This window comes from Mobula birostris, chromosome 31 (genome assembly GCF_030028105.1).
Source record: "Mobula birostris isolate sMobBir1 chromosome 31, sMobBir1.hap1, whole genome shotgun sequence".
Classification (NCBI taxonomy): domain Eukaryota; kingdom Metazoa; phylum Chordata; class Chondrichthyes; order Myliobatiformes; family Myliobatidae; genus Mobula; species Mobula birostris.
The window spans coordinates 20,072,678-20,212,025 of NC_092400.1; the positions used below are offsets into that span (position 1 = coordinate 20,072,678).

Below are 139,348 nucleotides of genomic sequence, written 5' to 3' on the forward strand. Positions count from 1 at the left end.
ATCCTGACTGACTGCATCACTGCCTTGTATGGGAACTGTACTTCCTTCAATCGTAGGATTCTGCAGAGAGTGGTGCGGACAGCCCAGTGCATCTGTAGATGTGAGCTTCCCACTATTCAGGGCACTTACAGTGACAGGTGCGTAGAAAGGGCCCGAAGGATCATTGGGGGCCTGAATCACTCCAACCACAAATTGTTCCAGCTGCTACCATCTGGGAACGGTACCACAGCATTAAAGCCAGGACCAGCAGGCTCCGGGACATCAGACTGAATAATTCACGCTGACACAATTGTATTCCTAAGCTATATTGACTATTCTGTTGTATATCTTACTGTACATACTATTTATTACAAATTACTATAACTTGCACATTGCACATTCAGGTGGAGATGTAACGTAAAGATTTTTGCTCCTCATATATGTGAAGGATGTAAGAAATAAAGTCTATTCAATTACTGTTCTGCATGTCATCCATGCAGTTCATCGCATCGGTACATTGAGGTAGCACAGTGGAAAAATAACAGAAAGCCAATAAAGTGTTACACTTAAAAAGTGCTGGACAGGCAGACAATAAGTTGCCAGGCTATGACAAGATCAATTGTGAGGTTAAGAGTCCATCTCATCAGACACGTTCAATAGTCCAATAAATAGGTTACAGGAGAAGCAGGAGAATATGGTTAAAGAATCAGCCATGATTGAATGATGGAGAAACAGATTCGATAGACTGATAGGCCTAATTCTGGTTTAAACATTATGGGTTTTGTTTTGTAATCCTATCTGAGCCTGAGATGAACATCCCAAATCATTTCCGCCCACAACACTGCCTGCTTCCACAACAGTCCCAACCTCTGTTCAGCTGCTGTCAAGGTATGACATACAGAAAGCTATCATGAGAGCAAAAAGGGAAATTCTCTGCTGAGTGAGGGCCACAATCGGATGCGCGACAGCTGTGGCAGGGTTTGCATACCATTCATTACTTCCCATGAGGCGAAACCCAACAGCATAAATGGCAGTGGTGCTTTACTCCCCGATGAACTCAAAGCCTTTTACACATGCCTTGAATGGGAGACTAATACCAGGCCACCGTACCTGACAACCCTGCAATCTCTGTCTCGGAGGCTGACACTAGAACATACTTCAAGATGGAGAAACCTTCACAAGGCATCAGGTCCTGATGGAGTATCTGGGAGGGTAATTTAAACCTGTGCCAACCAAATAGCTAGAGCGTTCAAGGACATCTTCAACCTCCCACTGCCGAATTCAGAGTTTGCACCCCCCCTGCCCGCCGCTTCAAAAGGGCATCAATCTATCAGTGCCCAAGAGCAGGGTGAATTGCCATAACTGCTTTCACCGGGCATCAATCACATCTACTGTGTAATGCTTTGAGAGGTTGGTCTTGGCTAGAACTAACTCCTTCCTAAGCCAGAACCTGGACCCACTGCAGTTTGGGTGCCACCACTACAGGTTTACAGCAGACACAGTCTCTACGGCTCTCTACCTGGCTTTGGAGCACCAAGGCAACAGCAAAACATAAACGTGAGCAATTCTGCAGAGGCTGGAAATGCAGAGCAACACACACAAAATGCCAGAGGAACTCAGCAGGTCGGGCAGCATCTATGGAATTGAATAAGCGGTCGATATTTTGCAGGCCGAGACCCTTCCTCATGATTGGAAAGGAAGAGGGAAGATGCCAGAATAAAATGGTGGGGGGGGGGAGGGGAAGGAGGATAGCTAGAAGGTGATGGGTGAAGCCAGGTGGGTAGGAAAGATAAAGGGCTGGAGAGGAGGGAATCTGATGGGAGAGGAGAGTGGACCATAGGAGAAAGGGAAAGGGAAGGAGGAGGGGACCAGGTGGAAGTGATAGGCAGGTGAGAAGCAGTAAGAGGCCAGAGTGGGGGATAACAGAAGAGGATTGGGGGTGAGAATTTTTTTTTTCACCGAGAGAAGAAATTGATATTCACTCTGTCAGGCTACCCAGACAAAATATAAGATGTTGCTCCTCCACCCTGAGGTTGGCTTCATCTTGGCACAAGAGGTGGCTATGGACCAAGATGTCACAACAGGAATGGGAATGGGAATTAAAACGCTTGGCCACTGCGAAGTTCCGTTTTCAGCGGACGGAACGTAGGTGTTCAACAAAGCGGTCCCCCAATTACTGACGGGTCTCACCAATGCAGATGAGGCCGCATCGGGAGCCGCCCCCCCCCCCCCCCCCAGACACGATAGATGACCCCAGCAGGTTCGCAGGTGAAGTGTAGCCTCACCTGGAAGGACTGTTTGGGGCCCTGAATGGAGGTAAATGGACAGGTCTGGCACTTTTGGCCACTTGTAGGATAAGTGCTGGAAGGGAGATGAATGGTGAGGGACGAATGAACAAGGGAGTCACAGAGGGAGCAGTCCCTGTGGAAAGCAGTAACAGCAAAACATACATCAGGCTGCTGGTGTATCGTTTACAGCTTAGTGTTCAACACCATCACCCCCTCATCAAGCTACAAAAACCCGCGCCTCTGTACCTTGAAGTGGGTCCTGGGTTTCCTTACTGGGAGAACAGAGTCAATGCAGATTGGTAATAATATCTCCCCCTCGTTGACTCTCAATAGAGGCACAACTCGAAGATGTGTGTTTAGCCCACTACCCTATCCTCTCTACACTCATGATCGTGTGGGCAGACACAGCCCAAACAAATCTGTTGATGGCAGAATCTCGGATGGCATTGAGGAGGTGTAAAGTGAGACAGGTCAGCTGGTTGAGTTCTGAGACCTCTAGTTCTAGTCTCACCCAACCTGAGGGGAAAAACTCTGCATGCATTCACCCTGTCTATACCCCTCATCATTTTAAAAGCCGCTAAGAGGTGCCCTCATTCTCCTGCACTCCAGGAAATAAAGATCTAACCTATTAAATCTTTCCACAAGTCCCAGCAACATCCTTGTGAATTTTCTCTGCACTCTTTCAATCTTACTGACATCTTTCCTGTAGGTCGGTGACCAGAAGTGCACATTTTACTTCAGATTCAGCCTCAACAATGTCCTGATACCACTTCAATGTAACACCCAGCTCCTGTACTCAGTGCCCTGATTGATGAAGGCAGATGAGCTTTCTTTATGTCCCTATCCACCTGTGATGCCACTTTCAAGGGCTATGGGTAACCCCATGTAATTTCTAAAGTAAGTACAAGTTCGGTACAGCATTGTGGGCTGAAGGGCCTGTATTGCGCTGTAGGTTTTCTATATTTCAATGTTCTATGTTTCTATGAATTACGCACCTGTATTCCCAGGTCGCTGTGTTCTACAGCACCCCTCAGTGTCCCACCGCTCACTGTGACAGACTTTGCCTAGTCTGTACTCCCGATAAGCACTGCCACACATTCTTCTACATTAAGGTAATGACTGTAAGTAAAGAAGCTATAGCAAATTTATGTCTTCTAGAGTAAGGTTGCCGCTAATAACAAATTTCACAACATCTATCAGTGATAATAAACCCGATTCTGATCCAATCATTCGTAACAGCCAGGATCGACGACTTCACTGTAGCCGGGCGACACACGACTACAGGTGCTGAACAATAAGCAATCTACTGGAGGACCTTAGCAGGTCGAGCACCATCCGTCAGGAATTGTCGACGTTTCCGATCGAAGCCCTGCATCAGAGCCGACAGTGGAAAGAGGAGTACGAAGAGAAGGGGAGCCCGAGGTGATTTGTGGACTGGTGGGGTGGGGGAAGGAGCTGACAGAAGACAGGCAGGCAATGCCAGGTGATGGGGGAGGGGTTGGAAACGGGGGATACCAGCAGCTGACGGAGACGGATAAAGAGAAAAAAATGAGAGCCAAAAAAAAAGGAAAAAAGTACAGTTGACATTCAGGCCAAGACCATTCGACACTCTCAGCCTGAAACACCGACTGTACTTTTTCCAATAGATCCTGCCTGGCCTGCTAAGTTCCTCCAGCATTTTGCGTCTGTTGCTTGGATTTCCAGCATCTGCAGATTTTCTTCTGTAGTTGTTAGGAAGTGCATGGTCAGTCACTTTGGTAGAAAGAATAAAAGCATAGACTATTTTCCAAATGGGAAGCAAATTCAGAAATTGGAGATGCAAAGGAACTTTGGCGTCCTCGTGGAGGATTCTCTTCTGGTTAACTTGCAGGTTGAGTCAGAAGTAAGGAAGGCATTACAAGTTGGCATTCACTTTGAAAGCAGTAATATATAAAAGCAAGTATGTAATGCTGAAACTTTGGAAGGCATTGGTCACATCAACTTTGAAATATTGTGCATAGTTTTGGGCCCCGAAACTGAGAGAAGGTGAAATTGGCATTGGAAAGGGTACAGAAGAAATTGACACGAATAATCCTGGGAATGAAAAAGTTAACATATGAGCAGCATTTGATGGCATTGGCCCTGCTGGAGTTTAGAAGAATGAGGGGGGAGAACATACTGAATATTGAAAATCTTAAATAGAGCAGACGTGGGGAGGATATTTCAAATAGAGGGAGAATTAAAGTGCACAGCCTCAAAATAGATGGATGTCCCTTTAGAAAAGAAATGAGAGAAGGCGTTTTTTCAGATAGACAGCAGTGAATCTGTAGAATTCATTGCCACAGACGGCTGTGCAAGCCAAGGCAACAGGATATATTTAAAGTGGAGGTTAATAGGTTCTTGATTAGTAAGAGTGTCAAAAGATACAGAGAGAAGGCAGGAAAACGGGGTTGAAAGGGAAAGTAAATCAGCCATGATTGAATGGTAGAGCCGACTCAAAGGGCTGAATGGCCTATTTCTGCCCCTATGTCTTTAAATATCTATACTACTAGCAGAGTTCAGTACTAAGGAAGTGTGACACTGTCTGAAATGTCATCTTCCAGATAGAATGTTGCAGCCGGGTGGATAGAAAGACTCTGAAGACAATTTGTGAAGAATGGTGGAGTTATCAGCACGACCCAGTTCAATGGTTATTCCTCAATCAATCACCTTCTCAAAACAACTAGAGACAGGCAATTAAAAGCTATCTCAGCCTGCAATGCCCACATTCCTTGAACGAATTTTAAAAAAAATAACCTGGCTATTACCACATTGCTATTTATGGGAGTATGCCATGCAGGTATCATCTATCACACTTCCAACATGACAACGGTATCTACACTTCTGCTGCAATTAATTGGATGTGAAGTGCTTTGGCATGCGCTGAATTTGCGAAAGGTGCCACATGAATTAATTTTGTTTTCTTTTGAAACATTACAAGGGCTTGCTTCACACAAGCATCTCATGATGCTTTACAGTGAAGCCACTGTAAAAGCGCAGGTTTCTGCAGTTGTCCCAAACGCACAGACCGGAAAGGTTCCAAAGTTTGTTCCTGAGAGAGTCGCCATCAAATTAGCTAAATGCAGTTCATCTCTGAACACAAAAGACCAGAGAATGCAAGTGGGATAAGATAGGCAGAGTTTCCATTCCCAACACTGTTAGTGCATGGATTTTAAATGAAGGCAGGATTAGCTGCATATAGATAAAGGCATTTATTCCAGAGACTCGCAGGATTACTTGAGCGCTTTTAGTACCTATGAAACAGTGACCTGGTAAGGTGAAGTAATTTACTTTTTTCTCAACATTTATTCACAGCGTAAGGGCACTGCTCGCAGTGCTGGCATCCTGTACCCAACCACCTCCAGCTGCTTCAGCATCAGTAAGACCAAGGAAGTAGTTGTGGACTTCAGGAAGGGGAGGTCGAGGGAACACACTCCAGTCCTCATTGAGGGGTCAGCTGTGGAAAGAGTGAGCAGTTTCAAGTTCCTGGGTGTCAACGTCTCTGAAGACCTATCCTGGGTCCAACATCATGAGGAGGGCACATCGGTGCCTATATTGCCATTAGAAGTTTGAGGAGATCTAGTATTTCAACAAAGATTTTCCACAGATATTACGCGGGGTGTGTTCTAACTTGTTGCATCACCATCTGTTTGGACGGATCGCTGCAGAGAATTGGTAAAAGATGCAGAGTTGTCAACTCAGCCAGCTCCATCACGGGCACCGGTCTCCCCGCCATCAAGGACATCCATCGTCCAATTCACCACCCAGGACATGCCCTCTTCTCATTGCTACCATCAGAGATGAGGGGCAACAGCCTGAAGATGTACACACTCAATGTTTTAGGAACAGCTTCTTCCCCTCCGCCATCAGCATTCTCAAACTTTCAGTAATTGCCCCCACCCCATTCACCACTCTCCTCTCTCATCTCATCACCTGCTCAACACCTCCTGCTGGTGCTCCTCCTTTTCCCTTTCTTCCATGGCTTCTGTCTTCTCCTATCAGATCCCCCCCGCCACTTCTCCAGCCCTGTATCTCTTTCACCAATCAACTTCTCAGCTCTTTACTTCACCCCTCCCCCTCTCCCGGTTTCACCCATCCCCCACCACCTTGTACTTCTTCCTCCCCTCCCCCCTCCTTCTTGTTCTGACTCCCCATTTCTTTCTTCCAGTCCTGATGACCCAAAATGTCCACTGTGTATGAGACAATGAGCCTGTTAACACAATCTCACTATTAATAAACACAAAATGCTGGAGGAACTCAGCAGGCCAGGCAGCATCTATGGAAAAGAGCATACAGTCGATGTTTTGGGCCGAGACCCTTCATCAGGACTGGAAAAAAAGAAATGAGTAGTCAGAGTTAAGAAGGTGGGGGAAGTACAAGGTAGTAGGTGATGGGTGAAACTGGGAGAGGGTGAAGGGTGAAAAAAAAAGTGGGGAAGTTGATTGATGAAAGGGATAAAGGGCTGGAGAAGGGGGAATCTGATAGGGAGAGGACAGAAGGCCATGGAGGAAAGGGAAGGAGGCGGAGCACCTGCGGGCGGTGATGGACAGGTAAGGAGATGAGAGAGGGAAATGGGAATGGAGAACGGTGGTGGTGGGGTAGGAGGGGGAATTACCGGAGATTTGAGAAATCAGTGTTCATGCCATTGGGTTGGAGGCTACCCAGACAGAATATAAGATGTTGCTCCTCCAACCTAAAGTGTGGTTTCATTGAGGCAATAGAGGAGGCAATGACTGAAATGTTAGAACGGAAATGAGAAGTAGAATTGAAATGGGGGGGCCACCAAGGAGATCCCTCTTTTTCTGGCAGATGGAGCGTAGGTGCTCGGCAAAGCGATCGCCCACTCTACGTCAGGTCTTTTATTATATATATTTATATATACACACGCACACACATAGGAGACCACACCGGGAGCACCGGATACAGTAGATGACCGCAACAGACTCACTTGGAAGGACTGTTTGGGGCCCTGAATGGTAGGGAGGGGAGGAGGTGTAGGGGCATGTAAAGCACTTGTTCCACTTGCAAGGATAAGTACCAGGAGGGACGAATAGACAAGGGAATGGCATAGGGAGCAATTCCTGTGGAAATCAGAAAGTCGGGGAAAGGGAAAGATGTGCTTGGTGATTCAACTACCTCATGATTCTTGCTTTCTTTTTGCACAACTTATTTATGTTTTGTTTACATATATTATCACAATTTATAGCCCATTTTATATTTGCACTGCTGCCGCAAAGCAACAGATTTGACAGTATGTCAGTGGTTCTAATTCTGCATCACTGTTGAATATCCTTCCATCACAAGCTCGGTAGTAGGGATGCTCACTGATGATTCATAATGTTCCATTCCACTCACAACTATTGTGCAACTAAAATAATCCATTCAAAAATGCAGCAAGACCTGCATAACATGAAGGTATTGGATGATAAGTGAAAAGTAATATTCATGCCTCAGAAGTGCCAAGTGATGATCATCTCTAACAAGACAGACTGACCACCTACTCTTATCATTCTTAATATTACATTTCAGGAGTTACCATTGACCAGAGGCTCATATGGACCACGGAGATCAGCATGAACGCAGACCCTTTGTCCTAACAGGTCCACACTGACCAAAATGCCTCATCCGAGCAGGTCCCATTGATATCTTTTCAAATCTTTCCAATCTACATACCTGTTCGACTATCTTTTAGAAGTTGTTATACCTGCCTCAACCACTTTGTCTGGCAGCTCATTCCACATATATACCAGCCTTTGTGTTAAAATTCCCCCTCAAGTTCCTATGAAGCCATTCCCTTCTAATCTTAAACCTGCAATCTCTAGTTTCTGGGGAAAAGACTGAGTGTATACACCACTTTGTCCCTCGTGATTTTATATGCCTCTAATAATGTTTCCTCTCAGTCTTCTAGACTGCAAGGAAGAAAGTTCTTTCCTCTCAAGCATCTCCATACAACTCAGTCCCTCAAGTCCTGGCAACATCCTTGAAAAATTTTTTCTCCACTCTTTCAGCTAAGTAACATTGTTCCTAAAGCAGGCTGACCAAAACTGAACACACTTCTCCAAGCTTCACCAGCATCCCATACAGCCACACCATGACCTCCCTGTTTTCATACTCAGTGCCCTGATCAGCATCCCAGAAACCACCTTCATTATCTTGTCTACCCATAGCTCCACTTCCAGGGAACCATTTACTTGTCCTCTAAAGTCCTTCTATCCTACAATACCCCCCAGGGCCCTGCTATTCACAAAGTCCCACCTGGATAAGACTTCACCTCTCACTCACCCGAATTAAACTCCATCTGCCATTCATTAGCCCACCTCCTCAGCCGATCAAGATCCCTGTGATTTTTGATAGACTTCACCAATGCCCACTAGACCCCTTATTTCAGTGCCATCTGCAAACTGACTAATGGCATCTTGTACACTCATTGCTATAGATGGCAAACAACAATGGGCCTAGCACCAACCCCTGAGATATACCACTAGTCAAAAGCCTCCAGACTGAGAAACAACCCCTGCCCCCAACCTTCACCATCTGTTTTCTACATCAAGCCAATTCACTAGTTCTCCCTGGATTCCACGCTTTCCTGCAGTCACATAAACACCATCATTCAAAGCCTTTCGGCTATTTACTTCAGGCACAAATGTGATGGAACACTCTCCACTTGACTGGATGGGTGCAGATCCCAAAAAAACTCTTTAAGAAACTCAACACCACATCATCCAAGACAAAGCAGCTTGTTTTGGTGAGGAACGCATGCAAGATGCTGGAGAAGCTGAGCACACCAGGTATCATCTTTAGAAAGAAATAAAGAGTGGGCTGAGACCCTTTATCAGGACTGGAAAGGAATGGGGGGATGGAATAAAGACAGAAGAGATGTTCGATTTGAAATCCTTCCACTGCCCCAAAACTTTTTGCTTCTTTACTAACAGAACACAATAGATGCGGTATTTATTGCCTTCAAATTATTTGCTCAGGTACCTCCAACAGGATCTCCTAAGACTTCACCTCTAACCACTGATGGCTTCAGGGCCTACGCGAAGATCATTGAAGATTATCCCTCTCCAACATCAGTGTTCTGCTATTGTCACTGGGTCTACATCTTGGAAGCCTAAGCCCGGCCGGTAATGTGGGAGCAGAAAGAAGTTGGCCGCCACACATCGAGGCCGATATGGGACGCACAATGATGGAGGACATTCCTGTGATGGCTCAGATCTCGTAAAGTGAAATAAATTGGGGGTGGGGGGTGGGGAGTGAAAGAGACCCAACACGATAGGTTTGCAGACCAATCGCTACACTGCTGCAGTAAATGCCACCGCGAGAAGCAAATAAAAGAGAACGAGGTAATGTCGGGAGGCGGGAATTTTGGTCAGGCAGCCTGATAAATCCTCTCAAGGATAGACATCCGCTCAGAAGAGAGAGAAAAAGGCGAATGAACGCGAAGACGTTGGATATTGAATGCAACCTGTCAGCTACGTCGCCGTCTTTTGAGGAGGACACGAAAAAAAGCACTCCCACAAAAAAAACCGAAAGCCAGTGATTCGCTGCAGCAATCCAGGAAGTGAAAAATTGCTCTAGATCTGATATTAATGAAGTATATTTCCGGTTACAATGGAGGGGGTGGAAGAGGGTGGAGGCAAACACCTGCTTTGTGACAAAGAAACAAGTTACGTAACTCTAGACGGGTTAAAGTTACTTCCCTCTTCGCTTATATAAGAGTTTTATATATAGTATCCCTTTCATTGTAACCACGAGCAAACCCCGAGGCAAATGATACCGTCGCATGCCACAGTTGCCAATTGCAAACATAATCCTGCTCGGGGTCCGACTCCACTCCTGCGCTTTTCCCGGGAACTCGGGAACATGAGGAGGAGCCGCCGGGGAGACGTCAGCCCTGTCGGAGGCCTGACGACGGCCAAGCTGGTCCAATGAGCTCTCTCCACATGCGGCCACTCGAAGAACCGCCGTGAGAAAGGCCCCTGCCGCTAAAGTGTTATAAGCGCGCTGCTGCCGGCGCCCGGCCGCTCACTCCCATTCAGATGAGCGAGGCGTCGCGACCGCACCAGTCCAGCAGCTGAGGCAGACAGGCTCGCTTCCTTCCCCCTCCGCCGTGTCGCAGTCCAGCTACTGCGGCTCCTCGCTCCATACAACCTTCCACACAAGGCAACTCCATCCCTCACACTACCAAAAAAACAGAGAGAGACAAGAGCACTATTCTTCATTTATATCGTTTGGCCGAGAGAGAGAGAGAGGGGGAGGAAAAAAAAGGACAAAGCAGGAAAAATAAATATTTTCCGTGTTTTTTTTTAAATCCCCCACCCCCCCCCCACCCCGCACAAGGTTGTCCACTTTCTCCCTTACAGTGCGTGGCGGCTTGTTCCTCGTGAGGAAGAAAGCCCCTTTTCACCTCCCTCCCTCCCTCTCCGGAGAAGAGACCGTGACAGTCAAGGAAGGAAATAATGGAGAACGCTCACACAAAGACTGTGGATGAAGTTTTAGCCTATTTTAACGTCAACGAGACAACGGGTCTTAGTTTGGAGCAAGTCAAGAAACAGAGGGAGAGATGGGGACCTAATGGTATGTGCTGGCTGGGATGGTTCTCGCCAGGGATCGCGGTGCTGCGGTTTTTTCGATGCGTCGGATGTGTTTTTCCCCCTTTTTTAAATGTTGTATCTGCTTTCCCTTTTGTGTTGCACCAGGGCCTTATTGTAATGTGTGAAGCCGGCATCTGTGCGTGAGGCAGGCCGAACATGGCTGACACACCGCCTTCCCAGAATTTTAAATTGTATGAAAGTCACATTTTGTGTGTGTCTGTGTCTGCCTGTGTGTGGCTGAGACGTGCGGATGGATCTTGATACAAACATGTTTTTTTAAAAAAAAATTTAAAAATCAGGGATGGCGGAGCTTTGTCGACATTGCAAGCCACAATCATACCGGCGATTTTACTGATTCTATAGATTGTAATTTGTATTCAAGTAAGGGACGTTCAGCTCGGGAAGCATCCGTTTTTTTTATGTAAGTGTTCTTTCACCCTTCTGGGATGTACATCTCCGTACAAGGTGATCGCAGGATACTCGTGTTCTGAAATGCCTTTTTTTTTGTTCCTAGCGTGACTTTGTGCCCTTGTGCAAAAGCGCAATGATTGAGCACGTATTAATACATTTTTTCCCTCTCTTTCTCGCATATTCCATGGCGGCGTCTCTCATTAACAGAACTACCAGCAGAAGAAGGTACAGTAGCTCGCAGTAATTCTTTTGATCATTATTTTTTTTTCCAACGTTGATTTGCTATTTTCAATGTTGAACTGACAATTCTTGTTCTCTGCAGGCAAATCATTATGGGAGCTAGTGCTGGAACAATTTGAAGACTTATTGGTCAGAATTTTACTGCTGGCAGCTTGTATATCATTTGTAAGTATTTCAACAGATTATATGAAACGTGCTCTGTGTTTATGCAAATTTATTATTAGGGAATTTAGTCTGTGAACTGAATACAAATTAATCTACAGCCTTGTACAATAACCATGCATGGAATGGTGTGTGGAATCTTAGACCGGTCTGTCTTGATAAAAGTAAGGTGACAATTGCAGCTTTTTGACGAGGGACAAGACTGATGTCTGCAAGGATGGTACACTTTAACTGACCAAATTTGGCCAGTGACCTTCATGGGGACATGTGTGGTATCTCTTCTCTCCTTGACTTTTAAGGTTTATAGCACGCCAGTTAAAATGGTTTTTGGGTCGGCATGACAATAATAGAAAACAATGCTCTGTCCTGGATTGGGTTACAGTACTTAATGCAGTAGCTGTACTTGTTGTAATAGTTACCGAATGGCAGACAGAAATAAACGTTCTAGACACATGTGAGTACCAAATGTTCTGCTAATTTAAGTTTTAATTGAAGCAGATATCAGTTGCTACTTTAAAATGCAAAGGACAATCTTAATGAAGTATTTGGATACAAGCACTGTTAGTACTGTTTCAATTTTATGAAAAAGAGGATTAAATACTGAACATCTTGCTGCGCACTTAATTTTGTCCATTTTGTCTAAATTTTTTAAAAAAGCCTTAGAGATATTTGTAGGAAAATGGGTGAATTTTTTTTTGTGCGATTCGAGAGCACTTCACATTGATTTCACACCCAGCACTCAATGTTTCCATTATGAATACCCTTGGTGTTATCTAGTGGGATGTGGTTCACCTGTAATCATAAAATCAAGGTTCAGGAGTAAATGATGTCTGGATCCTAGAATTGAACTGGTTGCCATGCTTGTGTGAGTTTTTGGTTTTTGATTTAAGTGTCTATTTCAGTTAATGATCATAAATGCCGAACAAAAGTGGTTGAAAGCATATTGAGCTGCTTTGAGGTTGATAAAGTTATTACTGATGCCCAAGTTTTGGTTTTAATAGAAGTGCAGTTTCTAGCCTTTTTTGGAAACGTATGTTTAGTGGGATTAATCATTTTGAGCAGTGACATAATGTTCTGTTGTTCAGGAGACTGTAAAGAATATTGCATGTACTACATCAGAAGAGTGAGGCAAAATGCCTTGATGGGTCAAGGGAACACATTGACTGTGGGCCAAGGTTCTTGGGACAGTGGTGGTGCTGGAAATAGTCCAGGTACAATAGGCCCAAAGCATTAGATGAGTTTATTTTCGCATGAAAAGGGGGAAGAAGCTGCAAGTCACTGAAAGGTTATTTGTATTGTAGATAAGTTTATGGAAGTTGATGCAACATGCAAGATTTCGTAAATGTCAGTGATGTTCAAGCGATTAAAGTTAAAGACCTAGAAGCCTGAGAAACCTCCTAAAAAGCAGACATTGTGTAAGTCAAGGTGTACTTTTGGTTTATACTAGGGTGTGGCATTTGTGTTGTGGGTTGGACTTTCAACTAGCAATACATTGCACTTTGTATACTGGGTGGAATTTGCCCTGCTTGCAATTCCTGAATGTTCTAGGGAAGAAATAAAAGTTGGCGAGGAAGACCACACTATTACTCTCCCAATCATCTGTATTTTATTTCCATTTTCTTTCCTTCCAGATATCCTGATGGGCATTCACAGGAGCATTTCCCAATTGGCTATTATTATTTTCACATTTCACGCGGGTGGGGGGGGGAAGGTTTAGGAACAGGCTTTTTGGCCCATCGTGTTTGCACTGACCAATGTAGCAATCAGCTTGCACGTTGTCTGTACCCCTCCATTCTTTGCTGGTCCACGTGTCTAAGTCCTGTTGAACATTGCTGCTTCTACCGCTTATCCCCAGCTATGCATTTCAGGAAAACCACTACTCTTTAAGGAAAAAAACTTGCCTCGCAAATCTCCTTTGAACTCTCCCCACCCCCCGACCTTTGACTTGTGCTCACCAGTCATTGACGTTTCCATCCTGGGAAAAAGACTATCTATGCTGTCATAATTATAGAACAAAAACAAACATAAACTCTCAAAATAAATGCTGGAAGTATTCGTCCAGTCAAGCCACAAAAGTGGAAAGAAAAACAAGTTAATTTTTCGGATCAAGGAACCTTCTTCATAACTTGGTTGGGGGTGGGGGGGAGAGATGGTTGAAGATGGGTAATGGGGAGAGTGAGGGATTGCAGATTTTAAGGCAACACATGCAGTTTTCATGACATGGCCCATACTGTCTATGCCTGCAATCCAAGCATCCCCTTGTTTATTTCCCTTTTCTGCCATGCATTAACTCTTCCTTAATTAAGTCAGGCATAGCAATAGTGATAGGAGACTCAGTAGTTTGGGGGAATGGATGACGGATTCTGTGGACACGAAAAAGAAGCCGGGTGCTAGGGTCCAGGATGTTTCCAAGCGGATGCAGAAGGATATGAAGAGGGAGGGTGAACAGCCAGAGGTCATGGTGCACATTGGCACCAATGACGTGGGTAGAAAGTGGGAAGAGGGAGTTGAGGAAGAGGCTGAAGAGCAGGACCTCCAAGGTAGTAATCTCTGGATTACTCCCAGTACCACATGCCAGTCAGGGCAGGAATAAGATGATAGTACAGATGAATGAGTGGCTGAGTAAGTGGTGCAGGGAGCAGGATTTCAGATTTCTGGATTACTGGAATCACTTCTGGGGGAGGTCTGACCTGTATGAAAAATGCCAGTTACACATGAACTTGAGGGGGACCAATATCCTTTGCAGGCAGGTTTACTTAGAACTGTTGCTTGGAGGGTTTTTAAACTAAGTTGGCAGGGGGATGGGAACCAGAGTGATAGGACTGAGGATGGGGCAGTTGGTGTGTGTTGCCGATGCAGTACGTAGTGAGACTGTTGGAAGAATAGGGCAAAATTGTCGCCAGTAGGATCAGTTGAAGTGTAACATGGCAAATCAGGATGAGTAATGAAGACAGGACCGAAGGTGTTATATTTTGAATGCATGCCGTATATGGAATAAGGTAGATGATCTTGTAGCTCAGTTAGAGATTGGCAGGAATGCTGTTGTGGGCATCACTGAGTCGAGGCCTGGAAGAAGATTATAGTAGGGAGCTTGACATCCAAGGATACACATTGTATCAAAAGGACAGGCAGGTAGACAGAGGGGGTGGGGAGGCTCTTGTTTTTTTAAAAAAGAAATCAAATCCTTAGAGATGATATAGGATGGAAAGATATAAAATCATTGTGGTAGAGTTAGGAAACTGCAAGACCCTGAACAGTAGCCAGGTTGTGCAATAAAAATTTCAATGGGAAATAGAAAAGGCATGTAATAAGGGCAATAGTACAATAGTCATTGGGGATTTCAATATGCAGGTAGATTGGGGAAAATTAGGTTGGCGCTGGATCCCAAGAGAGGGAATTTGTAGAACGCCTATGAGTTGGCTTTTTAAAGCAACTTGTGGTTGAGCCCACTGCGGGAAAGGCAGTTCTGGATTGGGTGTTGTGTAATGAGCCCGATTTGATTAGGGAGCTTAAGGTAAAGGAGCATCAGGGGGCAGAAGTAAGTGTGGTTGTTATTAATAGGGAGAGGATGCTTGGGAAGCTTCAGGGTCTTGACAGTGGACTGGTCACCTGGACCGGGTGGTTTGTGTACATACATCTACTGATGCCTCTGGACGCATCATCAGTGATGTTCCTGGAATCATTGGGTGTTCCAGGTCTTTCAACATCATACAACCTCTTCCAGGTGACCCAGTTGGGGCTGATCAGACCCCAGCTTGTGTCCAGATGGCTAGCTACTTATGACTCCATGGCTCCCCTCTTTTGAGCCACAGCCATCTTGAGGCCCTCTCCACCGTATCGGTGGTACTGCGGATGGCTCTCCTCTTCCTCTCTCCCTCGATGCCCAAAATGCTGAAGGCTCTGGCAAAGGAACGGGCTGCAAATCCCCTACAACCAACCTCCACTGGGAGACACCTCGCTCTCCATCCAGCCTGCTGACATTGGCTGACCAGTCCTGTGTACTTGGAGAGCTTCCTTTCGAAGGCCTCTTCCAAGCGATCTTCCCATGGGACTGTCAGCTCCAGCAGCATCACTTGTTTAGTAAACTCAGACACAAGGACAATGTCTGGTCGCAGGGTGGTGGCTGCGATATGGTTGGGGAAATTCAGCTGCCGTTTGAGGTCCACCAACAGCTGCCAGTCCCTTGTGGAGGTCAGGATGCCTGCAGATGTTCAGCAGTAGCTGATTGTGGAAGCATTAATAATGATCTTTCAAGAATCACTAGATTCTGGAATGGTTCTGGAGGATTAGAAGATGACACATGTCACTCCACTCTTTAAGAAGGAAGGGAGGCAAAAGAAAGGAAATTATAGGCCAGTTAGCCTGACTTCAGTGGTTGGGAAGATGTTGAATTAAGTCTGAGGTTTTGGGGTACTTGGAGGCATGTGATAAGGTAGGCCAAAGTCAGCATGGTTCCTTAAGGGGAATTCTTGCCTAACAAATCTATCGGAATTCTTTGAGGAAATAACAAAGGATAGACGAAGGGGAGTCAGGGGATATTGTTTACTTGGATTTTCAGAAGGCCTTTAACAAGGTGACATTCCTTGGGCTGCTTAACAAGTTAAGAGCCCGTGGTATTACAGGAAAGATACTGGCATGGATAGAAGATAGGTTGACTGGTAGGAGGACAAGAGTGTGAGTAAATGGTTGGTTGCCAGTGACTATCTGTAGAGGTCAGTATTAGGTCAGTATTTTCACGTTATGCATCAGCAATTGAGATGACAGAATTATTGTTTTTGTGGCTAAGCTTGCAGAAGATACAAAGATTGGTGGAGAGGCAGGTAGTGTTGAGGAAGCAGAGGACTTGGACAGATTGGGAGAATGGGTAAAGAAGTGGCAGATGGAATTTAGAATAGGGAATTGTGGGATCGTGCACTTTGTAGGAACGTGTAGACTATTTTCTAAGTGGGGAGAAAATTAAAAGATCGGAGGTGCAAGTGGATTTGGGAGCCCTTATGCAAGATTCCCTAAAGGTTGGCTTGCAGGTTGAGTTGGTGGTAAGGAAGGCGAATGCAATGTCAGGATTCATTTTCAGGGGACTAGAAGATTTATTTTTATTGAAAAGCAGTGTGGAATAGGCCCTTCCAGCCTTCTGAGCAGCGATGCCCAGCAACCCCTGATCATGGGACAATTCACAATGACAAATTAGCTTATCAGCCAGTATGTCTTTGGATTGTGGGAGGAAGCCCAGTTGGTCACGAGGAGAAAGTACAAACTGCTTATAGACAGCGGTGGGAAGAGTAAGGATCTCAAGTTGAGACTTTATGACATATTGGAATATTGTGGCCCGTTATCGAAGAAAAGATGTGGTGGCATTGGAGAGGGTCCAGAGGAGGTTTATGAGAACGACTCTGGGAATGAAAGGGACATGACCCTGTACTTTCAATGGTGGGGGGAGGGAATCTTATTGAAACCTATTGAATATTGAAAGGCCTCGACAGAGTGGATTTAAGGAGGATGTTTCCCAGAGTGGGGGAGATTAGGACCAGAGGGCATGGCCTCAGAGTGGAAGGATGTCCATTTAGAACAGAGGTGAGAAGGAATTTCTTTAGCCAGAAGGTGGTGAATCTGTGGAATTTATTGCCTGTGGAGGCCAAGTCATTGAGTATACTTAGGTGGAGATTGATAGGTTCTTTGTCAGGTGGGCAAAGGCTTACGGGCAGAAGGCAGGAGAATGAGATTGAGAGGGATAATAAATCGGCCATGATGGAATGAAATAGCAGACTCAGTGGGCTGAATGGCCTAATTCTGCTCTGATGTATTATCGTCTTAATTCCTTCACAGCCATCTATTCGTAAAGGATTATTTGCAATACCCAATTAGCTTTAACATCAGGACTTTGGGATCAGGGAGGAAATCTAAGTAGACGGCAAAAACCTGTGTGTTTGTAGGTACAATGTGCAAACTACACACAGGTTGTACCCAAAGTTGGAGTTATGTCCAGGTCATTGGATTTTGCAGCGGTATCACTAATATTGCATCACGGTGCTCCTCAATTAACTTGAAAGACTATTTAATTGCAGAACCCATTATAACTGTGTGTAATTTGTCTAAATCCGGCACTTAAACATTGGTGCTTTCAGAGAGTAACTTGGTTTTGACTTCTCTCTTCAGAGCTAATTGTAGACTTGTCACTGTCATTCCAGTTGTGTCACATTCTGTCATTAAGAAAAGGAATTGCAGCCTTCATATTGTATAGTGACCTTACTTGCGATGGGTATGGTGGGGAAGAAAATTTCCTAGAAAGCATGGTATAGACAGGTTCCTTAAAATCCAAATACTGTATATTTGAAGTACAGAGGAACTTGTGCATCTTATACTAAGGAGGAAGATTGGCTACCTTCATTTATAAAGTGCTAATGCTTTTTGTGCCTCCAACTCAAGAAAATCTGCAGATGCTGGAAATCTAAAGCAACATACACAAAATGCTGGAGGAACTCAGCAGGCCAGGCAAAATCTTATGGAAAAGAGTAAGAATTCAACATTTCGGGCTGAGACCCTTCATCGGGACTAGAAAGGAAGAGAAGTCAGAGTAAGAAGGTGGAGGGAGGGGGGGAAGAAGTACAAAGTTGGTGGGTGATGGGTGAAACCAGGAGAGGGGGAGTGGGGTGAAGTAAAGAGCTGGGAAGTTGATTGTTGAGAGAGATAGAGATGGAGAAGGGGTAATCTGATGGGAGAGGACAGAAGACCATGGAAGAAAGGAGGGAGAGGGAGAAGCAACAGGAGGAGGTGATGGACAGATAAAGTGATAAGGTGAGAGAGGGAGGCAACTGTGTGGTTTTGGTTGTAAATGATTGGGTGAAATTGAACCAAGTCAAGATTTTAATAACCTCGAAGGAAGAGGGACAGACGAGGTTTTAGAGTACAACTTATTTTTTTTATATAAAGGTTTTTTGAGTGGTTGGGCAACTGCAGGTTATCTTTGACAATTGACATTTAATAACAACCAGAGCTGAAAGGAGTGGAACAGTCTATTCAACTAAAAGGAACAATAATTGAAGCACCAAAAAAATGAGTCAGTCTTATAAAAGAGGCCAACAACCTTCAGGCAAAGATTGTTTGTAAGAATTGTGTTCCAAAAAGGGTGGTACAAAGACACTACTGCACTATGCAGTACTTGGTTGTGCCATTAGAAGGCATAGCTATCGAAAGCTGCCCCAGTATCAGCATCTCGAGGTACCAATGACTTGAAGCAGCAAAAGCAGATCAGAGGCTGGGTATTCCACTTGCCTTTCCATCTCCTATAAAAGACGGGTTAGAAGCTAGATGGAACACCCTCGGCTCTCCAGAGGCTCAACACCATTTCAAAGTGGCCCTGTCCACCAGCTACCTTTGTATATTGTTCTCTCTAACATTGACTCTCAGTGGCTGCAGTGAACACCCACCTTCAAAATACTCTGTGCCAGACTATTGCGACAGGGCTTCCCAAGCACATGAACCTTATCACCAAGAAGAACAAGTGCAGTAGGTATGTGGGAATGCTAGACATGTATGTTTGCCACTAAATTGAATGCCATTCTGACGTGGAAGCATATCTGAATACCTCGTTCTTTCTGGGTCTGAATCCTGGAGTTTCTAACTCATTAATCCCTTGAGATTGCCTCCACTAAACTATCTACAGCAGTTTAAGGTGGTGGCTCACCATTACTTTCTGAAGGGCAATCATTGATTTTATTTATTTCTCTCTCTATCTATATTCTGAATTTGCCCTACTGGTCCTTTGAGCACAGCAACCCCTGATTTTTAACCCGAGCCTAATCACGGGACAATTTACAATCACCAATTAACCTACGAGCCGGTGCATATTTAGACTGTGGGAGGAAACTGGAGCACCGGGAGAAAACCCACTCATTCCATGGAGAGAGCAACTTGACTCCTTCGAGAGGACGGCAGAATTGATCTCTGAACTCCGATGCCCCGAGCTATAATAGCATCGCGCTAACTTCTATGCTATTACATAAATTTTACAACAAATCCAGATGGTTCCTATAATGGGACGCGGTGGAGAGGGACACCTGCTTCTTGGCATGCCAAATGTACATACAAATCCTAGTTTTGCCAGCAATCCCCAAACCCTGAAAATGAACTTCTGTCAAACTTCTATGAACTGTATCATCAAAGTAATAATCATGTTGGAAATATCTTGGGGGGCGGGGTGGGGGTAATGTGTAGCTTGGGTGGTTGATTGTTGGGTTGAGTTGTTCTCCGGCCTTTGCCATTCCATGGTGACGAAACATTTGCAAATGGGTTGCCAAGATTGAAGAGCAACTCAACCCAACCAGTAATCGTGTTTCTTCGCAGTTCTGTGGCTCTTCAAAAAAAAAAGGATTTAACCTTTGGTTTTCTACCCTGCTGCAAACAGTCCTTTGCCCTCTCTCCACCCCCACCTCCACCTCTACCTCTGTGCTCCCTGCTTGCACAAAGCCATTGTTCTGTACCTCCCTCTCCTCCCAACCTTGGCTCCATGGACTCCTTGGTTAATGGTAGTTTTCCATAACACAAAAAAAGTTGGGAGCCCCTGTGCTATACTATCTGTACATAAGTTGCTTACTTGTATCTTATTGATGTTTCTAAACTAAGGGATACTGTATCTTTTTTCAGAATTTAGTTTCTTTCCCTGACCAGTAGTAGAACTTGGTAAACGTTGACTGTGCTTATCAATATCATTATGTGTAATACTGGCCTAGCGTTAATGGCAACTGATGTATGCTCCTATAGGGTTCTAACTCCATTATGGGGCAAAAAAAACACATGCAATGGTATGTTTTCCATAGGAATGCTATTATTGCAGTTTGGATTACTATCATCTTGCCCAATATTATTAAATAAAAACTGAGATTGGGTATAAGTGTTGAAATGAATATCTTCCTAAATTGAACTTTGGATCTAACTTCCTACCTGGAGATTTTTCATCAGATTATTTCCTACCCAAGGAAGCAATCTGTTGACCTGTAATCAAGATTTGGCTTGCATCCAGAAATTGAATAGCATTAGAGCAAATACAATTGCGACTTTCGAAAAGGATTCGGAGCCCCACCTTTTGTGCAATACATGTAATAGAGAGTGGAAAATAAAACGTTCTAATACTTTTCATTTCAAGTTTTGTCATCTATAGGATACTGTAAATGTTAATTAGTGGGAATTATGCCAGGAAATAATAACAATTTCAGGAGAAAGTCTGTTCAAATGTGTTACAGGTTTGTTTTCAGTCCACAGCACATCTGTCCCACTTGGCTTTTTGACTCAAGTGGAGATGTTTGTCCTTGGGTTAAACTAATCCATTTTTTTTAACCATTACTAAAGCACATCAGTTTGTCTTTGATTGTCAAGTAATCTTTTTATATAAAGTCAATTCATATGGGGATGACTGGTGGGACGAATAGTGACTTAGGGAAAAAAAAATTATTTTCTGCAAAGTTATGGTGTTTGATTTCTGCTGTTACCCCCCCCCCCAATAAAAAAGAAAGGAAGGGGCATTTCAGTGTCAAGCTTCAAATCGATGTTGAATTTGCAAGGACTTGCCCAGCAGTGTGTCCATGGTATTCAATATGCTGATTGCCTTCAGCACATGGGAGAGAAAAACGGTAGCGAGGCTGCAGTGGTATTTGACAGGGTGGTTAAGAAGGCTTGGGGAGTGTTGCCTCCTTTCATTAGTCTGAAGATTGAGTTAAGAGCTGCAACTCTGTAAAGCTCTGGTTAGACCACACTTGGAGTATTGTGCTCAGTTCTGGTCACCTCATTATAGGAGAGATGTGTAAGACTTTAGGTGATAGGTTGAGTGAGCTCGGGCTTTTCTCTTTTGAAGCGAAGGAGGATGAAAGGTTACTTGATATAAATGTACAGGGTATGAGGTATGGAGTGAATAGTCAGTGACTTTTCCCAGGGTAGATGGGGCTAAAGCAAGGGGATATACCTTTAAGGAGATTGGAGAAAATTATGAGGGTGGGGGGGAGAAATGTCAGAGATAGGACTTTAAATTGAATTGAATTTATTACTTACATCCTTCATATACATGAGGAGTAAACCACATGAGATCCTTGGTGATGTATATGCCGAGGAACTTAAAGCTGTTCACCCTCTCAGCCCTAGGTCCATTGATGTCAACATGGGTGAGCCTGTCTCCATTCCTCCTGTAGTCCACAACCAGCTCCTTTGTTTTTGCGACTTTCAGGAGGAGGTTGTTTTCTTGACACCACTGTGTCAGGGTGGTGACTTCTTCCCTGTAGGGTGCCTCATTATTATTTGAGATTCAGCCAATCAGTGTAGTATCATCAGCAAATTTAATTAGCAGATTGGAGCTGTGGGTGTCGACGCAGTGGTGGGTATACAGAGAGTAAAGGAGGGGGCTTAGGACAGAGCCCTGAGGGGGCATCTGTGTTGAGGGGCAGAGGTGAGGGAGCCTACTCTTACCACCTGCCAGAGTAGTATGTGTGTGGAATGCGCTTCCAGGGGCCTTGGTGGAGGCAGATACATTAGGGGAACTTGAGAGACACTTTGGCACATGGGTGCAAGAAGATGGAGAGCTATATGGGAAGGAAGGGTTACATTAATCTTAGGTTATGTTAAAAGTACCATACAACATTATCTGCTGAATGGTCTGCACTTTTCAAGAAAGCTACTATTTTAACTTTAGCTTGATGCTAAAGAGTATTCTTGATTTTCCACAGGTTATTTGTAAATGCTTTTACATTCTTAGCCTTGTTGGTGAGCTTGTTGACGGATGCTTGCATTTGTTCAGTTTTAGTACTTCTCAATCATCCTTCTATTTCTGCAGTTGTACCTTGGAATTGTAATATAAATTGTTTAATATTCAAACTAAAGTGTAAACATTTGTTTATGTGCCAGCTGTTGTTCTTAGACATGGATTTCATCCAGACAACACCCTGTTGGTGCTGTCTGGCTGTCATTCTTATCAGTTGGGATCACTCTTCTCTCTAAGCTACGTGGCTGCACAGTAACCAAAATGCTTCCACACACATAGCCTTTGTTGCTGCATAGCTGGAATTTGCTCCTATATGTTATTAATGTAATTCATTTTGAAATTATCCTCACATAAATTTGAAATTATGCTAATAAAATGTTGACATCTGTTTATTAATTTAATGATTTTTCACAATTATATTGTTAATAAATATAATCTATACAATTTCTACATTATAAGCATACCACAGTCTTTACTTTGAAACATTTTAGAACTTCAACATATTTACTACATTGTCAATGTTTCAAGTTGCAACACTGTAACAAAATGTAACAATAAACACAATGGAAGTTAGTAGTTCATTGTTAGTAAATTGCTGACCTACTGAACATTGCCGTGTCGTCGAAACACTGTACTTTCGCCATTGTGTTGACTGCCTGACATCGATTACTTACGTTGTGAGTTGTGGATTGTGTTTGTTTGATGTGCATAATGACCAAAAAAAATTAAGTGCCCCACAGTTTTCAGGCCGTGTAAAAATTTCCTGCTCAAGGTAATGGTTGGTTTGTACAACTGTTTGGAGAAAAAAAAATTAGAGGGAATGCTGGTTGGTGTTTTGAAGGTAACATTAATATTGTTGGTACTAAATAGTAGTTGTTAACTTTTTGGAATAGGCAGTCAAAGATATTACAATAGACTTGATTCTGGTTTTGTGGATGTGCATCGATATCTTACAAATTTGCACACATTAATAAGGTGTTACCCTGGCATATGTTAATAGTTTAGTGAACCGTGATGCTTGTGTAACGCTAGCCCCTATTATGAAGGCAACAGTAATTTCCCAGACCATTTGGGACTAAACCTGTTTTGTTGGTAAATGTGTGAATGATATTTGCATTAAACATATGCAGAGAGAATATATACTGGCAGCAATGATATTTCAGCATCCAAGGAGATTGAAACAGATTTTTTTTCCTCTGATTATGCTGTAATGTTTGGCTTGAATTCGGCTTTTGGAAGGAAATTAAGGGGAAAAGTTACTGAGTTGATCTGCCTGCTAGACAGAGATGAAATTTTAAATGAACCTATGCCAGATTAAAAGTGAGTGTGCCATTAAAGATATGATAGAGATGAGCTATTCCACAACAGTTATACACACACACACAAAATGCTGGACGAACTCAGCAGGTCAGGCAGCATCAATGAAAATGAATAAACAGTCAACATTTTGGGCTGAGACCCTTCGTCATGATGGAAAGGAAGGGGGAGAGGGGAAGGAGGATAGCTAGAAGGTAAGCCAGGTGGGGAGGAAAGATAAAGGGCTGGAGAGGAAGGAATTTGATAGAAGAATGAACCATAGGAGAAAGGGAAGGAGGGAGGGGTAATAGGCAGCTGTGAAGAGGTAAAAGGCCAGAGTGGGGAATAGAAGAGGAGAGGAGGAGGGAATTTTTTTTAAACTGGAAGGAGAAATCAATATTCATGCCATCAGATTGGAGGCTTTCCAGATGGAATATAAGGTATTGCACCTCCACCCTGACACAGGAGGAGGTGGTGGGCTGACATTTCGGAATGGGAATGGGGAATTGGAACGGTTTCCTGCATTCTTCCTTTGGAGGCAATGTTCCCTCTAAGTTTTAGTAGTCAGTGTGTGCAAAAATCTTATATTGTGCAAATTTTTTTCCTTTGACAAAAGTATGTGCGCACTGAATGCACACATGGCACAGTTTATGTAGGTTTACAAAATATTTGACATAAAACTGCACAGAATAACAACAAAATAACATGCATATTTAAGTCACTCAGTTATTTTTTTCTCTCTCCTGTCTTTGGCATTTACCCATTCTTTGTAAACTATCTAGACTAATAGAACTTCCATCCAATTGATAGCTTTTGATTCTCATTAACATATCCAAATGACATTCACCTAAATGGTTTATCAGCTTGTTTTTGAGTTGATTCATTAGGCTAAAACCTTGCTCACAGTCCGCACTAGATGCAAGAAAGGTTCCCCCAATGTCCACCAACTGTGCAAGGTTGCAAAACTGTTCATTTTGAAGTACAAATGCCACCATTTGAGCGAAGTTTGAAATCAGTTTGGATTTAATTTTTTCTTGCATGGAAAATTTGAAATCATTAAACTGTCTAACTACTGCAGTATTTTCAACTAGAAAATCATGATATTTTAGACATAAGGCATTAATTTGTTCATTGCCAAATGTAAAGTCACAATCTGCAATTGTGGAGAAATCAAAAGCTGATCATTCTTGTACCTCATCTTCAGGAAACCTTTCTTCTAAATGAACGCAAAGACTATTTATAAAAGTCAACAGTGAGCTTGTATCCACTGTGACGTTTTCTTCATGTTGTTGGCTTAGCAAAACTTTAACTTTGTCACTCCACGAAACATTGTCTCCCAGATATTGCTTTCTTATCTTGTTAATTTTGCCTCACGCAAAGTGAAGTGAATCAGTCGGTGTCAGGCCACTTTCTTGCAGAATCTTGCACAGAGCAGCCAGTTCATCAAAGACATCACTTAAAACCTGTAAGGTTCTTTTGCGCTTCGCAACTTCACTTCTTTTGAATTCGACATAGTGAATCAATGTTTTTTTCAATAAAAACTTAGTAAGCTAGCTACAGGATTTGAAACAGATCTTTGTAAACTTTACGATATGAACACTGTCCGCCAAAGATGGCTGCCGCCGTGATGCAGCTGTACAAACCAGAACAGGAAAGGTGAGGTGAAGTAATTAGTGACGTGCATTGTGGTATTTGAAAAATCAACTAACTAGTTAACAGAAACATTTAGCTAAAAGATTATTTTCAATAAGTATAGTTATTAATTACTACATTATTTTAGGTAACTAACCTTTTGTGCGCACATTAATTTCCTTTGTGCGCTGGTTGAAAAACGTGTGCGCGTGCATACACGCGCACGGCTTAGAGGGAACATAGTTTGGAGGTAAATAAGATTCCGAAATAATAGAAATCATGGATCAGAAATGGAAATTTAGACTGGCTGAGTTGGGATTTGCATCAAGATTGGTGGCATTAGAAAGATTATTGAAATTGGGCTGGTGGTGCACAAATGTAATCATTTTAGCTTTGGCTGACTGAAGATGCATATGCATTGAGAAGAGAAAGCCTTGATTTAGATATTATCTATATTTAGACCTTGTAGTCCATATATAATATATAGTAAAGTCTCTGCTGTGGAACTTTGTCTTTACCTGAGACTGAATCCTGATTGCAAAGAAAGATTTAAAAAGTTTAGAAGGTGTTTAAATAGGTTGCATTCCAGGAGCATAAACCTGGAGGGTTTCTTTTTCTCTCTCTTTTAGCTTCCCTTATTATTTGTGACTTCCTCATCAGTGGAAATACTCTCAACATGTGCCCCCACACTGCTGCAGCTCTTGTTCATTATTTGCTTTCTGGGCATGTGTGGCCACGTATACCTGTGCAGGTCTCCTGTTTTTTCTTTCTCGTCTCATTGGTTACGAGTTAAGTAAATTACTCATGGTATGATTCATCAGTTTCCCTCCAGAGAGCCCAGCAAGGCTGGCTCCTCGTGCAGTATTCCAGTTTAACGGTTGCTTTTCAACTTGTTGGGCACGGTTGGTATTTCGTGCTTGGTTCACATTTATCTAAATTAATGATTGCTAGCTTACAAAGTGGATAGATAGTTTCTGTTTTTACTAAAGGAGTAGTGATGCTTCTTCTGGACAATCCATGGTTAATAAAACATAGAACATAGAAAAGTACAGCAAAGCGTGCCTTTTGGCGCACAATGTTGTGCCAACTCTTTAACCTGCTCTGATTAATCTAACCCTTCTCTCACACATAGCCCTCTACTTTTCTTTCATCCATGTGCTTAAGTGTGTTCCAAACATCCACCACTCTGAATGAAACTTCATTCATCAGATTTCTGAATGGACTTTGAACCCATGAACACTACCTCACTTTTTTTGCAATACTTAATTAATTTAACTGTTTTTATATATTTATTGTAATTCTTTTTATATTATGTGTTGCATTGTACTGCTGATACAAAAACAAATTTCATGACGTATGCAGGTGATATTAAACCTGATTCTGAAGTTTCTCCCCCCCCCCCCCTTATATTTTCCTCCAAACACCTTAACATTATGCTGTCTTGTATTCCACCCTGGGGGGAGTCTCTGGCTATCCACTCTATCAATGCCTCTTACCATGTTGTAGTTGTCTATCAAGTTACCTCCCACTGTCCTTTTCACCAAAAAAGATCCCTACCTTTTTCAATCTGTCCTGCCTGCAGGATTTGTAGGGTGGAGAAGCATTGGGCTGATGATGAATTATCTTTAATTTTGTTTAATGTAACATTTGGGAGCCCTGTGTTATGCACTGAATTATCCAGGTATAACTTCTAGTGGGATAAGATTCTCAGAAAAGATCCAGACTGTGATAAAAGTGAGGGGCAGTAGTAAAGCGACCCGATAAAGGGTAGCTGGGGTAGAAATGTTATGAAATTATTTGATGTACTTAGACGCAGATACATTAGGGGCATTTGAGACTCTTAGATACATGGCTGAAAAACGTAGGGTCATGTAGGAGGGGTAGGTTAGGTAGATAGGTTGACCAACATTGTGGAACATTGTGTATTTATGTATTTTTAAAAATTTTTATCCTCATAAGACATATACTCTGGTCCAGGCAGTATCCTGGTAAATCTCCTCTGAACCCTCTACAATGCTCCTATGTTTGTGTGCCTTGATATGATCGATCAAGCTCTTGACCACGACCATGATTCTTGGCAAATTTTTCTACAGAACTAGTTGGCCTTTGCCGCCTTCTGGGCAGTGTCTTAACGAGATGGTTGACACCAGCCATTATCAGTACTCCTCAGAAGTTGCCTGCCTGGCGTCAGTGGTCGCATAACCCGGATTTGTGATATGCACCAGTTGCTCATACGACCATCCACCACCTGCTCCCATGGCTTCAAGTGACCCTAATCGGGGGCTAAGCGGTGCTACTCCTTGCCCAAGGGTGACCTGCAGGTTAGCAAAGGGAAAGAGCGCCTTACACCTACTTTGTTAGAGATGTAAATCCACCCTGCCTCCCAAAATCTTCGTACATCCTTCCTATAATGAGGCAACTGGAATATTTCAAGTGTGATCTAACCAGGGGCATTCTATGCAACATTGCTTCGTAGCTCTTGAACTCAGGCCCTTGACTAATGAAAGCTAATGCACCCATATGCCTTCTTAACCATCCTATCAACTTGCACAGCATCATTGAGGAATCTTTAGGTGGACCTCAAGATCCCTCTGTTCCTCAACACTGTAAGAATCCCACTATTAATCCTGTATTCTGCCTTCAAGTTCAACCTTACAAAGTGAATCACTTTATACTTTTCTTTATTGAACTTCATCTGCCACTTTTCAGCCCAGCTCTGCATCCTACCAATGTCCCTTTGTAACCTACGATAACTTTCTACACTATCCACAGCACCGCCAACCATTGTGTCCTCTGCAAACTTGCTAACCCACCCTTCCATTCCCTCATCCATGTCACTTATAAAAATCACAAAAAGCAGGGGTCCCAGAGCACCAGCGGTCACTGACCTCTGGGCAGAATGCTCTCTGTCTACTACCTCTCTCTGCCTTCTGCGGCCGAGTCAATTCCAAATCCGTGCAGACGTTTCATTGGATCCCATGCCTCCTGACTTCCTGAATGAGCCTACCATAGGGAACCTTGTCAAATCCCTAAATAAAATCTGTATCCACTGCTCTGCCTTCATCAACTTGTTTTGTCACTACTTCAAAGAATTGAATCAAGCTTGTGAGGCATGATCTGCCCCTCAAACCCATACTGACTATCCTTTATCAACCTATGCTCCTTCAAATGCTATAAATCCTGTCTCTAAGAACCCTCTCCATTGGTTTGCCCACTACCAACATAAAATTTGTGGTCTTCAATTCCAGGACTATCCCTATTACTTTTTGTGAATGAATAACATTTACCATCCTCCAATCATCCGGTACTACTCCTGGGTCAGTAAGGACACAAAGATCACCGTCAAAAGTGCAGCAATCTCTTTTGCTTCCCACAGTAACCTGTGGTATCTCCCATCCGGCCCTGAGGTCTTACCTATCCTAATGTTATTCAAGAGTTCCAGCACATCCTTTTTCTTGACGTTGATATGTTCCAGCATATAAGCATGTTTTACGATGTCCTCACTTTTGTCAAGATCACTCTCACTGGCAAACACTGAAGCAAAGTATTCACTTTGGACCTTCCCAACCTCCTCTGACTCCAGACACATTTCCTCTTTTGTCCTTGAATATTCCTACCCTCGCTTGAGTCATCCTCCTGTTCTTCGCATACAGGTAGAACACCTTGGGGTTTTCCTTAATCCTACTCACCAAATCCTTCTCATTCCCCCTTCAAGCTCTCCTAAATCCATTCTTAAGCTCCTTCCTGGCTACCTTGAAATATTTGCCATGAGGCTGAAATCAGAAACTAAGCAACTATAAGTCATAAATAGAATTTGCAAAACACGCTTTAATAATTCATAGGCATCCTGTTCTGGGATTTATCAGGCCATTTGTGTTTCATGTTTTGAAAGGGTAGTGTTGATAATTCCTGTGGTTTGGATTCCACAAAGGCTAGCAGGATTCTGTGGTCTGGGTTTCATGGGGGTTCTTGGTGAGACTGGGATCACAACAAATTTGATGGAACTGAATCAGCAATTTTTCTAAAAACCATCTTGGCCAAACTCTGGAACAATGTCATGCTGCACTGTTGGAGACTGCTCTTCTTGGACAAACTGAGCAGGAGCTCTATTCTTTGTCAAATTCTGTGTGTTTAAATGCAAGTGGTTTAAAAGTTCCTCTATGTCAGTATCCGCTAACAAGTGCATTGGCTATGTCCTGGGCCAATTACCAAGAGGAATCCATTTCTCGTTATAAAAAAAAATCTAATATTGGAAGAATTTAGATCCGTCATCTTTCATGACACACGGTTTACTTGCGAATATTGAAATTCATATTGAGTTTAGGATCTCTAGTTTCTATTTTAAAGCCACATAGCTGATTGTTCCTCTCCATACCTCTATAGTGCATCAGTCAGCCTCACCGTTCCTTAAGCACTTCTGTCTGTTTTTTTTTTAATGAGGCCGAGTTTCTACCTGGGTGCTTAAGCCAGCACAGAAGGAAAGCGTGCAAAGAGCTGGCTGGACTTGAACCCAGGGCCACTCGCCTCGAAGTCCGGTGCGGATGCCACTGCACCACCGGCCAGCTACATGGCTGATAGGACCACAGTAATGACATAACATCTGACATTCTTAACTTGCCGTGTTCAATGTGTATAACGGTTTCATTTTGTATAACTGTTCGAATTGTATATAGCCTTGAAAGTGAAATTTGTGTAGGAATTAGCTGCCTTTAATGTATTCTTAAATCTTTTATGTATTCAAATACCTTAATTAAACTATAGGTAAAAGAATTACAGAAAAGCTGTGCAAAGAAATGATGTTCTAAACATGTATTGAGATATTTTGAACTTCAGCGCAACAGTTTCGATTATTGCAATATATTTGTTTACAGTAACTGGGAGGGAGGCAAAACTTTTCATCAAAATGCAGTGTTTTATGCTTCTTAAAAAAAAAAAGATGAATAAGCACAGTAAAACTGCAACATATTGAAATATTCCTTGATTTTAAAGCATCATTATATTTGTGTATGCTGTGCATATGTAATACTTCACAAAACTATATCTATATCTCTTCATTTTCAGGTTCTGGCCTGGTTTGAAGAAGGTGAAGAAACTGTAACTGCCTTTGTGGAGCCTTTTGTAATATTATTAATTCTAATAGCAAATGCTATTGTTGGTGTTTGGCAGGTAAGTGATAATTTAGAAATCACTTCATTATGCACTTGCTTAGGAATATGTGGCTCGGCATTTTATTTTGGGAGAAAAAAATCAATGCAAAAGCCTCGAGGTTTTATTGAATTTCTATTCATAAAATATTGAAGTGCCTCCAGTTTATTCATTCTGTCTGTCATTTCCAAGCTAAAGGTGATATCCATCAGCATTGCCTCTGGAAATGAAAATCCAGCAGTAGAAATAAATTCACCTGCTGAAGTCTATATCAATTGTTTCCTTTCCTGAGGCATTTTCATGATGCTAAAATTTATTTTTCTAAGTAATAAACTGAGATCCATAATGACGTACAATTTTGATCAATTTTGTTTTGACATCTTTTGGACAACAGTAGCATGTAAATAAACTGAAATGTTAACTTTTCAAAGATCTGTGAGTGCAGATCCAATTTTGGCATCGCCACAATTTGTGGATCATTGATCCTGCAGTGGCCATCGTGAAATCTCGTTTAGTTTAGTAGTGAGTAGTCTTCAGAGAAAGTTTACTTTTCTTGTCCAGTCCAGCTGATGTAGACCCAGCAATGTGTTGGACTTTAACTGTGCCCTCAATTTGGGGGAAGCTTGCGATGGATGTTGAATGCTGATATTACTGCTGATGTCTATATGCATTGAGTAATATCATTTAAAAAGATCTAAGTTACTCTATGTGCAGATATTGAGGGAAAGTTGAGCTCTCGTACACTGTAGTCCAGACCTGACTGAACGATGAACTAGGCTGTGAGTGGAACCGTCAGTTTTGAATTGAACTAAGGAGGTAGAAGGTTACGAGAAGGTGACATTAAGGACTGGTTTCGGACTTGATTAGCAGCAGGACACCATTTGGAGTTGCATCTGTATTCATTCTGGTCGCCATGGATTGTTAAGACACCTGTTATATTGATCAGCCTATTTTCTATACATGCTGATCTACCATCAAGCTATCTCCATGCTTACTTCCAGTGGGTGCTCATTGGAGAGAGTTCACGTGCAAATGGAAACAAAGTTAATTACTGCCTGTTATGCTGCTGGCATTTAGAGCAGCAAATAGAAATATGGTCTCTCTTATTTTCATTGTATGCATTCCTTTTACCCTCCATTCCTATCTATCCAGATGTTTGAGCATGAGATTATTACAGGGTATGCAAGGTTTCTTGGGGACAGAGTTACTCTCTTGAATTTTCAACACTTCCAGGCAGGGGGATTGCAGAATCAGGTTTAATACTGCCAGCATGAAATTTGTCGACTTTGCGTCAGCAGTACAATGAAATACATAATGATAGAGAATGAAAACAGGATTACAGTAAATATAAATATAATATGTTTTAAATAAGTAGTGCAAAAATAGAGATAAAAAGGTACTGTGAGGAAGTTTTCATGGGTACGATATCCATTCAGAAATCCGATGGCAGAGGGGAAGAAGCTGTTTCTGATTGGGAAAGCTGGCAGAAATTTACGGTGACTTGGATATCATATCTTGCTTTTGCAAAGTTCAGATACTAGAGCCAACAGAGTTCAGCGATTTAACTGTTCACTTCCCTTAACGTGACATTTTGGAGAAACAAACTGAGCTACACTTTAGGACACATGTGCAAAACTTGATGGGGTGTAAACATCTGGTCGACAGGGCCTGCCACATGGTCTCATTGCAGATAACTATAAAGTTCTCCAAACTTTATATCCTGAGCCATAAGAGTGATTAAAACCATGTCGCATAATGCACATCCCACAAGCAAACCTTAGCAAACCAGAAGGTTTGTTCCATGGTAGAGGACCCTCTGGGAAGGAAAGCTGCATCGTGTCTGACCTGACTCACTGTTTGCATGATGCCGTTGCACATGTTCACACCAAAAACCAAAGGGATAACCCAGGAAGTTGTAAAACAATTTGATTTGGCTTAGGTGCAGGTAAACAATTAGAGTTCACAGCAAGTCTGGAAATAGGTGAACATATGTAGGAATTTATGTTGACTAAGAGTGGATCATCTTTAATTACAACTGGTCTCAGTGGCAGCTTGCAGCTAAACCATACAGTTAGATTCTGGGAAAACATCTGATTTTAATCTTGCAAATGTTGAGGTATGTTGTAACTGCATGACTTGGGGAAGAATGCAGTGAATACGAACAGTGGATTGATGTAATGCAAGCCACAGGTCTGCCACAACGTTTGCTTCCAGTGACATAGTTACTGAGGTGAGGATGGAGGATTTTTTTTATCATGTCATTGAATATCACTGGTATGATGACTTTACCCATGGAATAGGTAACGATTCACACGGTTCTTTGTTCACAGTTTGAACTTCAGACTTCTCACAGGTGTTTCATGTATCTATCAATAAATTGGATCTACTGCACGCTGATATTTGAAAAGTCAACTTTTCAGTTTGTTTACATTCTCAAATTAATTTAATGACCCTGAGTTGAGTCAGAACTCTCAATTGCTTTGAGAAGATTCAGAGGCTGTATTGATAATTGCTTTTGACTGTGTGACAGCATTCCATCAGATTTGGTTTGACAAGATCTCGCATGGTGGGTTGTTTAGACCATAACATATAGGAGCAGAATTGGGCCATTTGGTCAATCGACTTTGCTCCACCATTCCATCATGGCTGATCCATTTTCCCTTAGCCCCAATCTCCTGCCTTCTCCTCGTATCCTTTCATGCCCTGACTAATCAAGAATCTGTCAACCTCGGCCTTAATTATACGCAAAGACTTGGCCTCCACAGCCGTCTATGGCAATGAATTCCATAGATTCACCACTCTCTGGCTAAAGAAATTTCTCCTTATCTCCGTTCTAAAAGGACGCCCCTCTGTTCTGAAACTGTGCTCTCTGGTCTGACTCTCCAACCATAGGAAACATCCTCTCTACATCCACTGTTTCAACAGCTTTCAACATTCAATGGGTTTCAATTAGGTCACCTCTTATTCTTCTGAATTCTCGTGAATACGGGTCCAGAGCCATCAAACACACTTCATACGACAAGCCTTTCAATCCTTGGATTACATTTGTGAACTTTGAGCCCTCTCCAGATTCAGCACATCCTTCCTTAGATAAGGGGCCCAAAACTACTCTCAATACTCCAAGTGAGGCTTTACCAGTGCTTTATAAAGTCTCAACATTGTATCCTTGCTTTTATGTTCTAGTCCACTTGAAATGAATGCTAACATTGCATTTGCCTTCCTCACCACAGACTCAACCTGCAAATTAACCTTTGGGGAATCCTGCACAAGGACTCCTAAGTCCCTTTGCACCTCAGGTTTTTGAATTTTCTCTCCACTTAGAAAATAGTCCATCCTTTTTATTTCTTCCACCAAAGTGCATGATCATACACTTCCCAACACTATTCCATCTGCCTCTTCTTTGCAACACACATCAAAGTTGCTGGTGAACGCAGCAGGCCAGGCAGCATCTGTAGGAAGTGGTGCAGTCGACGTTTCAGGCCGAGACCCTTCGTCAGGACTAACTGAAGGAAGAGTGAGTAAGAGATTTGAAAGTGGGAGGGGGAGATCCAAAATGATAGGAGAAGACAAGAGGGGGAGGGATAGAGCCAAGAGCTGGACAGGTGATAGGCAAAAGGGGATACGACAGGCTCATGGGACAGGAGGTCCGGGAAGAAAGACAAGGGGGGGGGGACCCAGAGGATGGGCAAGAGGTATATTCAGAGGGACAGAGGGAGAAAAAGGAGAGTGAGAGAAAGAATGTGTGCATAAAAATGAGTAACAGATGGGGTACGAGGGGGAGGTGGGGCCTTAGCGGAAATTAGAGAAGTCGATGTTCATGCCATCAGGTTGGAGGCTACCCAGACAGAATATAAGCTGTTGTTCCTCCAACCTGAGTGTGGCTTCATCTTTACAGTAGAGGAGGCCGTGGATGGACATGTCAGAATGGGAATGGGATGTGGAATTAAAATGTGTGGCCACTGGGAGATCCTGCTTTCTCTGGCGGACAGAGCGTAGGTGTTCAGCAATGCGGTCTCCCAGTCTGCGTCGGGTCTCGCCAATATATAAAAGGCCACATCGGGAGCACCAGAGGCAGTATATCACCCCAGTCGACTCACAGGTGAAGTGTTGCCTCACCTGGAAGGACTGTTTGGGGCCCTGAATGGTGGTAAGGGAGGAAGTGTAAGGGCATGTGTAGCACTTGTTCCGCTTACACGGATAAGTGCCAGGAGGGAGATCAGTGGGGAGGGATGGGGGGGACGAATGGACAAGGGAGTTGTGTAGGGAGCGATCCCTGCGGAATGCCTCTTCTTTGCCCATTCTCCTTGTCTGTCTAAGTCCTTCTTAAGCCTCTGCTTATTCCAAACTACCTGCCCCTCCACCTATCTTTGTATCATCCACAAACTTTGCAACAAAGTCATCCATTCCGTCATCCAAGCCATTGACATATACCGTTTAAAAAAAAAAAGCAGTCCCAACACAGATTCCTGTGGGTCACCACTAGTCACCGGCAACTAACCAGAAAAGGATCCCTTTATTTCCAGTCTTTGCCTCCTGCCAGTCAACCACTGCTTTATCCATGCTAGAATCTTTCTTGTAATGTCATGGGCTCTAACTTGTTAAGCAGCCTCATGTGTGGCACTTTGTCAGATGCCTCCTGTTCTGAAAATCCAAGTACATAACATTCACCGATTTTCCTTTGTCTATTGTGCTTGTTATTTTTACAAAAAAATTCCAACAGATGGTTGGAATATAGTGTTGGAATTTTTAATAGTTAGGAAATTATAGGTGCCATAATAATGGATTAATTAAAATCAGAAATCAGGTTTATTATCACTGGGATGTGTGGTGAAATTTGTTAACTTAGCAGCAGCAGTTCAATGCAATAAGTGATAATATAGAAGAAAAAAAAAGTAAATCAGTTACAGTATATATATTAAATAGATCAAAATAGTGCAAAATCAGAAATTATATATATTTTATTTAAAAAGTGAGGTAGTGTTCATGGGTTCAATGTCCATTTAGGAATCTGATGGCAGAGGGGAAAAAGCTGTTCCTGAATCACTGAGTGTGTGCCTCCAGGCTTCTGTATCTCCTTCCTGACGGTAACAATGAGAAAAGGGCATGCCCTGGGTTATGGGGGTCCTCAATAATGGACATTGCCTTTGAGACTCCGCTCCTTGAAGATATCTTGGATATTACAGGGGCTAGTACCAAGATGGAGCTGACTAATTTATGACTTTCTGTAGCTTCTTCCGGTGCAGTAGCCCCTCCTCTCCCTCCCCCATACCAGACAGTGATGCAGCCTGTCAGAATGCTGTCCATAGTACATCTACAGTATAGAGGTTTTTCAGTGCTTTAGTTGGCAAACCAAATCCCTTCAAAACACCAAATGAAGTATAGTCGCTGTCTTGCCTCCGTTAACAGCTGCATCGATATGTTGGGTCCAGGTTGGATCCTCAGATCTTGACACCCAGGAACTTAAAATTGCTCACCCTCTCCACTTTTAATCCTTCTATGAGGATTGGTGTGTGTTCCTTTGTCTTGCCCTTCCTGAAGTCCACAACCTGCTCTTACGGACACTGAGGTCAAGGTTGATGCTGCAACGCCACTGCAACTAGCTGGTGTATCTTGCTCCGGTACGGCCTCATCTCCATCTGAGGCTCTACCAGCAATGGTTGTATCATCAGTAAATTTATTTGGCATTTCAGCTATACCTGGCCACACAGTCGTAGATATAGAGGGAGTAGAGCAGTGGACTAAGCACACACTCTTGAGGTGCATCAGTGTTGATTGTCAGTGAGGGGGAGATATTATCACCTATCTGCCCAGACTGTGGGAATAATGGTGTTAAACGCTGAGCTATAGTCAGTGAACAGCATCCTGACATAGGTGTTTGTATTGTCCAGGTAATTTAAAGTTCTGTGAAGAGCCATTGAGATTGCATCTGCCATAGACCTATTGTGGCAATAGGCAAATTGCAATGGGTCCAGGTTCTTGCTGAGGCAGGAGTTCATTCTAGCCATGACCAACCTCTCAAAGCACTCCATCACAGTGGATGTGAGTGCTACAGGGCAATAGTGACAAGGCAGCTCACACTAATGAGATGCAGTGTTCAGGAAATAAAACTGTTCACCACTGAACTTCAAGCTGATACTTGGCTAGCGAAACCAATCACTGGTTGTGGGACATTTTGGTTCTGTCCCATTTAAACTACCAGGGAAAGACTATAGATGAATATTTAGTGAATGCATTATGTGACCATCTGTATTAACATAAGGCACATCTCTGACACTTAGTGCACAGTTCAGGACAGGTCTGTTTTGTCACTTAATATTCTGGCTAGATGTAAATTCAGAGCACCATCCCTCAACACTAAGAGAAGGGGTATATTTTGGGTGCTCAGGCACCTTTGGAACAGACACTAGGATTGAATATTTAAAGGAGTTCTGTTGGTTGGGATGTGCCACCATTGTAAATACAGTATGTAATTCTACAAAGTTAAATTCAAAGTTTTAAAGTTAAGTAGGTGATTTTAGCCTTTTAAACTAGTTAATTGTCAATTGTTATCTTTGTGTTTAAAATGTAGAAAGCAATGTCAGGAGAGTGAGATTCTTGTAGATGCTGTCTCGTGAAGGTCTGCTATGGGAATAAAAGTTTTTATATTTCCCAGTTGCAGCTTCCATGTGGTTCAGTTTGGTCAGTGTTTTTGTTGGCACATGGGGGATGGTTAAGGTACATAGAATCCAAGGCAGATTGCCTAATTGGATCCAAAATTGGTATGGTGAGGCAGAAAGTAGTGAATGAAGAATTTTTCTTCTGATTGAAAGTTTGTGACTACTGTTTGGTGCTGGGACCTTTGCTGTGTGTGTGTGTGTGTGATATCAATTTTGGATCCAATTAGCCAATCTCCCTTGGATCTTATGTACATAGAATGGTGCAAAAGTCTTGGGTACATGTAAAGAAAAATTCTGTATAACAAAGATGCTTTCAAAAATAATGACTTGAAACATTTCAAAATATCAAAAAAAACCTATGAAGAGCAGTAAACAGTTTAAAAAAACTAAATCAAATCAATATTTGGTGTGACCACACTTTGCCTTTAAAACTGCATCAATTCTCTTACAGTGCACTGTTGTGCAATTTTATAAGGAAAATTGCCTGGTAGGTTGTTCTAAGCATCTTCGAAAACTTGCCACAGTTCTGCAGACTTTGGCTGTCTGGCTTGCTTCTGTGTCTGCAGGTTGTCCCAGAGAGCTTTGATGTTGAGGTTTGGGCTCTGGAAGCCATACCATCTGAAACTATATATTAAAAAAACATAGGGTGCTTAAGGCTTTTGCATAGAACTGTATGTGTATATTACTGATCTGGATGTAAATGTAGGAATATGATTAGTGTTGTAGCGTGGATGAAATCACCGAAGAGAGTTACTGGTAGGTACAAAGCAGCTTCTTTATTCGACACAACAAGGTACAGCAGGTATCATACGGACGGAGATGCTTTGGGTAGAAAGGTCTGCTAGCCCAATGTGGGCTCGATATTTATATGCTAAACTCAAAAGGCAATCGCTACTTACAAAGTTATAGACAATGCAAAGACAATGCTTCCTTTTGAAGCTACATACAAAACATCACACCTTCTGACTTCATCCTTTCCTCCTGACACCAACCTGTCTGGGTTGGTACTCACAGCCTTTAGGAATGCAAGTTAAATCCACAATACATTTATTTGGTATTTTATGTGCTAACATAGAGGACAATTAATATTTATAAAGTATAGATAAAACTGTCTTCAAAACTACAGCATCTGGTCAAACTATGGCATCAGCAGCGTCTGGTATTCACAGCTTTTAGGAAATGCATTGTTGTGAACTCAATCCACAGAATTTTGTCAAACAGAAGACTGGTGGCCAGAGTCATTTAGGTGTAAATGAATCATCTACCCAAAAACTCGCTCTAACAATTAGTGAGTTTGTAGATAACATGCCAAGTAATAGTGGTAATACCAGTACCACTCAATTGTGACATTCGTGCAATTGAGAGTCATGAGTTGTGGATAGCGACGTCAAATGCATATGTCATGCTTGCCCTCGTGGGTTGGGGCACAGAATAAGAGTGGGGACATCATGTTGCAATTTTACAAAGCACTGATGAGGCAACAATTGGAGCTTTGCCCCATTATGAAAGGAAGGATGTGATAGTGTAGAGAGTACTAGACTGGAGGACTGTAAGTATGAGGAGGGATTGGGTAGGCTGAGCTTGATTCCCTGGAGTGAAGGAGGGTGAGAGGATCACCTAGTAGAAGTGTACATGATGATGAGGAGCACGGATAGGGGTAGATAGTCAAGATGCCGTTCGTGGTTGGGGTATCGAAGCCAAGAGGGTTAAAGCAGGTTGTTTTCTGTTTACACAGTGGTTGATATTTGGAACAAACTGCTTGAGGGGTGATGGAATCGGATATAACTGCAATGTTTTCAGATATTTAGGCAAGCATAGATGAATACACTCCTACTGTGAGCAATTAAGATTAGTGGAGATGGGCAGACTGGTTGGCATGAGCATAAAGAGCTTAAGGGCTTTGATTCTAGTACTGGCATTGCCATTCCTTGGCATTGAGGTGCTTTGGAGTGTTTCTAATATGAGTTGCTGTATGACCCCTGTGGCTGGGTAGATTAAGTTTGAAGATAATGAATGTTGGTATACCAAAAGGGTGCAAGTTTAATTGTTTTTGAATATTTGCTGTGCTTTGCTGATACTTTAGCATAAATATGAAAAAAATGAAGGTAAAGAATGATAACCCATTTTTATTACCAATGGAATAGAAGTAGGCCCTCTTCCCCTTTCACGTTTGCTCTGGTGTAGGGATTTTACTCCTTTACTGATGTTCGGCATGAGTCTCGTAGTAAACCTGACTTGATTAAGTGCTATGGCTTGATTTATTTCACAATGTGTGTAGAAGCCAAATGCCAAAATATAATTCTGACCAACTTGTTTGTCAGGTAGTACAGAAGTTAAAAATACTTGTTCCTTGGTAATTCTTACTTGGTATCTGTTCCATGCAAAAAGAGTTGTCATTGCATAGATGGGAAAGAGAAACTTGTTCTTCAATTCACTGAATTGATTTTTTCAACTTGTTTCACACCTATTTATTATGCATGTTTGAGAAGCTTTATTTCCGAATCTGGTTTGATATCATTGACATATTTCGTGAAATCTGTTGTTATGCGGCAACAGTACTTTTCGATACATGATATTCATAGGAAGACAGATTTGATGTCCCTCTGACATTATTAGTAGGGATGTTGGTGTGGAGGGAAGGAAATAGTTTGATAATGCTGTTTGACTGGTAAACTTGCACTCGGTAATTTGGGTACATATCTGTAAAAGCACTCCATTTCTTTTAAGAGGTTTTTTTTGTGAAAATCTATTATCTTTTAACATTGGTAGTAAATACTCTTTGCCTTGCATCTTTTCAATTCTGGAAGACTAGTTGGGTAATATAAAATACAGAACATTTATAGGGAGTAAACCTTAGTAGCATAATATGAAAAAATATACCAGTATATATTTTCATTTCTTATTCACTTTATTTCTGTTCCACTGCCACTCTATCAATTTTTAGCACAGTCGACTCCACTTAACCTGAAGGCTCTTTGGAAACGTTTCCTTCAGATATTACTATCTCATAAAAGTGTCTTGAAGCTCTCTTCTCTGCTTTCATTTTTCCTCTCAGTGTAATAATATTTGGCTTTGCTTTGTAAGAAGTGTCATAGATTTCTTGACCTTCTCCCCCCAAAGTCTCGGAGCATTCAGACTCTTAATGTTTTTTTTTCTTTCAATGCTCTTGATCTCTGCCACTCCTGCCATCCAGACTGTGAATGAAAGAATGCAGATATTTGCCAGTGTGCAGTTCATGAATTCACGCACCATCCAGTTAAATACTGAGGCAGCCAATTTTTTTTTCTGCTGTTATATCAAAGCAGCAAGTTCTGGGTGTTGTGAGTTGCCTAAAGTATTGAACAGTTCAAAATGCCCTTGCTATTCAAGCAGTTTTAAGGTGCAGAACCAACTGTTAAAACCAATATTTTAATACAGAATTCCATTCATCGTGCTTTCTTAGATGCTTCAAAGCAGCTTAGAACAATTTGGCTGCTTTTTAATTGTAGTCGCTGTTGTAATGCAAGAAAAACAGTAGCCAATTTGCACGTAGGAAGATGGGATTTAATAATGACCAGAACAAGTTAAATGACTTTGGTCAGGGCTTCCCAAACTTTTTAATACCATGGTCCCCTACCATTAACCGAAGGGTTCACGGACCCCAGATTGGGAACCCTGGTTGAGAGGATTATTGTCCAAGCCTTCAGTGCAGTCATGGTAAAATGAAGAATGTTTAGAAGATGGATGTTGTGTAAACTGTAGAATGGTGAAACTAACTTGATTTGACAAACTCAGCATTTTTATATTCTGTTCTTATAAGAACTGGTGATTCAATGGGTCTGAGAAATGACACATTGGAATGCACTTTTGGATTGAAAGTAACGGTTTTTTGTCAGTGAAATTATTTTTAGATTCAACAGGAAGTTGGTTATAATTTTTGGCTATTTCTGTATTCCCAGTTCACGTTCATTTGCTATAGCAGTTGCTGCTGAGGATGTATTTTGAGAAGTAAGCTTTTTGGGTCATTTTTTTTTTGCTGGCACTGTACCATATTTCAGAGTTCCAACCAGTGAATGGGCATCAGTTCCTAATTCTTCCCTATGTGGGGGTGGGGAGGGGGGAGCATTTGAAATATAGCTACAACAAAAGCTGAAAATCTATTGTTAACATTTTCTAAATACTAAACAACTTCCCACCTGCCCTTTCAGGAAAGGAATGCAGAAAATGCTATTGAAGCCCTTAAAGAATATGAACCTGAAATGGGAAAGGTTTATCGGCAAGACAGAAAAAGTGTACAGCGGATCAAGGCCAGAGATCTTGTCCCTGGCGACATCGTGGAAGTGGCAGGTAAGTTGTTAATATTGTGCAATATTGATGAGTCTCTTGATGATAAAGTTTGAAATTTCTCTGAGTCACATATGGTCTGGCATCCAGAGTGCATGCATGTCATCTTGAAATTTATCTGTACAAACAGAGTAGCATTAAAACATTTGCAGTTAAATCGAACAAGACTTGATTCATGTTCAAAATATAAACTGTCTTGGGATTCAATCTTGCATGGTTTTGTGAAATAGTTTACATAATACATAGAAAGTTTGTGTAACTAAGAACAACAGATTAGAAAGCGATTAACAATCTAAGCCATTGGGCAAAATTTGTGGCAGATGGAGTTCGGTGTGGGGTGATTATCATTCATCATGTATCAAAATATTGTTACTGCTACAAGAATAAGTAAAGGTACTTGGATATCATTTTTCATAAATCAAAATCTTATTTTGCACAGGCTTTTTAAAAATATGATCTATTTGGTATAAAATGAGAAAGCTTTTCTGATGCTCAGTCTGCACAGGCCATCTCACATAGCCTTCAGTTGTAAATATTGAACATCAAGAAGGATGTTGGCTCTTGGTAACATTTAGTTCATTGTTACACTGGGGATTAAAACACTGAGTCAATGGGGACAGGATTTAATTTTGATTTCCTCCAAATTTTCAATTGGCAAATAATTGAATTGAAATACTGTGGATTCCAATTAATTGGAGCACATTGGGACCAGTACATTTTGGCGCAATTAAGTGGCTGCCCCAGTTGGCTGAAATTCCGTGGGAATAGTTAAAAGCGTATTTATGAAAACGACAAACTGCCATGTAACTGAGTAATAAATTATAATAAATAATGAAATACAGAACAAATTAAACATTACCAATATCACTGCAGTACTACAAAGCTGTATTAGTTCCTAATAGTTATGTATGGAGGAATTCATCCAGTGTATGTGGCTGGGTTCTTATTACTGACTGTAAATGAACAAAATCAGCACAGACACCTAGTGTAGATAATGGACTGTGTTCAGACAATGCTGCTAATTATTGCATCCTCAAAATCTTAATTTTCATTGTAATATACTAGATAATTGTTGATACCTTAATTCTTCATACTTCCTAACTTGCTGAAATAATGAAATAGTTTCATTTTCACTCCTGGCTGTTTCTGGCAGCTCCAAGTCTGAATATTTGAAGCCACAGTGAGCAGAAGAGTTCTGGATTGTCTTGTTGCTTATTTCTTGCCAACTATCAGTGACAAAACTCACTGCTTTTTGAAACAAGGACGCAACTGACGCTATTTAAAAACTGTTCCCTCTGAGCATGGTGTGGCGTCTTAAGGCCACACACGTGTGCACGTGACTGAAGGGAATCTCGGCTATTCTCTCAATTAGTTTTTGTTCTTTAAGAGTTGTCCCAAGTAAGAGACTGCCCCGATTAACTGAGGCCCAAATTAACTGGGATCCATTGTATTTAAATTATTAAGATTGATATAGCAAAGAAGGAAGGAGAATTATAATTGACCAATTAGGAATGAAATCAGGAAATTCTTTCACAAGAATGACGTTGGAAATCAGGAAGTGTTTTCTCCACAGCACCTACACTTGAAGAAAATTTGGGTTATTCGAAATATGCAAGACTGAGGTACTTTTGTAAGCAACTATTTGGTAATGCATCTATATCAAAGGGAAGGTGTGTAAATCAACTTGAGATGAAGATCAACCATGATTTAATGGAAAGTTAGAGGCCAAATGACCAATTCCTGTTTTTTAAGGTCTATGTTCACATTTAACAATAGTGACTTTAGTGCTGGGGTATCTACATTTTCATTTGGGAATCTAAATGATAGTAGCAGTTCATATTTTTTGTTTGGATTGTTTGTAGCCTAGCGTGGAAGATAGCAGTGAACATTCAAAGTTGTTAAAACTGGTCAATGCATTTTCCCCGTAGGCTGCTGAGGCTCTTAGTTGCTAAGTGACATAGTTTAGTTTATTGATTAGCTGCTTGTTGCTATGTTATTTGCTTCAATAAAAGTAATGCGACTGGCAAGCAAAGCTGCCAAGGACACAAATATGGCAGCTCTGTTCCTGATATTAATGTTCTCTGGTAAATACATCACACTGAATGATACAGACTCAGAAAATAATTGATCAGTACCGGTTGCCATTTAGCATCCCAGGGCGCTAACTTGAAATGCGGATAGAATCCAGGACTGCGGAATGGGAAATGTAATTTCGGTTTTCATCCAGCTGATTGTGGAGGAACTAAACCATTCTCTGTAGCATTTGTTCAGCTACTAGGGTAGAGGAGATGGGGGGAGTTCCAATGAACCTTGTAAAAACCCTAACTGCAACTTCTATAATATAAATGAGTGAGGGGGAGGGTAGGAAGGGAACCGTGTCTATGATTTTTAGTGATATTTAATTCAGTCTAATGGAGGCTTTAGTCCCAGTAGGTTTTTAATTTTAATTTGCCTTCTTCCATTCATCTTTTGCTGTAGTGGATTCATGCAAAATACAGTTGTTTAGTTGAAAAGCATTAGGATATCGGTGCAACTTTTGTATGTGTTGACATCAAAATTCAGGTTGTGGAATTTGGGAGCAAAGTAGAAGAGGGAGAAGTCAAATCTGTTAAGATTTGATGTGTGATCAGAAACACACACAAAAAAATTAAGGAGTGGTTACTTACAATTGCTTTCATTGTATTGCTACTTTTTGGCATCTCTCCATTCATGAGGGACACTTGTTCATCTGGACGAATGCACCAGCTCCTGTCAGTTAATAAGATCATTTACCCCAATGTTAGTCTCCTGCACTAACTCTATATTCTGTGATTCCACTAACATTGTGCACTCTACTAATTTCTAAATGTACAAAGTGACTGGACTTTCACAACCCTTTTTGATAAAGAATGCTGAAGATTCACTCACTTTGGTGATGAAGGAATTTCTTCTCAGCCCCGACTTTCGTGGCCAATCCCTTACGATGATACCTTTACACACCCTTTTCTTTTGCCTGTTACACCACTGGTGCTTAGGGCAGCAATGAAGGTCCTCCATCTCTGCCGGTGTTCACGGCTTCCCTCATCCTGTCCGTAGCTTCCTCTCGGGTTACTGTCAGTCATGCAAGTCCCGGGTGGAGACTCAGGAATTCCCTCGCACACAGATGTGGAAAGATTCTTCATTGCTGTTTTTTTGTAACAGTTTTATTTGACCAGTCAGGGCTGTTAGCCCTGAGCTGAACTTCCCGCTGACCGCTCTTCTACCCACGGGAGCCACAACCTTGTGGTTTGAAGACTTGTATGCCTCAATGATCTGGAAAGCTGTGTTGGCTGGAATCAGAGGTTTCATGCTTTGGCTCCAGGTAGGGTCACCCATGCGAAACAGTTCAAAGGCTAGAGAAAATGTTGCCCTTCATTCTAGCTTATCAAGCACTAATTGCTGATTCAGTGACATGGTTCTTGTTCTTGAGAAGGAAAGTGTTTTAAGCTGTTCATGCTCTTCAACAGAACAAGCTTAGTTCAGTTTATATATTTGGGATACTTGGGCACGTGCACCCTTACTCTCCAGCTTCCAAGTACCTCTCCTTTCCCTGGCAAGTATGGCATCCGGTAGACAACACGTCCTCCAAGATTTGCACTCATGGTTGCAAAGAACACTATCCACTTCTTCCTTTTTTGTTTTTCCAATGTTGAAAGTCTCTCTCTACTACTGTCCCGTGTTGAGTTTGCTTATCCTTCTTCTGATCTCTATTCTCGGCCTCGTGCACTGCAGAACTTCATACCTGTTGGATGTACAAGGGCTGAGCACCTCTACCTCTTGTCTCTGGAACCTGCCTCATGCATGGTCACATTCTCCTGTGCCTCTTAACCAGCAAATTCTGTAGTATTTATTCCAAGGACCGAGGCGCGGAACAAACGAATCCAGGGAACCTTCTGCCACCCCACCTCCCCAATCCACTGTACTTCATCAATGCTGAGTTGAGGCTCTTTGAACTGCAGACGTGCTCACGATGGTTGCATCTACCACAGCTACAACACAAATCCTGCCTTGCCTCAGTTTACATGAGAAATTAATCAAATTAATTCTGGTAAAAGGCTAACCTTTTGGCCTTTGCATCAGTTCCTTGCTAATCCCCGCAGTGGTAACATGTACGACCAAAGATTTATATTTGCTGTTCCTAAAAATCCTGACTTTTGTTACCTAGGTTACAGAACCTGTTAACTTCTAGTTAGTTACTGCCTGTTACACCGCTGGCATTTAGGGCAGCAATCAATGTCCTCCATCTCTGCCTGTCCTTGGTCATCTTCTCCATTGTGCCCCAGGCTGTCCTCGTTTCTGCCTCTTTGGTCCGGCGCCAAGTTGCCTTTGGTCTCCTGCGTTTCTTCTGTCCTTCAGGAGTCCAGTGGAGTGCTTGATGATAGAGTTGGCCTCTCTTCTCAATCACGTGCCCAACCCTTCTCCAGTGTTTGTCGCCATGTCTTCTTGGTGACACGGATGGAATAGGGTGTGGCTGGAGGTCTTTCTTGGTCCGGAAAATACAGAGGATCTTCCAGGGGCTCCACAGCGTGAAATGACAACGGCTTGGCAAGGTCGTTCTCTGTCACGCGCCAGCATTCTAACCCATACAAGAGTGTGAAACAGAATACGGCTCTGGTACAGCTTCATCTTGGTGTGGGCACTGTACTTGGTTGATCTGTTAACTTTTAACTAGTGACATCATTACCTGACAGCCTACAAACAAGTAGTTTGCCAGTTTACTCAACTTGGTTGCCCTTGCAAGTTATAGAAACAAAGAAACTAAATGAAATTTGCCAGTGCAGGGGCAACACCTAGCATGTGTCCCAATCTGTACTGTTGCATTAAGCTGCCACGGTAGAATATTTTTGTTTTTCTTTCTATCGGAAGGTTTTATTTTCCATGAAATTCGGTCACGGGCTCATCATCAAAGCTTTTTTCAGAGTCACCAGGGTCTATTTGATTTCCCAACATGCCGTAATATCACTGGTTGAGCCATTTTCTTGATAAGAATACTCAAAGCTTCAATAGCATTGTGATTTGGTTATTTTTATGCTGGGGTTCTCCAGTCCATTTTTTGAGTAGCTCAATTGTACACTTAGAGTAGAGGGTCCCAACATTATTTATACCATGGACCAATATCAATTAAGCTAAGGTTCCATAGACCCCAGGTTGTGAACCCCTAACTTAGAGGAGACGTGATGTTTCACTTGATGATCATGGACGAGCCGTTATCGCTGTTACTTAGTAAATATTTTTGCAACTGTCTAGGTACTAAATTTGTTCACTTTTTTTAATCCTCTAAGGTTTGGATTGAATAAAGACTGATAAATTAAACTTACTCTCTAGCTGTAGGCTTTGTAGATGTTTAAAGCTTTGTGAATAAATTGGCCACTTTTTATACACTTTCTTGCACTGTCCATCAGATGGTAAATTTTAGAGTTTCTATCTTAATATAAGGGTCCGGCTGGTGGCGTAGTGGCATCAGCACTGGACTTCAAGGCAGAAGGTCCTGAGTTCAAACCCAGCCAGGTCCCAGCCTGGGCAGCAGCAGCATCTGTGTGGAAGGAAGGCCTGGCGATCTACTTCCGTATCTTGCCATGAAAACCCTATGGTTGACGAGGTCACGAAGAGTCGGTCTCGACTGAGCAACGACAAATCTTAATATATGGGTGGCAGGGTGGAGATGTGTCTCCACCAAAGGAGGTGTAAGGTGCTTGTCTTTCCTTAACCTACTTTTGAAATGATCACGTTGAGCTCCATTTGCCACCATTTCGTTTGTCGTTTAGAGCAGCCAGCCCAGCCTGTTGGTTCTCATGATAGCAGGCCATGAGAATTGTCCATCAGGCACAAATTAGTCAGAACATATCCCCCCCCCCCCTTGTTTGCTAATAGAATCTGCTGAGCTCATACAGCTGTTTCTCCTTTCTGCTTACTGGAGGAAACAAAAATCTCTGTAAACAAACATTGCTCAAGCAACTGTGGTGTCACCAGTAAACTGACTGAAAAGATTAAACAATCACTGCAGATTTCCCTTTTAGTTTTATTCTTTCTGTGTGCTTTTTACATTCTAATTTTCCCTACACCAAACTTGTTAAAAAAAATGCATGTTGTCATGTTTGTGCCTTGGGCCAGGGAAATAAAAGAGTGGATCCATTGATGCAGTGTTAAACTAATAGCCTGTTTTAACACTTGACTGGATGGCCAGGTAAGGAAATGGGTACTTTGCATGCTTGGTGCTCTTTTGTGACCATACTTACTTCACAACAGACCTTGATAGACTGAATGTGGAGAGGATGTTTCCTATTGTGGGAGAGTCTTAAGACCAGAGGACACAGCTTCAGAATAGAGGAGCATCTTTTTAGAACGGAGATGTGGAGGAATTTCTTTAGGGAGTGGTGAATCTGTGGAATTTGTTACCGTGGGTGGCTATGGAGGTCAAGAATACTTAAAGCAGAGGTTGATAGATTCTTGATTAGTTGGGGCATGAAGGGATATGGGGGTTGTGGGGGGGGGGGTAGAAAGGAAATTGGGACTGAGAGGAAAATTGGATCAGACTTGACGGGCCAGATGGCCTAAATTATGTTCCTGTGTTTGATGGTCTTATAACATACAAGGATTTTAAAATTAAGCATTTTCATTCTTTTACGTTGTCAAATTTCACAGCGTAAGTTATATATTTGGAGAAGGACAAAACAGATACTGCCTTTTAATGCACACGTAAATCTACTTAACCAATGTGCTCTTGTTTCACCCTGAGACGTGCCCTTTATTCCTCCTTGTACTAGTACAGCATATTATCTTTTTTTTTGTACTTCTCTATTTATCCTACTCGCTTCTCAAAGCTGCGTTGAATATTTTCCACAGCAGCAGGTTATTCCCAGTGGGCAAGTGTTTCACGCCAGTTTGCTAACAGAATAATTCAGAAACGTGTTTGTGATCCTGAGTGTCAACGTTAACTGCTTTCGCCCTCTTACTCTTGTGCATCTTCCAAAGATTTGTAATTTGTTTTTTTAGTTCGCTAGGAGAGGTCAGTTTGATCACTTTATCAAGAGTGAGCTGCTAGTGTAAAGGAAGTATGCTCAAAAGGGCCATACATTGGGCAAAGAATAGAGTTGCCCACAGGATCTAGACTGGAAATTGAATCAGTACGCCTGTTTATTTCTCAGAATGAATAACAGTTCTATGTAAAGTTGTACCAGATATGAAATTGGAGCAGGAAATGCTGACATTCTTCATGTTAGCGTCCCCAGTGTCAAGTAGAGGAGTTGGGTCCTTTTCAGGCTGGAGGGATGTAACTAGTGGAGCCACCCCAGGCATCTGTTCTTGGCTCTCTGTGGTTTGCTATTGACCTGGTGGAGGTCAAAAAGTTTGAGCACAGAAAAGTTACAGAAACGTGCTGTACCGTTACTAAAGGAGGAATGGAGGGCATGTCTCGGAACGATGTATAAGGTGTCCAGTTTTGCCAATGGTGCAGAAATGGGTGCGAAGGGAAGTTGTAATGTGGATATGGTTATTCTTCAGCAGGATATAAACTGGCCAAAAGGCTAGAAAGTATAATTTAGTATAGGGAAATGTTTGAGAACATGCACTTTAGTAAGTGGCAGGCCCAACAAGTAGCTAACAAAGCAGGTGGTATTTGGCTTCTATTGTGAAGAAGTTGGCAATTAAGAATGAGAAGGATTTGTGCAGTTGCCCAGGGTATAGGTGAGGTCACACCTAGAAAACTGTGCACGGTTTTAATCCCCTTGAATAAAGTACAAGGTATCGGAACTAGTCCAAAGGAGATTCACCAGTCTAATTCCTGGGATGAACAGGTTTGCCTCTCATGAGTGGCTGGATCTGTACCCCTTCGACTTTGGAAGAGCAAGCGATAAATTTATTCGGACTCAAGATCCTAAAGGGGCTTGACGTTGGGAGATTTTGAGATGCTGCACTGGTCTGTTATTTTACTTTTCGGTATTTAGTGGGACACCGTGGACATTGAGTTCTGAAGACAGAGTATCAATGCAGGTCCCTGAAGCAAGGGTTCTCTCCCACCCCCCCTTATATATATTTCATTAGAAAGTATGTGTATATATATATATATATGTGTGTGTGTGTATGTATGTACCTCCTCCCTGAACTATACCCTCTCCCGCTCTATTTTGCGAGGCTGCCATCACTGAGGCGTGTTTGTTCTTTGACCAAGAATTTGTGCCAGGATTGCTGCTTCTGACTCTCACTTCCTCTTCCTGGAGTCTTTCAGGCCTTTGCTAGGGCTCACCGCTGCATCTGAGAAGTGACCCAGGCACTGCGTGTGCAAGTAAGTTGTTTAGTTTGGAGTACGTCACACATACTCAGCAGATGGGTGACACATCTGTGGACAGGAACAGAGTTGAGAAGCGTTAGGAGGCAGGGAAGGAAAGGCGAGGAGGTTGTGGCTGAATGTCTATGATCATAGATGCACTAAAGGACGAAACTGGTGGTGTCAGCTTGGAGAGGGTGCTGAAAGTTTGTTGATTGCTGCTGATTTGTTTAAGCGGGATGTTAATAGAAGGAAATGAATAAAGGCAGGAGAGTTCGGAGAGCCAAAACACCTTGGGTGCTGGAAATCTGGAACAAAACAGTGCTAGAAATACTCTGCAGATTGGGCAACATCTGGGGAAAGGTGAGTTCACATTTTCATTAGAATGAGTCAATTCTGCGGGGAAAGAAAAACTATCTCACAGTGTTGAATTCATTGTCCACTTCAGAGGGCTGGAATGTGAGCTGAAGCGGTATTTCTTGAGCTTACAAATATATCCAACTTCCACTGGTAACCTGGCGCCTTTCGGAAAGTAAGAGTTTCCACCCCATTAATCCGCAGGTCATTGTGAACTTCGAGAATTCCCTCACGTTGAGTGTCATGTTGCTGCAAAGCATACATTCATCCTCCAGCCCTGTCTGCAAGTCCACTTGAATTCAGAGTAACCCATGAATCCTTGCTCCAGATGTTACAGTGGCTTGCTGCAATGCCTTTATATTTTCCATGTGACATGTTGCTTATCGAATTCAGATCTCTGCAGTAAATGTATCTTCCGACATGCACGTATAAACAATGGGTGTGCAGATCACCTTGATTTAGATTATTTTTGATCATTGCCGCTGCCTACCACTCTGGCAAGGGTTCCCAACCTGGGGTCTACGGACTTCTTGCTTAACGGTATTGGTCCATGGCCTAAAAAAAAAGGTTGGGAATCCCCATCTTATGGTGAACTTGATGGGTCTCCTGGCCCCTGTGGCATATTGAACTTCCCTTCTGTCATCCATATCAACTTCCTGTTCCTTGGAGTGACAGTGAGGATGCCTTCCTCTCCCTCTCCCCCCGCCCCCCTGTGGTAGAGTGGGCACATGCGTAGGCAAGTGTCAAGAAGGCACAAAATTGAGTGAAGCTTCATTCAGAACTGTATTGGTGGTCCCACTTTGGAAATCTGTTATCCCCTCTGTGTGTGAACCCCTTACATTGGATTTTGGTCAATTTTGCAAAAAATTGCAGGGGTCTTTATTGATCATTCTTGCAAAATGTAGCCTTGTTTTGCGCACAGAAGTGTGTACAATCCAACGTGAGTAAATATGCCAATGATATAATGGCTGACTAATGTTCTACACTAACTTGTTACTGGGGTGGCATTAAATTTAGAAGGTGGGGGGGGGGGAGAGAGAGGAACTTCCAGGCAATTTCACATGTCAGAATTGGCAAGTAAACTTTCTTAGGATGACTTAATGCTTGTACCAACAACTGAGCAGTTCAGACGTGGAATTATCTATCTCATGAGCAGTGATCCTAATTAAAGCTGCTATATTTGTACTGAGGCTGTTCGTGAAACTGATGTTTTGAGTCTCCCCAAGGGAGCTTCAGTCAACATATGGAGTTTGTACTGCTCTCCCAGATTGCAAAAGAGCCTGCGCTCAGGATCCATTGCCTGGGGGGAAACTTACAGGAATGAGCTTCAAGTCTGTGTAGATGCTTTTCGCAGCATTTCAGGGAAAAATACTGATTTTGAACATTATTCCCTGGAGCTGGACAGATTATTCTGTGTATATGTAGTGGTCTCACGGTATCGTGCACCTTCCTAGACCTTTTGTTGAACCCTCTTCAGAATTGACTTTGCAGAGAATTTGCAGTACGATATTGTCTGCGAATGCCCGAGTCCAGAAGAAGAAATCAGAACACTGGGAGAAGTCAGCGGGCCAAGCAATACCAGTGGAAACTTGACCTGCTGCAGCGTCTTGACTCCAAACATCAGTTTACACCTCTTGCCTCCACAAGTGCTGCTCGACTTGCTAAGTTCTTGCAGTGTTAATGTAAGGGTAAAAATGTTGGCATAAGTCCCCTTTTTATTCAGCAGCTGATAGCTGTTGATAAGCTTGGAAACAGCACTAGCCTGAGATGTATTGGAGTACAAAGAGAATAATTTTTAGATAACATCAAGTTTACCAGTGCTAGAAAAATGGAAGCATTGCAATAATCTGCAAGGTTATGAAGTTTAAAGGTAATCAGTCGTGGGTGAGCAATACAAAAATAAAATGAGTAGCAGTTCCCTTTGAAGTCTGTTACATTGATTATTTTTTTAATCATTAAAATCTTCCATGCATCGATGTGTAAGCAACTGCTATGGACCAAGTTCTCAACTTTCCTGCATTCTTATCCCTTCTCAATATTAGAGTCGATGGTTGTGATTTTTTTTTTCAATGCAGAAGTCCACAGTCCTCACCTTGAGTTGCATCTTAAAAACTATTATAATTTTGTGAAACTGAAGAGCAGTCCCTGTGATTGGTTGCTACAATGATCCAGATAGGTTTTAATAGGTACATTTAATGTCAGAGAAATGTATACAATATACATCCTGAAATTCTTTTTCTTCGCAAACATCCACAAAAACAGAGAAGTGCCCTAAAGAATGAATGACAGTAAGATGTTAGAACCCCAAAACCCACCTCCCAGGCTCAAGCAGCAGCAAAGCAATGATTCCACCCCCCCCCCCCAAGTAAAAAAGCATTGGTGCCCTCCACTGAGCACTCAAATCTGCAGCAAAGCATCAATAAAGACACAGACTTGCAGTACCCCAAAGACTACTCGGTCACCCGGTAACTTGACATACGATAGGCTCTCCCTCTCCCTAATAAGGGAAAAGGAGGTGTCCCCGTTTCACAGTGAGAGGGGAGACATGACAAACAACTCACCGATTTATGGTGTTAAAAGTCTGTTGCGTTGCTTTTTCTGAGCCCTGTGCCGAAAGAACTCGGGTCTCTGAGCACACAGCGAGCAGCCAGCTCACTGCTTACGATCTTTCGTGCTCTCCCGTGATACACCAGTCGGGGGTGGCACCGGCCTGGAATCAGCCCGTCTCCAGAGCCACGAAAATCTGGCACCCTGAAGGCACATTCGTCTTCCAGGCCACGTGCTTGGCATATCAAAAAGCGGCTGGTCGTGAGGCCCTGAGAGCGGCTTCCATTCCCGCAAAGAACCAAAGTCAGAGTGTAACTCCAGGTCAGGGTCTTCAAAAGAACCTTGAAAGGGGGTGAAAAAGAGATATCAAAGATGGATCAAAGAACTGTTTCCAAAGATGCAAGCAAAGGATCGCTGTTAAGCTTCGCCCTCCGTCAAGTTCCAGTAACGTTCAAGACTTCCTCGGTTGATGTACATGAGTTGCAGATTATTGCTACTGGATTTCGCGTGGATGGTTTTTCTGAAATTCATCAGAATTTATGCTGGAGAATCATTTCTCTTTTAGACCCCTTGCAGAATCTGACCCCATATGTACTGTAGGTCTAGTGAATAAGAGTGAACTATGTAGGAGTCATGTATTGTTTTTCTGTCCATATTGTACATCGGGTTGAGCATTTTTACTGTGGGTTACAGTAATGTTACGTGGGTTTGGGTGTGGTAGAAGCAAATGTGCCTTTAACTTTAGTTTGTGATTAGGTGGGGTCATGGATTTTTTTTTTCGTTGACCGCTAATTTGGTTATGCCAGCATCACTTATTTCACTATCGCTACACAACTTCTGTTTTTTTTTTATCACGATAAGATCTTTCATCTTTGCTGGTGTTGTAATAAAGGATTGAACGTGTGTTGTTTTTTGTTTGACTTGGAGCTCAGTTGTTTGGAAGCACGTCACAGTGTTAATTCCCTCACTCTGTCGCTCAGTGTATTTGGTCCGTTTTTCAAGCGACTGCTACAAACTGAAAAGTAAGCTTAAATTTCCTATCCACCCGATTTCTGTCTCTCATGATTGTGTGTATCCATGTCATGTCACCCATCAGCCTTCTCCTATAGGACTATAGACATAGAGGAGCAGAGTGAGGCCATTCTGCCCACTGAGTCTTCTGTCATTCCATCATGGCTGATATACTATCCCTCTCAACCCCACTCTCCTGCATACTTCCCGTGACATTTGACACCTTTACGAATCGAAAGAAGTTGCCAATCTCCGCTTTCATATATGCATCGACTTGGCCCCCCACAGGTTCACCACCCTCTGGCTGTAGAAATTGCTCAACATCTCCGTTCTAAAAGGGCGTCAAATGAAAGCGTTTTGGCGATGAAAGGGTTAATGTACGATTGGCTCTCGGCCTTCTAAACTCCAGCAAGTATGGGCCCAAAGCCCTCAAATGCTGCTTGTACATTAACCCTTTCATTCCCAGGATCTTCCTTGTGAAGCTCCTTTGGCCTCTCTTCGATGCCGGCACATCTCTTCCTGAGATAGGGCACCCACAACTGCGTTCAATATTCCAAATGCCTTACAAAGCCTCACCTCGAAGGAGAGCAAATCCAGCCTGTCCAGTGTCTTCTCATTTCAGAAACGCTTCGTTTCAGGTAACATCTTGGTGATAAATAGCGGCAATCAGAAATACACATACAAGTTCAATTGTGGCCTAACCAGCATTTTATAAAGTTGTAGCATAACCTTCCATCCATATTCAATGCCGTAGCAAGTAACTCTAATGCCGCCTTAACTCTGTGTAGCTGCCTTTAGGAATTCTTGGAATTTGTATAATAAGGTCCCCCTATTTCACAGTGCTCCCCAGGACCCCTACTATTTATCACCTATGTTTTCAAATTCCAGTTGTGCAAGTGAATAAGCCCAGCACTTTGGTGCAGTATTTAAGCAGATATGGCATCCCTTGCCTTACTGACTGTAGATGGCTTTCCCATGTAGGGAAGTAGCTTAATACCTAGCTGGGTGCGTCTCTGGGTCTGGGATTCTGGGCAGCTTTCCAATGACATTTGTGTGTCCTGGTGAATGTCTTTGTCACCAGATACAGGGCCGGAAGCATTTGCCGAGTTGGTTTCATCTATGTGTCACTGGAGGCAATGGAGAACTATCTTGATAATTGACAGAACACAGCACAAAAATAATAGGAGTTCCTGATTGCATCAGTATCACTTGTGACTTGCAGAAAAGAGCAAATCTGAGAGGAACAAGCAGATATTGCCAAATAAGGTTTTAAAGGGGATAGGTTTTAGATATTTTGGAAGTGAAACTTTCCAAAGGTAAACTTGAATAGTACAGAATAAATGCTTTCAACTTTCCTGAGGTTAATTAGATAGATTAAACTCTGCCTCGATGAAAGAAACAGATTTGGATTCCCATTGTTTGAATTGGTAGAATACCTGAGCAGTGCTTTCAAATAGATCTGATAGCTCACCAGGGATTTATTGATAGCACAGAGAGTGCTAGCAAAATGTCAAGCTACTAAAGTACAAAAATACTGCAACAGTGAATGTAAGGACTGCATCTTTCTACATCAGTATTCCAACATGAAGATATGGGAGCGTCAGTATTTTACTGCATTGAGTAACAAATATAGATTTGCAAACTTGCTTTTAGAGATTTGGTTGGTAACCATAGACTAGTTCCAGAGCCTAATTTGATATATTGTTGGCTGGAATTTATCGCCGCTAAAATATATAAATGCAAGTTTCACGTGCATCTCTAGATTGATGAGGAATGTAGGTTTCTATTCATTTCCCTGAAAGCTTTCCCCAATTGAATCAATGTGGCATTTTCATACTTAATTTCTCTTCCTCTAATACAAGCCAAAAACTTTTCAATTAAAACTTCCTAAACAGAATTCAGGGATTCAATATTAAGGAGTTTAGATTGTTGATCAGAAGTCACATGGTCAGTGATATAGTTAAGAGAGCATTTCTCACATCAGTGGTTTTCTATTCTTAATTTATGTATAGGACAGTAAAACTATGCGGGAAAACTACTCTGTTGGAAACCAGAAGTGTTTAATCTGTCGAAACTAAGGTACATAGAAGTATTACTACGAACCTCTCTGTTCTGCCATTCAACAATATTAACTGCCCCTACTCAGTGCCTTTCCTTAATGTTTTTAATACCTTGGATTAACAAAACAAAGGTTTAATGTCAACAATGTATTGTCATCAATTGTTGTTAATGGAAGGATTTACTTTTTTTTTAACCACCAAAAGAAGGAGATAATTTTTAGCTTCACCTAACATCACTCCTAAAAAGCCACATCAAGCTTTGGCTGCTCTCTGGTCATAGATTCTCAAATCAATGGAATGGTTGGTGGGGTGGAGATGCGTCTCTACCAAAGGAGGTGTAAGGTGCTTCTTCCCTCCGCTAGCTTGCAGGTCGCCCTTGGGCAAGGTGTAGCACCTGCTTAGCCCCCTGATCAGGGTCACGTGAAGCCATATTGCTAGTCCTAGTTATACGACCACTGACTCCAGGCAGACAATGTCTGTAGAGTATTGATAATGAGTGGGGGGGGGGGGGGGTCACCTGTCTTGTAAAGACACTGCCTGGAAGAAGGGAATGGCAAATCACTTCCATAGGAAAATTTGCCAAGAATGATCATGGTTATACACCATGATGGCCTATGTCATCATGACACGGCCCATGATGATGGTGATGAATTTGAAAACTTTCTCACCTGTCCGAAACCAGGATTTCCCCCACCACCCAGTACTGCTCTTTCCTGTGTGTTCCCTCAAATCTACTGTTTGTCTCTCCTTAAAGTTCTACAAAATTGCACCATACTTTCTAAATTTCAGAGAGTACGGTTCTCACTTCGGTAGCCCTCAGGTAGGCGACAGAAACATTTCTCTGTTAATTAGGGGATTTATGATCAGGGAAGAGCCTAAAACCTGATGTGACTTGTTGGACGTGAAATTAGAAAATGCCTATGCAGAAATTTTGAACTCTGTTCTGTTACCAGCAATTGATGCCAAGCCATTTTTAATAATAAATCTTTATGTTGTTTTATTAATCTAAAGACATTGAGACAAGTATCATTCTGATTTATGTGTGGTGGATACCTACAGAGACCAGAAGTTGTAGAATCCTAAACTGCATGCCATACTCCAGATATGGTTTAATCAGGCACATTAATGCTGAAATGTAACTGAAACACATCCACATCTGCGATTAATTATGTTCCAACTTGTCACTATGGACCAAACCTCTCATGAGTGAAAGTTGCAGGGGAATACAATGGACACTTTTCATTACTGTGGCATTATTATGGTCTAGTGGGGTGGTGGGCATGCTTTTTATTTTGAAGATTCAAGTATTTGATTTTTGTTGTATAGCCTCTAGCAAGGATACATGATATTTTATTATGAATAAAGTTTTTATTTTTAAAATAGTTATTTTGCAGACATTTTGCCTTCATCCTGTTTCCTCCTTCTCCATAGCCTTGGAGGGTCTTGACTATGTTTTTTTTTGCATGATTACTTTTCTTTCTTTTCTCGCTATTTTGAATATGCTGTGTATGTTTTGTGTCTTTGCCCCAGAGGAATGCCATTACATTCGGCTGTATCCATGTATGGTTGAGTGATGATTAATTTTGATTTGAGTTGACAGGTTTTGTTTGCTTGACATTAGATGCATTGTCTCAATGAGTTACTTTTTTTAAGGTTCTCCCTCTGGCCATCTGCACTTTCTCGGTTTTCCCTTCTTGCTAGACTTAGTCACTGCTCCAGAGTGACCTTTTAACTGGCAACTGCCATCAGCCAGTCACACTGGGAATTGAAGAGCTTATGGGTTGGCAGGTGGGCCAAAAGTGAGATTGGCCCAAACTTTGGAAATGATTCCTTCCACCTTTTTGGTCTTTTACATTTAGGTCACCTGTTTAAGTAGTTGCTCTTTTTTTTTACTGGTTTTCGTTTTGGTGAATTTCTGAAGCTTTTCCCTCATTCAAGAAAATTAATAAGTGCAGAAGACAGCAGACTGAAGATTCAAAGTACATTTATTATCGAAGTTTGTAAAAGTATACAACTCTGAGATTCGCCTTCCCCCACAGACAGCTACGCAGTCAAGAAGAGCCATGGCACCCATTCAAAGAAGAAACACAAACACCCCCCATGCACAAAAAAAACAAATCTTGCAAATATCAACAAAAAAAAACAAGCAAAAACACAGGATATGAAACACAAAATTGAAAGGCATGTAATGAATCTGAAATATAAACAGAAATACTTGGTAGATCTTTCTATGGAGAAGAATAAAATTCATTTCAAGTGGATAATCTTTCATTCGGACTCATGGACCAGAAACTTAACTGTTGCTTTCACTTACACCGAGAGTTTACAGTATTTACTGCTTTTATTTCAATCTGTTGATATTTCTTTGCTTGTGATTAAATTTTTGATGTAATTTGTGTTAGTGGCCTTTTAGGAAATTATAGAAGCTTTTTCACGTAGCCTTTGACTTGCATGATTCAAAGCTTGCAACTACCTGTTAGCATTACCACTCACAGAATTGTGGCGGAGCTTTTTCTTTTCTTGGTATCCATGTGGTTTGTTTTCAGGTGGCATAGTCTAACCAATATTATTTGCAATTGAACAGAAGAGAATTCTGCAGATGCTGGAAATCCAGAGCTACAGACACAAAATTTGCAGGAAAAACTCAGCATGTCAGGCAGCATCTATGGGGAGCAATAAACGGTTGACATTTTGGATGAGACCCCTTCATCAGGACTGACTTTATTTATTGAGAGTCGGCATGGAATGGGCCCTTCCAGCTCTTTGAGCTGCACTGCCCAGCAACCCCTGACTTAGCCCTAGCCTGATCGTGGGTCAATTTATAATGACCAATTAACCTGCCAAGGAATCTGGAGCACTGGGAGGAAACCAACACGGCCACAGGTAGAGCATGCAAACTCCTTACAGGCAGTGGCAGGAATTGAACCGGGGTTGCTGGTACTGTAAAGCATTGTGCTTACCACTACGCTACCGCGCCGCCCCCACTTTGCATTTTGCGGCTGAAGTTATTTGAAAAAACCTGTTGCCACTTTGTGGCATACTTTCTCAGCTACAAAGTGCAGAAGAAACCTGTGGTAGGCAGCTCCACTTTCCAGTGGAGCTGTTTTCAATCTGAATATCGCGAGACAATCCCAGAAAATGCGGTTAGTTTTGACAGTGAATGCATAATGTCAAGTTCAACTCAACTTCAACATAAACACGATGAAGCCAACCAGTATTTTAGGCATGCTTTCATGATGTGGGTCTGAAGCCTAGGCTTCAACTGAACGATCCAAATATGTCTTGGACTCTACATTTTGATTTTTTTAAAATGAGTATTGCTGTGAAACAATGTTAGCTATGGTTCTTTCCACTGGATAACAGTTGTATTCATCCAATACGCTTAATAACATTAATGGCATCATCTACGGCTTGATGTAGTAATTTTTGAGCCACATCAGGATCATCCACAGGCACTTTTGAGTGTGTAATCTGGGCTTTATTTCAACACTAAACCGGATTATGCATCACTGTAGTTGTTGAATTTTAAATGGCCCATTGAATTGAGGCCTTCCTGCTCACGCAGGTGAATGCAGCCAATTCTGCAGTGCTCGTAAAAGAGCAGGAAAACTCTTCTGTTGCTAGACCAGTTCGTGCCACTCTTTTTGTAAGTCTTTTCGATGTGATACTTGGCTGTAACACTACAGCATTAGGAATGTTAATTGTAAGTACTTGTTGTCAAAAACGCTATATAAATATAACTTCAAAAGCAGCTTTACAAAACCCTTAACTTTATAAAATTAAATACTAAATTATTAATTAGTATTAAACATTTAATGATGTTAATTAGTATCTGAGAAATTGATGATTAAGATTTTCTTTATGGCTCTGTGCTTTCTACTCTGCAACCTTAATACACAAGTGCCAATTAATTTATCTAAATACTGTGGGATTATAGCCACTTAAAAGACGTGGATGCTTAATGGCAAAGTTCATTGTATTACTTTGAACTAAAGCAGAATCTCAAGATGGAAAGTCACTTTTCATTCTGTCATTCTGCCTGTTTTAACTTGCATGTATTTACTCCATTACTGATTTTTTTTAAAGAAAGGCTTTTTGGCATTTCAGGTTGTGAATTAGTTTGAGAATTAATTATGTAAGGAAATGGAATAAACATTCAGTAAATAATGAGGGACTTCAGTGACTCCCCCCCGCACTGCTGATAAGCAAGTGAAGTGATGTTTGTCAGAACACTACTAGTGCAGATCAGTGATCAGCCAAGTACAGAGTCCACACCAAGATGAAGCTGTGTTCTGTCCACACTCTTGTCCGAGTCAGATTGCTGGCGAGTGACAGAAAACGACCTTGCCAAGCTGTCGTCATTCCACTCCATGAGATCAAGGAAGATCTTTCACCACGCTCTGCTCCTTCAGTGTCACCAAGAGGACGTGGCCACAATCACCACGAGGAAACGTTGGAGATGGATTGGACGCGTGATGAGAAGAGGGGGGGGCCAACTCCATCATCAAGACCGTGCTCCACTGGACCCCCAAAGGGCGGAGGAAACGCAGGAGACCAGAGACAACTTGGCGCCTTACGGTAGAGTCAGAAATGAGGACTCTGAACTACACCTGGGGAACAATAGGGAAGATGGCCAAAGGCAGACAGAGGCTGAGGACCTTTTTTGCTGCCCTAAATGCTAGTGGTGTAACAGGCAGTAACTCAAAAGAATTGTAGTGTTCACCGGGACCTCAAGTCCAAAGTCCATAATCATCTCTGACGTTGAATTTACTTGGTTGGCACTGTGATGGAGTATGGCCAGTTAGGAGCAAAGAATACCATCTGTTGTGTTGTGTACATGAAACCCCAGTGTAAGGATATAACTTGTGCTAATTTGCAGGGAATGTTACCACTTTTGTTATGAAGGAGATTCCATGTTTTAGAAAACAATAAGGGATGGTGAGAAAGGAGCATTTGATAATATTGGTCTACTCCAAACAAAACCAGCTGGTGAATAACTATTTCCACTTATGGAAGCCTTTTTTCAAGCATGTTTGCAGCCTTTAATGAAAAGCAATTGCATCTCATCAAACAAGCGCTGTCTCGACCGTCGGGCACATGCTGGTGTTTTTTCTTCCCCCAGATGCAGTGTCTCATTCTTACAGTTCTTGGATATCCGGACTGTCATCTGTTTGTCACTTAAAATACTTCTGACTGTGTATAAAGATTACTGAAAAGATGGTCCTTTTAACTGCTGCGTGGGATCATTTGCATTGGCCACAGCATGGTCTAATGTCCTTTGAAATTCTACCTTGATTCATGAATCTAGCTTTGAGCTTTTACAAAAAAATTAGTTCATTTAAAATTGTTGCATCTATACAAGTGCAGTGTAAATTTTGCGATCTATTTGTGTATCTTTTTCTATTTGCAGAAGTCAATACAGTGGATTCTGGTTAAATGGGACACATCAAGATCAGTACATTTTGATCCAATTAAGTGACTGTCCCAATTAGCCATGGTTTCATAGAAACAGCTAAAAGGGATAACAAAAACCAACTACCATTTCGAATGATGTGTTTAAATGAAATACAGAACAAACGGGAACACTACCAATACTACTACAGTACTATAAAACTGTATTAGTTTGTAATAGTTATCGACAAAGGAATTTATCCAGGGTATACAGCTGTGGTCTTCTGATTGTAAATGAACAGAATTAGCACAGACACCTACAGCAGACAACGGACTGCTTTCCTGCCTAAAGTCAAGATGAAAAACAAAATTATCAAAAATCACTGCTTTTTGAATCGTCATCCATCGGCCCAAAGGAATAACAAAGCACAAGCACGCAACTGATGTTATTTTAAAAACTGTTCGTTCCATAGTGTCTAATGGCCACACAAATGCACATGACTGGTGGTAGTTATAAACCATTTGGTAGCAAACAGTCTTTTGCCCCAACTGAGTGGGGCATAGTGTTCCAAATAAATGAATTGATTAGTTTTTGTTCTTTTAAGAGTTGTTCCAAATAGTGGCTGTCTTGTAACCAATGGCCCAATTAACTGGAATCCACTACAGTAATAATAGACTTTGAGCTCACTATCTACTATATATATTCAGATGTAGTTCTACAAAATTTGAATGCATTTTCTTATGTTCCCAGTACCTTAGATCTCAGCAATTAAACAAAAACTGTTTGACATTATCCCAGATTTCTACGTTAACTGGTTATAATTTTCTCTTTTAAATTTAACTATCCGCAGGAAGCTCATGTCACCTCCCCCCTGAGATGAGAAATTCAATCACCTGTCACTTCTATTACAAACAACTGAGTTGCATTAAATCTTAGGCCTGTGTATCCAGCAGGAATGCAAATAAAAATTACAGAGTAGCAGGATGTCTAATGTTCAGTATTGTTAAGCAGAGTGAGATGAAGACATTTTAACATTTTTTTAAAAAAGTAAATTTTTTAAAAATGCCTCTGGAGCAATTGCAACACACACACACACACACACACACACGCGCACACACGCTCCATGCACGAGCGCACACACACACTCCACGCGCACACAGTTTTCCAATGTTTGCAGAATCTCTTGTGTTTGTGATTCAGAGCAATTGTCCCAACAGCTTGTGAACTACGTAGTAAAGCATCATCCCATTGCTGCCATGGAATTGTGATTGCTGGAAACCAGCTGCTGTATCTCCACATTTAAAGCTCCTTGCGACATCAGGGGAGCACATGCAAATAGTTTTCCCATTTTTGGCTGTGCTTATTGTCTGTATTGCTATTTGTTCTCTGTTCAAGGGCACAGAAGCTTAGCTTAGCTTTCAATCCAGTAACTGCCATCAAAGAAGATCAGAACACATTTTATGTAAAAATGTATTTTCTATATATGGTTAGCTATATTCCAGCTTGCTCATTCACAGTAATCTCCTCAAAAATCAAAATAGCTAAAGTTTTGATTAGAAATCGCTCTGAAAAATGCCACTGGTGCTTATGTAGTAGCTTAGTAGGCAATTTGACCTTATTGGGGAAATTTCTTGCGGGACGAGGAGCTGATTGGCAGAAGCTTTGTTTCTGAATCCTGAGTTTTCGAGATCAGGTATTTGTAAATATATTTGTTGCAAAGATCTAGTGATTGGAGCATTTTAATGGTGCTGGGTAATGGAAGTTGATTTGAGGTTCATGCGTGCTTTGTACTGGTTATGACATAATGCAAGTGACATTTTGTGTTGCAGATGTAGCAGCTGATGTTGCTAATCTTCCAATGTGACATTAGAATGTCCACTGATCTCTGTCCCAATTTCCTTTAAGAATTTATTCACTTCATTAATATTATTTGTGCATTATTTTATTGATTTAAATATTTGCACAGCCTTCCTTTGGTTGTGATTATTTTCGTAGTGCTACTGGCTTCTGAAATCTAACATTTAGCCCCGGGGGGGGGGGGTCACTGCAGGGTGTTGAAAGGTGAATTTAGCCACTTTAATGATGCACTTAATTCTGCAGTACAGTGAAGAGTGCCCACTTACCTCTGAGATGGGAACACCACATTTTCAGAAGCAATTTTTCATTTTTGTGCTAGCGTCAGCATAACAAGAGTGCCTTTTTGCAATTTGTTAGTGCTCTTTGTGTGCAGGTTTAAGCCTCACAGCTGTAGAATAAATATTATGATTTTACTTTGATCTAAGGTGCAGTGACATGTTTTAGACATGTACACGATGGATCCCAGTTTTCTGAAGTTGGAATGAGCGTAGACCAGTACAGCACAGGAAAAAGGCTCTTCAGGCCACAATGTTGTGCCCAACTAATTGAATTAGTAATCAATTTTAGGCCAATTAAACTAATCCCCCTGCTTAGACAATGTGTATATCCTTCCATTCATACGGCTCCTGAACACCCCTATTGTATTTGCCTCTGCCATCACACCAGGCAGCACATTCCAAGCACCCACCACTCTGCGTGTAAGAAAGCAATCTCTCTGGGTCCTAACCATTCTGGTATGACAACTGCTCTGCACACAATCACAAGAAACTGTAGAGTGTTACGGGCCACAGCTCAGCACTTAACCCGCCCCCAAGATTGCCTACACTTCTCACTGCCTTAGTAAATCAGCCAGCAGAACCAAACACCCTACCAGCCCCAGACATTCCCTCTTCTCCCCCACCCCTCCGCCGTTAGGCAGAAGAACCGAAAGCCGGAAAGTGCACACTACCGAGTACAAGGACGGCTTCTACCCAGCTATCAGTCTCTCGAACGGACCTCTTGTCTGATAAGATGAACTCTTGACCTCAGTCTATTGCGTTATGAGCTTGCACTTTATTGTTGACTCGCACTGCAGTTTCTCTGAAGCTGGGACTCTATTCTGCATTGGTGGTGTTTCACCTTGTTCTACCTCAATGCTGATCTGTATGAGGAGTATGTACACAGCAAGCTTTTCACTGTATCTTGGTATACATGTGACAATAATATACCAATAGCCCACAAATCGTCTTTAAATAACTCTTTTGAAATAGCATTTGTACTTGTTTATTACAGCTCTTTAGTTGGCTCTCAGGTAAAAGATGGATATAAAATAGAGCTAGTATTATAGGACCTACATTTGATCTCTGCATATGGTTTGGATTAACATTTACTAATATTGGGTGGTTGAGAATATAATAATTCTTGTATTTATTAGCCAGCTGATGACTGAAGAAAGAAAATTGGCACGTCCATATGTAACAGGCAGTAGTGAAGGCTTGTTTCTTTTATACCTTCTGCTGATTGCACTACTACGTTAAATAATGGTTCATTTTAAGATTCTTGTTCAGCTGTAAAATTATATTGCAGCATACTCATGTATATTCTCCCCACCTTTTTATTTATTATTGTCCAAATTCAAAGTATATTTATTATCAAAGTACGTATCCAGGATTCGTTTTGCCTATAGATAGTCACGAAAACTAAGGAAACCCTGGAACCCCACTCAAAGATAAAAAGCCCCTCACCCCCTGTGCATAAAAACAAAGCAAAACGTGCAAATGGCAACAAAAAGAAGCAAAAACAGAAAATATAACAAAAAAATCGTATGGGCGTATTTCAGTTTAGCTCGAGTGTTTGTTATCTACAGGCTGCCCCGATTCAAAATTGCCCCCCCCCAAAAAAAAGCACAAAGAAACGAAGCAACCAGAAAGGTGAATTAGGGTTCCCATGCCCGCTTCTTCAAGGTCACACAACGTGAAATGGGGTCCACGGTCCACAAGCTGCATTAATTAATAGTTGCTGCTTAAAACTTTTAAGTGCATCTGCGTTGCAGGACGGCATGCAATGATGGGAGTGATAGGTCTCTTGAGATCGTGTCTGACCTCTGGCACTTCTCAGGGCTCCAGCTTAAGGAGTTTCTCATCTCTCTTAAACTTGGTCCAGAAGTATCAGGCTTATAATTGAAGCTATCTGTGGCTCTCTTTGGGGAAATTATAATCTTTCAATCTCCTTCAGTTCGTTCAGAGAAAATGGTGAATTCTGAGTAGTTTGCAGTCTTGTGCGCCTTCAATGGTTGTGTGACCTTGGAGAAGCAGATATGTGAACCATTGATGGAATTTTGTGTTTGTGGGGAAGCAGAGCCTGCTTTTTATTGGATTCATCCTGGCAGCTTTCTCTGGCAGCTGCAAAGAAAGTAATGTATTTTTAGATGGATGAATTCCAACTGGCCAAATTTGCCTTCTGTTGGTACCGTCATGCACTTGTCTAACCTGGGTATAAATGTTAATCGTTCACTCTTGTCTTTGTATTTTAATAATCAAGATTTGTTCACATAATACCTCCAAATACCTTCATTGTCCCGGGTTATTAGTGGTTTCAGCTGGAAGGAATGTGATTGGTTTATGATAATACCACCTCATCGATAGGCATCGGCACCAGACTTCGAGGCGGATGGTCCTAGGTTCAAATCCATCCATCTGCTTGCATGCTTTCCATCCGTGCTGCGTTGAGCATCAAGCCAGCAACAGACAAAAACGCTAAAGGAACAGCAAGTTTGCTGCCTGGTGCGCCACAGGGTGCGAAAAGGAACAGCATCTTTATTCATGTCCAATAATGGAGAAGCAGAAATTTGCAAATGTTGGCCATTTAAAATGGGGAAAAAAAGAGAGAATACTGGAAATATTCAACAGGTTAGTCAATATCTGCAGGTAGGGAAATTTCAGGTCTTTCATCAGAATTTTTGGATGTTTGAAGTTTCAGAGAAAGGTGAGGATTAGGGGAAGTCCGTAATGTGTTGGAGTCTGAGCTGGTGGTGTTGGTTGGAAGAGGATGATCGCTATTAGACAAACAACAGATGTTTGCTGATCACTATTTACCTGCCTGGATGAGATGCAAGTTGGGACATAAGTGAGAACAAAGGAGGGGAAAGCAAAACCTGAGGTGAATTGTGCAAGCAGGCCAATGCGTTGGGGAGGGAAGTTGCCTGCGCAGCCCAGAATGAAGGAGTGTTCCAGGGTAGTGCTTGGATCCCGTGCAAGTTGCCGTAGCTACAGATTTGACCTGGATAAGGCAAATGCAGTTAAACTGTTCAATGAGAGAAGTGGTCATGAGTGGAGACTTAGCCCTCTATCTAAGGGAGAAGTGAAGGGTCTCTAGGCCGTTGTGGGCTAGTTGTAAGTATTTGTGATGGAAATGGCCCTTAGTGCCTCTATCCTAGGATAGATGCGGGCTGAAGATGACAACCTGGGAATCGTCAACGTGGTAGAGGGCAACAGAAGCATCGAGGATGTAAGTGGAAGGAGAATGAACAAGTGGAGAGCAAATAGTCAAGATGGGTCAAAGCAAGAACAAGGTGAAATCGGTCAAAGTAAATTTGGTGCTTCGTGCAAAGTAACATTTCATGTGCTCAACACTGTTGATACCACGGAGAAAGCTAGTGAAACTGAAGAGAGCTTGCAATTCACAGTTGTATCTGGCAGATGTATCTTCCACCATGATGGGCTATGGGTAGAGAGGCCATTGTAAGCACCAAATTACTTTCCCAATGTTCAGATGTGCTGTATTTCTTCTTAGCCCTTTGGAAACAAGTAAACACTTTCACTTCCTGGCATTTACTTTTGCCCAGACCCTCCCTATCTCCAGAGGTATGTGTACCTTTGTGGTGGTTTTGAGATTACTTCATTTATTATAATAACTCATTATATATTCTGGTCTTGCTGCCGCAGTTATGAATTTCAATTGTTCACAAAGGTGTGAACTGCTAGGATTTATACTGCCACCGCTTTCTCTCAGCCTGCACTAAAGTTCATAGAACCCAGGAAATCATCTGATCTCTGGTGGAATGTTCGATGTGAAGTTGAACGTTTCTCTAGTTGTTGAAAGGAAGACTGTTAAGTTTTGAAACTTCAAAACATAAAATTAATTCTAAAGAACATAAGATGGGAGCCTAAGAGCTGCGAGTGTTAGTTTGTTCTTTACTTTGAGTGAGGTGTGCCTGTGTCTTGTGTGTTTTCATATAACCTGTAATGAATTATTTAAATGAACAAGAATTTGTAATCAAACAATATAGTTGCAATACTACTGAAATATTAAGCACACAATAAAGAGCTCTGCTTCAATTTTTTTTTCCAGATGTCCCCATTTATGAAGCAGCTTTTTATTATTATTCAATTTCTCTTCAATGCCATCACCCTGCTTCGAGAAGGCCCGTCCCCATCTCCTTTCAATTCTCCTTGCCCTTCTGCAGTCTCCAGAACTAACACTGCCCTCGAGTTAACTGGACCAATTGTCACCAGCCATTTCTACCCTAGGCCCTCATTTCTTCCCTTGCCTATGTACGCTGCTGTGGTACTACGATCATAAACTAATGGAAATTCTGTTGCTTAATGTTTAATATTGCTTACACCTTGATTAGTTTAGCCAGGGCATGCAAAACTTCAGCAATATTTAACCTTGGATTGAACCTTAAACATCAAAGGCTGTCTGCCCTAAAGATTCACATTCAGAACATTATGACTCTGATTCAGAAGCTTCTGTTACATCTGTCCTAGTTGGTTGACCTCCATATTAAACTCTCTTTTCAAAACAAGATCAACTCAACCAGATGGGAAGTGGTCTCCTGCTCACTGGAGAGACCAAAAGTGCTTTGCACTTCCCCTGTGATTAATCTGCAGAGTGACCCTGAGCTTCCTGTGGCCTGCCAGTGTAATTCTCCACCTCTCTCCTCCACTCTGATCTCCACCTGTAGCTTTTCTGTACTTTCCCAGTGAGGCCCAACTCAAATTCACGAGTGGCATTGCATTCTCAAAGCAAGTGACGCTGGAAATCTTAGAGCAAACACACAAAATGCTGGGGGAACCCAGCAAGTCAGGCAGTGTCTAAGGGGAGGGGAGGGGAATAAACAGTTTTGGGCCAAGCCCCTTCATTAGTACTGGAAAGGAAGGGGGAACAAGCCAGAAATAGAAGGCGGGGGAAGGAATACAAGCTGGCAGGTGATGGGTGAAACCAGGTGGGGGGTGTGTTACAAGGATTAAACCCTCAGTAATAACAATCAGTTGGGCACGGAGAGGATATATATTTACTGACATGTACCTTGATTGGCTCAGCTAACTAACATGAATTTACACAGCTAAATACTTTTGTGCATATCTACTAGGTTTCCCCAACTCTCCATGGACAGTCAAGAGAAAATGTAATTAACTGGGGAAAAAGAGTCAACGCTGGCCAGGTGTTCTTCTTGACCTCAATGTAATTTGCCACGTTTCCGACATGGGGTCAACCACTTAGAGAATTGTTGGTCTCCACAAAGTTGTAACTGCTGGTACTCCCAAAATCTTCCATTCTTACTCTAGTCCTTAGATCAGTCTACGATGTTTCAATTTTGTTGGCTCAAAGTCATCTGACTAATTTGTATCAGCTCTCATTGGATTTTGCCCAGGGCTACAAGTAGCATTGCTTTATGGCCTTTTCTCTCGTGTCCTGCCCTAAGATATTTCCTTCATTTTTTTTTCCCCAATTCAGACAGGTTCAAACCAATTTAACAGGGTCAACCAAATGCTGGGTCCCACATTTTACAGAATAAAGAGCTTCTTATCTGAAGATGGTGTTAGCAGAAAACTCATTGTGTCCATTGTTCACTTGCTCTGGTTAAGTTATCCCGGAGCAAGAATCAGTTCACAAAATGGCAGCTGCAAGGGCAGTCTCACAAAATGGCGGCATCCATTCCTGCTATTACATAGCAAGAACAAATGCTTTGTCCGTTTTCACTGCCCTTGTGTCATTCCTGCTCACTGATTTGTAGATTGCAGCCCTTTCCAGCCAACAGGGTAGGTGGGAGGTGGGGACGAATTAAGAAGCTGGGAGGAGATAGGCTAAAGAGGTAAAGGGCTGAAGAAGAAGGAATCTAATAGGGCAGGTAAAGGGAGGTGATGGGCAGGTCAAGAGAAGATGAAGGATGCAAAGATAACCAGAATGAGGTATTGGAGAAAAAAAGAGAGGAAAGAGGGAGAAATGACAGGAACTTAGAGAAATTGATGTTGAATTTTCTGGCTGGGCGTACTGAAGCATCTGGACTGAATATGAAATTCTGCCACTTAACTTGATTTCCCTGTCTGTTAGTTATCCACCAATAATGCCATCTTGTCTTGCATTTTTTTCCCTTTTTTGACTTGGATTGGAGAACATGCCTTGCCTGCCACAATTGGCTTGTTCTTTGAAATTCAGAGTTAATTTATTATCGAAGTGCATTTATGTCGCCATATACAGTCCTGAGATTCATTTTCTTGCCGGCATACACAGTAAATCCAAGAAACGTGATAGAATTAATGGATGGGCAAATAACTAAATAAATAATGTGCAAGTGACAAATTGTTCAGTTACAAAATATAATAATAAAAGAAATTAATAAATCAAGAACATGAGATGGAGTCCTTGAAAGTGAGTCAGTAGGTTGTGGGAATCAGTTCAGTGTTGCGGTGAGTGTTCCGACCAAATATGTCCTGGAGTTCTCTACTGAGTGTAGCTGTCCATTCTAGTTCAAGTCCTGATGGTTGTGGGATAATAACTGTTCCTGAACCTGCTTCTGTGTCTTCATGATGGCGGCAGCAAGAAGAGAGCATGGCCTGGGTATTGGGTGTCCTTGATGATAGATGCTGCTTTCCTGCCTCGTGTAGATGTGCTCAATGGTGGGGTGGGCTTTACCCATGATGGACTGGGCCATATCCACTACTTTTTGTAGGATCTTTTCATTTTAAGGGCATTGGCGTTTCCATACCACGCCATGATGCAACCGGTCAATGTATTCTCCACCGCACATCTTCAGGTGTTGGTCAGTTTTAGATGTCATGCTGAATCTTCACAAACTTCTAAGAAAGTAGAACTGTTGCCGTGCTTTCTACATGATTGCACTTGTGTGCTGTACCAAGGACAGATCCTTTGAAAAGAGTAACACTGAGGAACGGCTGACCTTCTCAACCTCATCCACTGATGTGGACTGGCTCATGGACCTGTGGTGTCCTCCTCCTGGTCCATAATCAACTCCTTGGTCCTGCTGACATTGAGTGAGAGGTTGTTGTGGCACCACTCAGCCAGATTTTCAATCCCCCCCCACCCCCCAAAATGCTGATTCGTCACCAACTTTGAGTTGCTTACAACAGTGGTGTCATCGGCAAGCTTGAATATGGCATTGAAGTTGTGCTTAGCCTCACAGTCATAAGTATAATGCGAGTAGAGTAGGGGGCTTTCTTCACAGTTGGTGCTGCACCTTTGCTGTCCTGCTCTGCAGTAGGGAACTCCCACATTCTTTTCTCTAGAGTAACACACACGAAATGCTGGAGGAACTCAGTGGGTCAGGCAGCATTTGTGGGAAACGTTTCAGGCAGAGACCCTTCATCAGAATTGGTTCTATTCTCTAGGTTCTTTTGTCTTTCCTCTCCTTCAAACTGCTCCCGTTCACTGCTTGTTTACAGTTTATCCTCATGGTCACCCTGGCTTTATTCTATCAGAGACATTCCTCTTTCCCCATTCATCCCCCTCATCCTCCCGGAGGTTTATTGAGCCTCTTTTTCCTCTGTTTCATTTCTGCCAAATGGTCTTCAACCTGAAGCCCGCTCTCTGTTTCTTTTCCCACTGATGAAGCCTGACTTGCTGATGGTTTCCTGCATTTTCTTGTTCTGTTTCAAGGATATAGTTGAATATTTTGGACATTTGCAAACGTTAGTATTACTGTAGATAGTGTGGAAGATTGTCAAAGGCTACAGCAGAATGTTGATCAGTTAGAAATATAGGCAAGGAAATGGTAGCTGAGGTTCAATCCAGACAGGTGTGAGGTGTTGCACTTTGGCCATCATATACAAGTGGACCGAAGGACCATTAAAATATAAAGTAAGAGAGATCATGGGGTGCAAGTCCATAGCGGAGACACAAGTGGTAAAGAAATGGTAAGGAAGGCCTGTTGTATACTTTTACTGGTCAATGTATTGAGTATAAATGCCGAACGCAGGTCCCAAAATATCGACCATTCATTCATTTCCATAGATGCTGCCTGACCTGCTGAACTCCTCCAGCATTTTATGTGTGTTGCTTTGAGTATTAAAAGTTGGGAAGCTGTATAAAACTTCTGATTAGGCCACGTTTGGATTATTTTGTGCAGTTCTTTTCACTGCATTACAGGAACGATGGAAATGGAGAGGGTGCAGAAAAGTTTCACCAGGATGTGGCCTGAATTAGAGAGTAATAGCTTTAAGGAGTGGTTGGGTAAACTTGGATTGTTTCCTCTGGAATGTCAGTGGCTGCATTCCTTCTCTCCTTTTGCTTCTTTCGGTGGTATTTACTATCTTTTGTTTGGCCTCTTCTGTGAGCACGTGCTCTAAAGCTCTGTGTGCTTCAAAATTTTTCATAGTATTCAACAAATAGTTGTCTTCCGTTTCATAATTTTGTTGCAATTCCTCCTTTACAATTCCATGCATGTAGTTCTTTGTTACTTCTAAAATGGATTATTTAGGCTTTATATATTAAATTGTATTGTCTAGTAATCACTTAACATGATTGTATACTCATATAACCATATAACAACTACAGCACGGAAACAGGCCATCTCGGCCCTTCTAGTCCGTGCCGAACTCTTACTCTCACCTAGTCCCATCGACCTGCACTCAGCCCATAACCCTCCATTCCTTTCCTGTCCATATGGCCCTTGTGGTTAAAGGGATCAGGGGTTATGGAGGGAAGGCTGGAACAGGGTTCTGAGTTGGATGATCAGCCATGATCATACTGAATGGCGGTGCAGGCTCGAAGGGCTGAATGGCCTGCTCCTGCACCTATTTTCTATGTTTCTATATGTCTATTCAACTTAACTTTAAATGACAACAATGAACCTGCATCAACCACTTCTGCTGGAAGCTTGTTCCACGCAGCTACCAGTCTCTAAGTAAAGAAGTTCCCCCTCATGTTACCCCTAAACTTTTGCCCTTTAACTCTCAACTCATGTCCTCTTGTTGAAAAGCCTATCCACATCAACTCTATCTATCCCCCTCATAATTTTAAATACCCCTGTCAAGTCCCCTCTCAACCTTCTACGCTCCAAAGAATAAAGACCCAACTTGTTCAACCTTTCTCTGTAACTTAGGAGATGAAACCCAGGTAACATTCTAGTAAATCTTCTCTGTACTCTCTCAATTTTATTGACATCTTTCCTATAGTTTGGTGACCAGAACTGTACACAATACTCCAAATTTGGCCTTACCGATGCCTTGTACAATTTCAGCATTACAAATTATCATGTAGGATGATAATTCCACCGGGTATGTTTTGATCAGGGACAGAGCACTATACAGAATTTTTGCAGTGAGATTTTTGAGGTGAGTGTGTGCTGAGTTGATTGTAAGTGCAAGTTGAATCTGAATTTCAGAGGGTTAGTACACTTCCTTATCATTGTCTCTCAAGTATAATATGTTGTCGTGTTGAGCTGTCATTATGCATAGAGCAAGATTATATAAAATAGAAATGGGCTGAGCACTATTCAATCATACTGCTTTTCCGATTCAGGTTGAGAGTGGACATTTGTTCGGCACTGAAATGATTCTTTCATCATTGCCCTGGGATGCTTGAAGCATGCAGACAGAATGAGGAAAATTGAGTTTTCAATGCAAATCTTTAAAGATTATCAGGAGTTTCTGAAATGTAGCATTGTTTCTCTGCAATGGCTGAGTTTGTGCCTGTGTCCTCATGTCAAATGCAGTAATTGCCTAACCACGTCTTGTATATAGCTCAAAGGAGACCACAGATATTGCTCTGAAATTTAATGGCTTCTTTGTTTCTCTCTTCACAGTTGGGGATAAGGTTCCTGCTGATATCAGACTGACTGCAATCAAATCAACAACCTTAAGAGTAGATCAGTCTATTCTTACAGGTAATGTGTTTGAAATTGTGCTACAAGTGGTTTTATTTTGACTTTTGCATAAGTTCAGTTTGATGTATCCTTTTTAGTAACCGGAATGCTGTTTTGTATTGGTATGATCTTTTTCTTAACTGAGGGTTAAACTTTTATGTGTATTAAAACTGTAGATCTTAAGATCCGGTAACAGTCTGATCTGAAGCTTCTAAAGCTTTATGAAACATTCCAAATGTTTGGTCCATTCAGTTGTTCTTTTAAACTCTTGAAGACCCTGTATTCGGCCAAGACTTGTCACCATCTAAGCTTATTTGAAATTAGTTGGTCAAGACCAAGCAGTTTTTATAAGTTTCCTTTCTAGATATTCAAAAAAAAGACTCTGCTTTTTACTCTGATATTAGGGTGCACCATACTTTTGCTTTTTCTCACACTTGTACTTGGCTTATTAGTCAGAATTAGAATAATGGATAATATCAGTGTTGGCTTTACTGGCACTTACTTTTGCTATTGAGTTTTCTTTTTTGTGACTACCTAGGATATATTGTGAATGGAGGAAATGATTTTTGGGTTTCCCTATTTTAGGTTTAAAGTTTAGAAGAAACATTAACTTCCCTTGGTTAAATTAAGAATCTTGTCCACAGCCAAGAACAGTTGATATAAATGATGTATAGATGATAGACAGATGATGCATGAATGATACAAGTAGTGGAGGTCAACTTCCCACAAAATACTTGGCTGATATTTCAGGACGCCAGTGCAGAAATGCAGTTCAAAGAACATGAGGGGACACCGCCCAAAGTGTGGAACGAGCTGCCAGCGCAAGTGGTGCATGCAAGCTCTATTGATACATTTAAACGAAGTTTGGATAGGTACATGGATGGTAGGGGTATGGAGGGCTATGGTCCTGGTGCAGGTCAATGGGAGTAGGGAGTTTGAATAGTTTCAGCACAGTCTAGATGGGCCAAAGAGCAAGAATATATTTTCAGTAATTTTGAAGCAAGTAAAAATAAACTATCCCTTTTTTTAAAAAAACTTGTTTTTTATGTGGGAAGTAAAAGCTATTCTGGGTTTAGCAGTGTTCAATAATTATTTTAACCTTTTGCAGAGAGTTCCCTCTCAATACAGGAAATGATTTGGTCAAACAGTGGTTATGAAGTGTGTTGCTAAAATCTGCTTAAACTGGTTTGCAGTGATTTTTGTGTTTCAGTGCAGACTGCAACTAATATAGGAGACCTTGTATCAAGGAGACAGAGCTAAATAATTATCTATTCTTATTCCTAGGTGAATCTGTATCTATCATCAAACACACTGACCCTGTTCCTGACCTTCGTGCAGTGAATCAGGATAAAAAGAACATGCTCTTTTCAGTAAGTAAATTGTCTGTCTGAGTTTTTAATCTCGTGATACCTGTTGAATGTAAACATATAAGGCCGCATTTTCTACCTGAAGCAACCCAATTTGATGACTCTTCACTGTTCAATTTAAAATCACTTTGGAATATTATCTAATTATATGATTTAAAATTTGTAGATAGCTACTGTACTTCAGTAACTCAGAGTGGTGCAGATAGGGTAAATGCAAGCAGGCTTTTTTCACTGATGTTGAGTGAAACGAAAACTAGAGGTCGTGGGTTAAGGGTGAAAGGTGAAATGCTTAAGGGAAACATGAGAGGGATCTTCGCTCAGGGTGGTAAGACCGCGGAAGTGGCAGGTGCGGGTTTGATTTCAATATTTAAGAGAAACTTGGATAGGTATACGGATGGGAGGGGTATGGAGAGCGATGGGACTAGGCTAAAATAGTTTGCCCCAGACTACATGGGCTGAAGATGCTGTTTCTGTGCTGTAGTGTTCAACGACTATATGGGGAAGCGAAGTTCGATTTTAAAAGTTTCCTGCTGCAGGGAACGGGAGTCAGTGGCACAGAATAGTTGTTGCACTTAAACATTGCCATCTTTGCATTCGGAGAGAAGCTACTCTGTGGTGTGAAGAGGATAGCTCTTCATTTCTTGGCATTAGCCCTCATTGTTTTGGCTCAGGATTTGCTACTGTAGGATTGACCTGGTGCCATAATCCTTTGGACAGCTTTCAAATAATGTGCTTGTTAACATTTTTTTAAAAATATGTATGTTTGGTGCTGCACTTTATTCAAGGAAGGGGAATGAAAATGATGATGTGTAACTTTTAGAGATCTGTGGCTTCATCTGAAACTATTATGCTTCTGTGTTATGCTGGTATTTGCCTGTTCCTAACTTTCTGGTCTGCCACTATCAGTAGCATCTCCAAAACAGGTATGCCTTTCAACCACATAGAAATAATAAGTCTTCCCAATTGCTAGCCTTAATCAGGCAGATTATCTTTAGTCTTGCAATAAGCCCTACATTTGGAAAATCTGCTGTTAGAATAGCTCTGGAGTCACTTAAAAGAAGTGTTGTTTTGTGATGCCCTTTCAATGGTTTTGTCCGACTGGATGCGTTTCTACAGCAACAACATAAAAAGGTTGGTGGCAAGCCAAAATAATATTTAACTCCAAAAAGCTGTAAAACATGAGCTGTTTTATTGTGGAACTTATCAATATTTGAATCCTCATTAAAGAGCAAAACAGAGTTGCACATTTCTATCTGGTGGCTCTTAAGTTTTCACAACTTGAATGCAACCCAAATCAGACAAGAAATCTTTCCTCCGCCACTGGTATAAAAGTCTTCATCATTCTGGCAATCACTTGATATATTGTATGATATTTTTATTCTGTTGATGTGATTACAGGTTTCAATTTCATCCACTGGGGAGTTTGAATTGTAGCTACCCAAATAAATATATAGTTTTTTAAGGCTTCGACAGTCAACAGAAGGGTCTTTCATTCCCTCTAGCTGGATTTGTAAACAAGTCCTTCAGGTGAAAGCGCCACATTCTAATTTTATATTGTGGGCTTGAAAACCACTGAAAAGGCTGATGTTCATGTTTTTGTGCCTCTCTGCGCCTTGTGGAGCATTGGGGGGGAAACCTTTAGTACTTTAGTCTGTTTTTAACGAGGCTGAGTTGCTAGCTCGACGCTCAGCCCAGCCCGGATGGAAAGCGTGCAAGGAGCCGGACAGATTGCAGTCCGGGACAACTCTCCTCGCCGTTCAGTGTGGATACGGCTAATTCATATTGTCAGAAGGCAACAAGTACCCGTGCTGAATATCAATTGCAGAACATAAATTCTGCTGTTTCAATTTTAATGGGGAATGAGCCCTCTCATTTCATTATTGATGAGTGGTAATTTTTGCTCCTAGCATTTTGTGTTGTACTAAGTGAGTAAGGATAGAGTTTTGAACCGCTTTTCACTTTTTACATCTAGGTCAGTGCAGATATGTATCAGCCAAATGATTTTATTTATTGTGATAGAGTGTCAGAATAGGCCCTTTGAACCACGCCACTCAGTAATCCACTGATCTAATCCTAGCCTAATCTTGGGATAATCTACAATGAGCAATTAACCTACCAGCTGACACGTCTTTGGACCGTGAGAAGGAAACCAGATCACTCGAAGGGGAGAGCGTACGAACTCCTTACCGGCAACAACGGGAATTGAACCCAGGTCACCTGTACTGTAAAAGTGTTGTGCTAACCACTGCACTATTGTGCCACCCTCTTGAGTTCCATCCAGTTAGTACCATTTGTAAGTTGTAGGTGCTACCCATGAATCTTGCAAGGCACCTAGTTTTGTGGATAACCAGTTACAACTGGTTAATGGGATGGGAGGAGAAGACGGCGGCACGACGCAGCGCACGTGGCCGTTCCGAATGATATTGTATCTGTGAAGTAGGATGCCGTGCACAATCCTGATTTGATAGAGACGGACGTGAGAAGCACGGAGGAACATCTGGAGAAACTTCTGAAATGCCTGCTTCGCTGCCACTGCTACTGTGCGATCGAGAATCTCCGGAGAGAAGGCCCCAAATCCTCGGCCTTGCCTGTTGCCGGGGCTGGGGTCGAAGCGCTCGGCAGAGATGGTGGGTGCTCGGTGCATCGGTGTCGGAAGCTGGTCGGAGGCTTGGAGTTTTCGGACGGACTCGGAGTCGGACTGTGGTCGGATGCTTCCAGGATGCTGCATCGGCAAGTTTGCGGTGCTGGAGGTTCACCGTCTGCATGAGATGATGGGACTTTTGAGAGACTTTGAGATTTTACCGTGCCCATGGTCTGTTCTTATAAAATTACGGTATTGCTTTGGACTGTTGTAACTATATGTTATAATTATGTGGTTTTTGTCAGTTTTTCAGTCTTGGTTTGTCATGTGTTTCTGTGATATCATTCTGGAGAAACATTGTATCATTTCTTAATGCATGCATTACTAAATGACAATAAAAGAGGACTGCATATCCTCATAATCTAATCTAATCTAATTGAAGTCAGTTTGCTCGAATTTGTACCTGGGAATATAAATCTATTTTGGCACATCCCTGATGATTAAATTCTATAGAGTAATGACCTTGCAGGGTAGTCTGTTTGTGCAGAGATTGAGGAAGAAAGACAATTCTAGCTGAACCTGTAGTTGGGGGAGGATTCTCCAGTTACATGGTTCCAGGATTTCTTCTAAATATTTGTTTGATTGTGCCTTAGTGTTAGACTTTCTTTATCTGAGTTTTCATTTGGAGTGGTAAGAAAGTAAGTTTTAAAAAAGAAATTTAAGTTTGCAAGACATTGGGTTATTTAACAGGACTTGCTAAGTGACCCAGCTGACTTCAGACACGTTGGAATGTGGGTTCTGCAAATCTGCCCTTTGACTGCAGGGTGTCTGAAGTGTAAACTTTGAGTGGAGTCTTGGAGGTATAAGTTACGGTGTATGTATATATTTTTAAAAAAATTAAATTGTTTAGGTTTCTCCTTGAGCTACGTAGAAAGAAGTGTCAGGGCAAGTCAGGCTTGAGAAGCGTACATTCGGCACCCCTTCGGGTGTTTCCCATGGGTAGCATAGTGGTTAGCACATCAGTTTACAGTACAGGCGACCTGGGTTCAATTCCCACTGCTCCCTGTAAGGAGTTTGCACGTTCTCCCCGTGACCGTGTGGGTTTCTTCTGGGCACTCCAGTTTCCTCCCACAGTCCAAAGATGATTAAATCGGGGGATTGGTGGGCGGCACGGCCTGAATAAATAAATAATAGATAAACGTTCAGGAAATGTCATCTGCTGAGGAGTAAGAGCAGCACTGTCAGTGCGAACATCTGCGATTACGGATGGGACCTGTCAGGCAGCTGAAGAGTGCAGACAGAGACAGATTGAAGAGCAGAGAGGTAACTGCTGAGAAAATCGAGGGCACTTTCTCTGTGACCCTGAATACGTTCAGGGTAAAGGGCTCCTCTGGAGAGTGCAGCCAAGGCCAAGACCATAACACCATGGGTGGTTTGATTGTGCAGGGAGTGAGGGGGGGAAAAGCCAGGGGAGCAATAATAACAGCTGATGGTAGTTGAGGGGTGGGGTGAGGGGGGATTCCAGGATGGCATGCTGGTGGCAGAGAAGATGGTACCACTGGATAGCAGCAGTATGTTCTGCATGGGGAAAAGTGAATTGTCATAGGTTGTGGGGCATACCATTGCCAATAGGAATAGGATAGAGGTGTTAGAGCAGATCTTAAGGATTCAGGATAAGGGTTTAGATAGAAGTTGGACTTAAAAGGTAGCAATCTTCTTCCCTCCTACAAATTAAAGTGGTACATAGGGCTCATATGTCTAAAGACAAGCTCTCTCATGATATATCTCCTTACTGTGACAGATGTAATAATGGAGAGGCTTCATTAATTCATATGTTTTGGTCGTGTTCGAGCCTTGAAAAATATTGGAAAGATGTATTCCAAACTTTTTCTTACTTTTTAAAGTTAATTTTAGGCTCAACCCTTGACTGCCTTATTTGGTATTGTTGAGGAAAGAGCTATCATTTTGGAGCCTTCTCATTTGCGGGTACTGGCTTATATTTCTCTTATGGCTGGGAGGGCGACCTTGCTTAAGTGGAAGGAGGTTGCCCCCCCCCCCACTCATGCTCAATGGTTATGCGATGTTATGTCATGTTTAAATTTAGAGAAGATTCGTTGTTCAATTTCTGATTCTAATCAAGATTTTCAAACGCAATGGGGACCCTTTCTGAACTATTTTGAAAATCTTTGAATTGTTATTAAAGTATTAAAATATAGACCATATCTTAATAATATCTATTATTATAAAATACTATATGGTAAAGTACTCTTTTCTCTTTTTTAACCAACCAGCTTTGTCTTGGTAGTGGGTGTAGATTTTTTTATGATATAATTAACCATATTATTGTATTTCATAATTCAATTTATTTTATTTGATTGATCATGAATATGGGATACCATGATTGTATCAGTGTGATTTATATATAGTGCATTTTGTGCTATCTTATTTTGGTTTATAATAAGTATCCTTATGAATTCTGTATTTGTCTATATGAAATTTTATTAAAAATATTGGGGAAAAAGGCAGCAATCTTCAGATGGCTCGTGATGCTGTGCACTAACGAGTCCGGAAGTTGGAGGATATTGTTGATGACTGGATGGTTGGGAACACGGTGCAAGAGGGAAGGTTTTAGGTGCCTAGGGCATTAAATTGGTTTTGAGTAAGGGCTCAACAAGACAAGAATGTCCACCAAATTTTGCATGAGCTCTTAAGGAGAGTATAAGCTGGCAGGGCAAGGCAATGGGAAGCCGAGCAAACCTTTGAAAGGAGATGAAGTGTTAAAAAGGGATTATCAAATGAGCCTGTGTTGGTTGAAGTTTAAAAAAAATAATAGCCCTGTCACAGTGAGCCTGCAACAGTTCAGGGAGGGTTTCAGGGCAAATTTGTAACATTTTTGACAATGCGAAAGGGCTTTGGAGGCGATTTTGTTCAGGAAGGCCCACTCGGGGCTGGACACGGAGAATCCACTTCAACAAGTGTAGTTTCACCGGCTTGCTTGACCTGGGCACGCCTAAAAATGTTTTCCGCCAGTTTTTCTTTTCTTCAGATTAAAGACAGCGAGTGAATGAGTGACCTCTAAACAACATTTAAATGTGACGTGAATGACACAGTTTAATAGGTCATCTTTGGGTGGTTGGCTACCCTGTGTTAGTCTAAGATAAGTACCAGATATTTGCAAGTGTTGAATTTTGTGGATGAACTTTGGGGGCGAAGAACGTCTGGGCTTTGTTGTTGGTAAATCTTTAAAATTTAGCAGGAATACTTGCCTTGAAATTAATCCCTGTTGAATTTGCACTAATGTTGGTGAGTTGCAATCTGCCTCCCAAAAATCAGTCTCTTGTAATTAATAGTGTACACCACCTAAATTTATGTGCTATTGTTGTTAGTAAAGCTGATTTTAATTCCCCTATACAGTATATTCATACTTACGCACACACACAGTATTGACTTGGGGTGAGGAGAGAGGGGAACTGAAGGATAGGTCCCCCATTCCTTGCAGATCCATCAGCCTCCCGGCCTGAGGGGAAAAGATTAGCTGCATTCATAACTTGTGTTGTCAAAGACAAAATGATGTTTATAGCAGTTTTCTTTATAAATGCACCAGGTGGACTGAATACACATATTGTTAGCTGGCCCAGTCATTCTTGGTTCCTTGAACTATATCTGTTTAGCAAATAATAAAGATGAAAAGAAAATCCCTGAATATTTAAAATATTAATCAACGAATCAGAAAGCAAAATTGTTCTGATGGAGTGCTTCAGTTGAAACCTTAATCCTCCTTTGACAAATGGTAATTAAACTAATGTGAATTTCCAGACACCTGTGCAATTAACATGGTAATTTTTCATATCAAGGTGATTTTTATTCTCTCAATTTCAGGGTACAAACATTGCAGCTGGTAGGGCAATTGGAGTAGCTGTTGCGACTGGCACGGGTACAGAGATCGGCAAAATTCGTGATGAGATGGCAGCAACTGAGCAGGAGAGGACTCCACTTCAGCAGAAGCTTGATGAGTTTGGTGAACAGCTCTCCAAGGTGATTTCGCTGATCTGCATTGCTGTTTGGATCATAAACATTGGCCACTTCAACGACCCCGTACATGGGGGCTCCTGGATTCGTGGCGCCATCTATTACTTTAAGATTGCAGTTGCTTTGGCAGTGGCTGCAATCCCTGAGGGTTTGCCAGCCGTCATAACTACCTGCCTGGCCCTTGGAACGAGGCGTATGGCAAAGAAGAATGCCATTGTCCGGAGTCTGCCATCGGTGGAAACATTGGGCTGTACCTCTGTTATCTGCTCTGACAAAACTGGTACTCTCACTACAAACCAGATGTCTGTCTGCCGGGTAAGTGCTTTCGGTCATTTTTAAGAAAAAATTCAGGTGGAAGAGTAGAAAAATATGCTGCTTTCTGCTCAAATTATTTGGTAGGGTGGCAAGAGAAGCTCCTCAGTTGCTTGGCTTGTAATATTTAGGAAGTTTATCCCTCTGCATTTTTATCCTGAGTAATCTTTATCCCTGTCTGTCTTCTGGTTTCTGCATAAACCCTTAGTCTTGCGTGATATCCTCTGGGAGAATTTCAAAGGCATCATGCAAATATGTGAAATCATGATGAAATACATTTCAGATGTTTACCAAGATTAGTTTTGTTGTATGATGCATTGTAAACGTTATTGTACATGCTCACTGTATTGAGGTTATTAAGAGACTGAAATTTTAAATGGAAGTGATTCCCCCCCCCTTTTTTTTTTTACAAATAGCATATGCTTGTGATAAATATTGTAATGTAAAGCAGTTTGAAGTGTTCAAACAGTTTCAACATATTTGTCCTTGCCATGCCTTTTACAGCTTGTAGGATATGTGCTGGATTTACGTGTGCTGTCAGACATTTGGAATTGGCTGTTAAAGCAACCTGATTGTTTGCCGCGTGGACTAAAAATGGACTCCTCTGGGAATATGTTTTCTTTAGTCCAATGCTGTGTGAGAGGGGGAGGAGAAGAAAAATCTTTTGGCCCACACAACGAGATTGACAGTGCATTCATTGCCTGCCGTCGTGAGGCATTTAATTATTTTTAATCAGAATCAGGTTTATTATCACCAAGATATGTCGTAAAATTTGTTGACTTGGCAGCAGCAGTTCAATGCAATACGTGATAATAGGGGGAGAAAACTGAATTACAATAGTCAAATTAACTAAGTAGTGCAAAATTAGAAATAAAAAAAAAAGTGAGATAGCATTCATAGGTTCAATGTTCATTCAGAAATCCAATAGCAGAGGGGAAGAAGTTGTTCCTGAATCATTGAGTGTGTGCCTTCAGGCTTTTGTACCTCCTTCCTGATGGTAGCAATGAGAAGAGGGCATGACCTGGGTTGTGGGGGTTCTTAATGATGGATGCCACCTTTCTGAGACACTGCTCCTCAAAGATGTCCTGGGTTCTGCAGAGGCTCCTGCTCATAATGGAGCTGATTAAACTTACAACACTCTGCAGCTTGCTTCGATCCTATGCAGTAGTCCCCAGCTGTATATATTAGATCAGAATGAAATTCATTTATTGTATGTTTTCAAAAAAAAACAACTTCGGATGCAAGACAATGCAGTGGACATTATTCAGGTCTGATGTCACTCTTCCACCACAGAGCCATGTTGTGTAAAGCTTGTTCATCAGTTGAACAGTAAGCAAAACTTGAGTTTATATCTTGCTAGCCACCTCAGCTTGCAGTGACCCAACAACTGGTGTGCTATTCTTCACCTAGAGTGTCTGCTACTTTGTCATTCTCCTAGATGTTCATTGTCGACAAAGTTGAAGGTGACCAGTGTTGGCTGAAGGAATTTGGAATCAGTGGCAGCACCTACAGCCCTGAAGGACAAGTGTAAGTACATCTCCTTAAATCTTTTTCAACAAGCAATTGAAAAAGTATGTTTCAGCACTTTGTGTCATAACTTTTTGTTCCGTTTTTTTTTAAAGAGTGCATGTGTGCACATATATTCTGGCAACAGTGTGTACATTGGATAAGTGAGGCTAAAAAAAGGATGGTATTTGATGATGTGCTTATGATGAAGCTTTGCTAAGATTGCCTGCAACATGATGCCATTTTGTTTGGGGTAGAGTGAAGCACATGGAACACAAAGCATCTTTGTTCCCTCTTTCTAATATCTCTCTTGGTCCAATAACAGGATAATGCTTGTGTAATTGGAGATCTGTTGACACACATACCTGTAACCAGCTGTCCATTAGGAACAACAAACTAGTGAAGACCAGATAGTTTGGCTGTAGCTCTATATTATGTATGTTTGAGTCTTGCATTGTCCACAGAAGCCCAACAAATCTCTACTCAGGCTGCATATTTCAACAAGCTCCTGGAGGTGACTCTGCCTTTGCTAATTTTAAATATTTTTGACAAGGTGTGGTATCTTAAAGACTACTGCCAAAATAGGATTGCAGTAGGCTTACTTGGTCCATCAATTCAATATTCTGGCATTCTCAAAAAGATTGTAATCTACTTCTGTATTCCTTATTGCTTTTGGTAAATGTTATCAAATGAGCTAAGGTGACCATGCACCAGTTTATGCTTTCAGAACAGTTCTAAATTTCTCTGTATTTGGCAATATTTCTGAATCTTACTCCTATAATATCCAGCTCTAATTTTTAGGCCATGTACCAACCAACAGTAGTTTTTCTCTCTATCCTTTCCACCTGATATATTGGATACATTGATCAAATAAATCAAAAGGAATACCCTTAACTTGTGCGACCTTGTAATCTGCACTCCCTCCACTTGTGCGACCTTGTAATCTGCACTCCCTCCACTTGTGCGACCTTGTAAATTGCACTCCCTCCAATGACACGTCGTGTCAACCCATCTGCCCCCAAAGTCAATGAGTGGTGGCTAGAACTGCTCTTTTTCAATGAACATTTTTATCATCATTATATGCCATGTGGTATGACGTGGGCTATCATGGTCCATCCATGACCATGATTGTTCTTGGCAAATTTTTCTGCGGAAGTGGTTTGCCACTGCCATCTTCTGGGCAGTGTCTTTACAAGAGGGGTGACCGCAGCCATTATCAATGCTCTTTAGAGACTGTCTGCCTGGCGTCAGTGGCCGCATAACCAGGACTTATGATGTGCACCGGCTGCTCATACAACCTGCTCCCATGGCTTCACATGACCCTGATCAGGGGGCTAAGCAGGTGCTACACCTTGCCCAAGGGTGATCTGCGGGCCAGCAGAGGGAAGGAGCACCGAGCACATTGCACCTCCTTTGGTACAGACGAATCTCCACCCAGGCACCCAATTGTTGTACAACTGTATTATACAAACGTTTGTAAATATATTGAACAGTGAATATGTACTGTTTAATTAGTTGTGTAAATGTCCCATCAGCTCTTTCAACCTCTGTTGCTTCTAACTTTTTACTTAGCAAATACTTTAAATTTTTTAAAAATATAATGTGGTTGACCTCACTGTTTCCAGATTTTAAATTTGCTGTGAGTATTTTGTCAAACATGTTGATAGGTGTTTGTAATTTCTTGCTGACATAAAAATGATCACACTGCCTATCTTTGTCATCAACGTACTAGGCTAGGTGGAGCTTTTTTGAAAAAAACAAAGTGCTGGAACTGATATGCCAGCCAGCATCTGTTTCAGAAGATGGACTGGGTATTGAGCAATGAGGAAGGATTAGTTAGCAATCTTGTCGTGCAAGGCCCTTTGGGTAAGAGTGACCATAATCTGGTGGAATTCTTCATTAAGATGGAGAGTGACATAGTTAATTCAGTAACAAATGTTCTAAACTTAAAGAAGGGTAACTTTGAAGGTATGAGACTTCAATTAGCTAAGATAGACTGGCAAATGATACTTAAAGGGTTGATGGTGGATATGCAATGGCAAGCCTTTAAAGATCGCATGGATGAACTGTAACAATTGTTCATCCCAGTTTGGCAAAAGAATAAACCAGGGAAGGTAGTGCACCCATGGCTGACAAGGGAAATTAGGGATAGTATCAATTCCAAAGAAGAAACATACAAATTAGCCAGAAAAAACGGCACACCTGCGGACTGGGAGAAATTCAGAGTCCAGCAGAGGAGGAAAAAGGGCTTAATTAGGAGAGGGGAAAAAGAGATTATGAGAGAAAGCTGGTAGGGAACATAAAAACTGACTGTAAAAGCTTTTATAGATATGTGAAAAGAAAAAGATTGGTTAAGGCAAATGTAGGTCCCTTATAGTCAGAAACAGGTGAATTGATCATGGGAAACAAGGACATGGCAGACCAACTGAATAACTATTTTGGTTCTGTCTTCACTAAGGAGGACACAAATAATCTTCCGGAAATAGTAGGGGACCGAGGGTCTAGTGAGGTGGAGGAAGTGAGGGAAATACATGTTAGTAGGGAAGTGGTGTTAGGTAAATTGAAGGGATTGAAGGCAGATAAATCCTCCGGGCCAGATGGTCTGCATCCCAGAGTGCTTAAGGAAGTAGCACAAGAAATAGTGGATGCATTAGTGATAATTATTCAAAACTCTTTAGATTCTGGATTAGTTCCTGAGGATTGGAGGGTGGCTAATGTAACCCTGCTTTTTAAAAAAGGAGGGAGAGAGAAACCGGGGAATTATAGACCGGTGAGCCTGATATCGGTGGTGGGGAAAATGCTAGAGTCAGTTATCAAAGATGTGATAACAGCACATTTGGAAAGCGGTGAAATCATCAGTCGAAGTCAGCATGGACTTGTGGAAAGGAAAATCATGTCTGACGAATCTCATAGAATTTTTTGAGGATGTAACTAGTAGTGTGGATAGGGGAGAACCAGTGGATGTGGTATATCTGGATTTTCAGAAGGCTTTTGACAAGGTCCCACACAGGAGATTAGTGTGCAAACTTAAAGCACACGGTATTGGGGGTATGGTATTGATGTGGATAGAGAATTGGTTGGCAGACAGGAAGCAAAGAGTGGGAATAAACGGGACCTTTTCAGAATGGCAGGCAGTGACAAGTGGGGTACTGCAAGGCTCAGTGCTGGAACCCCAGTTGTTTACAATATATATTAATGACTTAGATGAGGGAATTAAATGCAGCATCTCCAAGTTTGCGGATGACACAAAGCTGGGCGGCAGTGTTAGCTTTGAGGAGGATGCTAAGAGGATGCAGGGTGACTTGGATAGGTTGGGTGAGTGGGCAAATTCATGGCAGATGCAATTTAATGTGGATAAATGTGAGGTTATCCACTTTGGTGGCAAGAACAGGAAAACAGATTATTATCTGAATGGTGACCGATTAGGAATAGGGGAGGTGCAACGAGACCTGGGTGTCATTGTACACCAGTCATTGAAAGTGGGCATGCAGGTACAGCAGGCGGTGAAAAAGGCGAATGGTATGCTAGCATTCATAGCAAGAGGATTCGAGTACAGGAGCAGGGAGGTACTACAGTTGTACAAGGCTTTGGTGAGACCACACCTGGAGTATTGTGTGCAGTTTTGGTCCCCTAATCTGAGGAAAGACATCCTTGCCATAGAGGGAGTACAAAGAAGGTTCACCGGATTGATTTCTAGGATGGCAGGACTTTCATATGATGAAAGACTGGATCGGCTAGGCTTATACTCTCTGGAATTTAGAAGATTGAGGGGGGATCTTATTGAAACGTATAAAATTGTAAAGGGATTGGACAGGCTAGATGTAGGAAGATTGTTCCCGATGTTGGGGAAGTCCAGAACGAGGGGTCACAGTTTGAGGATAAAGGGGAAGCCTTTTAGGATCGAGATGAGGAAAAACTTCTTCACACAGAGAGTGGTGAATCTGTGGAATTCTCTGCCACAGGAAACAGTTGAGGCCAGTTCATTGGCTATATTTAAGAGGGAGTTACATATGGCCCTTGTGGCTAAAGGGATCAGGGGGTGTGGAGAGAAGGCAGGTACAGGGTTCTGAGTTGAATGATCAGCCATGATCGTACTGAATGGCGGTGCAGGCTCAAAATGGCCTACTCCTGCACCTATTTTCTATGTTTCTATCCTTTCTCAGAACTAGGAGAGGTGGAAAATGTGTTTTAAATAGCAAAGAGGATGGGGAAGGGATAGTATGTCTCTGATAGGGTGATGGCAAAAAGCTGTTGGGAGTTCTCTGGTAGATAAGTTAATAAGGATATGTGGACATGTATGTTACTGAAGTTAGTAGAAATGAATAGTTGCCACACCAACGTGGATCCTAGTGGAATGTGGCTTGTCGTATCCTGTCGGCTTAAATACCAGTCAATTATTATCTTTCTCCTGCTGCTCAGCCTAATTCCTAACCAGGCCAATAAGTTGTCCTAATTCCTCAAGTTTTGTCTTTACCTATTTTTTTTTTCTTCTTGTGAGGATCTTTATCAACCATTCTCCTAAACACCTAAAATATTTAAAACTGTTCTCTTGAATCACTCACTTACAAATTCCAGTTTGTCAGGTGTGTTCTGCCCTTGGGCTAACACTCTGCTGAAAGGTTTACCTATCTAGTTTATTCTCTCCATAATTATGAACTGCTGTTATTTCCTGATAATAAGGCACAAGGCTCTCGCTAATCTATAGTTTGCTTTCCTGCTTTATCTTTCTGAAGTGTTTGAATCATGTATGTAGTTTTCCAGAACAGTTTCCGGATTCAGGGGAATTGTATTAATATCCTAAAAGTAATCTTCCAGTGTTCTTATCTGCTGCTTTTTAAATTCTGGGTCAGGAACCATCTGGTGCTAGTCAATTATTACTATTTATTTTGCTTGTGTTAACTTTAGCAAGTTCTTGTCAGCTTACGTGCAGCAAGTACTGTCATGAAAGTGGTTCTGTGGTTCCCTTTTAATATCAGAGAATGTGTACAGTATTCAGCCTGAAATTCTTGCTCTTCGCAGACATCCACGAAAAAAAGAAAACCTCAAAGAATGAATGACTGAAAAACGTTAAACCGAAGAACCCCCATCCCCCCATGCAGAAGCATCAACTCCCCCCTTGCACTTGTTCCAGCAGCTAGCATCAACACCCTCCACCAAGCAACAGCAAATCCCACAAAGAGCCCTTGATAGTTATTCAAAGTTTCTGCCCTTCCCACACTAGTTTTCTTGCAGCTTTTGAAAGTGTAGTGTTACCTTGTCGTGTAGTGTAGCACTTCCCTCAATTGCCAGGGTCTGTGTTAGACTTGTCCTACTTTCTTTTAGTTTCATGTTGCCTTGTCCCCTTCAGTCACCCTCAGCTGTGGAACTTTTTGACAGAACTCTTCCCTGTATGGGTATAAACTGATTTTAAATTAGTTTATATTCCTTTCTGAACACTTCCCACTTCTCTTGTTTTAGATTTGTCCTGTTTATTGTGATTGGGATCTGTATCAATGCATGTAAGTCATCTTTGACCTAAATCCAAAGTTCTATCTGTTTTGCATTTCACTTTTGAACACGATAATGATTTGAACTGAAAATGATTGCTATAATTTTAACACTTTTGGGAGTTTTAACTAAATCTGGCCGATCACCCTACTAATCCTAATATGCTCTTCACTTTTGGTGTAATAGAAATTATCAGGCAAATGAAAAAATAATTTAAGTGAAGTTGCCATATTTCTACCTCATCCAATGATAAATAAAGTACTTGCATTTGTATATCATCTTGAAGAAAACCAGACATCCTTAATCACCAGTGAGGTCTGTAATAAAAAGAACATCCCAGCAACATCCCACTAACAACAGAGAGATGAGAACTAGATTTGTTTTTATTTTCGATAAAGGAAATTAGGATAGTCGGGGGGGAGGGGGAACTTAGTTGTTCAGTGTTATGTGATCTTTCATACATTTCTGCAGGGCTGGAAACTTTTAGTTCAATGTCGTATCTGAGATAGCATCCTGAAATGTGCAGCATCCCTTCCTGTATCAGCCTGGTGTCTTGTGTCTCTGTTCCTCTAAGGAGGAAATTGAATTCTCACCTTTTTGTCGCATAGAAGAATGACATTATAATACAGGAAGAAAATGATAGGAGTTATTTTACTGTTTAACAGATTAACTGAAGCTTAACACTTCAGCCTAACCAGCTGGCTGGGATTTTTGGTGCATGGCAGCTAGTAAAAATTCTTCCTTTCTAGAAAAATAACATCAATATTTCTTGCCTTACTCTTTATGCCCTTTTTAATTAATTGAGTACTTAAAATTTGCTTTTTGAATATTAACATTAGATGAAAGCAGTGCTAAAAATTAAATATCATTTGTGTACCTTGATCTTTTGCAATATCCGCAAATGAAGTTTGAGTTAGATAATTCGATTGTAAATTAAAAACCATTATCAATGCTGGCCCAATCTGGTCCATGTGAGTGGATTTCTAATTAATGAGGAAATGTTTTTGTAGGGCTCTGCAGTGTCACTAGATTAAGGTTGAAGAATTTTACTTTTTCAATTGCTGAGGTAGAATTAATTCACTATTATTGCATCAATCTCAAGCTGACTTCTTAAAAATATGGCTGTCAGAAATGCATTCGGATTTGTTATGAATGTGCCTGGTTAGTTTCTCCGATATTTTCTTTTACTGGGAGAAGACAATTGAGCACAGTTCTGTGTATGTTCTTCAAACTCTTGCCTTCCCAAGGGGTAGACACATCTGATTTACACCAAACGATCACAAATAACTGAAACACATCCTGCGCGTAACCGACTACAGTGGATGAGGCAGCTGACTTCAACATCATTTCTGTGTAAATAACCCGTGTTGCTGTTAACATACAATCTTGTAAACCGAAATATTATAACCAAATCAATAATACAAAGTGACCACATGGGTCTGAGGTTAAGATAATTGTATTTTTGTTTATAATCTATATTAATTTTCTAAAAATTTCTCTCCTCAGCATCTTATCTTCAGCCCCCCCCACACATTTCCCAGTCACGTACAAAAAAAACTCTACTCATAAGTTGTTGGATAATGTCTCTTTTTTTTTGCCTCTCTACATGCTGACATTCTCAGGTCTTTGAATGAGCTGTTGCCTCTCAAATCCATGCCCGTTTTCCACAGCAACGTTTGAATCATTTCAATCACAGTTACCAAAGTGATGCTAACAACATAATCTGTCTCACTCCATCTGTTAATGAATGGTGGGGAAAGTGATGGGGAGGTGTAACTGGAGTCATTGTGTGGGTGTGAGAGAAATGCTAGGTTGGTTTTCCAAGATCATTACTGAAGTGTAGCATGTCGCTGAGCGACAAGGGGGTGTTAAAGCTGGGCACCGTCGTACAGGGACAAGGAAAAGAGCCCCACTGAAGGTTATACTCTGGCTCTGGGTAGGTAATGAATAAAAGTGAATGACAAGTGGACAACAAGCGGAGAGGTCATGGAATAAAAACAATGTCAGCCCTTGCTCCATCACCTCTATCCTGCAACTTCATCTTTTCACGACCCCATCATCGGAAATGCCACCTCGCTTGCTGTCTGTGTGATCTGTAAGTCAGGCATTCGGACCAGCTGGGCAGAAATTTCTTCTGACTAAATTTTTGGAAAACTGAAGTCGTTACCTTTCAGACTTGTTTCCTAGCAAACTGTTTCTTCCATTTTGCTTCCAGCTGTCAGAGACTCTACCAGCTTTTATGCAGCCTTGATGTTCAGCTCCTGACAGCACAGCTGTAGCAATGTGAACAATCACTGGGATCACACATTCAATGATATTGCTGAACTGGGCTCTTTCTCGCCCATTGGCAATGCCCTGCACACACACACACACACACACACACACACACACACACACACACCCCCCCCCCCGGAGGAACTCAGCAGGCCAGGCAGCATCTATGGAAAAGAGTACAGCCGACATTTCAGGCCGAAACCCTTTGGCAGTGCTGCCAAGAAGTCGACTGCACTCTTTTCCATGGATGCCGCCTGGCCTGCTGAGTTCCTCCAGCATTTTCTGTGTGATGCTCAGATTTCCAGCATCTGCACATTTTCTCTTCTTTGTGGCAGTGCCCCGCTTTTGTACTCATTTCCCCTAACCACTAAAGCAATCAAGGGTGCCCTTCTTGAATCCACCCTCCTTCAATCTAGCAGCAGTCACCAAGTCTGCTTCCTGTGCTTTTCTGCCATGGCAACTAAGTTATAGGGAAGGGTTGAATAGGCTATGACTTTATTTTCTAACGTATGAGGAGAGTTTTGATAGGAGTATATGAAATTATGGGTTGTATAGATAAGGTGAATGCAAGTAGGACACGTGGCCAAGTGGTTAAGGCGTTCGTCTAGTGATCTGAAGGTCACTAGTTTGAGCCTCAGCTGTGGCAGCGTGTTTGTGCCCTTGAGCAAGGCACTTAATTACACATTGCTCTAGTGTCTGTGTGAGGAGTGGCGCCCCACACAGACTTCCAATCTGCGCCTTGTAAGGCATGAAAATGCCCGATGCAGGCCTCTCATGGTCTGAGTCGACGTTCCCTCCCCTCCCCAAGTAGGAGATTGGGTGAAAGGTGAAATGCTTAAGGAAAACATGAGGGGAACTTCTCTCAGAGGGTGATGTGGAATGAGCTGCCAGCAGCTTTGGGGGTTCGATTTCAATATTTAAGACAAGTTTGGATAGGAATGAGAATGGGAGGGCTGTGGTTCATTTGCAGCAGAGTGGGACTAGGCTCAATAATAGTTTGGCACAGATTAGATGGGCTGAAGGGCCTGTTTCTATGCTGCACTGTTCTTAGACTCTCTGTGACATTCCTTTGGCCCTCACTTTCCTTTTTGTCCAAGCCCCCCCTTCTTGGCGTCCTCTCCCATCCTTTCTAAGCATCTCTCCAGTGTATCACTGCATTCTCTTAAAAAGCTGGGTTATTTTACTCTGCGTGTTTCCTAGAATTAAAGCTTGTGGCACCCAGTCTGTTCTAAACAATTATGAAAATTATTAACTATGCAAAATATTTTACTCAATTAAGTTTAATCTCTGTCTTGCAGGGAATTGGACAACAAAATCATCAAATGTTCGGAATATGATGGCCTGATTGAGTTAGCAACCATCTGCGCGCTTTGCAACGATTCTTCTTTGGATTTTAATGAGGTATGAATCAAATATTTAATTGCTCGGTGCTATGCCGCAATATTACATTTTGGAACATTTGACTCACTGCTGAAAGGTTAGAGCAGAAGTGAGGGGGAAGATGAAACAAGAACGGGGTAAACATGAGGTGGAAAAGCGAACAATATCTCTGAGGCAAGAAGGTACCAGGAATGGTGAGTTCCCTGCTAATACAATTAATTAAAGGTTAATTTTAAGGAGGCCTGAAGAAGGGTCTCGGCCCGAAACGTCGCCTGGCCTGCTGAGTTCCTCCAGTGTTTTGTGTGTGTTGCTTTGGGTGTCCAGCATCGGCAGACTTTCTAGTGTTTTTCATCTTCAGTTGGTGGGTGGGGTTAACTGCACTGGAGGGGAAGGAGAGTCAAAATGTTCTCTGGGAGGGAGTTGTGAAGTGTAGGTTGTGTTTGCTTATTGGAAAAATTTATGCTTGGCTGATTTTGAAATCCATGACTAATGTACCTACATAGGTTTATCAAGGCAAGATGATGGAACCTTGCCAATCTTAGGCAAATTATAAAACAAAGAATGGATCGAAAAATTGCTGAAGGTTTCTCGTTTTGCCCTTTAGGAGACTGGTGAGACTTGTGAGATCAGCTTATTCTTTGTCAGCACTTGTAATCTAAATGTGTCTCTTTGGCATTAATAAACCAGCATTACATCTCTGCCTCACTGGAACTGGCGGTAATTGTGCCACAGCATAATTCAAGTTTCTTACCACTTTTGATTTTGACTCTAGGGAAAAGTACTTTGGTTATTGTGTTTAGGAACATCAGAAATTACCTAAAAGATGTAATTCTGTTGCTACTCTGCATATGAACAAAGTACAGTGGATCTTTCCCTGTCTTGACACAGTTTTTGAGTTTCCTTCAGATAATTTGTCTAATAAATTTCAACTGTCTTTTTAGACTAAAGGAATATATGAGAAAGTTGGAGAAGCCACAGAGACTGCCCTCTGTTGCCTGGTTGAGAAAATGAACGTGTTTGACACAGAATTGAAGAACCTGTCCAAGATTGAGCGAGCCAATGCTTGCTGTACTGTAAGTTTTTAACTTCGAAATAGTTTACTTCTGTTAGAATTTTGTTTTAATAAATGAAAACTAACCAAATATTTTCATTCCCCAGGTCATCAGGCAATTGATGAAGAAAGAGTTCACCTTAGAGTTTTCTAGAGATCGGAAATCTATGTCGGTGTACTGTTCGCCTAACAAGCCCACGCGTTCATCTGTTGGCAACAAGATGTTTGTGAAGGTAAAGTTGAATTGTATTCCATTTTGTTTCCCTTCTGGCACTTTGTACCGTTTGGTTCTACTGTGCGTAAAATGTATACGTATTGCTGCTGTGTAAACAGACTGAATGAATTCTAGTCTTATGTTGTTACTGTTGGGTCTTGGATCAGACCTATATTACGAGACATGGAAACAGAATTAGACCATTTGGCCCATTGAGTGTGCTCTGCCATTTCATCATGGCTGATCCATTTCCCCCTCAGACCCAATCTCCTGCCTTCATGACCTGTCTAACCAAGATTCTAACAACCTCTGCCTTAAGTGACCTGGCCTTCACAGCCGCCTGTGGCAACAAATTCCACCGATTCACCACTCTGGCTAAGGAAATTCCTCCTCATCTCCATTCAAAAAGGATGCCCCTCTATTCAGAGGCTGTGTCCTTTGGTGTTAGACTCTTTTCCTCCCCCCTCCCCCCAAACTAGAGGAAACATTCTCCCCACATCCACTCTATCGAGGCCTTTCAACATTCGATCGGTTTCAGTGAGATCCCTCTGCAAGCACGTACCCCACAAGCGCTGACTATTACGGATGATGGAATCACTGCCTGAAATTAGTCCCCTCAAACCAAACTTTGATTGTATGTGCTTCCCCAGTTCAAAGTGCAGATTGCTGGAAAGTCACTGAACAATAAGCTCAGTGCAGCCAGGGACAAACAGTAACTGTTGATCTCTTGCTTTCCGTAGGGTGCTCCTGAGAGTGTGATTGACAGATGTACCCATGTTCGTATTGGAACCATTAAGGTTCCCCTCACGAAGCCCCTCAAGGAGAAGATTTTGAGCGTTGTGAAGGACTGGGGTACTGGCAGGGACACGCTGCGTTGCTTGGCCCTGGCTACACGTGATAATCCTATCAGGAAGGAAGATATGAATTTGGAAGAATCTTCAAATTTCCTTAGTTATGAGGTAGGTGATCATTCTTAAAAGATAGCTGATGGTAACCTGTACTTAAAAAGGAACTATTTTCCATTAATTTATAAATATTCGACAGTCAAATGCATTGGAAGAAAAAGTAATTTCCTGTAGCACTAAAATTCTCAAGTAATCTTCAAGTAACTGTGGAGACTCCTGAATGATTATTATGATTTGCATGTCTCTGTCGTAAGAATATAAGAAATAGGAGCAGGAGTAGGCCATCTGGCCCATCGAGCCATTCGATAAGATCGTGGCTGATTTGGCCATGGAGTTATCCCCAACTACCCGCCTTTTGCCCATAACCTTTAATTCCCCTACTAATGCACTGTGTGCATTTTTGTTTAAGTTGGACATTTATGAAATCAGTGTGCTATGGTGGTCCGTGTTCCAAGCTGTCACGGATTTATCAACTCAGATGTGGGTTATGGAAGCAATGACTATACGAATTTTATTTGGGCCAGTGTCTGTACAGCATTGATACCTACAGGGCCTTTTGAAAACAGTTATTTGAGGGTGGGCCTTCAGAAATACACCCAGCAGAGAGCAGAGTGTGTTGGGTTTTAAATTTTCTCTGGATAACAGTGTCACTTTGGGAATGCATGGAATTCTGTTGTGATAATACCTAGCAATAGACTTTTAGACTTAAAATACACCCTTCTAGCTGAGCAAATATTAGAAAATTTGATTAATGTGCTTTGCAATGGAATGCCATTCGTAGTCAGCTCTGAATAACTTTACATTGTGGCAATGTAAGAACATTTTTAAAATGCCGCTAGAACTGGGAAGGATTTTTGCATACCAAATAGACCATTTTTAGCAAACACTCACTTTTCTGGAATCATTTAGAATGGCCCTTGATGACAGTTCTCTTTGCTACTAAATTGGCTGGTGGTCCTAGATGATGGGGTTATCCCTCCCATTTATATAAGTTTCAAATTAATCAGTGATTGCTAGTCTCCGATTGTCTTCAAAGATTTCTAGACTGGATTATGGGGCAAAGGAAATGAAATCCAGTTAATATTGAAGAATCCCAAGAGTGTTAGGAGGATTGTCCAATAAATAAGTTCCTATCAGGTTTTGGAAAATCGTGACATTAAATTAGATTTGCATTAAGTGGAGTCGGACAGCACAGGATGGCACAGTGGCATAGTGGTTAGCACAACGCTTGACAGTACAGAGGACCCGGGTTCAATTCCCACCGCCTGCTGTTAGGAGTTCTTCCCATGACCGCGTGGGTTTCCTCCAGATGCTCCGGTTTCCTCCCACAGTCCAAAGACCTACTCTTCGGTAGGTTAATTTGTCATTGTAAATTGACCTGTGATTAGGCTAGGATTAAATCAGGGGATTGCTGGGTGCCGTGGCTCGAAGGGCCTATTCTAATGCTATATCTCAATAAATAAAAAGAAAGACCCTTTGGCCCATCATATCTGTACTGACCTAGATGTAAAGTAAAGGCATCTGTTAGCCTTGCGAGACCATGGATCTGCGCCTGGAAAGTCTTCAGTCTCCAGGGCGCAGGCCTGGGCAAGGTTGTATGGAAGACCAGCAGCTGCAAGTCTCCCCTCTCCACGACACCAATGTTGTCCAAGGGAAGGACATTAGGACCCACACAGCTTGGCACCAGGGACACAACACATTCCCTCGGCTGGGGCTCGAACTCACGACCTTCAGGTAGCTAGTCCAATGCCTTAACCACTTGGCCACGTGCTCACACTGACCTAGATGTATATTCAAGCTAATCCCATTTCTTAGCACCTGTCCCAAATCCCTCTAAATTTTTGTCATCCACAGAATGTCACTCTAGGTTAGTGATTCCCAACCTGAGGCTCATGGGCCCCTCAGTTAATTGTAGGGGTCCATGGCGTAAAAATGGTTGGAAAGCCCTGCTCTAGGTTGAGGCATTTTGAGAATCATCTTCTCTTGTGTGCCAAGAATAAAGGTTGACATATATCTATGTAAGTGTTTCCTTGGTGTAACCTTGTAAAGTACAGCTTCAATGTATGTGTACTGTTAATAATCTTCACATAAAGGTAGCTGGCTGTTTAATACAAGCACCGATTCCCGTTCCAGGTTGACCTTACATTCGTTGGTTGCGTTGGTATGCTTGATCCACCACGGACAGAGGTAGCTACTTCAGTCAAGTTGTGCAGGCACGCTGGTATCCGGGTCATCATGATCACAGGGGATAACAAAGGCACAGCTGTAGCAATCTGCAGGCGTATCGGAATCTTCGGAGAACGGGAAGATGTTGAAAAGAAGGCCTTTACTGGTCGTGAGTTTGATGAACTTCCACCAGCAGAGCAGAGGGACGCTTGCTTAACTGCCCGTTGCTTTGCTCGGGTAGAACCTTCCCACAAGTCTAAGATTGTGGAGTTCTTGCAAGCGTTCGATGAGATCACTGCTATGGTAGGAACTCTGCTTTTGAAGTGCTCCAGTTTGCAATAACTCTTTTACTTTTTAGTCTGTTTAGTTCAGTGACTCACTGTTTATCTTGTAGACAAAAGGGAATGACTTCACAGGAAGAAGAATGTATTTGGAAATGAGCTTCCCGTGCACTCTACATTTGATTGTTGCATTAATATGCACAGTAATTCAACTACATAAATCATTGCTGCCCTTCCATCCGTTAAGTAAACTTTGCCACCGTGGTGTGATGGCGTTAGTGGTCAGCACAATGCCTTGCAGTGCGGGCTACCGGGGTTCAATTCCCACTGCTGCCTATAAGGAGTTTGTATGTTCTCCCCGTGACTGCGTTGGTTTCCTCCGGGTGCCCTGCTTTCCTCCCACAGTCCAATGACATACCACTTGGTAGGTGAATTGGTCATTGTAAATTCTCCTGTGATTAGGCTAGGGTTAAATCGGGGGATTGCTGAGTGGCACGACTCAAAGGGCCGGAAATGCTGCATCTCAATAAATAAATAAAAGATGGTGGACATTTAGCAAGGAGGTTTCAAGTCATAATTTAAAAGGCTAATTTAGTGTTAAATGCTATTGCCACCAGTGTTAGGTATGGAAGACATGGGTTACTCAGATCTTTCAGTCATAGATTGTAGAATTTCTGTTGACACAGATAGTTGGTGTGCCACAGAGACTGGAGAGGTAATTAATCTTGGCAAGGATTCTGGAATTGGCTTCAATATCATAGGATTAATTACAAATATTTGACCAAGATTCCTTTTTCCTCATCTCCAAGATGTAAATCCTACTAAATATTTCCATGTTCTGAGGCGGCACTGGACTTGTTGATAAAATGACAGCATTCTGACCCTTATTCCAACTATGCCTTTACATGAAATTTGGAAAGCGATTGTGTTCTGATTTTTTCTAATGGTAAATCATTCTACTCTTTTGCCAAAGTTAAAGCCTAGTCATTACTTTCATAATTTAGACTATTTGTAAATAACTTAGTAACTGTCTTTAAGAAGTATTGTCCCTTTCTCTTTGTGTATTGAGGGGAATGGATTAAGTTTTAACAGCCTATGGGAACTCCTAATATCAACCACAGAAGAGTTCCTCGCATTGCTGGGTCAGTCTGCTGTGTCGCAACTCAGCTTAGAGATTGTAACCTTGTTAATGTTTCTGAGCACAGTCTGGTCTGTGTGACCACTGTCCACTCTTCCTATCAAATGAATGAGTACCCATTTAAGCTTCCTCTGCCAAACGTCTGCCTAGTTCACCAATCCAAATGAAAATGGGAGAAATAATGTCCTCTGTGTGTGTGTGTGTGTGTGTGTGTGTGTGTGTGTGTGTTGGTTGTACTCTGTTTGCTCAAAGTACTCATTTTTAAATATTTGGATCCTTACAGAAAGCTTTTGGATGCTCAGACATATTCACCTCTAGCTTGCTTCCTTTATCAGTGAATATTGTAAATGACGGTTCCTATACTCAGCTATCTTTGCTTATCATTTGGTTTTCTTTGGCTCTTTAGACTGGTGATGGTGTGAATGATGCGCCTGCCCTAAAGAAAGCAGAGATTGGAATTGCCATGGGATCTGGTACTGCTGTGGCAAAATCTGCCTCTGAAATGGTACTGGCAGATGACAACTTCTCAACAATTGTTGCAGCAGTCGAGGAGGGCCGTGCCATCTACAACAACATGAAACAATTTATTCGCTACCTCATCTCTTCCAACATTGGAGAAGTCGTTTGGTAAGAAATGATCCTGCTATAAACGTCTGTCATTCCTAGTGCGGGCTATTTCATTAGCCTAATAATCTAACCTGAATTTCTCAGCCATGCTAATTAAATAGAAAGCATTTTGTGACTCACCTGGTGGTACTTTGAATCGTTAATTGTATTGAAGCCAAGGGTGAATATAGATATATTCCTTATCTGTACCATATAAATCACTTGTATCTGAAAGTTACAATTGTAAGTATTGCTCCCCCCCCCCCGCCCCCACCAACACCAAACTGCCTGCAGTTTTTAGAGCACAATCTCCACATTATCCAATTAAGCAGGGCTGCCTGGCTTTATTCTTGAATGACCAGTTGGAACCAGAGAGTGGTCCCCAAAGGCTTCCTACTCCTTGCCATTTCCTCCTGAGTCCCATAAGAGTCTATCCTCATCCCCCTCCTCTTTCTCAGTTACAAGCTAAACCACGGCAGCAGCATCTCAGTGCCCAGCATTAGTTTCTACAAATTAGTTAACAATCCCTCGCTCTCTTTGACTCTCAATTCTTTCCCTGTCTGGCTCTGGCATTGGTTGACTGGAGAATTCCTTCAGCTGAAGAGCAGGATGATTTTAAAAAAAACATCATTTTTGTTTCATGCGGCAAATTCATTGCTGTCCTTCAGCCTGGGAATGGTTTGTGGCTGAACCAGGAGAGGTAAACCCAGGTTCTACCAAACACAGTATGTCTAATTCTGGTCTGTTCTTGGAATGTATGAAATTGTCCTGGATTAATGGTGATATGTGTAAACACACAGTATCGGAACCACCGCTTTCACCTCTAGTATTAAACACTGAGAAATATTTATAGAAACAAGGTTCTTGCATTGCTACCAATGTTTGGGGAAGAATTTGTGGAATTAATCCAGATTTCAGAAATTGTTATGGACGAGAGACTAGGACAAGGTTCACTAATCTGTAGGGTGCTCTTTCAAGTAGGTATTGATAGACTGAGAAGTATGGGCAATCTATTAATCTTTGCTTTATTCTCAATATCATCCGTTGATTGTCCTTTTTTTTTTATATAAATGTATCTTATTGAAATAAGGATAATAAAAAATAATACAATTTGGACAGGAAGCTTGTGGGATTGAGAGCAATTAGAGTTTTTTTCTCTCTGCAGTATTTTCCTAACAGCAGCTGTGGGCTTTCCTGAGGCTTTGATCCCTGTACAGCTTCTGTGGGTGAACCTGGTGACTGATGGACTGCCTGCCACAGCACTGGGCTTCAATCCACCCGATCTGGACATCATGGACAAACCTCCACGCAGTCCTAAGGAGCCCCTGATCAGCGGTTGGCTTTTCTTTCGCTACATGGCTATTGGATGTGAGTACTTTACTAGAGCGGGCGAAGGGTTCGCTGTCAGCCGGGAATGGCTTTGCCTCTTTGTTCACCTCCATTAACTGAACTTGGGCTAAATAGTAGTCAGGTCCGGTTTTGTGGAATTTGTTGATTTGCAATAGCAAAGCAGTCAAATACATAAATTAGTGTAAGCGACAATGAGAATTTTTTTTTTAAAATAAGTAATGCAAAAAGAGAGTAAAATTGTAAATTAATGTTTGTGGACCATACAGAAATTTGATGGCATAGGGGAAGAAGCTGCTCCCAAAACATCTCCTAAAATGGCGAGTGTGCATCTTCGGGCTCCTGTACCACCTCCCTGATGGGTAGTGATGAGAGGAGGGTGTGCCCTAGGTGACGGTGCATCACGATGGATGCCAGCTTCTAGAGTCGTCGCCCTTTGGCGAGGTCCTCAGCGCTCCTGTGCCTGTGATGGAGCTGGCTTCAACCCGCGGTGGCCTTTTCCAGCCCAGTGCCTTGGAGCCTCCATGCCAGACAGTGATGCAGCCAGTCGGAACGTTCCCCGCGCTGTACGACTGTAGAAATTTGCTAGTCCTTCACCTCAGTACAAACCCGAACGAAAGTTCCTCAAACCATTACAAAGTTTTAACTCCCTTTCAGAAATGCAATCATGTAAATCAGCTTTTTGTACTTGGATCTTGTTATACTTTCCAAGGGCCCTTCAGAATAACTTCTGCTTTCCCCTCAAATTAATCTCTTCATTTATAAATAATGTATAATCACAGGAATTATTTGATTTCTTTTTGAAGCTGCAGTCCTTGGGCAGCAAGCAGTTCCATTGGTGCTCGCATAACAAATATGCTAAGAGACTTTTTGTTGGAACAGACTAATTGTGCATGTTGCCGTGTTATGGAAATGTGCCCTGGCAGTTTTCATTAAAAATCCAAAGAGCTAATGTAATCTCATTAGGGCTTTGGGTTGCCTGGGAACACGACTGCATTAATTTGACGCTTTGGATCCTGATTGTAGCACTTCAAGCACAACAGTAATGGAAACTGTATGGCCATCCTGTCCTAGCTGCAAGTTTTCATGTCTGTAGTACCTGTTATGATATATTAACTAAACATGAAGTCCACTATTTCTAAACTGATTTTATTGGAATTGTTTTATTTTCAGGTTATGTGGGAGCTGCTACAGTGGGTGCTGCTGCTTGGTGGTTTATAGCTGCTGAAGATGGGCCGAGGATTACTTATTACCAGCTGGTAACATATTAGTTATATTTTTTAATATGTAAGCTCTTCATTGTATTTTTTGCCTGGAAATTAACAGCGCACATTTTATCTTCAAGTGCTCAATATAATTGTGGGGTTAGGCAGTAAACTAAAAGTTCTGCATTCGTTAAAAGCTCTCAAGTTCAATAACATTGCTCGTACGACATGTACTTTTCGTGCCCTGTAATTGAGGCACACCATGTAAAGGCCAGTTTCCTCCAAACAGATTATGACTTTAGAATTTGTTTTGCTCCTTTGTTGGAAGATCATGAGAAGGTGATGCTTGACTCATACAGGCAGTTTCCCAGGACTTCACCCAACCAACTTGAGCTTCTGAGTTTAAATTGACGGGCCTTCCTCTGCATCACGGTTGTACCAATTTTTTTTTTTAAATGCCACGTATATAGATTTTGGCATGTCGCAGGATAATAAAAATAAGGCTATGAATGACTTCCCCTCCGGCACGATAGTGTCGCAGTTGGCCAATCAGCTGGACTGTGCCGGCCACCCCCGATCCGGGTTTGGTTCTCACTATCCCGCGTGAGGAGTTTTTAACGCTGTCCCCATGACCGTGTGGGTTTCCTCCCACGTTGTGAAGATGTGCAGTCAGGGTCTGTGTGTTGGCACCAGAAAACGCGGCAACATTTGCACAGTCCTCACTGATTTGATGTGACGCAAATGGCGCCTTTCATCATGGGTTTCAATGCACGTGTAACAACTTAAAAGTTAATTTTAGCTCAACGAATCCTCTGAAAACATCAGACCAAGCTGATCCACTTTGCTGTAATTGGCTAATACCGGTCCAGTTATAACCTATGTAAGTGGCAAAATGTACTTGCCTGTGGAAACATTAAGACACTAAAATAGCTTTGTTGTTCATTCTGTTGCTATGTCTTTGCTTTATTGTAGAGCCATTTCTTGCAATGCAATCCAGAAAACCCAGATTTCGATGGCATTGACTGTGAAATATTTGAATCTCCTTATCCCATGACTATGGCGCTCTCTGTCTTGGTGACCATTGAGATGTGTAACGCCCTTAACAGGTTAGAAGCTTTGCTCGCTGACCTTGAAATGGTGGGCTTTCTGATTATGACTGCTGTGGGAAGTATAAACATAATTATGTTAAAATCTCTGCACTTTGTCATGTTGAAGCAGGTAATTGAACACTGTGCACTGATGACTCTTTTAAAAAAAAAAAAAGTGAATTTATATAATGGTGGCATGCATCATGTTTGAGGGCGTGCTTTAAAAATGTGTTCCTTTGGTAAATACTGCCAGCTATTTTGGCTAGGATGTGTCACTAGAAGTGATAAATGTGCAAGTTGTGAATCAGGCGAATGCTCTACGTTCTGTGTTGGCACTTTCACATATACAGATGTTTAGAAGTACATAGTTGATTATTCTATGCTAATGTGAAGTAACGTTTAGGTTCTAAAAATAATTTAAAATGTTGGAGCTTGTAAGGCTCCTCTTGTGTGGTTGATAGACTTAATGTATTATGTAAGAATGTGATTCATCAACCCCTCAAGTGGTAGTTTTGTTTGGTTGAGAGGGCTAGTGAGGTAGGATGGAGACATTAGTCAATGTTCAGGCTTTCCATAGCAAACTCTTGAAAGATTAGTCATCATGCATTTGTTGTATATTTAGAACAGAACTAGCTGGCTGATTTTTTTTTTTTTTTGGAGGCTGTTATATTAATGGGGTTGTTGGGCCAGTAATTCACCAACCCAGAGTAACACACAGACAAAATGCTGGAGGAACTTGGCAGGTCGGGCAGCATCTAGGGAGAGCTGTCGTTTCATGCTGAGATCCTTCATCGGGATTGGAAAGAAAGGGGGAAGAAGCTAATATAAGAAGGAGGGAGGAGGAGGAGGAGTACATGCTAGATGCTGATAGGTGAAAGCAGGTGTGGAGGAAGGCAGGTGGGTGGGGGATGAAATGAGAAGCTAGAAGAGAGGTGGAAAAATAAAATTCTGAGACCCAGCTAATGCTCTGGAGATGAGAACTCCAACTGCCATTACAAAATTGGAGAATTTAATTTTTGTATTAGAACAAATCTAGAAGTTTTAAAATACAGTTTGATAATTGGCGTCTCTGAAACCAGCCTATGGCTTGATTTTTTTTTTAAACCCATGTGATTAACTAAGTTGCTCTAAGAATGGGGAAATTGTTTTTTTTAAGAATAGTCTGGTCTAAATGTGAAACTCTACCCCTCCCCATTTATTGGCAAACCACTTAATTCAGAAGAAGGATGACAATATATGCTCGCTTTGTGATAACTGCGTATGTTGTAAATAACGAGAAGGATTATCATCAGCTTGTAGGGTCCTGCGATCAGCTGGAGAGTGGAGCAGATTTTAATCGTTATTAATGGAATTAGTTGATTTGTGGTCAGTGGGATGATAGTGATGCGTCTTGGAAGGTCAGGGACTGTAAATCGTAGGGTTCTAGTCAAGGGAGTGCTGATGAACAGAGGGACTTCAGGCTGTCGGTCCATGGGTCTCTGAAAGTGACAGCGCTGGTAAATAGTGGCGAAGAAGGAATATGGAATGCGTACCTTCGGCAGCTGGGCCAGGGAATGTCGGAGCAGAGTTGTCATGTTATAGCTTTGTATTCCATTGGTTAAGCTACAGCAGAGTTTTGGTTACGGTGCGATCGGAATGAGTTGATTGCCCTGGTGGGGCTGCGCTTTGTCGAATGGATTAGAGCTTTTCAGTTCCAAGGAGGGATTGGATGGACTGGATTTGATTTCCTGGGGTCTGAGGAGTGAACTGATTATGAGGGATGTATAGTGATAAATCTTTTTTTCCCCATGGTGAGGCGTCTGGAAAGAGGGCCATGGATATGAGGTTTAGAAGGTATTCTTTTTTCACACTAAAGGTGGAAAGCAGAGCAATTTATGAACCATCCAGAAACACATGAGTCAGCCAGACATAGAAGGTACAACGGTCGGTATTGGCGGTGGTCAGAAGGGAATGGTTCTGTGATTTACAGTGCTATGACTGTAGTGACCTGTGACGCTGTCTTCAACAAATTCATTTAAACAAATAAAATCTAAAGGGAATTCTTCTCCATTAGAAAATGAAGAATGCACCCTAAAAATAGCTGTACAGCTCTGTTTTTGCTGGGAAAAAATTTACTTTAAAAAAAAAATCTATAAATAATTCTGTCTCCTAGAACTCCATGCTTTTCATAGTTTTTAAACTGGCCGATTAGTACATTTAATGATTCAACCAAGACCAGTGGACACAAAGAATCATTTTAAATAAGTAATCTAAGCCACTTTAGGAATGAGTTAATTTATAATATTGCTTTCCTTTCAGTTTATCAGAGAACCAGTCACTTTTGAAGATGCCTCCTTGGGAAAATGTTTGGTTATTGGGTTCAATCTGCCTGTCGATGTCTCTTCATTTCCTCATTTTATATGTGGAGCCTCTACCGGTGAGTCCGATTGCATTATATATTCTAGCTTGTGTCCTTTCTTGATCGTATATAAGTGTTCTGTTTTCTGGAAAGATTCATTCAAGGACTTATTACTTTGCTCTGAAATATTCTGAAAACTTACTTTGCCAGCAAATACTTCACATATTTGATCATGTAAACCATGTTTCTTTTAAACAATTTTTGCTACCCAAGTAGCTACCACATCATCATGATTGCCAGTGTTTGTTCCCTTGATACTTAAATGCTTCTGGTGATCTAATTCCCACAAATGGTCATCTCAGTAATAATAGCTGCTTGATTACTTTTACTTATTGATCTGCAGCATGTAATAGGCCTTTCCAGCTCTTTGAGCCTTGCTGGGCAGCAGTCTCCAACCCCCCCCCCCCCCCCCACACACACACAATTTACCCACAGGACAATTTACAATGGCCAATTCATCTACCAACTGGTACGTCTTTGGATTGTGGGAGGAAACCAGAGCACCCGGAGGAAACCCACTTGGTCATGGTGAGAGCATATAAGCTCCGTACAGGCAGTGGTGGGAACTGAACTCAGATCTCCTGTACTGTAAACCTTTGTGCTAACCGCTACACTACTAATATCACGTCTAATATCATTTTGCAAGAGTGAGAGAGAGAAAAAATCTGACGTGGTTTACTAGAAGTTCCAGTACCAGCCTTGGGGTTTTGCTGGAAAAACCTCACTCTGTATTTCGTCAAACCCTTTCATAATCTTAAGTATTTGTGTTTATTCTGGTCTCTTTATTTAACCTTCCTTCTCATGAATATTTTGTTTGTTTATTGAGATGCAGTGCAGAACAGGCCCATCTTTCCCTTCGAGCCACACTGCCCAGCAACCCCCAATTTAACCCTAGTCTAATCACAGGATAATTTACAATGACCAATTAACCTACCAACTGGTATGTCTTTGGACTGTGGGAGGAAATCGGAGCACCCGGAGGAAACCCACGGGGAGAACGTGCAAACTCCTTGCAGTCAGTGGTGGAAAATAAGTAATGATCTGAATTGTAATTCAGAGTTCCTATTCTTTTTTTTTTGGCTTTTGATATCTAGCCGTTTAGTCTTTTTGGCGTATAAAGCAAGTCCCATTTCCTTCTCTGCAGTCTCATTTTTAATACATGCGTTGAGATGTGATAGTTGATTAAATGGGTGGTTCATTAAATTTGAGCAACCTAACCTTTTCCCTAATCTGGGGAGATTATCTGATAAATGCACTTTGTTACTCCAAAATTTAAACCCTTACTGTAGCTTCTGGGCAGGAGAGATGATGGAATCAAGAATTTCAGACTCTTATAGATCCTTAAGATAGACTGCTGGTAAACGAGTAAATTCATCATTGGCCAAGATAATATCAGCTCTTTAACTGCAAAGGTTTAGTCCTTTCCATTGCATCTGACATAGCAGAACATTTTTCTTCCTCTAAATCATGATTATCAAGAAAAGCATTTAATTTATAGTTTTTCATTCTTATGGTGGTAACTAATTGGTGATTTTTTTAGCTTGTCAAGCAGCCTTTTACATTTAGTCTTTCTAAACTTTTCTGGAGATGATATATATATAATAACCTTCTGCCCTCCCACAACCAGTCTCCATCCCATTGTAAAAATCCGATCATTTTTCAAGCCGTTCTTCATAATGGTAACCTTTCGCTTTTAGCTTAATTCTTGGCTTTAGACTTTAACAATTGGAAGAGGAGCATTAAGAGTTAAACGTGTAGACCGTTTTTGTAGGTGGCTTTAAAAACAGCCCAAAAGATTTTTATTGTAATTGCCTGTGTTTCAGTAATTAGAATGGAAATTAGGCTTTGTTCTTTGGCTCGTTTTGCAGGTTATTTTAAGCCTCTGAAGAGAGTAAAGCAGTCACTTAATTTCTCGTTTCAGCTCATCTTCCAAATTACACCACTAGATGTAACGCAGTGGCTGATGGTCCTGAAAATATCTCTGCCCGTCATTCTGCTGGATGAGACACTCAAATTTATTGCTCGTAACTACCTTGAACCGGGTAAAGAGTATACTCTGCCTAGTGGCAAACAGTGTGATTTCTCAGCATGTACGGAGGGGATTTCCTGGCCTTTTGTGCTCATTTCTGTGCCTCTGGTTATCTGGCTTTACAGTACAGACACTAATTTTGCTGAAATATTCTGGTCTTGACTGAAATAGAGCTGTCGTGGAATAGTTTCGTGGAAAAGACATGGCATTTGATTAACTTCTACCAAAATTTTTATCATTTAAACACCTGATTCCAAGAGTCTGTTTCTGCTGAATTTCATACGAACCCATGTATGGATGAAGTTAATATTTTTTCCGAACTTAAATGAAACAGGATTGATTTTTACACAACTTTAAAAAAAAATTAAAAAATTAAACTGTGCATTGCCGTATACAGAGATTAATACTATTTTCTGCAGTATTTTCATTTTGTAGATGAAACAGCATGTACAGATGTGTTCTGTTTACTAATTTGTTCATCTTTTGTGTATAAATTAAGAACCAGTGCACCAATGGTTGTGGTTTTTTTTTTGGCTGAAAATATGGAACAATTATTTGAGAATGTTAAACTGTTTGGGGGGAAAAATTTTAAAAACAATTCCATAGGTTGTCACCTCATGATTATTTTAGTTGGGTTCTATTTTAGACTTTGTGCCTTCTGTCCTTTTTTGTTTCTTTTTAGTCCAAACTCCTTATTTTCTGTACTCAGTAGAGTACTGCTACCTCAGTCTGCTGTTGGTTTTATTTCCCGTAATCATTTGTGTTCTCAGCTCAATCGTGTCTACAGTCTGCTTGAGGTATGCTGATCCGTCTTTGTGCAGAACACACTGTTTCCCCCAACCCTACACCCCCAACATTCCCTCACCCAGCCTCCTATTGCTTTTTTTTTTGTTTATCTTCTTCTCCTAGTAAGTTTAAAGAATATTTATTTAAAGCACTAATTGTATATTGTAATGGTCTTAGCAGATTTCTTTTTGCCACTTCACCTTGAATGTTAATAAGTCAAGGGTTAATTCAGATGTCAAGAGAGAGAGAAAAAATAAAATAAAATGTTTTGGACTGAGAAAAAGAATTTCACCATGTTTCTTTTAACCAGGCTGATTCATAGTTGCAATACAGAAACCCCGAATCTTAAATTGTTTTTAGGTCTTATTTGATAGACTCTTAATATTCACATAAATTTGAACAAGGTTTGGAGAAATATTTTACTCGTGTATTTGAGAACACTTAAGTAGCTGAAAGCTGATTATGTTTAGATGCTTAAGCTGGGCACAAACATGCAACAGCGATATTTTAAAAACTAGAAAATGTAGATGCAAGCTGTAAGTAGCACACAACCAAATACTCATTTGACATAATGTATAGAACTAAAAAGTAAATTTTAACATACTATCATCATACTAACTTATTACAGCTGTAATAATCTAAATGTTGGATTATAGTGTTCTAAAGCATGTTTTCTAAAGTGAAATTTAAGTGAGGTGGTTTTTACATGTGTTAACAAAACCTAACAATGGTGTTTTCTTCAACGCCTTCCAAAAAAAAACCATCATTTAAAGTGAGTATATTTACATTTTGTAATTGCCTCATTCCAATTCTAGATCTCTATCCTGCGTTTAGTCCAGGATTCTGGTATATTACGTCAATGCATGTGGCTTTATGGATCTTTTAAAACATGTAGAAATTATTTTTTTAAAATCAGTTCTTTTTGTTGCAAAATTTAATGTATTTAACGCAGTACTTTTCTGGAAAGAAGTGATTTTTTTTGCTTAGGATTAGAAGTAATTTCTGCTATATGATTAAATTGCTAGTAAATTGTAAAATTATACATTGTCAATGTATAAATAGCGATTGTATCTGAATCCTGGATCAGACCGCCTACAGCATGCTTGTATGGTAACACTTTGCTTTCAAACACATTAATCCAGATGGAGAAATTGGATGAAAGCAGTTGAGAACTTTCTAACAGCTAAATATCCTGGCTTTTTTTTGTTTCAAGAAAAAAAAGAGTAATTTTAAAAGAGGAAACCTGATTTTACTGCAAGCTGTTTATTTCAACGTTCCACAGTTGAAAAGAGGCAGTCACTTCAGCTGCTTTCAGCATTAAAATGGTAACATAGATGGCATGTATCACTAAATAACTCAAAATTATGATGGGCCATTTTCTCGATAATTGAGGTATGGCCCAGTGTGAATGCAAGGTTCTAAAGGATTGACAGTGGCACCTTGAGATCAGTCCCTCCCTCACTTCTGAAAGCCATCTGCATACTTGACGATAAAGATAAATTCTTTGAGCTAATTTTAAATGTTGATCTGGGCTGTTGGTTATTTAGTGATTTGTGAAGACAGCTTGGACCGTAGATTGTACTTAATGAAAACAATTCAATGAATCCAGAAACCGTCATTGTAGGAAATCAAAGATAAAAGGCACTCTATGCTGGAAATACCCAGTAGTTTGGGCAGTGCTAATGAAAATGTCAGTGACCTGAAATCTTAAATCTATTTAAGAACCAAAAAAAATAGCAGGAATGATCAATTACACCCGTAGACCTCCTCCTCCAATGACTAATCAAATCCTGTACTTGCACCTCTCTCTTCATTCCCTTGTAGTTTAGATATCTGCCAGAAAGATATATACTCTTTCTGGAATATATTAAATGATTCATCTCCAAGGCTGTCTGGGATAGAAAGCCAAAGGATTGCAGCCCTTTGAGTAAAGAAATTCTTCCTCACGTCTGCTATTGATGGCCCACTGTTCTGTGGGTTCTAGTTCTAGATCGCCCTACCAGGGGAAAACACTTCTCAGCATCCAGTTGGCCAAACCCACTTAGAATTTTAATTTCATGAAATGAAGTAAAATCATCTTGCATCCTTCTAAAGTCTAATGAACTATTGGGACAATAGTCATCCCAGGAAGCATTCTAGTGAATCTTCTCTCCATTGCATCCAGTGCAGCTATTGTTAAATAGGGAGACCAAAACTACATGCAGTGTTCCAGCTGCAGCCTAACCAGGCCCTGTAAAGTTCCACCAAAACTTCCTCGCCTGTCAGTCATTGTCGTTGCTTGTGTTACTTCCGTGCCAGCTTTTTATGTTTCACATACTTGGACTCCACACTCCTTTTACTCTCAATATTTTGCAATTTCTCAATTTTTAAGTTTGTATGTTAGTCCATGTTATACACCATCAGCCAACTTCCTACCCACTGACTTTAATGTATCAGCAGCCCCTTACAAACTTTGTCCTCCTCACAACTTGCTAAACCTGGCTTTTGTTTTTGTAGTATCACCAAATTTTTTCACTACCCTTAGAGTGTAAATAGTTGAATCCCGAGCACAGCTCCTGAGTACCAATCTGAAAATCATCCATTTATCCTACCTGTCTAATTTAACGTTGGGTTAGTTTGCCAACATATTATCCCCAACCCATGTGCTCTTACCTTGTGTGGTAACCATTTATGAATCAACCTTTCAAATGTGTTTGGAAATCCAAATACACCACATTCACTGTTTCCTTTTTAGCAATCCCCAAAAAACTCTACCAAATTAGTCAGACAGAATTTCTTTTGTATAAAGGCATGTTGATTGTCTGTTTCCTTGTCTAATGATATTTATATATCCTGCTAATATCTCAATAGTGAATTCTAGCACTTTTCCAGTTATGGATGTGCCTTATAGTGCCGCTTTTCTGTCACCTCATCTTGAAAGGTCAGGGGTTGCCTCTCCTCTGGTCTCAGGAATTTTGGTAGATTACAAAATTGGGTTGTTACCAGGAAAGTTGTTGAAGGCAGGTCAGTGGATGTTGTCCACATGGACTTTAGCAAGGCCTTTGACAAGGTCCCATGTGGGAGGTTGGTCAAGAAAGTTCAGTCACTTGGCATTCAAGATGAGGTTGTAAATTGAATTAGACATTGGCTTTGTGGGAGAAGCCAGAGAGTGGTTGTAGATGGTTGCCTTTCAGACTGGAGGCCTGTGACTAGTGGTGTGCTGCAGGGATGAGTGCTGGGTCCATTATTGTTTGTCTTCTATATCAATACTCTGGATGATAATGTGGTAAACTGGATCAGCAAAGTTGTGGATGACACCAAGACTGGGGGTATAGTCGACAGCGAGGAAGACTATCAAAGCTTGCATCAGGATCTAGATCAGCTGGAAAAATGGCATATGGAACTTGGTGCAGACAATTGTGAAGTGTGGCATTTTGAGAGGACCAACCAGGGTCTAACATGGTGGCCGGTAGGGCAGTAAGAAATGAGGGATCTGGAAATACAGATACATAATTCCTCGAAAGTGGCATCGTAGGTAGATAAGGTCATAAAGAAAGCTTTTGGCACATTGGCCATCATAAATCAATGTATTGAGTACAGGAGTTGGGATTATGTTGAAATTGATTAACAGGTTGGAGACGCCTAATCTGAGGTACTGTGTCCAGATTTGGTCACCTAACTATAAGAAACATGTAAATAAGATGGAAAAAGTGCAGAGAAAATTTACAAGTATGTTGTTGGGACTTGAGGACCTGAGTTATAGGGAAGGGTCAAATAGATTGGGACCTCATTCCCTAGAACATAGAAGATTGAGGAGAGATTTGATAGAGGTATACAAAATTATGAAGGGTATAGGTGGGGTAAATGCTGGCTTTTTCTACTGAGGATAGGTGGTACCACAACTAGAGGTCATGGGTTAAGGGGAACATGAGGGGGAGCTTCTTCACTCAGAAGATGGGGCAAGTGTGGTACGAGCTGCCAGTGCAAGTGGTGGATGTGGGGTCAGTTTCAACGTTTAAGAGAAATTTGGATAGGTATGTGGATGGGAGGGGTATGGAGGTCTACGGAGGTGCAGGTTGAAGGAATAGGCAGATTAACGTGTTTGCTGACCTAGATGTGCCTGAGCTGTGGTCTTCTTTAACTCTACTGCCATTGCATCCACAATCTCCAGAAGCAGAAAACTCTAGGTCCTTCAGATATAATGGACTAGTCAGCCTTTAATACCAATAGTTTGCCTAGAACTACTTTTCTAGGGAAAGAGATTATTTTACATTCTACCCTCCCTGTGACCCCTTCATTATCTGCTATCTTTGGGGTGCCTTTAGTGTCTCTACCATGAAAGCAGAACTAAAATTACACTACCATTTTGCATTATTAATTCCCCAACCTCCTAAGAAACCGATGTTTATTTAGGGACATTCCTTTCATGTACTTGTGGAAGGTGTTACTGTATTAATTGTTCATTTAAGTTTTAAACTTCTTATATACATCCTTTAAATTTTGTTTCCCCTCACGCAAAGGTTCTGCCTGATCAGCTGAGTATTTCCAGCATTGTCTTCCCTCAAAATAAATAAAAATCCTTTTAAACATTTTTACCTTTCTGTTAGCTCATTCTTTTTTGCTTTGTATAAGAGTTGGGAGGAGTACAGGGAAAGATGAATAGGGCCCTCTGCTTTCAGTACAGCTCTGTATTCATTACATCTTTGTTTAATTTAGCTTTGGTCTGTACTAAATATCAGTTTTCAAACACCCTTCCATCTTTCAATGAAAGGCAGTATTTCATGCAACAGCGGCAGACCAAGCAGCAGGAATAACACAGAAGCAGCTTTTCGTTGAATCCTGCTTTAAGAAATGTTCTGAACCTGAAGTGGAAAGGACGTCGCAGAAATTTACTCAGTTCCCATCATTGAGAATCCATTTTGAGGTGCCTTACCTACATTGACCAGGATATTCTTACTTTTAATCAACATTATGTACTGATTTCACCAGAGTGCTCCAAACGATTACTGGTGAAGAAATAATCTGCCAGTCGTCCCCTCCCCACCATTTCATTAATATTGGATGTCTGCTAAAAACGAGAAGCCCTACTTGATGTTGAAGTTTGCCTGTAAATGTTTTGAGTGAGGGACTTGAGGACAACTGAAGTATATAGAATAGTATCTGAAGAATCTCCTTGAGTAGTGGTAGGGAGGAATTAAACAGACGTTCAAACTTGAGCGAGAACCTCTACTGTCCAACTCTTGTTTTAGCCCCATTAATGATAAATTCATAGGGTGGAAGGTGAAGAGGTGATACCATAATAAGCCCAGCAGATGGCGTTCAGCACATTGCCTATTTGGCTATTTGCATTGCAGAGAGGAACAAATTTTTAATAGAAGTGTGGGGGGAGGGAAGCATATGTACAGCTTGATAATTCTGAAAGGAAAAAAATCTGAAAGAACTGACAGTGAAATTAAGTATAAACTATTATGAATGGGGAAACAAATATTGCATTGCTTTCAACTGGGTAATGGTATTAACAGCACTATTTGCACACGGTGCCTGTATTCTGTCATTCTTTTCTCCCTCCTAGTGTTAATGAAAGTCTTTGTGTGCATGGTTCATTCACTTTCACAGTCCCTTTATAACCTGGTATGTGATGTCTATCTGTAGCACGGTCGCTTTTAAGTGCTTACAAAGCAAAAGTTGCCTGTTCTAAATAATGTGATTCACGTTCCTCAGAATGGCTTGTGTATTATCATCTTCTGTTGGAAATGCTTTCTATCACCGTCGGTAAGCAGTGTCCAGCACTCTGCTTCCTCTTTCCAGAGCAAGCTTAATTACTCTTAAGCAATGCATTATTTGAGCATCTAAGCTGATTATTCTTTTTCATTTTCTCAACAGCTATGGAAGATGAAGAGGAGAACAAGTAATTCCCTTATAACAATTTGCAGAAATCTAAGGTTCTTTTGTTATCGCGTGCATGTGTGTTTTTAAGCACAACTACCAAGACCATTGCATGTATAATGTGCAACGATAGTATGCTATTTGGAGGAAAAGTGTGTTTAAAAAAAAATTTAGGACTTCAGAGAAACTGTACATTTGTGCAATACATCCTCATGAACTTTACAGTACTCCCAGAGAAGAAATGTTCTTTGCTAAAATGACAAGTCACCACCGTGGAGGACCCACATCTGTGTGTAGAATTTTATTGAATTTATAAATTGTACATTATGGAAATGCACGCCTTCTGTTAAGCAACAGAGTCTGTGTATTAGGTCATCAAGACAATGAAGAACTACTTTATAAAGATGGCTATGTACAAATGCAGATATATTTATGAAAAACTTAGAAAAGATACAAATCATGAATGTTTGAACTGTAAATTACATCCTGTAGGTTGACAATTTCATAACTTCAATGTATTTTTTTCTAAGGAAAGTTTTTTTTTTCTCTTTGATGTGAGGCAAAATGAGAGAATTCCCTCTTGCACTGTAATTTAACAATTTTAAGTTGTATTGCATTAACAGAACTGTTAGTGCAATCGGAATATTGTGATGCAGATATAACAAGAACCTGTCATTTGCCAGAAAACAGCATGTTTAATGTTGAAAACTGTAAATAAGATCCTACGTTTATTTCAGTGCTGACATTGTAACATGCAACAGACACATTTCGTAAATTCAGGTAAATAAAGTTACTCGACATTATACCCTCTCTGATATTTCCTATTTAAGGGGAAATCGAAGTGTAGTAATATCTTCCATTTCCCTTTCACACAAGTTTTTAAATGGATTGGGGTTGGGGGGGGGGTGTTATGGTTTGTGGATGGAGGAGAAATTCTTAAAGTAGAATTGCTTGTCCAGAATTCCAAGATATGATCCATTGCAGAAAAGTTGAAATACAGGTGAATAAACATCCCTGAAAGATTATAGCGCTTTTTCATTTGGTTCAAATGTTCTGTTTCAGATCAAAATGCATTAAGTAAGAGTGTCTCCATATTTTATTATTGATTAAAAAGCATTCAGTAATTATTTGAAGGCTCATTACCCAGATGTGGACGGAAGCCCATGTAACGCTGGAGTTCTGGATAATTCTGGCTGTTCCCACACTTTCCTCTGTAAAGTATTCCCTCGTTCAATTGTTTCTAGTTCTATTATCTTGTTGAGGCCTCCATCTGGTGCTGTTAAAGAAAATAATGAAACCCAGCAGCAACGTTGAAATGTGAATCTGTATTTTGGAGAAGCAGGCACAAAATCAAATTCAACTTGATGGATAACTTCAAAGTATGGATAAATGCATTGCGTAGCCAAACATGTCAAGTGAGCACAAAGAAGTTGGATTTCGTTTTTTTGTTTGTAGCTTAAATCTCGCGGCAAAGGTTCCAATCTGAACACAAATCCTGAGTGACGTTGCTGTTTGCCCATTCACACATTCAGTGGCTTTGAGAGAGAAATGGTTCAGTGGTTCCATTTTAATACCGGAGAATGTATACAGTATACAGCCTGAAATTCTTACTCTTCACAGACATCCACAAAAACAGCAGAGAACGACAGAAAAATGTTAGAACCCCCCCCCAAGCCCCCTCTTCCCCCCACGCACAAGCAGTAGCAAAGCATCAACCTCCCCCCTTCGCCCCCCACCCATTTCAGCAGAAAGCATCAGCGCCCACCACCAACAGTGGCCACAAGTGCCAACCGCTTTCAGCACACCCGCACCCCTTCCAGTTTGTTCAACCCCATCTACAGTTAACCGGCAATGACTTTTAATTCTCAAATCGCCATTCTAATTCACACCCAAGTGTACCAAATAAAGCAAATGACGAACCATTACATGACAAGAATGTGGAGTAGAGGAAGATCCTGTGATTTTGTTTCTGGTACACAAAATACTTAGATTTCATTTTGTGTTTTTAAGTGTGCAGGAATGCTGTAATTAATTTGATATTACTTATGATTATGCCATGTCTGCATTTTCAATCAACTGGTACAAATTGCCTTTTATTGATGAATGTTGGATTCATTTTGGTAGTTGCCCAAAGTGCCAACTGCTTTCAGCACACCTGCACCCCTTCCAGTTTGTTCAACCCCATCTGCAGCTAACTGGTTAAAGACCACCTGCTTTTAATTCTCAGATCACCCTTCCAATTCATGCCTGCTCTATCATCTAAAATCCTAAAGGAATTGGACAGGCTAGATGCAGGAAGATTGTTCCCGATGTTGGGGAAGTCCAGAACGAGGGGTCACAGTTTGAGGATAAAGGGGAAGCCTTTTAGGACTGAGATTAGGCAAAACTTCTTCACACAGAGAGTGATGAATCTGTGGAATTCTCTGCCACAGGAAACAGTTGAGGCCAGTTCATTGGCTATATTTAAGAGGGAGTTAGATATGGCGCTTGTGGCTACGGGGATCAGGGGGTATGGAGGGAAGGCTGGTGCAGGGTTCTGAGTTGGATGATCAGCCATGATCATAATAAATGGCGGTGCAGGCTCAAAGGGCCGAATGGCCTACTCCACCTATTTTCTTTGTTTCTATGTTTCTATCTCCTCTCACTGATTTCTATTGATCCAATTGTCTCCAAATCAAATTAAAAATGTCTTCCAGAACTTTTTTTTTCTCTCTGTGACCTTCACCAGCTTTACACACCACCTGCCCCCTCTGCTACAGCAGCTGTTCATTCCTGTCTCCAATCCACATTTGTACTATCTGCATAGAAACTCTCCCTAGAGTCCACTGTGTTTTCCTTGACCTTTCCTCCTCAGAATCTGTATTTGATTGTGCCTTGATACTTGTGGTGCTTTGGAGATTTTTAAATGAAGTGGGTTATGGTGATGATCCTGCCTCTCCAGTTTTAACAACTGGAGAGGTGAAGTAACTAACACACACACACACACACACACACACACACACACACACACACACACACACACAGAGTCAGGCAGTATCTATGGTAATTAATAGATAGTCAATGTTTCAGGGGGAGATCGGGACTGAGAAGGAAGGGGGAAGATGTCAGAATGGGGGGGTGGGGGAGAGACCAGCTGGAAGGTGATAGGTGAAGCCAGGTGATTGGGAAAGATAAAGGGCTGGGGAAGAAGGAATCTGATAGGAGAAGAGAAAGGGAAGGAAGAGGGGACCCAGGGGAAGGTGATAGGATCTTATTTTTTGGAGCTTGCCCTGAAAGTGTGTTTTTGGTTTATCTTTTATTCAGCAATTAAATACCATGTGACCTTCTTGCCTCCCCGCAATACCAAATGAGCAAAAAGGCAGCCCCAATTAGGAAAGAGATTGCCCCACTTTAATTTGTTATCCATATCTTTGCACCTTTCAGCAAGACACTGGGCTGAAATTTCTGTAATAATAATACAGCTACATATCAAATTGGAAGTGGTGGTATTTATTGCAAATAGTTCAGATCAGAAGTCAGAAACTGCTGAGTGCATTTAAAATTAAACCTGGCATCCTGACTAGTTTGCTCAGTCATTGAGTATTTTCATTTTTACATACACAGGAAGCTGCTCAACTTTATTTTAGATCACATGTGTAGCAAGCGGGGTAGGCTGCAGCCCTGAATCCAATGTCTGCGAGAATCAGTCAGTGTCATCACTGAACTTGAGCTTTGAGTTACAATCTCGACTCTTTAAAAAAAATTTAGCTCATCACATGCCTGAAAATCCGAATACTATGACTATTTCAGTAATGGTCCTTTTCGGAGAGTTGACTTGGAACAATATGCCGTAGATTAGAACTACAGAGCATGCAGCAGTAAAGCAATTTCTGTGTTCCAGAGTTGCAGTGTTCTGAGGAGTCCTTGTGTGTGGATGTGTGGAACTAAGAGGGGTGCGAGGAACTGTTTTGGGCAGTGTGATGTGGAAACTGGGATTTAAAAGGTGTACACACATAAAAGTTGCTGGTGAATGCAGCAGGCCAGGCAGCATCTCTAAGAAGAGGTACAGTCGACATTTCGGGCCAAGACCCTTCATCAGGACTAACTGAAAGAAGAGGTAGTAAGAGATTTGAAAGTGGGAGGGGGAGATCCGAAATGATAGGAGAAGACAGGAGGCGGAGGGATGGAGCAAAGAGCTGCACAGTTGATTGGCAGAAGGGATATGAGAGGTCTTGTGTTGGGGAAACATGGAAAGTTGATCTTAATGCACAAGGGCAGAATTTTATATTCTGTCCTGTAAAATACGAAGAGTGTGCTACCTTAAACATGAGAGTATTAATGGTATTGGGGAAAAAATATGAAAAGTGAAGCTGTGGTCATTAGGACCATAGTGGTCTGTGCAAACATTTCTAATTCATTGTAATCTTGGGGCCTGTGCTTAAAGAAGTTTTCTTCAAATTAGCATGTGTTAAGGACTTTTTTCTTCCCCAACAGATTTGAATTTACAGGTGAAGGGTCATTGCCACTTTAATGAGATGCTAATTTTAGATCAACCTGCATTTTAATTGCTAAACCAATTACTTTGCTTAATTAAAATTTGGAAAATGAGCAATCCATTCCCACTTTATAACCAGAAGTGTGAAAATAAAAGTAATTTTAACATATCTATATGGAAATACTTTTTGTCTTTTTTTCTTAGACCTTTGCCGGACGAGCGAATTGCAGCTGATTTGGAGCAAGACTTAAGGGTCTAAGTGGTTAATACAGGTTTACATTTATCTTAAGTATTTTCAGAAAGTTTATTTTATACCCTGTCCAATATTTCCTTTTAAAGTTTGATGAGTGAAGTGCTATTGGAAAATAAGGATAGAGAAGAGCATAAAGCACTTTACTCAGGATGGTATGACTTTCGTTTTCACTCTTGCCTTTTTGTTCTTGAAAGCAACACCCATTGCTGCAATATGTCTGTGTTGGACGCTGAATTCATCAGCCTCCAATTCATACTGAGTTGCAGTATGTGTAAATAAGTGGTAAATTGCGTGCAATGCATATATTACAATGCATGGTGCATGACAACATCTTTAAAAAGAAAACATTGTCAGCTTACAACCTGTTCCTCAAAGTAGTTCCTTGGCATGCTTTCAGTCTTAGAGAATTCTCTTTATGGGCCTATTTGACCACGGAGTGGATAGAGGCAGCAACTGTCTGTCAAGTTCACAAATTACATGCTCACAATGGCAGGAATCAGTCAAGTTTGTCATTGATGCAGAAGTACACTGCATTGTCGGCAGCTCAAGTGGATTACAGAGATACAAGCAGAATAAATGACCGGTGAAAGGTGGCAAATGTAGGCTTCCATTCTAGGTTTTTTTTTTGCTTCTCAATATGAAATACTTAAAGTAGTGGAGGGGTCTAAAATCGGTGAATAAAACTCATTAAAATTAAATAAATAAAAAAATTGTGATGGAAATCTGCATCATGTCATTGGTGCAAAACCAATATTCAAAAATAGGGTGAAATGACCCAAAGAAGTACAGCTATATAAAGTCCAAATTTAACTACGTGAGACCATGAGATATAGGAGAAGAATTAGGCTATTTGGCCCATCGAGTCTGCTCTGCCACCTCATCATGACTGATCCATTTTTCCTCCATCCCCAATTTCCTGCGCTTCCCCCCCCCCAGTATCTTTTCATGCCCTGACCAATCAAGAATCTATCAACTTTCTGCCTTAAATATACATAAAGACTTGGCCTCCACAGCTGCCTGCGGCAACAAATTCCATATGAATTAGGCCAATTTGGCCCATCGAGTTCCACAGGTTCACCACACTGCTAAAGTAATGTCTCCTCGTCTCTGTTCTAAAAGGACATTCCTCTATTTTGAGGCTGTGTCCTCTGGTCTTAGACACTCCCACGATGGGAAACATCCTTTCTGCATCCACTCTATCGAGGCCTTTCACCTTTTGAAAGGTTTCAATTAGGTCACCCCTCATTCTTCTAAATTCCAGTGAGTACATCTTCACTCTTCCACTACAGAGTGGGACCTATTGGCTTTGTGAGAGTATATGGGTTTACAGGAACAATTTCTGCAATCAATGGATAAAGTTATGAAGAGTGATTACATGGACAAGATCTGTATTCCCTGTAATACAGAAGGGAAATAGGCATTTTAAATTAAGTCTTCAGGGTTTTCTGATAAACTACACAACTGTTGGAAAGCCTGGGAACCTGAGTCATAATTTAAAACTGAGCTGGGCCTTTAAGATATGAGGAAAGAATTGTACAAATTTGGAATCCTAGCCTGCAAAGGACAATTTATGCCAGTTTTAAATCTGAGAGCAGTGAGGCATCAAGAAATGTAGAGAAAAAGAGCTTATATGAAGTTATGTAAATCAGCTCACATCTGCATTCCAATGTAATTTCGAAGCCTGCAGTACAGAATCTTAACTCTTAAGCCAAATTGGGTCCGTCAAAACTATAATGTTGTACAGAAGCAGCAGAAAGCTGGAAAATCCCATTATCTTTAGAAGCAATGTATAATCCAGACACAAATAATTTCTGCAATGTGCAACTCCAGTTATCAGAGTACTAACACTTAATGTGAAAAGTTTCATAATGATGCAAACTCCTACCCCAGGTACACTTACTTAGATCAAACTTATAAGTATTAAACTAGGAGTTACTCCAATACCACACATCACAATGTATTGAAACTGGTCTAATCTGCCATGTCTTATGCATGGTATTTATTTTCAAGGCTTGAAACAGCTAATATTCTTCCAGTTTTGCAATAAGCAATTTGTGATTTTTAAAATTAATTTGTGAATGCTTTTTTTTTAAATTTGAGAATTTTGAAAGAAATTTTAAAAGGGTTAATGCTGAATCATCAGTTGGGATCCATTATTGACAAAAAAGACATAGGAGCAGAATTAGGCCATTCAGCCCATTGAGGCTGCTGTTCATTGTCAGATGTTCAAGCTCTGGTTTGCAAGTTGTGAGTTCTTTTTACATGTAATAGTACTTAAACAGTAAGCAAGAGCGTGTAACATGATTGTGTTTATCCTGTGCTGTTGATAGATATCAAAATGAATAATTTTTAAAAGTTTTTTTATTGAAAAAAGTAGCCTCTCACTACAGCAACTATTTAAATCTAATGCAACTGAACATTGACTCTGTTAAGGGTTTGACTGTACCATTCTCACCATTATGTTTTTGAAGTAATTGTTGCCTGGCAGATTCTACAAAAGACCCAAGACTGTTTTGATAAGAAATGCTGATCTAATTAACTTACCTTTTTTTCCTCCGCATCATATAGTTGACAACATCCCATAACTCTTTGAAATTAAATTTAAAGTGGGTCAGTGACTTGTGTTTTGCAGGTTCATTGCAAATGAGCAGTGAGAAAGCTGAGGTGGTGTGCACTGAGATGTCTATTAGTCCTTTCTTGGCTTTTCAAAGCCAATAGTTTGGGACAGAAGTGATAAGGGATTGTGAAAGGCAGGAGCAAGTTGATTAATTTACTGGTTCATTAACTAGAGAATTGGCCACAGATTCAGGAACATGAATCTCACCATTGGAATTGCGAACATGTTAAGTTCAAATACCTACTTCAATAGAATTGGGAATTGTTTTTTTTTAAAAATGACATTGGCAGCAACGATGACCGCAAATGTAATTGAAAGCTAACTAGTCATGAATGTCCATGAAGCTGCTTACCTTACCTTAGTAATTCTGGATCCAACAACAGCCCTCTGAAATTGTTTAGTATCCCACTAGGAATGAATAATAAATGTTTAACTTCTTAATAATGCATAGTTTGAAGAAAGGGTTAAGAATGGAAGTGTAGATTTGTTAAAGGTAAATAACGGCAGAACTTTACACAAGTTCTTTGGAAGTAACAAGCTTAATAAATCTGGTAAACAATGGTAAGAATAGTAACTGATTTCTGTCGAATATGGTGAGAGGGGTTGACATTGTTTTGAGTCAGTGGATGGTGCCAAGTTCTACAACTTATCATGAATACACCATGGTTGTCACGGACTTCATGAAAGCATTCGTAGATGAGTGTGTCCCCACAAAATCATTCCCAACTGGAAGCTCTGGATGAGGCATGAGATCCACAATCTCCCAAGGACCTGATCAGAGGTATTTAAGCCTGGTGACCAAGAAAGCTACAAGAGGTCTAGGTACGATCTCCGGAAAGCCATTTATCGGGCAAAGTGACAATTCTGGACTAAACTTGAATGGATGAAGGATACTCGTCAGCCATTACAGGACTTGAATGCTATCACTGCTGTCAAAGTGAAATCAGGTGACATAGGAGACAACAGGGCAATGCTTCCAGGTGAACTCTATGCTCGCTTTGACCATCAAAACAAGGAGGAACCATAACGAACCCCCAGAGCCCCATGGTTCTGTGATTTCAGTCTCTGAGGCCGAAGTGAGAGCTCCTTCAGGAAGATGAACCCAAATGGGGCACCTGGCCAAGTACTTAAGATCTGTACTGATCAACTGGCTGGAGTGTTCATTAAGATCTTTAACCACTCACTTCAGCAGTCTGAGGTACCCACCTGCTTCAAGCAGGCTTGAATTATACCAGTGCCTAAGAAGAACATGGTAACCTGCCTCAATGATTATCATCCAGTAGCACTTATATCCACAGTTATGAAGTGATTTGAGAAGTTGGTGATGGAATCCTGCCTGAGAAGCAACTTGGATCCATTCTAATTTGCCTGTTGACACAACAGGTCCACAACAGATGCCATTTCATTGTCTCTTCTCTCCTTACTGGAACATCTGGACAGCAAAGGTGCAACTACAGCTCAGCATTCAATACTATCATCCCCTCAAAACTAATCAATAAGCTTCAAGACCTTGGCCTCAAGAAAGCATGGCAGTGCCTCGGCCTCATTAGGAGTTCGCAAAGTTTCAGCAAGACATCTAAAACTTTGACAAACTTCCTAAAACATTGACAAACTTCTATAGATGTGTGACAGAAATTATAAGAACATAAGAAATAAGAGCAGGAGTAGGCCATCCGGCCCATTGAACCTGCTCCGCCATTCAATAAGGTCATGGCTGATCTGTTCATAAAGTCAGTTCCATCTACCTGCCTTTTCCCCATAACCCTTAATTTCCTTACTATGTAAACGCCTATCTAACTGTTTCTTAAATATATTTAGTGAAGGAGCCTCAACTGCTTCCCTGGGCAGAAAATTCCACAGATTCACCACCCTCTGTGAAAAAGTTTCTCCTCATCTCCATCCTAAATCTTCTCCCCTGAATATTGAAGCAACGTCCCCTAGTTCTAGTCTCACCTACCAATGGAAACAACTTTTCTACTTCTAGCTTATCTATCCCTTTCATAATTTTGTATGTTTCTGTAAGATCCCCTCTCATTCTTCTGAACTTCAGAGAGTATAGTATATTGACTGGCTGCATCACAGCCTGGTATGGAAACACCAATGCCCTTGAATGGAAAATCCTAAAAAAAAAGTAGTGGATGCGGCCCAGTCTGTCACGGGTAAAGCCCTCCCCACCATTGAGCACATCTACATGGAGCATTGTCACAGGAAAGCAGCATCCATCATCAGGGACTCCCACCACCGAGGTCATGCTCTCTTCTTGCTGCTGCCATCAGGAAGAAGGTACAGGAGCCTCAGAACTCACACCACCAGGTTCAGGAACGATTATTACTCCTCAACCACCAGGCTCTTGAACCAGAGGGGTTAACCTCACTCAGCTTCACCTGCCCCATCATTGAAATGTTCCCACAACCCATACGGACTCACTTTCAAGGACTTTTCATCTCATGTTCTTGATATTTATTGCTTATTTATTTATTATTATTATTTCTTGTTTTTCTTTGCTTTGAACTTGCACAGTTTGTTGTCTTTTGCACTGGTTATCTGCTCTGTTGGTGCAGCCTGTCATTGATCCTATTATGGGTGTTGGGTTTATTGAGTATGCCCACAAGAAAATGAATCTCAAGGTTGCTTATGGCAACATATATGTACTTTGATAATAAATTTACTTTGAACTGTGTGATATTTAACAGAAGTATGAAGTCTTGGTTGGAAGAATGAGGTGGGTTTGAATGAGGCAGGAGTTTAAGTCGACTGCATTCTAAATGCAATGAGGCAAGAATGCATGTGTCCATCGCTGCCCATTGCATATTTTTTAAAAGTTGTGAAGAAAAACAATTATTTGATTCGTTTTGAAGTGTGCAATTGCTAAAGGGTTGTCAGGGTAGAGGAATCCAAGAGGTGTCAGCAAATGTTTGAAGACGGCAGGTATCGTGAAGGGAGAACTCGGTGGAGAGCTTTGCTGCCCTTTATGAAAAGAGACAGAGTACAGATGAAGTTCAAAGTAAATTTATTATCAAAGTGTGTGCATGTTACAATCTACTACCTTAAGATACATTTGCCTACAGGCAGTTACAGCGGGGAAATGCAGTAGAATTTATGAAAAAAACTGGACATAAACAGACAAAGATTGGCAAACAACCAATGCATAGATGACAAATTGTGCAAAAAAAGTGCAAACATGAGTTGTAAAGAGTCCAAACGAAAGTGAGTCTGTAGTACAAACCACCATTAACCCTTTACTATAAAGTAGTGATCAACAGTGCACCACACTCAAGCAAAAATGTAAAAAAAAAACTACAGGGTTAATGTGAGAGACTTCAGGTAAATGGAATTGCTTTATTCTCCTTTGAGGAGAAAAGGTTAAATTTCATAGAGTTAGTAGAATTCTTAAAGGAGGAAAATGGTGTTGCAGATGTGAAGGCATGGATTAAAATAATTGCCATTTATATATACTCTAGAAAAAAAATGGATCTTGGATGAAATTATCAGAGGTCTGCATGGAAATCACGGCGTTTTTCTGTATACTACCTCCAGCTTCAGGATCTGCATATAAATGGAGAATTCCCAAACTCGCTGGCTGGCGTTCATCAGCAACAACTTTGACTCCGATCCCGCGTGGACTGCATGGGGTCCACTGCGGGGTGCAAACTTGCAGCAATTACAGGACATTTACTCTGGAGAATCTGCCCACTGAATCTGTGCCTGGTTACACTTGGCACACGAACACTGTCTCCATTTATTCAGGGAGAAAGGCCAGTAACATATTCGCAACTTTTGTGTTGTCAACAAGCGCTCACAAGTGTGGTACTGCTTAATTTTAAAAAAAATACAAATTTCAATGCTTTATTTCTTTTACTAGCTTTTGAATAGCAATGACATCCAGAAATATAGTATTTTTTAAAGTTTGACACTAGATAACAACACACGTTGCCAGATTTTTCTTCGGCTGCTGAAAGCTCAAGTTGGCAGTGGGACAGCAAAAAGGAAGTTCGTAGTCAGTATATGGGTGTCTTGCCACTGTAAACCAACAAAACAGTTTTAAGCAAGAAGATGACGTCTGGAACACACTGCTCAAAAACGTAATGGAAGAGGATTCAAGTAGGGGATTGGATATTTACGTCAAGAAACATGCATTGTTGCGATGGACGGAAGAAGGACCACTTAGAGTTCTCTTTCAAACAGACCGATTCTAAATTTCAATTCTGAAAGATCTCCAGCAGTATTGTATTTATTATGTAAACCTATTATGTAGAATGTGTAACTTTAAAGCAGAGGCTGATAAATGCTTTGGTTAGGAAGGGTGTAGAAGGTTATGGGGAGAAGGCGGGAGAATGGGTTTGGGAGGGAAAATAAATCAGCCAGGATCACGTGATAGAGAAGATTCAACGGGCCAAATGGCCTAATTCTGCTCCTGCCATTTTAACGCCTTGTAAAAAGGATCATATAATGAGTATTAAGAATTCCATGTAATGTAACTCCAGTTAAAGATTAGATTTATTTGTCAAATACCGTTGAAACATCCAGTGAAGTACAGAGGAAATTTGCCAGGATGCTGCCTAGTTTAGAGAGTATGGATTATGATCAGAGATTAAGGGAGCTAGGGCTTTACTCTTTGGAGAGAAGGAGGATGAGAGGAGACATGATAGAGGTGTACAAGATAATAAGAGGAATAGATAGAGTGGATAGCCAGCGCCTCTTCCCCAGGGCACCACTGCTCAATACAAGAGGATATGGCTTTGAGGTAAGGGGTGCGAAGTTCAAGGGGGATATTAGAGGAAGGTTTTTCACTCAGAGAGCGGTTGGTGCGAGGAATGCACTGCCTGGTCAGTGGTGGAGGCAGATACACTAGTGAAGTTTAAGAGACTACTAGACAGGTATATGGAGGAATTTAAGATGGGGGGGTTATATGGGAGGCAAGGGTTGAGGGTCGGCACAACATTGTGGGCCGAAGGGTCTGTAATGTGCTGTACTACTCTATGTTCTATGAAGTGCATGGATTGAGTCGGTGGCCAACACAGTCCGAGGAGGTGCTGGGGGGTGGGAGGCAGCCCTCAAATGCCTCCATGCTTCTGGTATGCTAACCCTAACCCTAACCTGTACGGAGTTGGAATGCGGGAGGAAACCAGAACTCCCGGAAGAAACCAATTGGTCCTGTTGGGAACCGAACCCGAATCGCTGGGGCTATCAAGCGTGGCGCCATCCTCTACGCTATCGCGCTGTTCAGGAGCACTATGCTAGCGCAGGTGGGGAAATTGTACACTTTAAGCTTTCTCTCTTCAGGGTTGGATAAGACAGCATCTTCAATGTAGTACCGAGGGTGTGTGTTGTCTTTGGTGCGAGAAGTTGTGCCCCCAAAGCCCTTTGTGCCTTAAAAGTTCATGTGGCGCTTGTCTGAAAGGAATTCCATTGTACTGTTTCCTCGGTTGGCTTTGCATAGACTTTCACTTGCTTGTGTGGATGTTGGCTGTTGCAAATAAATTATCATCCTTCAAAAGTGATTTAATAGCTGTGGAAATGCTCCGGTCCGTCCTGAAGACGTGAAAGAGCATCCCGACTAGCGAGGTATTTGTTTTGGAAAGAGAAGGCTGCAGGTTTAATTCAGTAATTTAGTCTGATGTTCTAGTGCAGCACTGACGTGTTAAAAGTGCCCTTTTTTAAATGGGACGTTGAACAAAAGCCAAGTTTACTGTCTCAGGTGGATTTAACTATTACATGACAGCATGTTGAAGAGGAGCAGAGATTCATGTTCCCACTGTTCGGGCTAGTATTTATCCCCAAATTTATCCTCACTACTTTTTTTTTATTTCTGTTGGTTTTTTTTTGCAATAGTTATTTTAGCTTAACTATTTAATAGACATATATATATACTTACTGCAACTCAGTTTTTTTCTCTATATTTGTTTATCATGTAATTCATTGTGCTGTTGCTGTAAAGTTAACGAATTTCACGACATATGCCGGTGATACTAAATCTGATTCTGATTCAAACTGTTGTGGCAGTATGAATGGGCTGCTGCTGTCCCCAAGTGAGAGACACTTACAGTGATTTTCCTCTGGTTACAAGGGGCTTTGCAATGCTCTAACTGGCAAAGATACTACTTTAGTTGTATGAGTCAAGTCCAGTAATAATTAGGATATTGGGATTAAATTTAGGGATTTATTAAATACTGAGATACAACACCAGAGTAGCCTTTCCAGCCCTTCGAGCTGCGCCACCCAGCAATCCCCAGATTTAACCCTAGCCTAATCACGGGGCAATTTACAATGGCCAATTAACCTACCAACTAGTAGGTCTTTGGACTGTGGGAGGAAACTGGAGCACCTGGAGGAGACCAGGAGAATGTGCAAACTCTTCCCAAACAAGGGCAGGAATTGAACCCAGGACGAGGAAGACAATCTGCTTAGCTTGAATTCATCCTTGCCAAAGGATCAACCAATCTCTCCATGCATTACAATCCAGTTTTTAATCCTGGAGTTTTTACCCATCCTTCATGGAGAATTTCCTCATTAAGTCCTAAGGCCGCCTTTTTATTAGCTTAAAATGCTCTCACTTTCCAATTCCGAAAGGTTGAATCGGGGGTTCCCGACCTGGGTTAACCTCAGTTAATGGTAAGGCTCCATGGCATAAAAAAGATGGGGAACCCCTAAATGAGATGGTTTCAGTCTTGGTATTCCATCTGCTGTTGTATTCTCTCCCATCTCAGGGGCTTCACTGCCATTGCCTGTCTCTGCCCGTGTCTTAGCATTACTGCAACCTTCAGGGTTAATTCTAAACTTGATCGTGCCCTTCCTTTCTTGACTTGTCGTGCACCTTCAAATGAACTCAACCAGTATTTTTTGTCCATCCATTGACTCCCAATCCAGCAAATCTTCAATTTAGAAACTGAATATGTTCAAACTTATTCTTAGACCTTGCTTCTTTAACAAGCTTCTTAGTCACACTTCCTAATACCTCTACCCTGATACTGCTAATTGAAGGTACAGAGTTGCTATTTTTATAAATACATTTCAGAAGAAAACTAGAGTATAGTTTAGTGATTTTAATCACTATGCAACGGATTTAGAGGACAGATTCAGCAGATAAAAACTAAATATAGTACTAACATATCAACCAACAACTCTTCAGTTTATACATTCTCAAGCTATCTATTTTAAATAAGCGCCTGCTTAAAATGGTGTTGTGCAACGTAATGATTTATCTATTGCAGCAAAAAGGTTATTATTCACTCGTCTTTTAATTCAAATAAAATCATGTCTATTTTTGTTCCTGTTGAAAACCTTGTACACAATTAGCGAGACAAGAAAAGAATAGTTACCAAAACTGATTCTTGAATTCGAGGTTTCATCCTAGCTGAACTGATGAGCCACTCTAGGAAACTAAAGACAGCTCAACGTTGAATAGGAAATGGGAATTTCCGGAACTGTGAAGCACCCTGGCCTTCTTCATCTGCACTGAAGATAATTCATGTTAAATGTACCCCATCCCCTAAACACACTTGTTGAGTATGTGTTCGGTTCACCGCAGTGAGGCTACTTAATATAAGGTTTATGCCGCTTATTCACGTTAAACTTAGAATTGCTATTGTCCTTTTCAGTGCCACTTCCAAAAGTGTGAAATTCTTTTGCTGAACAGAACTGTAACTCGGGCTGTGGGTAAAGTGGGAACTGGTAGTTCCAGAGGCATTTGGTAAGTGCTACAGCAAAGGTTACTGCCGAAAATGGAAGTGCACGGTGTACCAGATGTCATACTGAAGGGAGAGCAAAGATTGGGTGGCAACCAGGAAAGGGAGAGGAAGCATAGATGGTTCTTCTGGCCAATAAGATGTCATGCGGTGTGCCTTCTCTGCTGGGGCCTTATTCCCCTCACAATTCACAACACGCTGGAGGAATTCAGCAGGTCGGGCAGCATCTGTGGAAACGATCGGTCAACGTTTCGGGCCGGAACCCTTCGTCAGGACTGAAGAGGCCTTCGCAATTGTTATCAGTGAATTTAGTGAAAGCACTAATGACAGCTGCTAAAATAGATTGGAAATGGTGATAAAAAGGACACCAGGAAGCTACAAAAGCGCGATTGAAGATTTGTCACATGCACATCAGAGCCTGCAGTGAAATGTGTTGTTTGCATCAACAACCAACGCAGGTGTGCTGGGGCCATCCAGCAAGTGATGCCATGCTTCTGGTGCCAACAAAGCGTGCCCGCAGCTTATTAACCCTAACCCTTTCGTCTTTGGAATGTGGGGGGAAACTGGAGCACCCAGAGGAAACCCATGAGGTCACGGGGAGAACGTACTGTTATGTTCTGTAACTTCAAAACATGAATTCAAAGGAAGACTCCGGAGGCCGAAATGTGAGTCTAACTTTGTGTTTACTTCCAGCGAGGCGCACACGCATCATGTGGTAGCATGATGACGTATGCGATTCATGTATTTTTACAAATAATGTGTATTGAATTATTTAAATGAACAAAGATGCTTAGTCATATATGCAGGATAACTCAAATATTATTGAAATATTAAATACACAACACTCCTCCCTGCTTAGCTATAAACTCTAACTCAGTAAGATACATTTATAGATAGATAGATAGATAGATAGTCATACTTTATTGATCCAGAGGGAAATTGGGTTTCGTTACAGTGGCACCAACCAAGAATAGAGCATAAATATAGCAATATAAAACCACAAATAAATAATAATATGTAAATTATGCCAGATGGAAATAAGTCCAGGACCAGCCTATTGGCTCAGGGTGTCTGACCCTCCAAGGGAGGAGTTGTAAAGTTTGATGGCCACAGGCAGGAATGACTTCCTATGATGCTCAGCGTTGCATCTCGGTGGAATGAGTCTCTGGCTGAATGTACTCCTGTGCCCAACCAATATATTATGTAGTGGATGGGAGACATTGTCCAAGATGGCATGCAACTTGGACAGCATCCTCTTTTCAGACACCACCATCAGAGAATCCAGTTCCATCCCCACAACATCACTGGCCTTACGAATGAGTTTGTTGATTCTGTTGGTGTCTGCTACCCTCAGCCTGCTGCCCCAGCACACAACAGCAAACATGATAGCACTGGCCACCACAGACTCGTAGAACATCCTCAGCATCGTCCGGCAGATGTTAAAGGACCTCAGTCTCCTCAGGAAATAGAGACGGCTTTGACCATTCTTGTAGAACAGCTTGTAGACCCTTCTTGTAAGAGAATGCATCTTAGCTATATACAGAGTATGCTATATAATACAACTACTATGTACTGACATCCACAGCATAGTAATTTTAAATTGTCCCATTCAGGCCTAACGATTTAATTGCTGCGGGGGATTTCTTACTCTTGTGACAAGGGAGATGACTCTGTTTCGCAGGTGAGCCTTGTGGCTGTGAAAATAATCTCAGCGTCTGGGACCGCCTCGCTGCTGGTGGTCGGAGTTGACTCGAGACTGCAGGAAGTGGTTCTGACAGCTCTGGCCACCTTTCTTCTCCTTCCTTTTTCTTCTTCTAGTTTGTGCATCTAGATCTTCAGAAGGTGCATCTCAGTCACTGGAGTATTCTCTTATTAACCCCGCTATTGCTTCCTTCACGATCTGATCTCTCCTCCTGGTTTCCTCATCCACAACATTTTCCGATGAGTCCTCTGTTTTCGCATCTCCATTGTCTCCCTTCTTTTGGCCTTCCATTCATCCAACTGGGCTTTGGTCTTTGAATCTACTTTTACAAGCGGCTTTTTGCCTCCCGTTTGAAGTTCGTGTGATAACCCTAATGCACGTGGAGTAGGTTCTGGTTCTCCATATTCACAAAAGCCAAATGCTTGTAACTTTCCTGAACTCTCACCCAGTTTAAAAACCAAGCTACATTTTGCAAGTAACTGCCTGATTAACATATCAGAAGCTTTCTCGGATATATTGCCTACAAGAACTGCTGTAGTTGGACCACTGCTTTTGTCTCTTCCACGCTTCTTCTGAGCAGCATGGCCCTTCCTTGGTCCAATATGCTTTCCAACCAGAGGCACAGAGGATGGCACCAATACCCGGTTGTCCTCTGTTGGGCAACAGTTCATGGTGTTCAGCATGGAGACAGTTGTGGCATCCTCCAACAACTTTCTTAATTTGCTTTCATATGGCTTCATTGCAGAGGATGTGGCATGCAAATGGTGGATGCATCTCCAATCAGGTTATAGTTGTCTTAGCCAGACACACCCCCACGAAGCTGGTCCGTCTATTTTTATCACACACACACACTCAATCTGGCTTATTGGTTGTTGTATTTCACAGTTACAAATGTCATTCCTACAGGAGATATCTGTTCTCCAGCACAAGTTCTGAGTTGTATATCTGCAGGCTTCAGTTTAGTATCTTTGAAATATCGTTCAAACTCATTCTGTGGAATGACTGAAACAACTGAGCTAGTGTCCAATTCCATTTTAATTAATTTGCCATTCAATTCTGGTGTAAGTCATGCTGCTTGTCTATTGCTAATTTTCACACTGTAAATCTCAAGGCTACATAATCCTGTATCATTCTCATCAGATGTTTCATCAGCTGCATGCAGTTTAGTGCTCCTTTTGAAACTGCAGCTTTTAACTTTTTAGCTTTTACTCTTCCCTGTGCAGTCCACGTATTATAATCTGCCCGACATGCTCTTTATATGTGACCTACTTTATTGCATACCCTGCTACAATGGTAACATAGTTTGTTTGGCCAGGCCAGTTTCGGTTTAGATGCTGCAATTCTGCTCGAGCTCACTTTCGTTCCTGACTGCAACTCTGTTGCATCTCTGCCTGCGGTTTCCACTGCTGCAGCAATTTCAAATGCGGTGCTTCAGTTAGGAACCGATTTTGAATGCTCCCTTGTAAGATTCCACAAACTAAACAATCTCTCAGTGCGTCATTAAGACCATTGCTGAACTGCCAATGCACAGACAATCTCTTCAATTCAGGTGAAATGGACTCCCCTTCCTCTTGCTTATGAACTCCTTTGGACCTCTTCTGCTTATGAAACCTTAAGCATTCTGAAATCAACAATGGCTTCAGTTCTCAATGTTCATGTGTTACTTTGACAATATCAGCAAAGCTCATTTCTGCTGGTTTGATTGGAGCAGTCAAACTTCGAAGCAAACTGTATGCCTTTAAACCCAATGCACTTAGCAAAATTGGTACTTGTTTCTCATTGGCTGCCAATAAATACTTTTGAATTTGCTCGGTATATAAAACCGAGTTATCTGTTGTTGTACTCAAATCAATCTTTCCAAGGTAGCCAGCCTTTTCCAATTCTTTTTATGATTGTTATCACCCAGTACCCACTGATAATGAACCTTGAATTCTTCCATTTTCTGACTTTCTTAAAAACTCGATCGTGTCTTCCCTTCCGAAGAACATGCGCTGCACTGCTTTTTAACCCACTCTGTACATGCGGGATTGTTTTTATTAACTCACTGTTCCTCGATGCATTCTTTTTCAAATTCAAACGTCTCACTGCACTTCAATAGGTCGGTAGCCATTTTGGGTTCATTTTAAAAATACCTTGTCACCAATGTTGTGTTTTAGACAATAGACAATAGATGCAGGAGTAGGCCATTCGGCCCTTTGAGTCAGCACCGCCATTCACTGTGATCATGGCTGATCATCCACAATCAGTACCATGTTCATGACTTATCCCCATAACCTTTGATTCCACTATCTTTAAGAGCTCTATCCATCTCTTTCTTGAAAGCATCCAGAGACTTGGCCTCCACAGCCTTCTGGGACAGAGCATTCCACATATCCACCACTCTCTGGGAGAAAAAGTTTTTCCTCAACTCCGTTCTAAATGGCCTACCCCTTATTCTTGAACTGTGGCCTCTGGTTCTGGACTCACCTATCAGCGGGAACATGCTTCCTGCCTCCAGTGTGTCCAATCCCTTAATAATCTTATATGTTTCAATCAGATCCCCTCTCATCCTTCTAAATTCCAGTGTATACCAGCCCAGTCGCTCTAATCTTTCAACATATGACAGTCCCGCCGTCCTGGGAATTAACCGTATGAACCTTCACCGCACTCCCTCAATAGCAAGAATGTCCTTCCTCAAATTTGGAGACCAAAACTGCACACAGTACTCCAGGTGTGGTCTCACCAGGGCCCTGTACAGCTGCAGAAGGACCTCTTTGCTCCCATACTCGATTTCCCTTGTTATGAAGACCAGCATGCCGTTAGCTTTCTTCACTGCCTGTTGTACCTGCATCCTTGCTTTCAGTGACTGATGTACAAGAACACCTAGATCTTGTAGTCTCAAAGTTTTGTAACTTCAAAACACTTAAACTAATTCAAAGGAAGACGCAGGAATCTGAAACGGGAGCCTAACTTGATGTTTACCTTAAGCATATTTATATATAAAACAGGTGAAAGCTACATCAAAGTATATCAAAGCGTTCCAGAAATAGAGCAAGCAAGGAGTTGCTCAGTAATCACAGAAGGAACAGAGGATACTTGTGCTCGAGATGTTGTTTATTTATTGATTTAAATGCAAAGTGCTTTGTTCCATGTAATCCTATCCTTAAACAGATATACTTGAAAGGATACATTAGAGATTAAATGAGTGGGCACAAATCAGGCAATGGAGCACAGTGGGGGAAATTGTGAGATGATCCAGTTTGGCAGAAATCATAAAAATAAAGCATATTATCTAGATGGTAAAGATTGCAGAGCTCGGAGAGGTGCAGAGGGATCTGGGAGCCCTAGAGCAAGGTTCACAAATGAATTGTATGGAGGTGTTGCAAGTAATTAGGAAAGCTCATGGAAAATGATCATTAATTAGTTGCACAACTGAGAACAAAAGTAGAGAGGTTGTGCTTCACTAAAAAGGAACATTGTTGGAGAACATACTAGAATATTTGAAACCTCCTGTAAATATTACAGCGTATGCAGCATATGAAGAGGTCCAAAAGGGGTTGACAGCATATGAAGAGGTCCGAAGGGGTTTACTAGACAAAGACCTGGAATGATAATTTGTCTAAAATTGAAGATTTGGACAGGCTAGATCTTTGTCAGAGTGAGAGTGAACCTATTTGAATAAGTGAAACATTGAGGTACTTATCAGGGATGTTGCAGAGGGGACATTTCTTAGAGGGATCAATTCTATGCCTTCCTCGGCAGAGACCTACTGAGTATTCCAGTATTTTTGTTTCTGTTATTTTCCCATCGTTTCATCACCTGATTGTATTTGGGAGTGCAGTTGTGCTCTCCCCCATCAAAAAGGCAATACTCCCTCCTTCTTTTCCGGTCCTCTGTCGCACCTGTTACATCTGTGGCATTGTGCGAGTTGCTCAAGGTTTCCAGCATCTGCAGAATCTCACAGCGTCTGTACAAACACAAGAGATCACGCAGATGCTGGAAATCCAGAGTAACACCCCCAAAATGCTGGTGGAACTCAGCAGGTCAGGCAGCGTCTATGGAAATGAATAAACAGTCGACATTTCAGGCCGAGGTTCTTCATCAGGACCGGAAAGGAAGGGGGAAGAAGGCAGAATAAGAAGGTGAGGGGAGGGGAGCCAGAAGGTGAGAGGTGAAGCCAGGCGGGTGGGGAGAATGGGGAGATGCAGTAAAAAAGCTTGGAGGTGAAAGGTAGACAAAGAAGGAATCTGATAGGAGAGGACAGTGAACAGTGGGAGAAAGGGGAGGAGGAGGGGTACCAGCGGGAGGTGAGGAGCAGAGAAAGAGGTAAGAGGGGAGCCAGAGTGGGGAATGGAAGTGAGAGAAATCGATATTCAAGCCATCGGGTTGGAGGCTACCCAGATAGAATATGTGGTGTAGCACCTCCATTCTGAGAGTGGACAGTACAGCAGGCCATGGACTGACATGTCAGAATGAGAATGGGGATTGGAATTAAAATGGTTTGCTACCGGTAAATCCTTCGGAATCCTGCAGACGGAATGAAGGTGCTCGACAAACGTTCCCCTAAGCCGGCCCTCACCGATATAGAGGAGGCCGCGTCGGGAACAGTACACGACACCAACAGGTTCGCAGGTGAAGTGTTTCCTCGCCTTGAATGACTCTTTGGGGCCCTGAGTAGAGGTGAGGGGGGAGGTGAATGGACAGGCGTAGACTTCTGTTTGCAGGGGTCAGTGGCCGGAGGGAGACTGGGGAGATAGACACATAAGCAAGGGAATCACAGGGGGAGTGATCCCTCCAGATGCAGAGAGTTGGGGGGGTGTGAGGAGTTAAAGATGTGTTTTGCATCTGCTTTCTACATATTAATTGGCCCAGGTAATCTTGTGAGAGCTCCACACTGCTATCTTGTGGCGCATCATTGATTTGATTGCAACGCGCGCAAAATGCTGGAGGGACTCAGCAGGTCAGGCAGCGTCTATGGAAAAGAGTACAGTCGACGTTTCGGGCCGAGACCCTTCGGCATTGAGTTGATTGATTATTTTTCCTACCCAACTTTCAGAATCAGAATCAGGCTTCCAATCACGGGGACGTATCGTGGAAGGTGTTAACTTAGCAGGAGCAGTTCAAAGCAATACACGATAATATAGAAAGAAAAAAAAATTAAAAATAAATAACAGCAAGTCTATATATGTATATTGAATAGTGTAAAAAGAGAAATAACACATATTTTTAAAAAAGTGAGGTAGTGTTCACAGGTTCAATGTCCATTTAGGAATCGGATGGCAGAGGGGAAGAAGCTGTTCCTGAATCACTGAGTTTGTGCCTTCAGGCTTCTGTACCTCCTACCTGATGGTAACAGTGAGAAGAGATTAATAAGGGTCCTTAATAATGGGCATCGTTTTTCTGAGGCACTGCTCTTTAAAAATGTCTTGGGTACTACAGAGGCTCGTAGTAGATGGAGCTGACTAACCTTACGACTTTCTGCTGCTGCTTTCGGTCCTGTTCAGTAGCCACCCCACCCCTCCATACCAGACAGTGATGCAGCCTGTCAGAATGCTCTCCACAGTACACCTATATTCTAGTATGCAATTCATTCATTAACAGCATTATGAATTTATACACAGCTTCTAAAGCAAAATTAAAGAAAGAAGACACTTCATGTTTTTTATCATTGCCTCACTAAGAAGTAGTTAAAGGGTGGAATTGGGAGTTTGGCTAAATGGTTCTTTGACCGAACTTGCAGCTTTTTTGTTCTTTATGTTCATTGTGTTTTTGATGCTGCATCTGATCAAGAGTAACAATCATTTCATGTCCCTTTGCACTTGTGTGCTGAAGAGTGACAATGAGTGATCCTGAATCTTGAAACTAGGTGAGTAATAGGAAGGGCCTCAGGGAGAAGCATAGCTGATTGAGTGTAGATTTGAAACAGCTAGATTTTGGAAGATTTAATGAGGGGCTCGGGTGAAAGGGGCTCAGGGGTGCGACGGCATGAGATCTTGGCGTCTAAGAATTTCTTACTGGAAGATTTGGACCAGGTGCCGTTGCAGCACAGAGGATATTTGCTGCAGGATAATATATCAGCTGCAGAGTTGTGAGGCTGTGAGTTGACAAGTTTAAAGGCAGTTGAGAATTTTAACATATCCAAACTGGAAGCAGGAAGTAGTTACATGGAGGTGTGTAGCAACTGATAGGCGAAGGCAGGAGCAGAGTTCGGCAATGTCTTAGAAATGCAGTGGGCAGTTTTACGATGGAAAGTATGTGGGGTCAAAGCTAAATCAAAACAGATCAAAAAATTCCAGAAACGCAAAGTCACAAGAGGAACACGAGAGATCATGCAGATGCTGGAAATACACACAAAATGCAGGAGGAATTCAGCAGGTCAGGCAGTATCCATGGAAATGAATAAACAGTCAGTGTTTTGGGCCGAGACCCTTCTTCAGGGCTGGAAAGAAAGGGGGAAGATGCCAGAATAAAAAGGTGGGGGGGGGGGAGGGGAAGGAGGGCAGCTAGAAGGTGATAGGTGAAGCCAGGAGGGTGGGAAAGATAAAGGGCTGGAGAAGAAGGAATCTGACAGGAGAGGAGAGTGGACCATAGGAGAAAGGGAAGGAGGAGGTGGTGATAGGCAGCTGAGAAGAGATGAGAGACCAGAGTGGGGAATAGAAGAAGAGGGGGAGGGGGGAAGGGTATTTTTTTCTCTACTGGAAGGAGAAATTGATGTTCATGCTTTCAGGTTGGAGTCTAGCCAGACAGAATATAGGGCATTGCTCCTCCACTCTGGGGGGGTGACCTCATCGTGGCACAAGAGGAGGTCGTGGACCAACCTGTTGGAATGGGAATGGGATTTAAAACATTTGGCGACCTGGAAGTCCTGCTTGTGACAGATGGAGTGGAGCCCAGATGCTGTTTGTTTTCTGATTGAAATGCTAAGTCCTTTGTTCTTAATAACCCCTATTCTCAATCAGCATGCAGGAATGCTGAACTGAACAATGTAATTACAAATACCTGAAAAATAAGCACGGAAAAAATCTGCAGATGCTGGAAGTCTAAACCAACACACACAAGATGCTGGAGGAACTCAGCAGGTTAGGCAGCATCTATAGAAGTGAGTAACCAGTCAATGTTTTGGCCCAAGACCCTTCTTCAGGACTGGAAAGGAAGAGGAGAAGTCAGCGTAAGAAGTGCAGGTGGCAGGTGATAGGTGGATCCCGGAGGGGGGGGGGCAGTGGCGCAGATCACGAACACGAGAAAATCCACATCTTGTGTGTGTTGTTCTGGGTAAGGTGAGCAGGTTAATTTGTTAACAGCATTCTCAGAAAAAACAGTAATTGCAGCCCTCCAGCACCGACACTGATCTTAGTCTCCATACGATCTTCAGAAAGTCAGCTGTCATTAGGTTTGGAATCAAATTTCCCCGACAGAATGCTGTAATCAAACACTCGGAGTGCAGTCATAAGGAAATCAGAGGATCAGAGAAATGGGAAATGGGGACACAGCATCTGTGGACTATTTCATATTGCTGCCTTCAAAGAGGATGAACAAAATACCCTGTAGTGAAGGTAGTACTGTACCTCTCTGCCTAAACTGCGGTGGCCAGGATGACAATATACCAGTGTCAAACGACATTGTGCATTCATTTATTAAAAATAACTCACATCTCCACCTCAGGGAGTCTCAGCAAGCCAGACACTCAGTAAAATGGGCTTGATGAGGGGCGGATAGTTGGTGGTGGGGGGAGAAAATGGATCTCCAACAAGTTGAGTGGGGGGGATAGTTGGACTCCCAAACCAGCACGGATAACCTCACTCACCTCACCACTGAACTGATTCCACAACCTCTGGACTCACATTCAAGGGCTTAACTCAAGCTCTCATTTATGTATTTATATATGTATTTGCACATTTTGCCTTCTTGTGCACATTGATTGGTTATCAGTCTTTGTATGCATGTAGTTTTTCATTGACCCTATTGTATTTCTACTGTGAACGCCCGCAAGGAAATAGATCCCAGGGTGATACATTTGTACTTTGATAACAAATCTACTTTAAACTTTGAACTTTATCGTTTCCTTTGGTCACAGGCAGCTCTCTGGTCTTTGAAACTTGTTGACCAACTTTTGGTACAAAATCACAGCAGAGATACTCACTCACCCCCAAGAAACCTGACTATAAAATGTATGTACGTAACTTAGGCATATTTTAATATTGTGTGTTGTCTGTAACGTTGCAGCAAGAAAGTTTTTCATTGCACTGTACTGCACTATAGCTGTGCACATGATGATAAACTTGATTTGCTGAGAGAATGTCACATGATCAGTCCTCTGATTGCCTCCAGTCCGAGTTGGAAGTCAAATATGCAACTGTTTACAAATGAAAGAAGGCTCAGTTAATTATTGTAATCTTCTTTTCAAGTCTTTTTATTCATTTTTGAAATTATAAACATAATGATATTGATAAGCAGAGAATGGGATTTCATTATTAATAGCTAACATTTGCAAATATAAATTGCTGATAATACAAGTATATTAGATCACCCCAACTCTAAATGTAGTTGAACATGGTAAAAGATAAATGGAAAAAAAACTTTAAAAAAAACTCCAAACTGGAAAAGAAAAAAAAAACACACTAAATTGAGCTAAGCAAAACTAAAACAAAGTCAGGCTAACATATTACATTGGATACAATCATTGATGTTGTTAACTCCACTCCTCTATTCGTATATTTCTACTTTAAAAAAAGGATTTGAAAAAGGTCAAACTACATCATATGAAAATGTTGAATAAATGGTCTCCAAGTTTCTTCAAATTTAACCAAAGGATCAGAGGTGCAGGAGGACAGATTATTGTAATCTGTCGACCTGCAAACTATTTTTTCCCCCTCTTACAAGCGGTCCGTGGGTATAATCACAGGGTTACAACAAATACGGACAAATAGTCACGTTAGATTGCAGTGACAGGCCTGGCTGAGGCCTCGGCTCTTCCGAACTGTTAAATTTGCTGCTGTATTTCTGAGATCTCCCGAGGTGGGACTATTCGTGGAATATAGGGCAACGATAACACAACTACTTATCTAGCAAGAGGACATATTAATCTCAAAAATTCTCTGTGGGACTAAGGTTTTGAAAAGCCTAGCTCTATGGGACTCAATTTGTCTAACATTAGGACACTATTTTGGCAGTGACCTCGTTCAGATTGTTAAAATTCCAATTCAACACGTCAAAACATATTTTAAAAATTGCTTGGAGCTCTGAATAGGCCTCATTGAGTGAACTGATACAAACAAGTTTCTTATTTACTAATAAGCTGGAACATGTTCATTTTTGAGGACTGGTCTGCCTTTATACGGTTTGGGGTTGTGCTATACTGTTGCCAGTAGCTCACTCCTACTTTTAACAGGATATGCCTGGTCACCTTCTGTATAACTACGGAGTGTCATTTTCTAGCTTCATACTACATACAAGCTGACAGCATGGTAGTTCTCTATCCTAGCAATGCACCATCTGTTCTACTTGTCCATAGATAAGCCATGGGAAACCTTTCTGGACTTTCTTTTGAAT

General features: G+C 41.5%; 1 protein-coding gene and 1 long non-coding RNA gene across 4 annotated transcripts; one reads left to right on the forward strand and one right to left on the reverse strand.

Annotated features, from left to right (window-relative positions):
- The first annotated feature begins 10,088 nt into the window (after window positions 1-10,088).
- LOC140190953 (sarcoplasmic/endoplasmic reticulum calcium ATPase 2) lies at window positions 10,089-113,892 on the forward strand. Of its 2 annotated transcripts, none has more exons than XR_011883724.1 (21): window positions 10,089-10,862; window positions 11,498-11,515; window positions 11,613-11,695; window positions 30,423-30,527; window positions 41,350-41,488; window positions 73,015-73,095; window positions 74,359-74,444; window positions 80,902-81,366; window positions 82,802-82,890; window positions 91,929-92,031; window positions 92,952-93,083; window positions 93,169-93,294; window positions 94,016-94,234; window positions 96,314-96,649; window positions 98,172-98,392; window positions 99,537-99,739; window positions 100,892-100,977; window positions 101,896-102,029; window positions 104,310-104,427; window positions 106,331-107,996; window positions 113,087-113,892. XR_011883724.1 is itself a non-coding variant. In XM_072247954.1 (21 exons), exons 1-21 carry the CDS (start codon window positions 10,745-10,747, stop codon window positions 113,113-113,115), a joined length of 3,012 nt encoding a protein of 1,003 aa, XP_072104055.1. In that variant the 5' UTR covers window positions 10,089-10,744; the 3' UTR covers window positions 113,116-113,892. The 2 variants fall into 2 exon arrangements, 1 of the variants encoding a protein (XP_072104055.1); XM_072247954.1 differs by having other exon boundaries at window positions 106,331-106,451.
- LOC140190955 (uncharacterized) lies at window positions 37,900-53,316 on the reverse strand. 2 transcript variants are annotated; one of them, XR_011883726.1, is made up of 4 exons: window positions 52,685-53,316; window positions 44,393-52,394; window positions 44,152-44,233; window positions 37,900-40,356 (listed from the first exon to the last, which is right to left on the reverse strand). It is a non-coding gene; the product is annotated as an uncharacterized lncRNA (long non-coding RNA). The 2 variants fall into 2 exon arrangements; XR_011883725.1 differs by having other exon boundaries at window positions 37,900-41,603.
- Window positions 113,893-139,348: the final 25,456 nt, after the last annotated feature.

Coding starts and splice junctions, on each gene's coding strand:
- LOC140190953 (XM_072247954.1), top strand. CDS start 10,745: ATGGAGAACGCTCACACAAAGACTGTGGATGAAGTTTTAGCCTATTTT. Junction 99,740..100,891: donor TCGCTACATGGCTATTGGAT/GTGAGTACTTTA, acceptor TTTTATTTTCAG/GTTATGTGGGAGCTGCTACA. Junction 100,978..101,895: donor GGATTACTTATTACCAGCTG/GTAACATATTAG, acceptor GCTTTATTGTAG/AGCCATTTCTTGCAATGCAA.